The sequence below is a fragment of the Balaenoptera borealis genome, assembly GCF_965194805.1.
Source record: "Balaenoptera borealis genome assembly, chromosome: 7".
Classification (NCBI taxonomy): Eukaryota; Metazoa; Chordata; class Mammalia; order Artiodactyla; family Balaenopteridae; genus Balaenoptera; species Balaenoptera borealis.
Genome location: NC_138864.1, coordinates 28,480,177 through 28,624,355, shown reverse-complemented (window position 1 = coordinate 28,624,355; position 144,179 = coordinate 28,480,177). Strand labels below are relative to the sequence as shown.

Below are 144,179 nucleotides of genomic sequence, written 5' to 3'. Positions count from 1 at the left end.
ACAGTCATTCATGTATATTTGAGTTCCCCAATGTACAAGTTCCTTGGGAAGGTCAAAAAGGTGATGCTCTGCCTTGTTTCAGCTCTATTACTGTAAAAATGTGTTCTCTTCACCATCTCTTTAGTGCTATATTTTCTGCATTTTTGTGCTTTTTTTGGTGGTGATTTGCTGTTTGAAATGGACCCCAAGCATAGTGCTATCTAGTATTCCTAAGTGCAAGTAGGCTATTATGTGCCTTACAGAGAAAATGTGTCTGTAATTCAGAAGTCAAGAGCAAGTTTCATTCAAAAAACAAGTGATAGCTCTGTTGGCTTTGAGTTCAATGCTAATGAATCAACAGTACATGTTAAATAATGTGTCTTTAAACAAAAATACACATAAACAAGGCTACATAATTTTAACTTGTATCCATTAATAGTATTGTTATTTTTAAACATATTAGAGATAAACCAAGAAGTTATGTTAATGTTATAAATTAAGATTTCAGCACAAAAGAGATATAGTATAAAATCACATGAGTTATGAAAAAATCTATAGTCTTATAAGTGATTTTGGAATATCAGAAAGATTTAATAGTTTATTTTTATATTTCTAAAACAAATAACTATTCTCAAGCGCCATTCATTGAAAAAGCATAGAAAAATAACAACCTAGTCTACAAATGATGACATTCAGCAGTAATTAGCACCACTAACACCCAGATTTGGGTCTTTATGTATGATGTCCCACTAAAAGGAACCAGGACTCTTGAAGAAATGGTTGCTTACAGGTCTGGGGCAAGAAAAGTACAAGATGGTCCAGGAGCATCTTGTGCCAGAAACAAAGGAAGCTATCCAGTATCACTGGAATCCAGTAAAATTCCAAACAAAACTAACTAAACAAAACTAGGGAACCACTGAAAGTGTTCCCACTGGCCTAACATGTAGGAGAGCTATAGTATCAAAGAAAATAGTAACTGCAATGATTGAAACCACACGTTATTTTAAAGTCCATTAGTATATTTAAAAAGAAAAAACCTTATTTGTTATCTTTACCTTTGGTGATTGCTAGGACACAAACTCTTCATTCTAAACCAGGGGTTGGCAAACTTCCTGTAAAAGACCACATAATAAATATTTTAGAATATGGGGTCCATATCCAGTCTCTGTTTCTTCTTCCCCTTCTACTCCTTCTCCTCCTTCTCTTCCTTCTCTTCCTCCTCCTTCTTCTTCAACAAGTCTACATAATGTGTCTGTTGTATATTCTTCTTTATTTTTATTAATACCCAGTGAAAAATGTAAAAGACAATCTTAGCTTATGGGCCATACAAAAAGAGGCATGGGCCATATACAGTACATAGGCTATAGTTAGCCAGCACTACTTCTAATATAAGTCAAGGTAAATATGACAAATTTAGTCCAGATTTCTTGTAGAAACTGTACTTTACAGTAATCAAATAACTGATGAGGAAAATTTCTTTATAGAAGTCCAGCTAATGAGACTAATGAGATCAGAAATAATGATAGAATTTTTAAAAGCCATCGTTAGTATACTGTAATGAAATAATAGATCTAAGCAATGATCATTACACTAAAGCGGAATTAAGTAAATAGATGAATTAGGTTAGCGTCACTTTAATCCACTGGTTCCCAAACTTTGTCACATATTAGCATCACCTGGGGAATTTTAAAAACTACTGAGGCCTTACTCTCAGCACCTGGATATTCAGATTTAATTGGTATGGCTTGCACCTGGGTCTCAAATAGTATCACAACTCCTCTGATCAATCTTAACATCATTAAAAGTGGAACAACCTGATATTATGTGCTTCCTGATGAGATGTAACAGGAAATGCACAGCATTGCCAAAATACGTAGGGCTGCCACCTATGCGTTACACACAAAAAAGACATCTAAGAAGATGTGCTATTTTAATATCACTGTCCATTTTATATTCCACCACTTGAAGTAAGCTTCATTAACTACCATAGATCTAAAAATGCTATTTAAAAGCAGTGGTCATTATAAGATGAGAAATTTTTTCTTTTCTATCCATTGACTTCATTCAAATTTTAAGCGGACAACAAATCTATAATTCAGTAAAACTAAATTTTTCTAATCTCATTATATGTTGCTCACATCTAAAATTTTGTTGTAATAAGTGTTTCTGATATATTTAAATTGATCTATCTGTATGACTTTTTAAAACTGATGAAAGTCCGTATTTTCTTTTAGAAGAAACTATCTTTCTCTACCTACATCTAATCCTTTTCAAACCAGGTATTATTTTAGTTTTAACTGTACTTAAATACAATCTGAATCAAAAAATTCACTTTGAACTTACAGGAAAATTTACAATTTTTTATCTACAAAAGGATTCCTGTATAAAATAAGCTTTTTTATTGAGATATCTTATGAATCATGCAATCTTTATCTTTTGAGATTTAGTCTTTCCAAATAAAATATTGAATAATGAAATGGTCACTCATGCTGCTCTTTCATTACTGGTTGTTCCCTGATTTTGTAAGTAAACTTGTTATTTTGGGAGTAAGTTGTGGGTAAGGAAATAATTGCTGTGCTTCCTTGTTGTTTTCCTATATGTTTAATTTACTTTAGCTTTTACTAATTTTAATGGTTAAATTAAATATCTTTGACAAAATGTTTATTTGCACTTAAAATGATAGTTTCATCTGTATATTTGGAAGGGAGTACAAAAATGAATAATTCTGGGGAATTATATAATAGTAAGGGGTCAGAGGTATGGGTTGGGAGAGATACTTTTCTAAATGTCTACTATAGGTTATTTTCTTCATTTTACTGAGAACTGAGTGGATCCTTTCAATCAATTTCACTCAGGTGTCTTTCTTTCAATATTTCCTCCCCTACATTGTTTCTGGACTTGTGAAATTTCTTGATTTATCCTCTGTTTCCTTCTTCTAAATTTTCTCAGATATACTGCATGTCTTTGTCTCTTCAAGTTTGCAAGGATTACTTGACTTTATCTTGTATGTCACAACTTGATTCATTTTATTATATAATTCATTATTATTTCTTCTTATTTTAATTTCATTCATACTTTTAATTTCCAGTAATATTTCTGTTTATTTGAAGCACTATTTTTCAGTAGCCTTTTTTTGTTTAAGGGATGTCACATGAATATTAAGAGCCCAATTTATCAAATAATCTGTGTTCAACTCCAAACTTTAAAATGTATGTGTTGGACCTTGTGAAAAATAAGGATAAAAATAGTTCCTGGATCTATGATTTTTAGATCTTTATGATCTATGAGGGTTACATATACTCATACTTACAAATCACTTAACACTGTGGCCAGCACATAGTAAGCCCTCAATTAATATTAACTGTTATTTTAATTATCTGTCTGTGGTTATACTAATCAAAAACTTGAAACAAGTGTGTTTTCTCTTCCTTGAATTATTTTTGTTTTCCAGGTTGATTTCTTTGCCTTGGTCCCTTTCATTCAGGTTTTTTCTTCTCTTTATCTGATGATCCGTGGTAGCTTGTTCATGTTTGAAAATGAAGGGTTAGGTTAATTATCTAAGTAGCTGGTGTGCTTTTCTTCTACCTTGATTTAGGTAAATTTCTCCAAAGAACTTGTTTTTAAATGGAGCACAGCTGAGGGCTCTCATCCTTACTTACTGTCAATCAGGATTCAACGGGGTGTGAGTCTGCAGCTAGCAGAAAGGCTAGAGTCTCCACCCTTAACAGAACAGGAAGAAATCTGCACGTGGCATATGGGGACTTCAGTGTATTTCACTCTCAGATAAGTCTGTCTTTGCTTTTATCCAGCCTTATGTGTGGTAGTCTAGACTCCAGAGCTACTTTAAGGTCTACTTTGCAGATTTGTTGCTTTGCAACCCCCATATTTGTATAACTCCCTTGGCAGATGGCTCATTTTACTTCCAGAGAAATTCGTGGTTTGCAGGCTGAGGGCAAAACCCACTGGGCTCATCTGATTCAGCTCTTCAGAATGAAGTTCCCTTTCTAAACTCTGATGATTAGCCTAAGGCCTACTCAAAATTTTGAGTTTATTGACTCCCAACTTGAAGCTTCTTAAGGGCCCTGTTGCTCTTAGTTTAGGTTTTGAGCTGCAATACTCTTTCTTCCATTTCTCCTGTAATTCAATTCCATTTGTTTTACATCTTCAAGCATTTTCTCATGATTTCCAGATTGCTTAGGGTTCCCTTTTATATTTTCTAAAACCATTACATTATAGTCTATTTCATAGATGTATTTTGGTCTTATACAGTTAACCTTTGGATAGATGGAATATGCTGAATTTATATGCTGAATTTGACATTGCAGTCAAGTCCTAACTAACAATGTATAATAGACCTCTGTGTTTCTTTACCTTTCATATTTTTTGCTAGCTTCCTTGTCATACTTTTCATTGCTTTCTTTAATCCTTCTACTCAAACCTATTCTCCTCAATCTCTACAAGCTCCCCTCCTGTTTTTCTTTAAGAAACTGATATGCACAATCACAGACAACTCAATTTCACTCCCATCCTACAGGACAATTTATCTACATTACCCTATTGTAATATTTTCTCTCTATCCTCAGTACTTGAGGGGCCTTCCCCATGGAGGCCAATTCCTGCTTCTGAGCTCTTGGTTCCACTTGCTTTCTTGTAAAGAAGCACGCACTAATGCTGATCTGCTCTCTTCTCTATCAGCTCCATTGTTCAAGTTCCTCCTGTTCTAAATAACTTTCTCTCTACTCTTCAGTTCTAAGTACTGTTTGTTCATTCATTCTCTCCCTCTCTCTCTCTCTTCCCTTCTCTCATCCCCTCTCCCTTTTTAGAGGAATTCTTTTGAGCAAAATCTAGCAGTCATCCTTCCCATTCATCATTTTGACAATCTTTCTACTGATTTTGTCTTATATATTTTTTAATCATGTTTTCCCATTCTCCATTGTGGCGTGGTCTTACTAGGACTTCTTCTTAAATAGTGGCTTTTTAAACCCTTATTTATACCCAAGATACTAACAACCTTGTGCTGTTTTCTCTACCAGATATTTGCTTCTTGACCTGATCTCTATTCTAAACTTTAGGGGGAAAAAAAAAAAAAAAATATATATATATATATATATATATTACCTAGTGAATAACCACTTGGATGTCTCATGTGTAACCCAAACTCAAATAATCATTCACTACTCTCTCCTTCCTCTCAGTCAATGTCCCAGTATTCTTCCTGCATTTCCCATATTACTTAATGACACCTCCATCGATATAACACCCAAGATAGGGACTTGGGGAGCCAGTCAGGCTACATCTTAATCCTACTAGCCATATCTACCTTTTCATCACTTACATATGATTTAAAAAGTGGTCCCCTTTTGTTCCATTTGTATTTATATTGATTTAGCTTGGATCCTTACTACTTATCACCTGAGTAACTGCAACAGAGTCCCATGTGATTCATGCATGGATTTTTACCCCCCCAAACTTTGCAACACACTCAAATCAATGAGTCTAAAACACAAATCTGATTATATCATCCCTTTAAAAAAATCATCACTTAACAAGGTCATCGTGATCTGCTATTCAAGGCTCATCATCTGTCATGAACTTCACACTTCACTCATTGTTTGAACTGAGTTTCTCTTTTTTATACACATAAACACACACACACACACACACACACACACACACACAGATGGAGGAGATAGAGGAGAGAAGGTACTATATCATTTCATACTTCTGTTCCTTTGCTCATACTGTTTCCTCTCCCTGGAAGGGACTTCCTTTCATTTCTAGTTTTGTTAGAACATATAATACATTTAGACTCAGCTCTTGTATTACTTCCTCAGGGAGGAGTTTTCTGATTTTTTTTTTAGACTTAATTAAATACATCTTTCTCACCTGAATTACTATAGTAGATTTAAATTATTTTTGTCTCTTCATTTCCCCATGAAACTGTAATTCCCTTTGGGTAGGGATGGTTTCATATTCATCTTACTTTCCTTAAGTTCTTGGTTCAGTAGTGAGGTAGGTGGCGGGCCCTTAACAGGGGTGGGCATTTTGAATTGAACTATATATCGCCTATATATATCGCCTACTATATATATCGTCTTGGGAAAAATACATAATTGAAGTGTTTTAAGGCTTAGATTTAAAAAACATGGTATGATAAATGGAATAATCTTTATACTTATTAGTTTTTCTTTCTTTGATTATGGATATTTTAATAATAGTATATTATTTGTCTCACAGGTGGTGATACTGTAATATTAAAAATAAAGTGAAATTGGAGTCTGCTAAACATTATTTATCAACCTATATATTTAAATACACTACTTTCCAAAGATAAAATTAATAAATGTTTTCACATTTAAAAATTTGACATGGGGAGCAAATTTAACATAATATAAACTATTAATAATCATTTTGATAGAAATCAATTGGTTTGAGGGTTTACCTACCACATAGATATTATCTCAGATGACTTTGTTATTCTCCTCTTACTTGAAATTCTGTGAAATGGAGTACAATATCTGGTGTTTTCTTTCTTTTTGATTTCCATTTTTATATTTTTCTAAATCAATGAATTAACTGTTTTTAATAAATGGCTGCTTCAACTAAGGTATTTTTAAAATCTGGACTCTGTGACATTCCACAAAATTAAACACTATAATTATCCAGTTGAAACATTATCTCTTGAAATGCATAAAGACATAAATCCCTCTATCTATTTGCAGTGTTCCATTTGTGGATCTCTGCATAATCTGGACTATATCTTCCCACGATGACCCCATGGTCTGATAGACACCAGAGAGCTAGACCATCATCTTGCTAGACTGACATGTATATTAGGAGAAGAGACACTCTTTAATCTATAACCCTACAGTATATCATATTTCCATGTATATTGTGTCACTACATTTTATTGACGCTTCCTGATATGTTCAAATAAGTTATGCTCTCATGCCAAAAATGACTGTACTGTCTCTGTTTTTACTGGTTTACCATTTTCTCTAGGGAACTAAGAGGCATACTTTTGAGATTGCTGTTAAGTGAAAGCTAATACTGGATCCTGAGAGAAAAAGTTGAAAGTTTGAAAAAAAAAGAAAGAAAAAAGAAAAGCTTGCTTTCCTATTTTTATTTTCTACCTCTAGTTCTTTAATCTGACTGTTCAAGTTCCTACAAATTAAAAATGAAATATGTTATATGACCTTTATAAGTGTGTCCAAATCAGGAGATTCAAGTGAAGAGTCATTTACATCCAGGGAGAATTAGTTCATCCAAAGGATAAATTTGCTGAAACGTGATTATATGGAATTAGACAGGATTTTGGCTAAGAAAATGTCTTCTTGAATACGAGTTTTCACATGTTTTAGGCTATGGATCATTTTAGGGACACCAAAGATCCCCAGAATGGGCTGACTTATTGAATATTGTTTTCTTCAAGCAGAGTCAAGCTGGTTTCTACTTCTCTAAGCCTGTAATTCTAGTGACTACAGAATAACAACTCTGCTATGATTAGAGATTTACCATCTTTAAATCACTTCTGGTGACTGTGATGCATTTATGATTAATTAGAAGGCCACCAACCTTGGCAATAGACAGACTTGTATTTGTCCTCTGATTATATCATTGATTGTTATATGAAAGCCTCTTTGATGTTAAATTCCAACAGGAAAAAAAATCACCTATTTCACAGTGTTATTGACAGCATTAATGTAAAAATCAAGAGTTCCTGTACATAGTAGGAGATAACAAATATTTGTTCTCCACTCCCTGTAACGCTTCATCTTTCTTTTTTCTCCAAAACCTCAGCTCCTTCTCCTTGACATCTTTGGACTAGGACCTGGAAAACAAGGAAGATATTTTTCTGTTCCTTTGGTAATCTTTGTGTTGAAATAATATCTTCACTGCTGGTAATCACCTCGAGTGAGTTTTGTCCAACCAGTCTGAAACTGAATTTCAAAAAACAAAACAAAACCTTTTGATTGCCTTATTTTATTAATTCAGATAACAGAATAGTTAAAGGACAGCCAAATAATTACCTCATTAAACATCATGAGAGCTTTAGTAGTACTTTTTTAATCTCCACCTCTGATTAAATATGGAAAAGAGGAGTAATGAAGAGAAAATAAAGTTGATGTGTCTAAACTTAAAAGTAAAGATTCTCTTCATTTCCTGAGAATGGTAATTAAGAATTAAAAAATATATAATTTTAAAATGGATGATATTTTACTGGAAAAAGACCTAGAAAATCCTCCCCAGCACATAAAATCATCACTGCCAATTAAATATTTTTATACTTTAATAATCTTTATTAAAATACAATATACATACATAAAAGTGTACACATCATAAGTGTACAGAGCAGATTATAAAAAAATAAACACATATATATCCATCAATGTGTTAAAATTAAAAATAAAATATATAAAATATTTATTAATTTAATATAGCAATAATAAAATCATTAAATGTAACATAAATATTGAATTTTATGTAAAATAACTATATTTTCCCTAACAAAATGTAAGAAGTGTCATTATTTACATTTTTCAAATTTCTTTAATACGTGTATTAATAGAAGAAAGTTGGATTTTTATATCAGTCTCTGCATTTTTTGCTACATGTTGTTCAGTTGAATATTTTGAAGGACATGTAATTTCATGCAAATATGTAGTTGGAAAAGAAAGGCTGTTTAAATATCTTTTTTCAGGTAATTGTGCATATATTTAACTTTGACAGTACAGAAAATCTCTACAAGTGGTAATTTCTTAAAGGTAAGTTAGAATGTGGAATTGAAACTGTACTAATCCATCGCCCCTCATACCTCTCCCACTTCCACTCCTAGATACAACAAATATCTTATTTATGCCACTTTATATTAATTTTACCTGTTTGGGGACTTCATATAAGTGGAATCAGACTCTGAATGCTTGTGAGAGAACAGGAGTGAAAATGGCAAATAACATCTTAGCATTATTATGAAAACAATTTTGCCTTTGTTGACCACCTGCAAGGGCCTCAGGGACCAGTAGGGTTTCCCCAACCACCCTTTGAGAACAACTATGATGTATAATATTTCATTATGTGAATACACATAATTTTTAAATCTTTTCTATTAATTAGTAAATATTTAGGTTGTTTATTGAAAAGATTATCCTTTCCCCTACTGTTCTTTTGTCTACTTTTGTTTTATTTGCATCTATTTCTGGGTTCTAGTCAATGTAATACTGTGTTGCCTTAGCTATCTAATACCATAACAAGATAACAGAATCTTACTTATTATGGCTTTATAATAATATGAGATATGGTGTAGACTAAATCCTCCAATTTTTTCCTTCAATATTTTCTTCTTTATTTTTGGCTTTTTGCAATTCAACATTAAGTTTAGAATCTAAAATATCCCTGTGATTTGTTGTTTTCTCTATGGACTCTTACAAAACATTGGTTAGATTCATTCCAAGGTATCTTATGTTCTTTGACATTATAGTTAATAGGACTTTAAAAATTTTTCAGCCTCTGATTGTGCTGGTTTATGGAAATACAATTAATATTTCTATCATGTGAACTTGTTAAATTTACTTATTTATTTTAATAATTAAGTATAGATAGTTTATCTCATGCAAATTCATGTTGTCTGAAATAATGACAATTATATTTCTTCTTTTCCATTATTTCTTTTACTTGTTGTGTTGCATTGGCTAGAAATAACCTCAAGAAAAATGTTAAATAGAAGTAATGATATTATATAGTACTGCCTCATTCCCAAACTCAAAGAGAAAGGTTTCATTGTTAATAAATTATCAAGGAATTGATTAATTAACTTAATTTTATCATTAAGTGTATGTTTGCTGTAGAGTTTTGTAAGAAAGTTCCTTTATTTTCCTGGTTTACAAAGATTATTATGTAATGAATGTGAATATTATCAAATTCCTTTCCTGCACCTAAAATACCAGTTTTATTTTTGTATCCTTGTAATATAGTAAATTGTATTAATGAACTTTTAAAAGAAATTTGCAATCCTAGGATAAATCCAACTTGGTTGTGATTTTACATACATACATGCGCACACGCATGCACTCACACACCATGAATTTGAATTGCCAATGTTTCATTTAGAATTTTAAAATCTATATTTGTGAGAGAGATTGGCTTGGAACTTGCCTTTCTTACTTTGTCTTTGTCTGGTTTTGGTATCAAGACACTGTAGTCTTAAACCAAGTTATTAAGTGTTACTTTTATTTTTGTGTGAGTGTGTGTAAATTAGAATTATTTTGTTGGAGGTGGAGGGGTGGATTAATTTCTTATTCAACATCTTTATTATCTTTTTTGTTTATTCATTAAGGTAAATATATACATAATAAAATGTCTATATCTTCAGTGTTAAGTTCCTTGAGTTTTAATAACATTATATACCCAACTTTATATTCCTTTGTGTCCTTTCCTAGTAACTCCTTATAACTCTCCCACTTTCACCCCTGGATACAACAAATTTCTTATTTCTGTCTCCTTAGATTAACTTCACCTGTTCTTGGACTTCATATAAGTGGAATAATATAGACTATATTCTTTTGCATTTGCCCTCTTTCTTTCAATGTAATGTTATTGAAATGCATCCATGTTATTGCATATATGAGTAGTTTATTCCTTTTTATCACATAATCTTATTCCACTATATGAGTATATCACAATTTATCCATTATCTGCTAATGGACATTTGGATTCTGTCCAGTCTATGGCTATCATGAATAAGACCATTATGTACATTTTTGTGAAGGTCTTTGTGTGGACATATTTTTTTGGGTAAATACCTAGGAAAGGATTGTTGGGTCATTGATAAATGTGTGTTTAACTTTATAGGACACTACAAATCAGGTTTTCAAAGGTGTTTAATCATATTTTACTCCCACACAATGTATGCATACTCCAGCTGCTTTACATCTTCCAACATTTGGTAATGCCAGGTTTTGTTTTTGTTTTGTTTGGCTTTCAAATGTGTTAAATGAAATCTCATTGTGGTTTTAATTTGCATTTACCTGATGCCTAATTTTGTTAGCATACTATTATGAATTTTTGGCCAATCAAAAATCTTTTGCAAACTGTCTTTTCAAGACTTCTATCCATTTCTAGTTGTGTTGCTTGTCTTTTTTTTTTTTATTACTGACTATTAGAAACATTTTTGATGTATTATCCTTAAAAGTCCTTTGAAAGATGTATGTATAATGAACATTTTCTAATGACCTATAGCTTGTCCATTCATTTCTTAATGGTATCTTTTGATGAATAGAAATTTGTAATTTTGATGAAGTTCATTTAAATTTTTTCATTGTTGAATTTTTTTAACCTGTAAAAAAAAATTGCCTGCATAAAAATTCATGAAGTTATTCTCCTGTGTTTCCTTTTAGAAGCTTTATGGATATATATTTTCAGTTTAGAAGTGTATTTTGAAAATACAATAATTCCATTTTACTGTAGTGTCCATTATTCTTATTGAGAAGTTACTGATTAGACTTTTTGTTCCTTCTTTGACGCTAATATGTATTTTTTTCTGATTGCCTCAAATTTATGTATTTCATTTTAAGCTAATGCATATGAATTGTATGTAATGAAAGCAGATGTGATTTTCTTTATTATTTATCTTACTTGGGTTGATGTAGTACAGTTTCAATCTATGGCTTGTTATCTTTTTTCTTCTTTGGAAAATTCTTGGCCATTTATCTCTTCAAATGCTGTTTCTTCCCAATTCTATCCTTTCTCCTCCTTTGTAAAACCAATTACACATATATTATTCTTTTAAAAAACTCCCTTCCATATTTTTTTTTTTTGGCATGTAATTTCCATGCTCAAATCCGTTTATAACTGTAGGATGGATATATTCTTCTACTTTATCTTCCAGTTTGCTAAGTCTCTCTTCAACTTTATATAATCTCATCTATTAATTTCTTAGATTCAGTTATTTCATTTTTTTCAATTTTTAATTTTGCAGTGAGTTCATTTTTTATGTTTCCTGTTTTGTGATGACATCTTCTATTTAGCAAAATTGTTCAAATCTGGGCTTTAGTCCTTGTGAAATCTGACTCCTGTGATGTAGTTCAAGAGTCCTATCTGAAAACCTGTTGGATTTATTAGTATCCTCTTCTTTAGATGTTCCTAATTCTACTGAAAGAACTGCTTAGCTACTCAGCTTCTCACTTTTAGCTTTCAGAATAAAAATTTGCCTTAAGGAGAGGGGAAAAATTCTTAACTTATTCTTACTTTCTCTTCTTTGGTATTTGGCCTTGAGATTCTAGTTCTCCAATGACTCAATAAGATATTTCAATTATAAGATAGGTGTGAAACACTCAGGTACTTTCGTCCAAAATTTATATTTTAAATTTCTGATTTTTTCAATTGTCAATATAATATAAAAGAACTGAAATGGTTGAATAAGTTAGAGAGTGTGAGGAAAGAAAATATATTTCAATTAATTAGAAAAATTAATAAAAATAAAAGGCAATATGTTTTGCAATCTTTTGAATTTTTAAGTTAATTTGCTTTCTGATAAATTTGCCAGTCTATACAACTTATAACCTATATAATTATATTGCCTTTACTCTAGATATTCACATTTTGATCAATTTAGTACTAGAAAATGTATTTCATAACCCATTCAAACCAAATATATACTAAATAAATATCCATCTTAAAATGGATATTTATACAAGAAATCTATATTGGAGTTTTAAAAAAATAAATATATGAAGCAAATAAATACAGAATAAATATATAGATCCTTTAAAATATTTATTCCATATCACAAACATAAAAGTCATTATTATTTGCTTATTATTTATATATTATTATGGTAGTGTGAGAACATGGTCCCACATTTTTTGATATTTCCCCCATGGAGAGGTGGATTCTAACTTTTCCTTGTGTGTCTGTCTATGCCTGTGACTACTTCATCCACAAGAATATAACAGAAGTTAACTCTATGTGACTTTCCAAGTTAGGTAAGAAAAGACTAAATGGTTTTCACCTTTTGCTGGAACACTCACGCTCAGAAACATGTCATCATATAAGAAGTCTGACTACACTAAAAATTCCATGAAATGAGTAAGCCAAACCAAATGAAGAAGGCTGTGTAAATGTTTTGTTCCATAATTTCAGCTCAGCCTATGCATTGAGTCCTTTCAGCCCAGGTGCCAGACATATGAGTGAAGAAGCCTCCAGATCATTCCAATCTCATCATTTGAGTTACTCCCAGTTGTTCTGGCCTTTCCAGTTGAGCTGTGAAATATTGTGATTCAGAGGCAAGCTATCCTCACCCTGCTCTGTTTTAAATCTTGACCCATAATACCATAAGCAAAATAAAATGATTGTGTTTTGCTATTAAGATTTGGTGACTTGTTATTTTAAAAAGTAGTAAACCAGAACATAATTTGGGAGTGGAACCAAAAATCTGGGGAGTTTCATAAAAAAAATCTATGACATTCTGGTTTGGGGACCAAATATATGAAAGCCTGCCAGTCCTTGAAGAGCTTGTCTATGAAAGATTGAAAGAAACTGAGGAAAATGTTACTGGAAGGTCTAGAAAAATTAATTTTTATCTTTGACAGTCTTTCTAGCCTGCAAAAGGATCTCAAAGTAAGAAAGACCTCAAGAAAAAGATCAAATCTGGAATGCTGCCAAAAAAGCATGGCCTCAGGGTGTAAATGAAGGCAAAGTTTGAGAGAAAAATTCTTTGTTGAGGTCTCAGAGGGATTTAAATTGCTTTCTCATAGATGTTTCAGAAAGACATAAGGCTTTCTAAGGATCTTATGCTTAGGCCTTGCAGATACTGTTAGATAGTAAGAGTTGTAAGACTCTTCAGGGCTTTTCATACAGCAGTCTCAAAGTTGTGGAACCTAAAGCAGTGAAAGGCTTAAGTGGAAGATATTTGTAGTGATGACTTTTGTCTAAGGAATTGATTTACAAATTATGCATTAAAGAGATAATGTTTTTAAAGGAATTATACCAGTCTGCACTGAAGGGGATAAACACGATACAAAAGAAAAAGTGTTCTTTATATGCTTACACTACTGTGAGCAATAAACTCAAATGTGAACATGAACAAAGTAGAGCCACGTGCTGCAGAGAATTATTTTGAGGAAAGAAGACTAAGCCCTTATTAAGTAATTGGCTTGTGGGTGTGCCTGGTTTATAAAACTGCTATGGACAAATAACTGTTGTGTACCTTCTCTTTTCGTCTATTTTTTGAGATATAATTTATGTATAACATTATATTAGTTTCAAATGTAAAACATAGTGATTTGATATGTATATATTACAAAATGATCAATGCAATAAGGCTAGTTAACATTCATCGTCACACATAGTTACATTTTTTTTTCTTGTGATGATAACTTTAAGATCTACTTTAAGATTTAGTTTTGAAAATAATGTCTGTTGAGGTGATTTTATTATGATGGTTAATTTTATGTGTCAGCTTAGGGACGCCCACATAGCTAGTAAAACATTATTTTTGAGTGTGTCTGTGAGGGTGTCTCTGGAAGACATTAGCATCCAAATTAGTAGACTGAGTAAAGAAAGTGCATTCACCAAAGCCCTTGGGGATGATCTAATCTGTTGAGGGTCTGCATAGAACAAAAAGATGGAGGAAGGATTTTAGCTGAGATAGCCATCTCCCCCTACCTTTGGACATCAATACTCCCGGTTCTTGGGCTTTTGGACTCAGACCAGGACTTTCCACTATTGGCCCCACAATTCTCTGACATTCAGACTTGTACTGGATTACAGGCATACCTCAGAAATATTGCAGGTTTGATTCCAGACCACTGCAATAAAGCGAATGTGGCAACAAAGCAAGTCACACAGATTTTCTGGTTTCCCAGTACATATAAAAGTTACTTTCCACTATACTGTATTCTATTAAGTGTGCAAGAGCATTATGTCTAAAAAATCATGAATATACCTTAATTTAAAAATAATGCTGTTGGAAAAATGGTGCCAATAGACTTGCTTGATGGAGGGTTGCCACAACCTTTAATTTATAAAAAACGTAATACTTGCAAAGCACAGTAAAGCGGAGTGCAATAAAAAGAGGTATGCCTGTCCACCACTGGTTTTTCTGGTTCTCTAGTTTACAGGTGGCAGACTGTGGGACTCCTCAGCTTCCATAACTGTATGAGCCAATTACAAAGCCGATATACATAGATCTCCTATTGGTTCTGTTTCTCTGGAGAACCCTGGCTAATACACCTATGCTGTCTCACCAAAGAATATTGGATGTGGTAGTAATGATAGGAGGCAGGGGCTGATCAAGATGAACTGTAACTAAAGAATTACAACTTAGGAACTTCATCTGTATTTGGATCTGATTTAAATGATGGCATTCATGACCATGGTCTTGATCTTATATGGCCATTGGATAAAATTTTTGGAAGGTCTTGGAAGGAAATTAGTGCATTTGCTTATGGGAGGTATATAAATAATTTATGGTAAGAGGTATACTGGCATAAATTTAAAAGATGAGAGCAAATTCTTTGACATTTCTTCCATAAAGAAATTGAATCTTGAATGGGCGATGACTGCTTTAGCCAATAGAGTATGACAGAAGTAATACTATTGACTTTTGAGGCCGTTATAAAAGATCAGGCACCTTGTTTCCTAGATAACTCACTCTTGGAGTCCTGAGTCACCTGGATTATTTGCATATAGAGAGAATACTACCTGCACTAACTTCTAATTAACCTCCAGGCCTAATGTCAAGATTTTATGATTTTCATATTAAATCAATATATAATTATATATTATCATCTAGCTCTCTATTTGCCTTAAAATTCTAGTAATTATCATATTCCCTATCAGTTGATACAGGTTTATGGCTGGCTAATTCTTACCAATGTAAAAACAAAACAAAAATAGGATGTCATGTACATTAACTTCAGAATATATTTTTAAATGGTTATTATTCTTGTTTCTGGAAGTAGGTAAGAGGCTAAAGTGTTGGTAGATAAGAAAGGAGAATTGTTAAATAAAGGCAAAAAAGAGCCTAGACCAAATATGAATTTCAAGGATATAAGCTCCTGTGGTTTCCATTTAGAGGTAGAGGATACAAGAGAATATATGATGAATATGCCAAGATTACTACTAAATGGCTGATTGTCTTACTAATTTATCCTTATTTTGTCCAAAGTTTAATTTGCCCAGATTTAGGTATAGATAAGTCATAAAGTAAGAGTCTATTGTTTATCTACTCAATTATCCTTTTGAGTTTTTGTTTGGACTTCATTTATTTTAGGAACCACTTTATATGTTTTAGTTCGTGGCTCCTGATACATTGAATTTTAAGTAATTCTTTGTGCTGAAAGTAATAGGGACTTTAACTTTCCATAGATTTCAATGTATTGTGTTAAAGATTTATTAAATGAATTTTAAAAACAAGTGCTTTGACTTTACAGGACCATGCTATTTGTGGACTAACATTGAGTTGCTATAGGAAGTTTTAACTTCCTTAAGGTTACTCAATTTTATTGAATCAAGATCTTCTAAATTGTTTGCTCAGTCTTACTCACCATATACCAGATGTAGAACCTAGCAGTTTCCCATAGGTCCATGAGGTCATTTATGAAAGGAAACTATTGTTTACAAATTCATCATTGGAGTCTTTTGGTACCATATATTTCAAGACAGCTTTCTAAATTTAGTATAAAGGAAAATGATGTCATGAATTTACTCTTATTGGAAATTCCTAAAATGAAGTTATTTTCATTTTCATGGAGCATGGAAGATTGACTTTCAACATCTGTGTTCTTTGGAGATTATTGTAATGCAGATAATCATTAAAGTACCATTTACCTACACTCTGACTACATTTGTAAGTATAAAGTATCAACTAGATCTTCTTGAATTTCTGATTTAGAAGGGCACAAATACAGTTTTCAGAATAAGTGAGAGTTATATAAATAGATTCAGAAACCCTATAATCTATCCCAATTTATTCTTAAGTGCACATGAAATACAGTAAAGCAAACATTCTAAGAAAAATTTAATTCACAGGTGACTAACTTTATAAGTCCCAAGACTATTAAAATAATTATAGCTAAAATAATTTGTTAATAAATACACAATATAAAAAGAGGTAAATTGTGACATCAAAACGTAAAAGGGCATGGGTGTAAAGGGGTAGAGTTTTTGTGTGACCGAAGTTAAGTTGTTATTCATGTAAAATAGACCGTTGTATCTATAAAATGCTTTTTGTAAGCCTCATGATAATCACCAAACTAAAATCTATAGTAGATTCACAAAAGATAAAGAGAAGGGAATCAAATCATATCATTACAGAAAATCATCAATTCACAAAGGAAGGCACACGAGAGGAAGAAAGAAAAAAGTATAAAACAATCGGAAAATAATAAGATAGAATTAGTAAGTCTTTAAACATAAATAATTACTCTAAATGTAAATGGATTGAATTCTCCAATCAAAGGTATAGAGTGCCTGGGTGAATAAAAAAAAAAAAAAAAGACCCAACTATATTCTACCTACGGGAGACTTACTTCAGCCTAAAGACACACATAGGCTCAAAGTGAGGCAATAGAAAAAGATATTCCATGCAATGGAAACAAAAACAGTGCAGGGGGAACTATACTTACATTAGACAAAATAGACTCTAAACCAAAAATAGTAACAAGAGACAACGGTTATTATATAATGATCAATTTATCAAGAAGATATAATAATCATAAGTATATATGCACCCAACATCAGAGCACCTAAATTTATTAAGAAAATACTAACAGATCTGAAGGGAGATATTGACAACACAATAATAGTAGGGGACTTCAATACTCCACTTTCAACAATGGGTAGATCAACCAGACAGATGATCAATCAACAAAGAGACTTTGGACTTGAACGATACTTTAGACCAAATGGACCTAACAGATATAAATAGAACAGTCCATCCAGCAGCAACAGAATACACATTCTTCTCAAGTCCACATGGAACATTCTCTAGGATAGATCATATGAGAAGTCATAAAACAAGTCTTAGCAAATTTAAGAAGACTGAAATCATATCAAGTATCTTATCCAACCACAGTGGTATGAAACTAGAAATCAATAACAGAAGGAAAGCTGAAAAATTCACAAATATGTAGACATTAAACAACACACTCCTGATCAACCAATGGGTCAAAGAAGAACTCAAACGGAAATTTAAAAAATTTTTAAACAAATGAAAACGGAAACTCCAAAAGCTGTGGAATGCTGAAAAAGCAGTTCCCCTAGAAGTTTATAGCAACAAATATATACATTAATACAAAGTAAAGATCTCAAAAAAACAAGCTAACTTTGCAACTAAAGGAACTAGAAAAATCTTTTGATCTTTTATATAGAATATCCTAAACATGCCACAAAAAAAAAAAACCTGTTAGAACTAATCAATAAATTCAGTAGTTATAGGATAAATAATTGACATACAGAAACCAGCTGCATTTCTATACACTAATGATGAACTATTTGGAAAAAAATGAAAATAATCTCATTCACAATAGCATAAAAAAATACTTAGGATGATTTAACCAAGTAGGTGAGTTATCTGTACACCTAAAGCTACAACACTTTGATGAAAGAAACTGAAGAAGACACAAATGGTAACATATCCTGTGTTCATGGATTAGAAGAACTGATATTGTTAAAAGGTCCATGCTATCCAAAGTCATCTACAGGTTCAATGCAATTCCTATCAAATTCTAATGGCGTATTTCACAGAAATATATATATAAAAAAAATCCTAAGATTTGGTCATAGCCACAAAAAGCTCCAAATAGCCAAAGCAATCCTGAGAAAAAGAATAAAGCTGGAGGCATCACACTTCCTTATTTTAAACAATATTACAAAGTTACAGTAATCAAAACAACAGGATACTGGCATTAAAAACAGACACATAAACCAGTGGAACAGAATTGAGAGCCCAGAAATAAATCCATGCATATACGATCAACTAATATTTGACAAGGGAACCAAGAATACTCAATGGTAAAAAGACAGTCTCTTCAATAAATTAAAATTGGATAACCACGTTAAAGACAATGAAATTAGACCTCTATCTTACACTACTCACAAAAATTAACTCCAAATGAATTCAAGACTGAAAACTAAAAACTTAAACCATAAACTCCGTGAAGAAAACTCAGGGAAAAACTTCTTAACATTAGTCTTGGCAATAATTTTTTGGATATGATGCACAAGCAACAAGCAAAAATCAATTAGGTGGAACTACATCAAATTATAAAGCTCTGACAGCAAAAGAAATCATAAATAAAATGAAAAGGCATCCTACTGAATGAGAAAAATATTCCAAATCATGTATTTGATAAGGGGATATATCAAAATATCAAAAGAATTCATACAACTCAATCTCAAAAAATAAAATAAAATAAAATAAAATAATGTGATTTAAAAATGGGAAGAAGAACTGAATAGATATTTTTCTAAAGAAGACAACCAAATAGTTAACAAGTAGATGAAAACATGGTCAATACCAATAATCATCAGGAAAATGCAAATTAAAGCCACAATGAGATATCACCTCACACCCATTAGAATGCCTATCACCAAAAAGAAAAGGCCTAAGTGTTGGCAAGAATGTGGAGAAAAGGGAACACTGTGGACTGTTACTGGGAATGTAAATCGGTGCAGCTTCTATAGAAAGCCCCATGGAGGTTTCTCAAAAAGCAAAAATAGAATTACCATATAGTTCAGCTATCCCGCTTCTGGATATATATCCAAAGAAAGGAAATAAAGATCACGAAAAGATATATGCACTCCCATGTTCATTGCACATTATTCACAATAGCCAACATATGGAAAGAATCTAAGTGTCCATTAATGAATGAATGGATAAAGAAGATACATATATATATACTGGAATATTCAGCCACAAAAAAAAAAAGGAAATTGTATAATTTGGGACAACACGTATGGACCTGGAGGGTATTATGCTAAATGAAATAAGTCAGACAGAGAAAGAAGAGATATGACCTCACTTATAACTTGTACAAGTTGAACGTGTAGAAACAGAAAGTAGAATGGTGGTTACCAGGGGCTGAAGGTTGGGGGAAATGGGAGGTGTTGGTCAAAGAGTACAGACTTCCAGTTATAAAATGAATAAGTTCTGGGGATTTAATGTACGCCATGTGGATTATAGATAACTAAACTGTATTATATACTTGAAAGTTGCTAAGACAGTAAATCTTAAGTTTCTCACCACACGAAAGAAATAGTATTAGGTGAGCTGATGGAGGTCTTAGCTAACTCCATAGCGGTAATCATCTTGTAATATATCAGTGTATCAAATCAACACATTGTATACCTTACACAATGTTATGTCAATAAAACTGGAAAAAAGATAAGCCAAGGATATTATAAAAATTTATATGCTAATGTATATGAAATTTTAGACAAAAAATATTCTGAACAATATTTTAAAATAGACAAAGGTATTAAGTCATCTTATCATAAAACAAACACAAACTATGCTTGAACCCAAGATAGATATTCCAGCAGTTATCAACAGATTAAAAAGAAGGAATAAGGGCTTCCCTGGTGGTACAGTGGTTAAGAATCTGCCTGCCAATGCACGGGACGTGGGTTCGAGCCCTGGTCTGGGATGATCCCACGTGCTGTGGAGCAACTAAGCCCGTGCGCCACAACTACTCGTCCTGCGCTCTAAAGCCCGCAAGCCACAACTACTGAAGCCCGTGCACCTAGAGCCCGTGCTCCACAACAAGAGAAGCCACCGCAGTGAGAAGCCCGCGCACCACAACGAAGAGTAGCTCCCGCTCACCGCAACTAGAGAAAGCCCGCGCGCAGCAACAAAGACTCAACGCAGCCAAAAATAAATAAATAAATAAATGTATTAAAAAAAAACAAAGAAGAAATAATAATACACAATGTTCCTAACCAAGAGTGCTTTTATAACATTAAAATAGTAAATTTTCCAGAAAAATACAGAGGTAGGATGTCTTAATTAAATGTAGTATAAAATCATATATTTAGTTTGAGTGAAACAAAGAGATATTCTTCTCTTTTATTCTCCCATTAAAACTCCCATCATATATATTATGTCAGATTGAGGTAATAGTAAAGTGGTCATATTTTCTATTTATCACTTAATTTGCAAATAAAACAGAATAGTGCTATTAAGGAAAAATATAAATGGACAGGTGTTGCTTTTCCTTTTCCAGATAACACAAAAATATTTTTGAACATACATTTTACTCTGCTGCTAAAAATTGCCTTTTATTCATACTTTTCCCAGCCAACAGCCAATTCCAATGGGTCATTTAAACAATCTATGACTACTCCACACTCTCTGGGCCTTGCCTAGTCTTGTGATCTGGAAAAATGAATTTTTTCCCCAGTGATATCAAACTGGTAGGGCCACTGGAGAGGTTTTGGAACAGGGCCAAGATCTCAGTGTTCTTTTCCTTAACTGAATTCTAGGAGAACCCCAGATTTTCCCCAACGTGTAGCCATTCTTGAGACCAATATCTTGCAATTATGCCAATTGATCATGTGGCAAAAACTTAAGTAACTAACATAGGATGAAGAGTACTTTTTTAGGAACACGACCTTTATTTGAATAACTGAAATTTCATTGGAGAGTCAGTGACAGAAGAGAATAATCAAAAGATATCTAACAAATAGAGATTAATGCTATCTGGAAGAAAAATCTGTATAACATAGATATGAATACTTTCCACAAAGAATGATACCTTAAATGAAAACACTTGAAAGTGGAAAGATGTGGGGAAAGAAACAATGGTTTTTGTATCAATCTAATGACTAACATAAAAGTCAATATTCATTTTAGTATTTTAATCTCCTTTTTGAAGGCTTTATTTTTAAAAATAACATTTGTATATCACAGTGCTCAGTTTATGGAAGTATATTCTGGATGATAGAGATTGCACTCTTTCAATGGATATATAATAATTATAATTTTGCTACTTAAAACAATTTTTGGACTTTTTTTACTCATTTAAATACCTAAGACAGGGAATACAATTTTAAAACATTTTTTTGTCTTTCAGCAAGCTCCTCACATATCATAGGTTAAACTATAAGAGCAAATGTTAAGAATAATTTGGTTAAAGAAAATATTATATTTTATGACCTAAAATAAAATGAGGTTCTTAAAACAGAAAACTATAATCTTGCCAAGATCATTTTATACTCTGTCACGTACACAGTAGTCTGTTCTTGCAAAAATAAGAAAAAACTTTTGTTATTCTTATATGATATTTAAAATTCCTGTTACTTTTCAACCTGCCAATTGCAAATAAATTTGATAAAAAGTTTCTACATAACAAACATTTTGATAAGACATTCTGAAATATCTATATGCAGTAGCTACTGATGGCACACCCAGAAGCTATGCTGTCATTCTGAATAGATCCATCTGACTTATCACTTAGAAGTAAGGTAGTTCCCTTTGGATCAAACACATACAGATGTTTAAGACTTATGGTACAAATTAGAGGGGGAAAATGGTCTTAAAAGAGCCATCCTATTTAAAATGCAAAATTGTCTTTTAAAAATTCTCCTTATGGAAAAATGAAAGCTTTCACTGAAGTTTTGTCTACACTGGTAATCATTCTCTATAAGATTTGCCAACGTTCACTGTCTATCCCCACTAGAAAGAAAGAAAATGGATGTTTTCCATCTGCAGCAAAACAGAGTCAAAACAAACGTATTTAAATTGGAAACATTTGTGGCTAAAAGAGCTGTTCTTCATAAAAACATCTGGTTGTACTTTTAAGTCATTGCCAAATAAACACATGCTGGAAAATCTATTTTATGCCACACATGGTCACCCATGTAGATGTAGCTTAAAACTGTTTTCGTTTGAGGTCAACACCCTATTTTAGGAAGGAAAGTACAGATTTGTGAGTGTGCAGTGATTTTTTTAACAATACTACTGGAATGGCCATGGACGTTTGAACGTGTCTAGTTTCTTCCAGACAAGGAAGAGAATATGACAGACAGTGTTTTTGATAGTTCTCAGGTAGACAATGCAAAGACTGAAATAATGATGGTTGTGGAACAGATCAAATAGCTACTTATTTGTGCACAAAGACTGTTTGTGGTTTCTGGTTTCAGCTAATTTGGGTTGTTTTTTTTCTTTTTTACATTGACTCAGAGAGGTAATCAACTGAAAAGATGTGAAGAGAGAATTTCAGACTATTTGGTTGACTAGGTTTATTTATTAGTATAGGTAACCCCCAGATAACAATGGCTTAACACAGTAGAAGTTTCTTTTTTCACTCAAGCCTAATGCAGATGTTTCTGGTTGGTGGGCAGCTTTCCATATTGTCTTTCAGGGATCCAGGTTCTTTTAGTCATGTGGCTCTCCCAATCCGTAAGGCTCAAGACTACTGAAGGTTTTTCCTATCTAATCATAAGAGAGAGTTTAAAGGATTATGCTGGATATTTTTACATGCCAGGCCTGGTATTGTGTACTACACTTCTTTCCACATCTTATTGGCCATACCTAGTGAAAGGAAGGCTCAAAAATGTCCTCTAGCTGTGTAGCAGGAAATATAGATCATGGGTTTTGGTAAATGCAAAGTTATCTCTGCTGCTCTCAGGAGTGGAGTTAGGAAGTTCTTCAAATATTAAAACACAATATTTTATATTTCATTATATATCATGCAAGTGTCAGAACAGGATCATATAAACTATTTCAAAATAAGCATAACTGCACTTTGTCTCTCGTTTTCACAAAGGATATCAACTACCTATAAATTAACCCTCAAGTGTGCTTCTGAATATGTGTCATAGGCACTCATGAATATACCCACTACTGCCACACCATCTTTTATCTGCTTAGCAGCTTCTGGGTTCCACTATTTTCACTCACCATGTACCACTTATTGCTACATCTGCCACCATCTCCTGGTGGATCATCTGCTAGATTCTGGTGTATCTAAACTACTCTGCACATTTAAAGACAAGACAGTACAGACCTTTGCAATGTCAAATTTATACAGTGTTCTGTTGCAAAATGAAGAAAAGGCTGTTAGAGATGTACCCATATGTAGGGGAGACAAAATTTTACTCTACCTTCTTAGAGTCTCCACCTGGGCCTGGGAATTAAATGGACATAAAACAGATCAACAGGAGAAAAGCACATACATTTTTACACGTATATGGAAGCTTCCAAAAGAAAATACTCAAAAAGCCAATAGACCCAAGTGCTTATATATTATATACTAGGTGGAAAAAAGAAAAGCGATTGTGGAAAAATAACTAAAATCTATGGGAAGATAAAAGTAATTTTAACATTGTCTATTTGTACAGCTTTCTCTTGGCTTCCCATCTCTGGTGATAAGTTTTCTTTCCTCCTGGTATAGGGAGGAAATCTTTCACATGAGAGTTTTATCTATTATATGTGCTTCATCTTTATTTCTTTCTCCTCTCTCTAAAATGTCTATCCCTTTTTACTGAGAACAGTGGTGTTCAATTTAGAACAATCCCCAGTTTTTAAAAACTCTAATAAAACTCACCGAATCCCTGGGTCAAATTCATGCACTAGTGGTGAATGAGAGAATCTGTATGTAAGAATATAGGGAGAGGGATTATATGTGCCAGACTAGAGGGGGCAGCTACCATCTAACTTGAGCCAACAGTTGTCATAAAGGAATGCATACAGTGTGTTGCCAAATCTTATGATTTTCCAAGGAAGTTAGGAATTTGGATTTTTTATGTGCAATCTCCAGATTTTTAATTACTGGCATTTTACTCACTTTTTTTTAAAAAACAAAATGGGTTTCTAATGTGCAATGCCTGAATGAGGTCCATTTGGACCCTCAGTTATTTTTATGGATGGGAAATAAAGAGACTGCGTTCTCCATAGTTGGTTGTATTCCAGATTTAATAACCATTACATATTTAGAGGTTCACTCATTCATTCATTCAGTTTGTACATTCATTCAGTATTCTATTATTCAACAAATTTTGTACTATGTGCAATGCACACAATACTAAGATGAAAATAAATTATCTCTGCCGTCGAGGTGCTCATAACCAGTATGTATTATTAGAGACATATTAACAAGCAATTAAAATGCCTTTTTATAAGTGCATTAATGATAGAAGGAGTGATTAACTCTATCTGAGGATGATATTTAATGATAACTGGGAGTTTTCCAGGGAGAAAAGGCATGGAAAAAACAGTATAGAAAGCCTAGGTGGTTTAAAACAGCAGAGTACAGTTGGGAAAACCTGCAGAAGTTCTATATGGCTTGAGCAGAAGATGCTATTGGGAGTGGTGGAAACCAAAAAATATAGATTTGTGAGAATAAATAATACCTGATACAGCACTTATAAGATTGCTAAATACGAACATTGATCGTTATTATCACAACTATATTCATTAGCATATTATTTGATTACAAAACTGAGTCACAGAAAAGAACTATTTGTGATATGAGAATTTGATAATTCATATAGCAAATATAAATTTTATTTCACTAAAAGATGAGCACTTGTTATATTTTTATTCTGTCTTAGAGATTATTTCCTCTCTCAAGAAGGTAAAGGGATTGACTAGTAGAGCTGCTATTTTAGATTTAATTCTGAAAGAACAAGGATTAAGTAACATTAATGCTATCTGGGGAAAAGTGACCATGTCATTTAAATGTGTGTGTGATGGCCAAGGCAGAAAACACTGAGTGTGAGCAAAGATATCTCCCATACATTAGACATATGGGCTTCCTCAACTTCAAGGAAAAGACTTTACAGCTTAAAATTCTTGTGGCTAAAGAAGAGAGGGAGTATTTCCAAACTATAATTTCAAGATTAGTTCCTTTCAAGCAGGAAAAGGAAAAAGGTAAATTAGCTAAAAGACATGCTAAAAGTCCATATTAAAACACTCTATAATGTTGATGAAAAACTAAAATTATGACACAATAATTCCCTGCTAATATCACTATTAATTAATGTATGTTCCATATGCCAGACACCATAATCAATACAACCTGGGTATTAGTATACTTATTTTATGAAAAAGACCCAGGAGACTTAAACAAACTCAGCATTTCCCAAAATAATGTAATAAATATTATGGGATATATTGTAGGCTTTGTGGCTATGCAGTTAGAGTTCCAACCAAAGTATCTTTGATATAATTATTAACACTCATTTTGTTCTCAAATATAAAAGAATACAAACAAAAGTTAGTAGAGAATAAAATATCACTTCTTACCATTATTATGTAAGTATAACATACACCTTGGAACCAATCAACCTTCCTTTGCGGGTATTGAATAGAGTTCAGAACACTGCATTTCATAAATTTACAGACATGCCTTTGGAAAAAATAACTACATTTTGGAGAACACTTGAGATTATATCACCTAAAAAACAATGACAGGACTAGTGATGTTTAAAGTAGATAATAGGACCATTGAATAACTGAGGAAAATACCAATATTCCTTTTCAAATTCATGAAACAATAAGAATTGCAATGAGGCTTGTTTAGCTCCAGAGAACAAATTTGGGATGATGAGTGGACGATAAAGAGAAAGGCTATGGAGATGAATACCTCTATGAGCCAAGAAATGTCATAGATGTCATACATATGTCATATATATAATAATAATTTTTAAAGCCTGTGAGGAAAACGTTGTCTTCATTTTAAAGAGAAGAAAAGTGAGGGGTTTGGACAAATTATAAATAAGAGAGTTATTAAGCTGTAAGCAGACTTCCAGCTCTCTTCCCCATCAAACCATGTATACAAATAGAGTTCTCCAAGAATGGAGTGAAATGTCAACATATCCATTCGTGATCTTGGTTCCCTTATGTGCAAAAGTGAATACTGGAAGTGAATATTATGTTCTCTCTAGTTCCAGAAAAGATTGCCTCATGTTATTCTATTGGATTCATCACTATTTAGATTGCTTTCATATGTTCAGTTCATATATTTAAGTGTATGAATAAACTCTTTCATTATCACAACTTCAGGAAGTAGAGGGATTAGTGTAATTAACTTTGACTCTTTAAGACTATTTAAATCTCAGCAAAATATTTTCCAGCTTTCATTTTGTGACAGACTGACTAGGCATGACCCATATACTGGTTGATAATTTTAAGACTTCAAGGCCTGACTACTTCTCCAAACTACATAGACAATGAAACTTGCAAAGGAATATTTTATGGAAGCAAAAGAGAAAAAGAAACTTATTTGTGCTTGATTTTTTTTCTCTTCATTCTCTATTTGTCATCATAAACATTCTATTCAGGAAAAACAAAGCCAAAAACAGAGAGCCTTTTGCAGTGGTTAAGAATCGCCTGCCAATGAAGGGGTAAAGGGGTTCAAGCCCTGGTCCAGGAAGATCCCACATACCAGGGAGGAACTAAGCCCGTGCACCACAGCTACTGAGCCTGCGCTCTAGAACCCAAGAGCCACAACTACTGAGCCCACGAGCCACAACTACTGAAGCCCATGCACCGCAAGGAAGAGTAGCATTCCCCTCACCGCAGCTAGAGAAAGCCCAAGAGCAGCAACGAAGACCCAATGCAGCCAAAAATAAAATAAATAAATTTAAACGAACAAAAAAGACAGAGTGCCTTTTAACTGTGTACCTTTTCTATCAGGGGTAAATTAGCAATTTATTAAAAAAAATTTAGGCTCTTTGAAGTTTTTGGGGAGATTTCAGAAAAGAAGGTAATTAAAAACCCACCAACCAACCAAATAATAGACAAATACCTGTATGATTTTTAGTCTTACTGAAATAAATTGTATAATACTAAATAAACAGATCAACCAGAAAAATACTACTACTGTGTAAAATCTTTATCTGTTAGTTTGAAATCCTATATGAGGGAATTCATGTATTAATGGGATTTTTCCAGTTATAAGATTAAATAATATATGAGAAACCAATTATAAACTCTCATTTCCTCCAAGGGTTACTTAAGCCTTTGGTTCAAAAGACCTTGAGTTACTCACAAAAGATCTGTAGTTTTCAGACACGCAACCAGTGACTCAACAGGATGAGTAACAAACAGACCAGCCCTCTTTTCTCCCCTCATTACCCTCTGTTCTTCCCTGCTTAGCCAAAACACACAAATCAATTGATTGCTTTCAGCATGCCCTTCTGTTGTTTATTTTAGTTCTTGACTTTCAAAGATGCTTTAAAAAAAACTATAGTCTTTTCACACATTAAACTATATTTTAGAAGGAGTTGACTAACATAATCATTGAGAGGAAAAAAACATTATATAAGCATATAAATTTATATCTATCTATCTATCTGTCTATCCAGGTCCCGGGAGGAACTATGAAATCTGTACTGGAGGCGTTCTAAAGTTCATTTCAATATCATAAATCAAATCCTTGAACTTTTCTCTGAATCAGTTTTATAAGATGTTGAATTCAGAAAGAACTCAATGAGAAACTCTTGTCCATAGTTTGCCCCTTATAGTAATATCTCAAATAATCCTTAAGCCTAGTGTTCTTCCAGTTATTGAGATGGCTCCTTGAAGAAAAGAAAAAAATAATCCCTGATCTCATATAGTTTACATTGCAGTGAGCGGAAACTGACAATAGATATTATAAACAACTGCATAGTATTTTAAAGGATGATTACTATAGATGAAAATAAGACAGGGAAAGAAGGAAGAGTTTCTATTTAAATCAGAAGTTTACCAACTTCAAAAAGAAGGTGATAATTGAGCAAAAACTTGAAGGAGATGACGGATCAAGACGTGAACATCCAGGGGAAGAATGTTCCAGGCAGAGAGAATGGTCGTTTCAAAGGGACCGAGGCAGCACTGTGTTTGGCAGGATGTGCATGCCAGACAGTTTTGGACTTTAATATAAGATTCTGTAAGAATATACATCCTTAAGATTCAAAGGAATTAAATTCTCACAGTAGAATTTAAGCCATAATATCATGGTAGACACAGAGTCTTTTATTCATTCATTCATTCAAAGACCAAAAAGATAAATAACAAGCCTTTTATTGTCCTGAGCAATAGAAACACAAACATGAGTTAGTCAATAAGGAAACACTCATGTAAGCAAATCTTTACATTCTATGTTATAAGTGCCATAATAGAGTGTGTACAGAACTCTTTTAGATGATAGTAAGCTGGGTGACTAACCATCCTGGGGAAATCATGAATGTCTTCACTGAGCAAATGATGTTTGATTCCTGAAGAATGAGTAAGATTTTACAAGGAATAAATCAGAGAGAGGCTTTTTTGGACACAGAATCATATCTGTAAAAATGGAGGCATTAAAGAGACTATGAAGAAGCCTTGATTTTACTGGATGTGTGGTACATGAGAAGGAGAAAGGAGAAATGAGCAAAATGTGAGATACTGCATGCTAAGTTGTTTGGCCTCTCTTTTGTAAGGAGAATGTTTTAGCAGAAAACTGACAGAATCAGGTTTGTAAATTAGAACTATTTGATGGTGGGTTGGAGGATGAATTGTACCATCCAGGCAACCTTCTACATTTACCATCTGTTCATAAGAGATCCCTGTAGATACATGTATAAAGATGCTTTAATTCTTTAGGGAAAGGTTTATAACATTACAGAGGAATCTTACTGCAAGTGTTGAGTTGAACAGAAGTCAGAATAGGATAGATTACTTCCAAAAATATTCAAATCACAATCCCATGGGGTGTACGATGTGAGGATCCACAAGATTCTGTTCTAGATTTTGAACTATTTAATGAGGTATCGTAAGTAACTCTAAAGCAATATAAAATATTTGTTGAGTGCTTCTCGTATATCCTGTACTGTGCTTGTTCCTTTCATGCATTACCTCAAATACTCTTCATAACAGCTCTGAGGTAGTTACTATAACTTTCCACCTATTATAAATGAGGGAAATGATGTGTAGGAAGGTTAAATAACATCCATAGAAGTAACAACTTTACTGAAATCAGGTACCTTTGATTACAAGTACTTTGCTATACTACTTCCCTGAAAATTTGGCCTCTCTATATAAGAATCTCTAGTAGTTTGCCATTAAGGCATAGCACACCTAAGAAGTATTTTCTTTCTACAGTTTTGAACTTGCTCTAGTTATGCTTTGAGATCTGTTTGAGTGATTAGAAAGATATACTGAGGTTTATCATGGCAAGAACTTGTGAAGGGTATGAAATTTTGCTTTATTTGTAAGCAGAAAGGTTTGCTTCCCATAGCTTCATGGTTGCTGCTATAAGAACCATGGTTGCTCATGGTGGAAGATATGAGTCTCTTGGGTCAGAGACAAAGTACATTATTACTCAAGGGAACTGCAGAAGCCAGAGTGTCAGCATTCACACTGGTTCTTAAGTCCTGAATTTCAAAGAGTGATTCAAAGAGGCCATGTGATGCCTGCATATGCAGTGGGTTGAGTTATAAGAGAGGATCTTTGGGTTTAGGGAACTCAAATCTTTTATAAGCATTATTATGTCTGCCTGATTTTGCATTGGAGGGAGACTTTATTATATTGGACACTAAACAAACTAATCCCTTATTCTAGATACATTATTTCTATCTTTCAAGACTGTTCCCTACACAGAAATCCTTAAAGATAGTCTAGAACAAAGGTGGTCAGGTTCTGTGTTCACAAGACCAATAGAAATGCAAGAAATCCATGGAGAATTGTCTCCTAGTATCTCACTCAAAAGGAAACTGTGTCTAGATTATATGTGAGGAAATCTAACCAACCACCATTTATTTCTAACTTACATACCTAGAGTCCCATGGCACCCTTGAGATGCAAACATTTCCTAGAACTTAATTGGGTCATCTAAGCCAAGTTCAATTCCACTGCCACAGCTATATAGAAGCTTGTTGATTTCATTTCATGATTAATAAGGCTGTGTGGAATTGATTTTTAATCCAATATAGAAAACTCTCAATCCTTGGTAGATTTTGATGCCACCATTAAAGGATGATGTGCTTCAAAGGATTTTTCTAGCACTGGTGACTGGTTGAATCCTATATACCCTTGTTTTTCTCAGTGGTAGAGAGACACTATTGGCAAAATAATTTAAATTTTAAAGCACTTCTAATCTAGATAATGCTCCACATCATCCTGATTCTCTTAGGGTCATGAACGAAAATGTGAAAATTTTCTTTTTACCACCAAACACAATTTAATTTTTCCAATCAATGGATCAAGAAATCATTTCAATTTGTAAAGCCTATAACCTTAGATTGTTTTTCAGGTGGGCTATTGACACAAAAACTGAAGATCACGCAATTTCCTTAGCTGATTTTTGGATGAAATATAACATAAAGCATGCACATAAAATCATGAGAGCATCAGGAAAGAAGGAATAGCAAATAATATGCATGCAGTATGGCAGAAATATTTACCACATTGTGCAAATAACTTTGCAGGATTCCAATCAAACACAAATGGAGTTAATAGAAGAAATAGAGGATTGTGGGAATGTTGACGCTGCCACCACTTGAGAAATTCCAGATATGCAGCCAGAGGAACACAGTGAAGGTGACTTATCAATGAAAATGAAGAAAATGGTTGTGATAAAAAGGATGAAGCTGTCCCAGAGGTAGTGACATCATCAAAAACTTCTCTTTAAAGGAAATCTCAAAGACATGTAACCACGTTGAAAGTGCAAATGATAAAATATGGGAAGCTCATCCAGCCTAGAAAGAAACAGGACAATTTGCCATGGCACAGAAATGATCCTTGTTCTATATCTCAAATTACATGATGAGAAGAAAGCAAGCACTGTTCAAACTAATCTGGATAAGTTTTTTTTTATTACAAAGAAATAAAACATTTTGATTTTCATTTAAATTACAGTGAATCAAATAAATATCCTTTTATTACTTTTAAATTACCTATCCATATATATGTGTACATATATGATTGTTTATAATATAAATATATATTCCACATACCAGAGATTATTCTATAAGTATAAAGTATAAGTATCTTTCTATATTCCTCACAACTTATTTTGGGTACTCCTTACCTCTCACATAGAAAGCTATAAAAGTCTCTTTACCACTGTACCCTCCACTTTCTCACCTTGCTAGTCAACCCTTAGTGTCCCTTCATATGAATCTTTCTAAAATGCATCTGTAGTCATGTCATAGCCTAACTCAAAAGTGAATAATGAGAAACTGCTGTGTATTTCATTATACAAAAATATTTTTCCAACATCCTAATTTTGCTCATACTGCCTTCACCACCAGTTTCTCATTCTCCCCTTTTCTTCTTCCCTTTATTATATGAATGCATAAATTAATGAATAAATTAGCAAATATTAATGGTGAAATATTTCATATAAATGAAGTAAATTAAGGTAACATTCTCTAAAGTGTATTCTAACACACAAGGAAATGTGGAAAATAATCTACTGTACTGTTGGAAGGAAACATTAGAATTTTTATCTACACTTAAAAAATCTGAAATATAAAAGAGAAGCTAAGTTTTAATATTCATTTAGGCAGTGGCATTATTATGGGTCCTCATGTCAAACACTCACAAGCCACATGGAGGTCAGAGTAGGAATCCCACTGTACAGACAAGGGATATTTGCTTACATCCGGTATGTTGCATCATTTGCACATCATGTAAATATGATTGAAGTGAATTTATGTATTATATCATCTTGTTTAAACTAAATCTCTCTTTGTTAATTAAAAAAATAACTTTAAATTCAATGAAACAAGAGTGAAGAAAAACATAGGGGGAGCAATAAATGACATTAGACATGCATGCTTGATGCTGGTATTAGGAGCTAAAAATTGACCTACCAATAAGGCAGCCAAAAACCTTCAATATTATTCAGAAAAAGTTGTTGCAATGTGGATTTGCACGTATTATTATTAATAAAGAATTCCAGCTGAAGTGCATATTTTTCTTGGAGATATTAGCTCATGGTGGCTTGAAGATATCAGAGTTAGCAAAATGTCAATATTGTGTGATATTTTTAGCAATGTTGCAAATTAGGAGTATATTTGGAGCCTGACAAAATTTTACCAATTTGGCAATAAATGTATAATAGCAAAAGTCAAAAGTCTACATTTGATTAAGGTAATAATTGATATTTATACAGTAGAAATATGGCTAAAAGAGCTCATGTGTAATAATAGACAAGGCAAAATGCATTGCTTTGTTATTAATTTTTTGGTAGATATCAATTTTTTGGTAGATGTAGAGAAATGTTAAAGTTTTAAATAAACTATTACTAGAACTAACCATTTAGTATGAGGTTGTTGCACTATAGTTGGATAAAAGTGCAGGCTTTAAACATGCTTAGCTTATGGTATTTATTAGATTATATTTTGGTAACAAAAAATTTGAAGAATTACTTTTTTTGAACCACTAAAGGAAAAATTCACTAAAGAAAAAGGGCTCTCACACACACACAAAAATGACCACTCTAAAGAAGAAAAAATTAAGGGGGGGAAACCTAATGATAATCTCTGATAAAATGGCTGTTTTGTATTAAAAATAAACAAAGGAATCAAGAATTAGCTTATAGAAATAGCATCATATGTGACATATCAATACATTCACTTTCATTATTCATAGCAAGTTATTGCAGCAGAGATGGAGAAGTTTAAGACAGAAAGGGAAAAAAGTAATCATCAAAGTGGCTACTTTGGAGATTGAGGTGAGGAAACAGATCTTTAAAAATCATGTTTTATACAGAGGTGAGGAAAATAATGAGGATACATCTTCCTATACTTGTTTACTTGTTATTAAATATCACAGTGTTCAAAGAATTGTCAAGTTTAAGGATGAGTTATATAACTTTCCTTACAAAAAGAAAAGTCTTCCAAATATGTTTACCATTTCTGTAATATTCAAGTGCTTTGTGGAGGATAATAATAATAGAAAGTACTCTATCAGTCCCCTAGAGATCAATGTGGCATTTAATGATGAATAAGAAAGCAACTGCTTTCGGAAAAAAACTCATGCTATGGAGAGATGCATTTGGAAGTGTTTCCACCATTCTATGATTCAAATCACTGAACATTTGCCACCTACAAAAACTCTTATGTCAGCCCACTTGTACTGGAAAATAGAATTTTCTAATCAGTTTAAAAATCTTCCACATGAAAAGACTCAGCAGATTTTAAACTAACTGATTAAAAATGTAAAATGCAATACTTTCCTATTAGTTTGAAATAAAATTAGATTTACATCAAAGGTTAAGAACATTTTATGGCTGTCAATATTCAATACTTTTGAGCACTGGCAGATAAAACTAAAAGATGAGTTCATGATTTATTAACTACAAAATGATGTACTTCTTCCATTTAGTTCTACACATATTTGTGAGGGATCTATGGCATCTTTTCCATCTTTAACAACCACCAAGTTAAATATAAACTGACCTTTGACCCTGGCTATGAAAATATTATACTACACAATGCAAAAATTGGACTGCCAATAATAATGAAGCATATTCATTTGCTCTCACTATAGGTATTATTAAATAATATAATCAACGTTATATACCTAAATTATATAAAATTATATCTCTAATTATATAAAATATAATTAAGAGTTTAATATGTCAAATGCTTCTTGCATGATTAATAAGTTTTTAAAGAAACATTATTTGATTTATCTCTAGCAGATTCTTCATCTCATTATGAAATAGTATTAATAAAATAATAGAAAGCACTATGTACCATATTATTTATACTTTAAAGAGAGAAAAACATTTTATTGTAGTATATTCATGTCATTTTGCATTCAATAATATTTATGATAAATATAATACAATATGCATAACAATGTGATACAGTCTTTTTCATGTATCATTCTTTTAAATCTATTCTAATTTTTGTTTATATTTTATAGCATATATTATGCCATATTTGATAAATAGTTTATAAATATATAAATGTACATATATTGATAGACACCCACTAAAACCATTTTACTGATAAGATCAAAAAACTTTGGTACTTAAAAGCTTCATTTTATAGAAGTCACATCCTCCTTGAAGCTTTCTTTCTTTTCCCCTTTTTGGAAGTGTCTCTTCTCTCTCCTGAACTTTGATACTATTTTACTGAAACCTATCACCCACTCTGCTATGCTGTAGTTATTTTTATCCCTCCATTATCTTTGCTAGGTTACAAACAACCTAAGAATGGTTCTTGCTCACCTCTGGAGCTCCTCAGACATCAAGTGAGTACTGAGTGCATTGGTGGTGGCACTCAGAAATACATGTTGACTGAATCGTCTTAGGGTATACAAATATATACAGAGTAATGTTAAAAATAACTCTTTATCCTATTATAGAGCACTTTCTATTAGGTAAACAAGGATTAAATTGCAAATCACCTGGATTGCTTGCCAAAAAGTCTCCATAGGATACCCCACCTCAACTCCAAATATTTATAATTTAAATTGATGTTACACAATGATCCTGGCTTTGCTGATAATCTTCTCACGAGATATACACAAGAAACAGACACAGAAGCTGAAATATGACCTATGTGCATAATCACTCAATTAAACGGAAGAAAATGATTGGTTTCAACATTGAGTAACAATGTATTGACCAGTTGGCTTAAATTCCAGTAAAGACTGAATTTGTATAAATACTCAAAGCCATGCATTTATTAGTAGGCATTGCTATGGGCTTTAGGGAAGCTGGTCTAGATATGAACATCTTCAAGATTTTATTAATATGCACAGGTTTGTTTAACTTTCGATGTTTCCTTAGCTTTTAAGATATTTAAGGTTAAGTGTTATAAGGAATTTGAATCCCTGCTGAGATCCTTTTAAATCACTGAATATTATTTTTTCTTATTCTCTGATTCTCACTCTGTCTCTTCTTTTGTGCGTGTATTTAAATAAAGAAGAAAAACTCAGGACTTAATGTTGGATTATTTCAAACAAGGTTCTACTTTCGGTATTATTTTTTACCTTTAGGGCCCTCTTTTATTAATTTGTTTTAAAAAAACTCTATTATACAACAAAATGTTATATAAAATACTTAATTTAAGGCTATTGTTTTAATATTGGGCTATTTTAAATATGATTTATATGGACTTTTAGTCACACTACATACTCTGGGAGTGAGTTGCAGGATATGCCTATTTCTGCTTTTTGCTCTGGAGGTGCAGCATAACACAATTTACAATGATTCACAACTTAACCAAAAACAGAGCCTCTTTTTTTCTAATAAAAAGAAAAGCAATGAAAATAATTAAATAATTTAATGCAGAAAGGATGTTTCACTGATTTTTTTCGACTAGCATTTTAAAATACAATACAGCAAACTTTTACATGAAAAAATATAGCTTATTCAAATGTGCAAAATGATTTGATGGAAATGATCAGTAAGCTAAAGAAGAGAATTAATGAAACTGGCTTTTAACTGAAATAACCATTCTACATTATCGCTGTTAATGAAAGGACTGAAATAAGTTGTAGTAAAGCTGGGATCTCAACTTGTTCTTTAAGTTTGTTCTGCACAGCACAACACAGAACAATACTGAAATGTGAGTTAAAAGAAAAAAAAAATTGACTTAGTTTTAAACTTTTTTTCAAAATTACAATTTTACTTGTGAATGTAATTTATAGGGACAAACACATGAAATAATTATTGATAAATTTGTTCGTTTTAATAGTTTAATTTAGTTTTAGTTAAAAGTCTGTTTTCTCTTCAGTGTTTTCACACATCGCAGCAAAAGATTCAGATCTTTATTAACCCAGTGAATTTGCCTGAAAACACGCTTCCTGGGACACAACTGAGTAAAGCTTATGACAGCGACGTAGCTGGAAAAGCAGATGTCTGTTGCTTTCTGAGTAAAACAAAGGATTTTATCATCGACGCAAGTAAATGAATTTTAGCATTTATATTATTTATTTATTTTAGACATTACTTTTAAGACTCAGAGTTTAAAGAAAAGTAATTAAACCTAAGTGTTATATTAGATTTCTTGGTTAAAACCTTCTGCAGATAGTTATATAAACACTTAATTTCTAGAGAAGCTTCTCATTACTACCCTGCCTCACAATCCCAGTGTTGCCACAAATGTTTCCTGAAAAAATAAAAATTTTTGTTTATTAATTTGGCATGAGAGTCACCCCATTCTTTTCAGAGAAAAAAGTGTTCTCTGAGTAATAAGAAAGATGATCCAGAATACATGTTTTTGTATTAATTTCAAGAAAAATAATTCAAAAAATTCTGTCTAAATGAAAAGTTTCTGAAAGAAAAGAATTAATAAATTATTCACTTAAGGCAGGGAATATATGCTGTGCTGTGTTCCCCATAGCACCCTGTGCCTCAGCAGGTGGCTTGCACAGTAGGTCCTCAGTAAGTTCAAAGAAAAAGTGGAGCAGTGTCTCTCAGTTAAAACCCAAATTAAAAAAAAAACTTTGTTTTCAAAATCATAACTGAACCAGGGTCAATCACAGATGCAAATGATATTTCTGAATTCCTCTGAAATAGGGTCCATTTATTTTCTTACCAGGATGCTCTTTACTCAGGTTATGGTTTCTATACTTAAGCACAAATTCCACTTAAATTCCCTATTTCTCATATCCCTGTTATCCTTGGTAATTGCCTAAGATGAAAGCTCCTGCAAATATGTGTTTATCCTCTTTTCTTTTTTCTATTCTCATCTCCATACTGCTCCAGGTTTCCTCTCCCTTAATCTAACCTCACACTCTTCTTGCATTCTCACACCTTTCAATTATGGATTGTGAAATCCCCATTATGTGGCAAACAAACAAACAAACAAATAAATAAAATCTCTTTTAAAATTTCTTTTGTGACATTTCTCTACCTCTTGCTTTAACTGAAATGTACTGTCCTGTGGGACAACCACAGCATGCCTCAAGCTGATGTTACTCATTCACCCACACATCTCATATCTCTGGGTCAGGAAGTGGGAAGCCAGCATTCTTCTCACTCCCCAAGCCAATCCCTGACCATTACTCCAGTTCTCTTTAGAAACTTCCCTTGCTCATTTGGAGCTAAGGATATTTGGCTCCTTACCAAATATACTAATCACTCTTCCTCAAGCCCTGGGGACTTGAATATATCACTCAGTGTTTCTCCCTATATCAAGTCCTGCCACCATCTCTTAGGTTACTTCAATATTCACATTACGGCCCATCCAGCACCCCACAAGCTCAGTCCCTCTACATTATCTAGTGTAAATCCTGGTACCTAAATTCTTGTGACTTTAAAATTTACTTCCACCCACACACTCCTGTAGCCACACCCAGAACTTCATTAGCATCTAGAACAATTCCACTTCTGCACACTTAATCTCAGACATCTCGCTCCTACGTTCTTTTCACCTCTTTTACTCAGTTATCCCTACTACTATACTGTTTTGTCAACATCACCAGGGTTACACATCCACTGGTTGATTTTTCTCTCAATGATTCACCTCTTCTCTTTACTTCCCTATCTAGCATTATGACGCATCTTTCAACCCCTCCGTGATAATATCCTCAGATAACTTGCCTTGTTGTTCTTCTATAACTTTTACCCAGGAAAACTCAACATGAGATAAATCCAATAGTTGATATTTCCTGCTACACCTGGGCTAATGAGTATTGTTAGAGAAAATCACATGAGCTGGCATATTAACCCTAAATTTTACTTGTCTCATTATACTTTCTGGTAATCCTTCAAAATTTCTCTAGTTAAATCTTTCTTTCATTGCCAACTTGGCTATTTGAAATTTGCTCCAGTATCATCTCAAATCTCCTAAATCTTTCCTCTTATCAGATGAATTCAACTTATGTATTTGAGGAAAAATATAAGCAATGAAGAGGGAATTTCCTTCTGTCGTTATATGTAGACAGTTGGTTCTTTGCAACCTATTCCTTCTTTCTGCTCTCTTGTCATAAAGGAAGATGTATGCTTTCTTTCATCTACTTCCATTCCTTTCAACTTTATTCTGAATTCTATTTTTTACCCTCTTCAGACATCTTGCTATGCTTTTTACACCTTTTTTCTTATATTTTTTCTTCTTTTCTGCTGCTTCCATTAAGTTTTCAGTAGTCTCTTAAGCCTTTCCTATGTTAATAAACTTCACTCCTGACTGATGTCTCTTTCCTTTAACTGTCTTCCTTTTGACCTTTTATAGAATGTCTCACTTCTCCTCTAACGGGCCAAACATCTTTAAAGAACTCTCTACACCACTTTTTCCACCCCTGCACCTCCATTTATTCTTGAACAAAGTTCAGTATAAGTACTGACAAATCACAACACCAAGACATGTCACCATACATAGCAATCTTATTTATTGTTAAATACAATACCATATTTTGGCCCTCGTCTCATATAATCTCCCTTTAGCATTTAGAACATTTAGTAACATTCCCTACTTTTTAAACACTCTCATCCTTTGATTCCTATGACACTATATTCTACTGGTTTTCCCCATCTCTGTGATCCTCCTTGTCATCGTCCTGCCTCTCCAACTCCTCCTCTTCCTCTATGTTCTTCTTTTATGACATACCTTCTTCCTCTATTCTGTCCATGTGTGTGTTTTTCAGGGCTATTTAGGTTTCCTTTTCTTCATACTGTTCATATTCTACCCGAGCAATCTTATCTATCTCTTGGCTACAATTACAAAACATGTTCTGATGATCGCCAAATATATACACAAACTCAAACACTGTGACTAGACACCAGACCAATACATCTACTTTATTGAAATATTCACAATTAACAATAAATTTAGTTATTCAAATCTGGACTGGTTATTTTTTCCCCAAATCTACTTTTACTTAAACTTTTGTGTTAAAGTAATCTAGGGGGCAGAAGGAGCCAAGCACTGCAGTATAGAATCCTCAACCCCCTAATTATCATCGACTATTTTGCAGGACATCAAAAACACCCTCACGTGTGATAAATTTGTTGCCATCTATCTTTCAAAAAACTGTGTGATAGGCATGACTTATTGACTCATTTTGCCACAACTTCCACCTCTGACCAATCACCAAAACCTACAGATTTTAAATCTCTGCTATATTCATCCCATTCCCATTATCGCTATCTCAGGTTACTTCCCCATTACCTTTCCTCTAGACTTTTGCACTTACCTCCTCATTTGTCTTCTTGTCTCCAGAACTCTTCCACAATTTTCCCTTCACTGACTTGGTAATGTTATTAAAGTACAAATAGAACACTATAATTATTTTATATCTATCTATCATTTATCATCTATCAATGGCATCCCACTTACAACTCTCTGACAGCTTCCAATTCCCTCACAGTAAAATCCAAACTCTTTAAACTGACATACAAATCTCTTTAAGATGTGGTTCCTGTTTATTTCTCCAGACTCAAAAGGAACCACCCTCCATTACATGCTATTTATTTTAGTCAAAATATACATCTCCTAAGGCAAAACTATCTTTTGCCTGTGGGCCTTTGCACATATCATGTCTTTTTCCTTCTTTATTCCTCTTCATGTGACCAACCCCTTCACATCTTTCAGGCATTAGTTAAGAAATAATTCCCTCCAAGAAGAATTTTCAGTATCCATCCTGATCCCAACGTTTGGTAAAATGCCTTTCTTATGTATTTTTACATCACTCTTCAGCAATTTTATTTCCCTGGTTGAATCTCTTGACACAAGGCTTATGCCTGATTCAGTTTTTTTCCCTCTTGATTTTATCTCTATGAATGTTCCTACACCAACAGACTCTTGGGTGTATTTCTAATTATTCACCCAACTCTTTAAGCCTGTATGCTTCTTATTTCAATTTTCTGGTGCTGCATAATAAATCACTCAAAAATATAGCTGCTTAAAACACTGAGTTTTGTTTCTCATAATTCTGTGGGTTGGCTGAATGATTCATCTGCTATTTTGCCTGGGTTCACTCATATGACTGAATTCCAAAGGTGTGTTCATGTCTATTCCAAAATAAAAAACATGTTAACCTCTGAAACCTAGTCTAACAACCAGTCCCTAGATGAATCCAACTGATTAAATTGAACCACAAATTGTTTGACACGTCAATACTGATACTGGAACTCTTTCTCCTTTGTATCCTTCATGCCAAAATAAGGGGTAAAAAAGTTTTTCTTGGGCTAGGGGGAATGGAGAGAATCACAGAATTATTCAATCAAGTTTAAGTTCCATTAGTATGGCTGTAAGAGACTTCTTAGGAGACATTATAATAAACAACCACTCAATGGTTAAACCTATTAATATTCCCTCTAGGTTTGATCCACCACCACACTTTGAGACTTATTGTCCTATTTGGAAGGGATATGTAACCTCTACTTCAATTTGAAAGAAGTTCTGCATTGGGTTATTCTTGTTTCTTCTTATGATTTAATTTTGCTTGACTCATTATTCCATAAAATTGAAAAAAAATACAAAAACTTGAAGGAAATTAATTTGTTATGGACTGATTCTTTTGCCCATATTAAATCCATTAGCTAATATTTGTTAGTACATACTTTTAAAAAGAGTTGCCTATCAATAATAGTGACTTTCCCCAAATTAAGAATAATATTTCTCCCTCTAATTCAACAGCCTTAGTGACTCAGGGCTTTCTAAGAATATCCCCAATATTTCATTCACTTTAAAAGACATTCTTTGTTAAAAATGATGAGAATTTCTTAAAAATGCCCAGACTTAATGGAACTAATCTTGCCCACTATAACAAAATTTTTAAAAATATTGTTTTTATTAGTGTCTGTGTTTTTCTTCCCTTCATCCATACTTTATTCTCTTGTCTTCACTTAAAACAGCTAATTATTTTACAGCCAGGTCTTAGGCTAGCCCAGAAGGGAATTAGTTGCTGTTGAACTTAGTAGCATATAAAAATACCTTTTCAGAGGCAATATGCCTTCTTTGACAACAAGGACATCTTCTTGATAAAGTTTACCGTGGTGCCAGATCAAAATTATACCAAACCTATTTTATGATTTTTGGTAAACTCATAATAACTAATGAGGTTGGATATAAACAAACAAAAAAGTTTTTTTTCTGTTAACAAAAAATAGACACGTATTGTAATCACAATACAATCTCTGGGACTGATGGTCCCTGTAATCTTTGGGAATAATTTTCAATGAAAATGTTTGAGAGCAAAATGCAGTTCAATAAAAATAGAAGTCTGAATTGTGAAACATTTTGAAAAGGAAATAAGTCAACTATTAGTGTTTGCTATTTCGTTTCATGTTTTAAATCTTTTCCTTGTGAGGTAGTGAAGAAATAAAAATTGGGACACTTACACTCCTGCTTTTTTCTTTTCCTTCAATTAAAGATTCATGCCATGCTTGTTAATTGTGTGACTTTGGGTAGATGACATCATTTCCCACTTAGGTTCTTTATAAAATAGAAGAGTTAAAATATGAAATTCTAAAATCTTTCAAAATTCAAAAGATATGTTTCTATATGCTTATGGTAATTATAATTTATGGATTATCTCTTAACTAGGTTCTGGTGTAATAATATCTACCAAAAATTTTAATTATGAAACTGATCCCAGAAGGTTTCTACTAATAATTGATACTGAAGGTCTCTCAAGACATGTTTTGACTGTTAATATCATTGATGTTCCGGAACCTCCGGGCTGTACTGCTGATCCAGTTTTCTTCAGGTACAGGTATGATCATTTCTTATGGTTTACTTTCAACAGCTATATATAATGAAAGATGCCAGGCATGTTTCTCCAGTCGGATATGTTCAGTGATTTTTTTATTATGCAAATATACAAAAACATGTGCAGATATACATGTATATAAGAAAACATATAACCTCTCTATGGAATGGTCTGGAAAAAATGTTTATCATGTAGAAATTCTCACTTCTCAATTAAGAGGTTAGAAAGCAAATACATTAAAAACAGCAATAGAGGTTCTTAAAAAGACTTACTACAAGAAAAGTGAGGCAGGAGAGAAAAAATAAATAAATAAAAGGCCTGGACAACATAATACATAAATTTAAACCCTTATTTGTGAAAATGCCTCAAAGAATAATTTATTTTTAAAACCCTTAGGGTTCAAAGGGTATTTTCATATTACAAAAGCAAACAATGTGTGTGTGTATTTGTGTATAAGGGCTGACCAAGTTAGACATCGGGAAGCTTTCTCTAAAGAACTGACAATTTACTTTAGATCCAAACTCTGATATAAGTAAATAAACAAGAGAGGGAAGAGTATCTTCATGTCAAAGGAATTGTATGTACAAATGCCTTGAGACAATATAGAACAAGGTAAGAAGAATTGAAAATCTAGTGACTGAAATGGAGAGATCACTAAGCAATATGACACAAAATGAATACTGAAAGGTAATACAGGTATTTTAAGGGTGCTGATCTTTGCCCTAAGGGCAGTGGGAATCCTTTGAAATATTATAAGCAACTAGGTGTTTTAAATAGATACATCTGGTTGAGTGGAGAGAAATATTTGAAGGGGACAAAGGTAGAAGAGGTGTCAACAGATGCTGTGAAGGGTCAGAGTAAATATGTTGGGTTTTGAAGTCCAAAAGGCAAGATCAAAAATATTACTTATGTAGTACTCATATAACAATGGAGGAAGCAACTTTCTATACATTTTTATTGAGAAATAAAAATTTTAAATATAATAATACTAAAAATTCGTTATAATTTTTTTTAATTTCCTTTTAGTGGTTGGAGGGGTTAAATAACTCAACAGCAGCGAGTGGTTTTCCTTGCTTGGATAACAAATGAGCCACTCAGAATCTTATTTTGGTTGCAGCTTCATTTTGATTTATTTTTGTGAATAAAATCTGTCATCATGGGATATTTTGTTATACATTTACCATTTTTTCTGACCATTGTTTTCCTGTCAAATCGGAATATAGTGGTAAGTGCTTAGTCTTCTTTTATACATCATATTCCTTTATCAGCTATAATGCTTCCGTATAATAAGCTTGATGCTTTGCAACATCTGTCGTGCCTTAAAAGAATCCACACTCCATCATACCTTAAAAGTGTGGCATTCAAAGTTCACATTTCTCTTCTTTTCTTACTTGGCCATGATGCGTAGGCATGGTAACAAAAAATAACATGGTGCTTGGAATGCTATTGTGACTGGATTACTGCAATTTATACTATGTGAAGTGATGAGAGCATCATTTATGGTCTTTATCTCTGTTATCAAATCTGCCAGCATAGCAAGAATGCAGCAATAGATGATGCAGAAACAAGTGGGTGTGTAAGTGTTGTTAATACTTGATAAGCAATGAAATTTGAATTTCATGTGTCACAAAATATTACTCTTTCTTTTGATTTTTTAAAACCATTTAAATGTGCAAAACCATTCTTTGATCGGAAGACCATATAAAAACAGGCAGCAGTGTAGATTTGACTCATGGGCAGTAGTTTGAAGACCCATGGAGTAGAGAGAGGAAGGCCAGTAGTTATCAAGTTATTTCAGACTAGAAATGGTAGAGTTTGGCCAAGGAAGGTGACGGAGATAAAAATAAAAAGACATTCTTGAGATATTTAAATGGTAAATGAATCTGGTATTGAATTAAATATAAAGGAAGAGAGGAGAACTATGAGGTTTATGATTTGCATAACTGGTTTGGAGATTCTCAGTTAGGATAGGAAAATCTAGAAATAGACCAAATTTGCAGAGAAAAATTATGAGTTCACTTTTGAACATTTCATGCTTCATATGCGTTTGTTATATCAAAGGAGAGATTTAAATAAGCAGTGGAGCTCATAGGTCTTGCCTAGGTCTATACATGTTTTGTAATTGAAAACGCGAACTTGGATGAGATTACTCAGCTAGAGAGTAGAGAATTAGAAGAAAGGAGAGCATAGGGCCAAACCTTGAGGAACTCCTACACTTAATTATGTAGGGAAGAAGCTCAGCCTGCCAAGGACAGCAAGGAGCAGCTCAAGTGGTGGTAGAAAAAAGAGAAAGTTGTACCCTGAATGGCAAAGGGAGAGAGTGTTGAAAGAGAGTGCTAGTGGTTAGTAGACTTGAATTCCACAATCAAGTAAGATGATGTTAAAATGTCCATTGCATTTAGTTAGTGATATGGGGATAATGAAACCTAATGAACCTACTGAAAACTGTTTTATTGGTATTATAGGGGAGGAAACCAGAACAGAGCAGAATTAGGAGTGAGATTATGAAAACAAAAACCACGTTTCAGAAATCTGCATATGAAACTGGAGAGAAGGCAGTGGCAGAACTATTTTGGATTGAAAGCTTTGTCTGGTGCATTTGGTTTTAAAGGGAGACACCTGAGTAATTTTACAAAAAAGTGGGGATAATTCATTAACTTGGTGATTGAAGATACATGAACGAGAAAAAGAGAGATGGGATCAAAGCCCAGGCGGAATTAATCAATCTAATCTGCTCATCTCAAAAATTTAGATGTCTATATTTACATTTTCAATTTATTTTCATACTTAACAAATTCAAAATGCCTTGAAGCTTTGACTTTTCTTTCAGACTAGCAGCTCTAATCTCTGAAAAACAAGTAGTGAATTGAAGGTCCCAGTTTATTTGGTTGTGTGCCTGACAGAAATTTTCTTTATCATTCCAATTAAAATACAGTATTTTGAAAACACACTGTCATCCCTTGATTTAACACCCCACTTATATCAATGGACAGATATACCAGACAGAAAATCAATAAGGAAACACTGGCCTTAAATGACACATTTGTGAAGATAAACTTAATAGATACATAGAGAACATTCTATCCAAAAGCAGCAGAATACACATTCTTTTCACATGCACATGGGACATTCTCCAGGATGTGTCCATCAACAGAGGAATGGATAAAGAAATTGTGGTACACACATACAATGGAATATTACTCAGCCATAAAAAAGAATGAAATAATGCCATTTGCAGTGACATGGAGGGACCTAGAGATTGTCATACTGAGTGAAGTAAGCCAGACAGAGAAAGACAAAAATCATATGATATCACTTATATGTGGAATATTTTAAAAAATGGTATAAATGAACCTATTTACAAAACAGAGAGTCACAGATGTAGAAAACAAACTTCCGGTTGCCAAGGGGGAAAGGGTGGAGGAGGGATAAATTGGGAGACTGGGAATGACATATACACACTACTATATATAAAATAGATAACTAATAAGAACCTACTGTATAGCACTTGACTCTACTCAATACTCTGTAATGACCTATATGGGAAAAGAATCTAAAAAAGAGTGGATATATGTATATGTATAACTGATTCACTTTGCTGTATAGCAGAAACTAACACAAAATTATAAATCAACTATACTCCAATAAAAATTAATTAATAAAAAATACACATGTTCAATAATGATATTGGCTATGGATGTGAATAAGCAACCTGAATTCCTTCATAGTTTTTTTTTTTCCTTTCTCTCTTGATCAATGGGTAAGACTCTAGATAATCTCTCCCAAGCTCTCCTGGGCTCTCAGCCCTCTTCTATGTCACACTGAGGGCCCTTGAGTCTTTTCTGTTTCCCATTCCCAGTGCTCTGTCCAGGATATGAGGTGGTGAAAGGTGTGCACTCAAGGATTACAGAGTAGGGTGGTAGCTAAAGGAGACTGCAGGTTATTTAGAAGTTGTTGGTTAATATTTGAAAAGCTATAACAAGTATTTTGTCTGATATGAGAACTTAATGGCTCTTCAGGAACCATGCCAAGTTTGAGTTTCCCAGGCAGTTTTTCCAAAGGTACTGAAAATTTTAGAGCAGAGCCTACTGATTTGCAATGATATTTTTCTCCCAAGAGAAAAAGCAAGCGTCAACTGTGTAAACGTCAAAGAGAAATCAAATAAGATGGACAGTGAGTATTAATTGGGTCTGTCAGCATGGAGGCTTTTGATGACTTTTTGGAAAAAAATTTAGTGTTTGTAGGGGGGAAGAACCTCTAGTAGAGTGGACTAAAGACTGAGTGGGAGGTGAAGAAATATCCAAAACTCTAGTAGAGAGACAGGGCCATAGCTAAAGTGAGCTTAGGGTTAGGGAGATTTTTTTAATGGATGAGATTTGAGCATGTTCAAATGGTAATACAAAGTAGACAGTAGTGAGGGAGTATTTGAAAGTGGGAGACAGAGTTAAGTTCCAGAGAAAGTAGAAGGGGAAACACCTCCCAGTGGACATGGATTATCATTAATAACAAGCAGTTTGTTCCTTTGACTATAAAGGGAGGGAAAATGGTGCAGATGTAAGCGGGACTATAGATCTTAAAAGAAAAAGTGAGCTATCACTAGTCTAGTGGTTTCTCTTTACTCTGTGTTGTAAGAAGAGAGATCTTCTATGGGAAGTAAGACAGATGGGAAGGAGTAACAGCTTTGGGGCAAAAAGCCAAAGTTTGAAATAATTTTTGTAGAAAGGTGAAGAATAAATAGAACAGGACTTGCTTAACAGCATTGAGGGACAAATACACTTATTCCTCTATTAATTTTCTTTGCAATTAATAGTTCAGGTTTATACAGATGAAGTATCACGGAATCTGACTTTTGTCTAAATGTTGAAGAATTTTAAAAACCTTTTAAGTTCAATTTTCTGATTGAGTCAAAGACAAGTATATAGATGCCAATATTTGAGGCAAAGACAAGTATTTAGACGCCAGTATATCTCTAGCACACATTTTACTTCATTTATTGTTCAATTTAAAAGTATTTATTATATCTTAAAATCAGTTTTGTTTTTATAATTTACTTGTCCTTAAGAAAAAAAAATTGGGGATTTGGAACTTGCTTTTTATCTTTATGTATTTCCCTACAGTACTAAGCATGGTACTTTCAACATAATAGAAGTTTTAGGGTTTTTCTTTTACATTTTGACTTACTCTTTCTGACAGCAATTTTACATCAATCTTAGGCCTGTAGCTTGCTTTATCTTTTACTCTTACCAAAAACTTTTCCGCATCATCCTTTGCTAGACACGAAGCCTCATGGTGGGATGAAAACTTGAGATATTATTTGCCAGGATTTGTTACATTTGTTTTTTTTGGTTTTTAAAAAATTTACTTAAAGTTATTATGAAGTTTGGTCATGTTCTATCTTCAAGTTCTGCTGAGGGCAGGATTTTGTGTAATTTTATTTCTTCCTGTTTTCTGTATTGCTTTCGGAGAAAATACTGGGAGATATGCTTTAAGGCAGCCACCATTATTTTATTATCTCACTATCTTCACCTACACTGACATTTCCTGGTCACTCACTTTAAATGTAATTACATTAGAAAAACAAAGATCAATTAAATTGTTGGGTAATCTGTTAAAATTTAAATTTATTAAGATGTATAAATTTGGTCCATAAATGTATGTGTGTGAGAAATAGAAGATTTTAAAGTGCCTGATTACACAGCTTGTGTTACTCTATTTCAAACTCATACCTATGGATTGTAATAAAACACACACACACACACACACACACACACACATACAAGGCACAGAAAACATCAGAGAACAAATAAAACAATTAACCTGAGTCTTTCCTTAGGTCACTCCACCCATGTTGCGTTGTAGTTTGTGTTTTTTTACCCATGGTCAAGGCTATGGGGAGATTTTAGAAGGTGTGTGAAAGATGGAGGTCAATCACAGATGTCCACAAATGTGTTTCTGTAAGAAAGAGTTCCTCCACACATAGCCCCATCTGGTCTAGAAACTGGAGTACAGGAAGCTATTTTGAGGTTACTTGGCTGGCTTCTCCTGGGGCAATCTGTCAGCATATATGTCGTGCTCTTTTTGTTTAGGCTATAGTTGCCATAGACAGTGCTAGGAAGTAAGGAAAAGCACTCTGTAGGAGCAGGAAAGATGGCAGGAAGCCAAAGAGAAAAATACAAAAATAGATCGTTATCTTAAAATATTATCCCAGCCCTACCATCCAATCTACAATTAGTTTTGTTCTGTTTTTATTATATAAAGAGCTAATGAAAGCATCATATATGTTAATTTTTGATACATGTTGATTTTTACTTCACGGCTACCTTAGAAATTGATGAGGACTATCCATTATATCAGTCAATTTATAGAGTGACAGCCACAGATGAGGACTCTTTAAATGGTGATATACTGATGGTAGGTGGTGATCATTGCGTGAGACACATATATCACTTTGGCATGCACTTAGAATGGCAAACACATAGGTAGCCAAGGTAAGATGGGACATAAGCCTTACAGATGAATTTGAAACTAATTCGGTAGGAAAGAAGAACAATTTCTGATATTTCCATGAGAAAAATAAGGAAAGCACTGTTGGGAAGATTTTTCTGAGTACAGTGCTATGCTTTGGAGATATTTTTCAAGAGTGGTTAATATATTTAATTTGATAATTAAAGAAAGCATAATGAAGCTGACAACCACTCTAATGCAATATTCGTGTTAATGTTGGAAATAGCATTTTTATAAGAAATTTTCTTAATAAGAAAATTATACAACTTCTAACGGAGGTGGGCAGCTGCAAGAAAGACATCAACGCTGAGCTGAAACTGGGGCTTTGTCTTTTGGATTCTATTCAGAACTGTTCCACTTGTCTAGCTATTTCAATGTCACATGTGAATGTGATTATCATTTTTTGATGTTTCAGTATCCTAATTACTAGATATCTAACTATAAGAGACTTGCTTTTCTCATAATTGATTCATGATTGTAAAGTCTCTTAGAGATTTGGCAAAATAAAAAGAACCCATAAAGCTCTAAATGGAGAATTTAGCAGTACATTGGACTACAAAAGTCAGCATGCTTTCTCTGCAGCTGTCCTTTTTAAACATGTATTGAAAGAGTTTACTTCTAATTTGGTAATTCACAGTATGAAGTAAGGAGCACTGTATGAGGGTGAAGTAATGGCGCTTCAGGTAACTTGGGTCAAGTTAGGACTTTACCACTAACTAGCAGTGTAATCCTAGGGAAGTCACTTAATCCCTCTCGCCCTTGATTTCCAGTTAACCTCCAGTGATATATGGGCTGTTGTCAGTCAAGGTACTCAAAATCCCTGCTCAAAAATACTTTGTTGTAGACCAGCCAGTATGCAATTTATATGAAATTGTTAAGAAATACGAGACTTTTCCTATTAGATGATGTCTTTCCAATAGATTAAAAAATAACCTATGGTCCAGCTGAAAATAGTTATTACCAGTTCTGTCATTTGCAGGAAAACAGTGCAGCAGGTGTGTTTTAAAATTTAGTGTTTTGGGAAATAGTTACATTGCTAAAGGCTTGATCCTTATCAAATTAAAAAAATATGCAGTTATAATTGAACTTTAATCAAATTTTACTTCATTTCAAACTACATTTTTTTCAGATACTTTTGAGAATGATTTATCTACTCTCACCTCTTCTCAAACATGGTGGAAAATAAATAAAAAGTGCAATCAAGAAGTAAGATAAATTATAAACTGCATTCAACTGTATTAATATTTGCAATTGGTTTATATCATTATAATTCTTATTTTGTTTCTAAAAAGTCAAACAGTGACAGTGAGTTTATTTTGTACATTCTTTCAGAGATGTATTAATTTGCAGAATCAAATCTAATTTTTTTAAAAAAATCTCTTAAAGGAATATGTATAGTGTTATGCAGCTCTGTAAAAATATAGCAAATCTTTTGGTTGTGTTAATAAGCTAAACAACTCTTACTTTTCCTGTATTCTGCATCAGTATATTCCAATGGTTTTAATACAAGCTTAGATAATAAAGAAAGAGAGAAATTAATCAATGTAAAAATAAAGAACTTTCTATATATTTGCTCCATTATTGTATCTGAATGATCTTCCAAATACATTTTCATTTATTTTAGTGCGATTAATGTATGCTTTATTTTTCTAGTGCTCCACTGAGACACAGTTATCTGGACCAAAGAAAGGAGCAAATTCTTTCGGAGTGTATTCTGTAAGTGGCATTGTTAGTGTGAGAGGCAATGATCCCTTGGACTTTGAGGCTGGATATCATGTAGTTAATATATTTATTTATTATTCTACAAAGAATGACAAGAATCTTTCATAACTGAACTCTGCCTGAAAGATTGAATAGATTATTATTTTAAAGGAAGAGTAATATTTTGTGATTCATTAATGAGGATTAGTGCAGTTAACCAAATATCTAGAACCAGTCTTGGTGGATATCAAAACACAGAGATCATGTCTTAACTTTTTAGATCTATCTAAAGAAGTTTCAGAAAAAGAAGACTTTAAGTAGCTTTCTAACTAGGGAAAACTAAATCAGTAAATCATTAAATTTAAAAATTTTCTGAACATCACAAATGGGAAGAAATTTAAAACAGTCAAGTTGTGGTACTGAAACAATTTATACCCTGCCCTACTTAGAATGACAAAACACATAGGTAGCCAAGGTAAGATGGGGTATAAGTCTTCCAGATGAATTTGAAACTAATGAGGTAGGGAAAAAGAACAATTTCTGGTATTTCCATGAAAAAAAGAAGGAAAGCATTGTTGGGAAGATTTTTCTTAGTAGAGAATGACATATTAGTAGGAACAATGATTGGAAGGAAAACAACTAGAGGGCTATTGAGATAACCTGTGCACACAGAAATGGAGTGTGAAATTTGAGAAATAAAGGGATAAATTATTATTATTATTATTATTATTATTATTATTAGCATTGGTGAAACATTTCCATTTTCAGAAATCCTCCACATGTATTATTTCAATAAGGTGGTTGAGAAAATAGTCATTAGAGAGCAAATGCAAGAATTTATAGAAAAAATAGAGAATGTGCTGCTGAATAGATATTTAGGAGAAAGAGTATTAATAACTAAAGATGATCTCAACTTTCTAACCTAAAAGAACATAAAGGGTAGAAGAAAGCCAATGACTTCTATTTCAATTTCAATCTGGAAATGTTAAATGTCACAGAATGGGGAAGAAGCCAATGATACATATCTTTTAAGCAATTTGAGTGTTAGGACTATAATATGAGGTTAGTATGAGCTTAAAATTAAAATTAGGTGGGAAAAATGGAGATTGTGCATATCAGCTACCTACGTATCAAGCAGTTCAGCTCCATACTTGTGCCCATTCCCTGCCTCACTTCCCTTGCTTACCTTGACTCACACATTCAACCAAACTTGGTAAGTTCTTTAAGACCTACTTAGTTCATCTTTCTACTACATAGCTAACCTATAAGTTTTATGACATTTTATAAAAGAAATTTAAATACGCTCATTGTCAGCCCCTCACTCAGCACAGGTTCTTGTACATTGTAAGGGCTTTTTTTTTTTTTTTTAATTTTTATTTATTTATGGCTGTGTAGGGTCCTCGCTTCTGTGCGAGGGCCTCCTCCAGTTGTGGCAAGCGGGGGCCACTCCTCACCGCGGTGCACGGGCCTCCCACCATCGCGGCCCCCCCTCCTGCGGAGCACAGGCTCCAGACGCGCAGGCGGCATGTGGGATCCTCCCAGACCAGGGCTCGAACCCGTGTCCCCTGCATTGGCAGGCAGACTCTCAACCACTGCGCCACCAGGGAAGCCCGTAAGGGCTTTTTTAATGTTTGCTTAAAAACGTTTTAGTGGATACCTTACTGCCTCGGGGTGTTTTTTTCTTTTCAGAAGGACATTTACTGATATGTCTGAATAAATAATATTTAAAGGGTAAGATGTGTGACAGGATGATGGGGAAAATATTTGAGATCTGATGACATTCTAAACTCTTTTCAGAAATTACCTCCTGTTCTGATCGCAAAGAGTAATTCATGGTCCTGTTTCCAGGGGTTAGCATTAAACAGTCTGCTTTGTGAATGGTTTCAGTGCATTGTACTTTTAGTTAATAATTGAATCTGTAATTCATTCATTTTTTTTTTTGTTCAATTTAGTCTATATTTAGGCATGCAGCCAAGCTACACAGATCTTTGAGATTTAATGGCAAATGACATGAAGCTATTTTGAAATGTACAACTAATCTAGTTAACTAAGAAAGCACTTATACTTCTTTTAGTTGCCTAGAAGACAAATAAAACACTATATTTAATTGGAGAACACTAGAACAACAAAAAAACCTAACAGGAGACATAAAGATGCACATGTATTACTAAATAGTATACTGTCAAGTTTTTTAAAAAAACTCTTTTCCAGGTTTTCCAGCTTACACTGAGAGCAACACATACAACAGGTCTATTCTGTCAAGGGACACTAATTATCATGATTAGAAACATAAATGATGAGAAGCCTCAATCTGAGTAAGCATATTTATTTTAAAGTGTAACAGAGAGAATGGCTAACTAAATAATAATAATAATTATATAGCTACATAAAAATATTTTATTGTTATATTAAAATATATTACTATATACATAAGTAATACATATGCTGATAGAAAGTAAAATATATGTCAGAAAATATTGGTAAACAAATATAGAAGTGATTAATATCGTAATATGATATGGTAAAAAGATATTTGTGTGTCTTTTTGTTTTCTTCCCCAAAGGCTTTGTAAAGTTGTTGTGTTGCTTTTAAATAAATATATTAATTTTAAACAATGGGAAAAGTAGACCTTAAAATGTAGTTTAAAATTTACTTCCATACTCTGAGATATAATTGTAGCATTCAAAAACATTTTCAGATTACGAATGTCTGTTAGATGTTTTTCTATACTTCAAAATGTAGTAAGCAAATACATTACTACAATCTAAGAAAAATTAAATACTACTTAGATTGATGAAGAGAAAAAGAAAAATGGTAGTATTCAAATTATTTTCCTTCCACCCCTAAGTTATATCTCTACAAATGACTAAGGAAAGTAACATTGTTTGAATCCCCAAATTCATTTTTATATTATCTGAACAAGAGAAGCAAATATGGAGCTTAGTTTTTCCCTTATTTCTGGGGATAGTTACTCTACCTGTCCTACTACATTTGTGGTAGAGGTTCTGCCAACTTCTTAAAGTAATTTTTTGTCACCTGCATGCCTACTATAAGCATAAACTTATTGCCTTTACTTATTTAGTAGAATTCAATGCTAGATAATATAAGCAATACCAAAATTACTGAAATATTGGTATGGCCCCAAAATATTGTTTTTGTTTCTTAAGGGACATAGTATGTTAAATTACAATTAATGAAACAGAAAAGGAAATGATTCAAAGTGGTCCAGAATGTAAATACTGTGAGTTATATTATATTATGGTATAAAGGAGAAACCACACTGTAAAGGAGAAACCATATTAGATTGTGGTGGTCAAGAAGGTTGCTCAGAGGAATGGCCTCACCCACTCACCTCCCTTTTCCTTTAACTTCCTTGAACCTCTCTCCCAAACCAAGATTTAGCCTTTCCTTCCCTTTAAAATGTGTAGCAAAGTTATGGTCTCTATCACACAGCACTATAGTTATTTATATCTGTGTTCACCTCTAGCAGTGAGATCTAAAGAGCAGAAGCCGGCTTATTCTTAGGCATATAAACTGGAATAACATACTGTAGGTTACTGATAAATGTCTGATGCTTGAATGGAAGGTTGAATAAGAAAGAAATTTAAGTTTCAGAAATGTTCTGGAAATTGATCAGGGACTTGAAATATACTTTAAAGAGATGAACAATAAATTTAAAATAAATGTCCTGATAACTTGCTTATCCAAACTTGTCCAAAGTTATGACTTTGGACAGCATTTCATCATACCAGATAACAAGATGAAAATGAATATATTTAATCCCTTATGTTCAATTGCCAACTATTCCATACATTTGGTATTTGGAATAATAGAGGTGCACTATTTCAATCTGTTTTCCAGTTTTCATCTCTTTGACGTCATGCTATCTTTCATATCTGGCATGATGCCAGAGACTAAATGATTAAAAATTAATGCTTATGCAGAAAAGTTACGTAACTTTGTGCCAGAAATGGATTTTCTCAACATTTGAATACTTTGGGAACTCTTAAATTCTTGACAAGATGAAGGTAATATTATCACAAATCCAAAAGATTCTTTGCAAGTTATCAGAACTGAGCAGGTATGTGCATACAAATCTGCACTTGCAACATTTTTTCATCAACATATTTTTTTTCTTTAGACCTTTTCCTCTGAATTCTATTAATGTAACTGAAGAAAAACCTGTTGGAGAAATTATAGCAAGAGTAAAACCAACAGACTGAGATGAAGATGGCGGCATCACTTATACCTTTAGAACACAGCAGGAAAAGTTTGCTTTGGACCCTTGTAAGTTTTAAATACATAGTTCTAGGTGTCTTCATTTAAGCATTCACTATCTAATCTCGGCATTTCCTTTAGACTTCGGGTTAGTAAAGCTACCCTTTCAAAATTAGATTAAATATGGAGAAGGAAACACCAAAAATGTGTGGCATTTGACAGTTGCTATTTTCCTACTTGTAAAAATGACCTTCTTGTGAAATAACGACTGTCATAGTAACTTATTTTTATAACTGGCTATTGGCTTTCAGAGGCAATCAGTGCAATGCTTCTGTGAAATCCTTGTCCTTATGGAACAGATAAGTCATATCTAACTCCTTAGTTTCATTTGTGAAAATCGGAACATTTCCTTAATAATTATATTTTGGATACTTGATTATGGATATATTCCTACCTATGTGTACAGAATTACTACTCTGGTATATTGTTTTCCTATGGCTTGTCACAGTACTTGATTTAACTGTCCAGCATTCAACCAGAGGAAAAAAAAAAACACCAGCAACACAACTATGAGAGCTTCTTAAGCAGACCCTGTAAGGCTGCTGTCTCTGTGTCTAATGCCAGAGCTTGAGGTCCACAAGCCCAGAGGTCAGGAGAGAAGACAAGTACAAAGTGGGGGAGATTAAGGGTAGACCAGACACACAAGCAGGCTCTGGACTCTATGAGAATGCACTAAAACCCATGTCCGTTCTTGTTGCCGCTGACCTTGGTAGTGAGGGTATCCTGCAGAAGCTGGGGCCTTTCATTATAAGACTGAGCACACACACCTGTTCTAGGAGTCAGAGAAGCTGAAAGAGGATCCAGAGGTGGATAAAGCAGCTGCAGAGCCAGCTGCTACTTCACGCCAATGATGAGATAGCAGACCAGCAAAAACAAATGTAAGAAATGAAATGTCTGCTGCTAACTTTCAACTCTCCCAGTCAACCAAGATTCTCCCTTGGAGGCACCAGGGATGAACAGTTTCTGTCTTCACAAATTTTCTGTCTTCACAAATTTTCCTAAGTTTGACCCTTGAGCTCATTTTTCATCTTTCTATAAAATATATCTCTTATATGTGGAATCTAAAAAAAGGGTACAAATGAACTAATCTACAAAACAGAAATAGAGTTACAAATGTAGAAACAAACTTATTATTACCAGGGGGTAAGGGTGGGAGGGACAAATTGGGAGACTGGGATTGACATATACACACTACTATATATAAAACATAACTAATAAGGACAGGGAACACTACTCAATACTCTATAGTGGCCTATATGGGAAAATAATCTAAAAAAAGAATGGATATATGTATATGTATAACAGATTCACTTTGCTGTACACCTGAAACTAATACAACATTGTAAATCAACTATACTACAATAAAAATTATTTAAAAGAAGAATTAGTTAAGTTGGATGGCAGAAACAATACATGATTAGGATTTTAACATAGTTTGGCTAGTTTTTTCAGGCTCAAAACCACTAATAACTCTATTATTGTAATTAAAATAAAATACTGTGGTCTGGTACTTTTAAAGTCGAGATGCTACCTATGCTCGGTAAATCCATAAATTACAATTTAGAGATTTGGAGGAAAATATGATGAAACCATTTATAATATTAAATTATATTTTAAAGGCAAGTATAAAGCAAGTGGGCATTTTTAAACAAATATTTTCAATGATTGTAGAGCTGCTAAACATCACTTTCCTTATTCAATAAAGTGTATACTATTAAATGAATTAAATTACCATCAATATGAATAAATTAGTATATGCCTAATTATTTGAGTTTGGTAATTTTTCTTTATTTATTTTCATTAGTTACAGGCATAATCACTCTTCTTCAGCCTTTGAATCCTGACAACCCAAATAATCCTAAAACCTATTCTGTGGAAATTGAGGCCATAGATAATGGGAATAATACCAGTACCTATATGTTTACAGTTTTTGTGGAGGATGTAGACGACCATATTGTCTGTGACTCGAGTTTTTCAATAGGAGCAGGTAAATTACAAGTCTATTTTATTGATAACATTCATGAAATGAAAGAGTAAGAAAATTTTAAAATAAAATTTTTAATAATTAAAGTTTTTTTTTTACTTTTAATAAAAGAGAAGTAAGTAAAAGAACTCAATAAAGTGAGAGATATACTCCTACAAAGAAAAAATATAGAATTGGTATGATTTAAAGTAACTTTCAAATAATTATTTCTTTGTGTGGAAGATCAGGTATAGGAATAGTTACAAAATTATTTTGTTTATCCATAACATATGAATTAACAGGTTGCTTAACAAGTTGTCATATGTGTGAAAATCTAAACAATAAAATACAATTTTTATCTTCTAAGTTGACCAAGATGTAAAAATAACAGGAAAAAAGTCAGTGCTGGCTAAGGTATAAAGAAATTAACACTTACAATGGAATACTACTCAGCCATAAAAAAGAATGGAATTTTGCCATTTGCAGCAATATAGATGGACTTGGAGGGAATTATGCTAGGTGAAATAAGTCAGATAGAAAAAGACAAATATTGTATAATATCACTTATATGTGGAACTGAAAAAATACAACAAACTAGTGAATATAACAAAAAAGAAGCAGACTCACAGATCTAGAGAACAAATTAGTGCTTACAAGTGGGGAGAGGGAAGGTGGGAGGGAGGCAATGTAGGGGTAAGGGATTTAGAAGCACAAACTAGTAGGTATAAAAGAAGCTACAAGGATATATTATACAACATGGAGAATATAGCAAATGTTTTATAATAACTATAAAAGGAGTATAACCTTTAAAAATTGTGAATCAGAGAGGAACCAAGATGGCGGAGTAGAAGGACGTGCTCTCACTCCCTCTTGCGAGAACACCAGAATCACAACTAGCTGCTGGACAATCATCGACAGGAAGACACTGGAACTCACTAAAAAAGATACCCACATCCAAAGACAAAGGAGAAGCTACAATGAGATGGTAGGAGGGGCGCAATCACAGTAAAATCAAATCCAATAACTGCTGGGTGGGTGACTCACAGACTGGAGAACACTTATACCACAGAAGTCCACCCACTGGAGTGAAGGTTCTGAGCCCCACGTCAGGCTTCCCAACCTGGGGGTCCGGCAACGGGAGGACGAATTCCTAGAGAATCAGACTTTGAAGCCTAGTGGGAATAGATTGCAGGACTTCGGCATGACTGGGGGGAAACAGAGACTCCACTCTTGGAGGGCACGCACAAAGTAGTGTGCGCATTGGGACCCAGGGGAAGGAGCACTGACCCCAGGGGAGACTGAACCAGACCTACCTGCTAGTGTTGGAGGGTCTCCTGCAGAGGCAGGGGGTGGCTGTGGCTCACTGTGGGGACAAGGACACTGACAGCAGAAGTTCTGGGAAGTACTCCTTGGCGTGAGCCCTCCCAGAGTCTGTCATTAGCCCCACCAAAGAGCCCAGGTAGGCTCCAGTGTTGGGTTGCCTCAAGCCAAACAACCAACAGGGAGGGAACCCAGCCCCACCCATCAGCAGTCAAGTGGATTAAAGTTTTAATGAGCTCTGCTGACCAGAGCAACAGTCAGCTCTACCCACCACCAGTCCCTCCCATCAAGCCTCTTAGATAGCCTCATCCACCAGAGGGCAGAGAGCAGAAGCAAGAAGAACTACAATCGTGCAGCCTGTGGAACAAAAACCACATTCACAGAAAGACAGACAAGATGAAAAGACAGAGGGCTAAAAAAAAAAAAAAAAAAAGACAGAGGGCTATGTACCAGATGAAGTAACAAGATAAAATCCCAGAAAAACAACTAAATGAAGTGGAGATAGGCAACCTTCCAGAAAAAGAATTCAGAATAATGATAGTGAAGATGATCCAGGACCTCGGAAAAACAATGGAGGCAAAGATCGAGAAGATGCAAGAAATGTTTAACAAAGACCTAGAAGAATTAAAGAACAAACAAAGAGAGATGAACAATACAATAACTGAAATGAAAACTACACTAGAAGGAATCAATAGCAGAATAACTGAGGCAGAAGAACGGATAAGTGACCTGGAAGACAGAATGGTGGAATTCACTGCTGTGGAACAGAATAAAGAAAAAAGAATGAAAAGAAATGAAGACAGCCTAAGAGACCTCTGGGACAACATTAAATGCAACAACATTCGCATTATAGGGGTCCAAGAAGGAGAAGAGAGAGAGAAAGGACCAGAGAAAATATTTGAAGAGATTATAGTCAAAAACTTCCCTAACATGGGAAAGGAAATAGCCACCCAAGTCCAGGACGCACAGCGAGTCCCATACAGGATAAACCCAAGGAGAAACTCGCCGAGACACATAGTAATCAAATTGGTAAAAATTAAAGACAAAGAAAAATTATTGAAAGCAGAAAGGGAAAAACAACAAATAACATACAAGGGAATTCCCATAAGGTTAACAGCTGATTTCTCAGCAGAAACTCTACAACCCAGAAGGGAGTGGCATGATATACTTAAAGTGATGAAAGGGAAGAATCTACAACCAAGATTAGTCTACTCGGCAAGGATCTCATTCAGATTCGATGGAGAAATCAAAAGCTTTACAGACAAGCAAAGGCTAAGAGAATTCAGCACCACCAAACCAGCTCTACAACAAACGCTAAAGGAACTTCTCTAAGTGGGAAACACAAGAGAAGAAAAGGATCTACAAAAACAAACCCAAAACAATAAAGAAAATGGTCATAGGAACATACATATCAATAATTACCATAAATGTGAATGGATTAAATGCTCCAACCAAAAGACACAGGCTTGCTGAATGGATACAAAAACAAGACCCATATATATGCTGTGTACAAGACACCCACTTCAGACCTAGGGACACATACAGACTGAAAGTGAGGGGGTGGAAAAAGATATTCCATGCAAATGGAAATCAAAAGAAAGCTGGAGTAGCAATACTCATATCAGATAAAATAGACTTTAAAATAAAGAATGTTACAAGAGACAAGGAAGGACACTACATAATGATCAGGGGATCAATCCAAAAAGAACATATAACAATTATAAACATATAGGCACCCAACATAGGAGCACCTCAATACATAAGGCAACTGCTAACAGCTATAAAAGAGAAAATCGACAGTAACAAAATTATAGTGGGGGACTTTAACACCTCACTTACACCAATGGACAGATCATCCAAAATGAAAATAAATAAGGAAACAGAAGCTTTAAATGACAAAATAGACCAAATAGATTTAATTGATATTTATAGGACATTCCAGCCAAAAACAGCAGATTACACTTTCTTCTCAAGTGAGCACAAAACATTCTCCAGGATAGATCACATCTTGGGTCGCAAATCAAGCCTTGGTAAATTTAAGAAAACTGAAATCATATCAAGCATCTTTTCTGAACACAATGCTATGAGATTAGAAATGAATTACAGGGAAAAACCTGCAAAAAACACAAAGACAAAAACATCATGGAGGCTAAACAATACATTACTAAATAACCAAGAGATCACTGAAGAAATCAAAGAGGAAATAAAAAAATACCTAGAGACAAATGACAATGAAAACATGATGATCCAAAACCTATGGGATGCAGCAAAAGCAGTTCTAAGAGGGAAGTTTATAGCTATACAAGCCTACCTAAAGAAACAAGAAAAATCTCAGGTAAACAATCTAACCTTACACCTAAAGGAACTAGAGAAAGAAGAACAAACAAAACCCAAAGTTAGCAGAAGGAAAGAAATCATAAAGATCAGAGCAGAAATAAATGAAATAGAAACAAAGAAAACAATAGCAAAGATCAATAAAACTAAAAGCTGCTTCTTTGAGAAGATAAACAAAATTGATAAACCATTAGCCAGACTCATCAAGAAAAAGAGGGAGTGGACTCAAATCCATAAAATTAGAAATGAAAAAGGAGAAGTTACAACAGACACCGCAGAAATACAAAGCATCCTAAGAGACTACTACAAGCAACCCTATGCCAATAAAATGGACAACCTGGAAGAAATGGACAAATTCTTAGAATGGTGTAACCTTCCGAGACTGAACCAGGAAGAAACAGAAAATATGAACAGACTGATCACAAGTAATGAAATTGAAACTGTGATTAAAAATCTTCCAACAAACAAAAGTCCAGGACCAGATGGCTTCACAGGGGAATTCTATCAAACATTTAGAGAAGAGCTAACACCCATCTTTCTCAAACTCTTCCAAAAAATTGTAGAGGAAGGAACACTCCCAAACTCATTCTATGAGGCCACCATCACCCTGATACCAAAACCAGACAAAGATACTACAAAAAAAGAAAATTACAGACCAATATCACTGATGAATATAGATGCAAAAATCCTCAACAAAATACTAGCAAACAGAATCCAACAACACATTAAAAGGATCATACACCGTGATCAAGTGGGATTTATCCCAGGCAGGCAAGGATTCTTCAATATATGCAAATCAATCCATGTGATAAACCATATTAACAAATCGAAGAATAAAAACCATATGATCATCTCAAAAGCTGCAGAAAAAGCTTTTGACAAAATTCAACACCCATTTATGATAAAAACTCTCCAGAAAGTGGGCATAGAGGGAACTTACCTCAACATAATAAGGCCATATATGACAAACCCACAGCAAACATCATTCTCAATGGTGAAAAACTGAAAGCATTTCCTCTAAGATCAGGAACAAGACAAGGATGTCCACTCTCACCACTGTTATTCAACATAGTTTTGGAAGTCCTAGCCATGGCAATCAGAGTAGAAAAAGAAATAAAAGGAATACAAATTGGAAAAGAAGGAGTAAAACTGTCACTGTTTGCAGATGACATGATACTATACATAGAGAATCCTAAAAATGCCACCAGAAAACTACTAGAGCTAATCAATGAATTTGGTAAAGTTGCAGGATACAAAATTAATGCACAGAAATCTCTTGCATTCCTACACACTAATGATGAAAAATCTGAAAGAGAAATTAAGGAAACACTCCCATTTACCATTGCAACAAAAAGAATAAAATACCTAGGAATAAACCTACCTAGGGAGACAAAAGATCTGTATGCAGAAAACTATAAGACACTGATGAAAGAAATTAAAGATGATACCAACAGATGGAGAGATATACCATGTTTTTGGACTGGAAGAATCAATATTGTGAAAATGATTATACTACCCAAAGCAATCTACAGATTCAATGCAATCCCTATCAAATTACCAATGGCATTTTTTACAGAACTAGAACAAATCATCTCAAAATTTGTATGGAGACACAGAAGACCCTGAATAGCCAAAGCAGTCTTGACGGAAAAAAACGGAGCTGGAGGAATCAGACTACCTGACTTCAGACTGTACTACAAAGCTACAGATATCAAGACAATATGGTACTGGCACAAAAACAGAAACATAGATCAATGGAACAAGATAGAAAGCCCAGAGATAAACCCATGCACCTATGGTCAACTAATCTATGACAAAGGAGCAAAGATATACAATGGAGAAAAGACCATCTCTTCAATAAGTGGTGCTGGGAAAACTGGACAGCTACATGTAAAAGAATGAAATTAGAATACTCCCTAACATCATACACAAAAATAAACTCAAAATGGATTCGAGATCTAAATGTAAGACTGGACACTATAAAACTCTTAGAGGAAAACATAGGAAGAACGCTTTTTGTCATAAATCACAGCAAGATATTTTTTGATCCAACTCCTAGAGTAATGGGAATAAAAACAAAAATAAACAAATGGGACCTAATGAAACTTAAAAGCTTTTGCACAGCAAAGGAAACCATAAACAAGACGAAAAGACAACCCTCAGAATGGGAGAAAATATTCGCAAATGAATCAATGGGCAAAGGATTAATCTCCAAAATATATAAACAGCTCATGCAGCTCAATATTAAAGAAACAAACACCCCAATCCAAAAATGGGCAGAAGACCTAAATAGACATTTCTCCAAAGAAGACATACAGATGGCCAAGAAGCACATGAAAAGCTGCTCAACATCACTAATTATTAAAGAAATTCAAATCAAAACTACAATGAGGTATCACCTCACACCAGTTAGAATGGGCATCATCAGAAAATCTACAAACAACAAATGCTGGAGAGGGTGTGGAGAAAACAAACCCTCTTGCACTGTTGGTGGGAATGTAAATTGATACAGCCACTATGGAGAACAGTATGGAGGTTCCTCAAAAAACTAAAAATAGAATTACCATATGATCCATCAATCCCACTACTGGGCATATAACCAGAGAAAACCATAATTCAAAAAGACACATGCACCCTAATGTTCATTGCAGCACTATTTACAATAGCCAGGTCATGGAAGCAACCTAAATGCCCATCGACAGACGAATGGATAAAGAAGTTGTGGTACATATATACAATGGAATATCACTCAGCCATAGAAAGGAACGAAATTGAGTCATTTGTTGAGACGTGGATGGATCTAGAGACTGTCATACAGAGTGAACTAAGTCAGAAAGAGAAAAACAAATATTGTATATTAACACATGTATGTGGAACCTAGAAAAATGGTACAGATGAACCGGTTTGCAGGGCAGAAGTTGAGACACAGATGTAGAGAACAAACGTATGGACACTAAGGGGGGAAAACCGCGGTGGGGTAGGGATGGTGGTGTGCTGAATTGGGTGATTGGGATTGACATGTATACACTGATGTGTATAAAACTGATGACTAATAAGAACCTGAAGTATAAAAAAACAAACAAAAAAAACAACTAATACTAAACTTTCTTTGGGTTATTTGTATGGAAATATATTAATATAAATGTTTCAGACATTACATGAAATTTCTAAAAATCTTATATGTTCTGGTATAATGTTATAAGTCATAATTCTAGTTATTACTTTAAAATGTATATCTCAGAAATAACTAAATTTCCTTGTCAATTGCATTATTATGAACTTTCATCAAATCTTTAACCATCTTTATTTTTAAGTCTTTTGTCATTTACAGACAGTTCTGGGTGTACTCTGATGCTTTCGCAAAAATGTTCCTATAAAAGGGTTTCATCTTCAAGGAATTCATGGAAAAGACTCTGACAAGTACAGGTTTCTGGTAACTGACTATACTACTGAACTGAATGAATAAGCATTTTCAGAACTCTAATGGAAAACTGATGAATTCATAAAAGTGCTAACAAAAGATCAAGATGAAAAAAAAGTAATTTCATGGGACTGAGTGAACTGATGAGGATGATTATAATTTTTGTGACTTTCTGTTTGAATAAAAAAAAAATCCCACAAGGACTCAGAGGCAAAAAATATACAAATCAATTTTCACTGCAAAGTAACGGAGCTGTTTCAGTGGAGGATTACTGGACTGAATGTCAATATTATGACATAGTATGAGTGTGTTTCGTGTTTGGTAATTGCAATCATTGTTGCTTTTGTTGTGGTCATCCATTTACAATGCTTGGTGTCAGTTTATTTATCTCTTGTAAAAATAAAATACAGTGTGTGTGTGTGAGTTGTGAAAAAAAAAAAAAAGAGAGAGGGTGGCTGGCGGGGGAGAGCACCTTTCTCTCTTTCTAATCCCCAGAAGAATATCCACCCACGTAACCCAAGGAAAAGTTTTGATGATGAAGGTGAACTTAAATGATAAGAAATACAATAAACTTTCATTATATTAGTAACTAGAAAAAAAATAATAATAGTAAAAGGGGAACAGAGACTAACTTGATGGAGAGAACATTAGGAGAATTTAGATGGGAGGTCAGGGAAGGCATCTTTAAGTGCTGATATTTAAGTAAAAAGTTGAGTAGGACAAAGGAAGAAAATTCTAGACATAAAGAAATAAATGCAATGGTCTAGAGGCTGGAAAGAACATGGTCGGTTTGAAGAACTCCAAGAAAGCCAATACTTCTAGACAAGTGGATACTCAAGTTTATTGTGTAGTGGAATCACCTGGTGGGCTTGTTGAAATACAGATACCTGGGTTCCAGCCACAGTGGTCTGATTCAGCAGGTGTGGTGTGGGGCCTGAACATTTGCATTTAGAAGTTCCCAGATGATGCTGATGGTGCTGGTCCATGGACCAGCGAGGGAGCTGGAAAGGGATGGAAGAGGCTAAATAATGAAGGGTCTTAGAACTTTGGCAGAGAGTTCCAATTTTATCTCAGGAGGAATAGAAAATGACTAAGAAGTTTTAAGCAAAGAAATCATAAGTTTCGGTTCCACCTAAAAAGTCAGTCTGGATGCCACATAAAGGGAGAGAAACTGAGTGTTGAGAAGCCATTTAGGACACTCTTGCAAGAGCAAAATGGCTGTATGAACTGCTTTTGAAGGATGGGGAAATTAAATCATGTAACTGAGGCATAGTTTTCAGATAATTTAATTGCTTTGATATGGGAAAAAGTAAACAAGGATTTAAGGTGACAAAATTTGGGAGATTGCGTGACCTGGAAACGTTTGGGTTTCTCACCTGAAATCCTGAACAGCTACATGCTACTGAATTTTGACAATGGAAACAACAATAAAGTAGTATGTCTGCAAAATGAAGATAAAGCACCTTCTGCAAGTTGGTGTCACCTGTCTCTCCATTCTAATGGACAAGCCTCGGAGTGTTCCTCTGTTCTTCAGAAATATCCTCTTCCCAGAATGGCAGGAATGTACTCAGTGTTAAACACTGAGGTCATCCCCATAATCAATGTCTTCAAAGTCTAATGAATGAAAGAACTTTGGGACCCTTATCAAATTTGTAAAAAAATCAGGAATGGGGAAGCGGGGAGTGCTTAGGGTTTGACAATTGGCTCTAGAAATTTGAGGAGCAGAAATTTCAGGAGGATGACAGCAGACAAATAAATTATTATTCATAAGTCATATTTTATTTCTACTCTGGGGTCAAATATTTTAAATATATTTATAAAGTATAATACACACACACACACACACACACACACACACACACACAAATTGTGAATCACTCTATTGTAAACCTGTAACTTATATTATACATCAACTACACTTCAATAAAAGAGAAATTAACACTTTCATAAAGCAAAATTTTGAATAACAATCTAAAATACTATTTTAGTAAATGCTTATAAAGAGTATTAAAATGAGTATTGTCTTCATTTCAGTATTTTTCTTTCTTAGAGATTTTTTTACAGAATTATTAGAGATATGATCAAGATTTATGTGCAAAGTTTATAGTAACATAATGTTTGAAATAAAAAAATACCTAATAATAGGAAATTGGTTAAAAGATAGTATATCCATTTGATGAAATGCTACCTAGCAATTAAAAATTATCTTTTCAAAAAATAGTAATCATGAGGTGATACAAACTGTAAAGTTTCCCTAATTTTGTTGTGTACATGTTATGTGATATTAACCCATAATTATAAATACCATTTTATATATATGACCATAGTTACCTTTATTTTTTGTATAATTACAAAAAATTATTCTTTATTTTGCAACATTCTCTACTGTTAATTTTAAAAATGTTTCTCAAATTAAAACTCTAGCTACAGTTATACAATTTTAACTTCTTGAATAATCATCATCATTATTCCTAATAGTTTGTAGCTATTTCATCTGATATTCTTGCTCCAAAAGAGTACTTGCTTAAAACAGGTTTTCAATTATATAAATTGCAATAGAATAGATATTTAAAGTAATATATGGAGGTATCCTTCAGTAAAATAGATGTTCCTGAAAAGTTTGGTATAAGTTAAAATTTTGTCAATTGCATTTCATTTAAAAAATTGCACCCATTAAAAAACTTTCATAATATATTAATTAGAATCAGCATACCCTCATGCATAAGATAATGAAGTATGTTCTCATTAGTGCCATACAAATCACAGCTTCATATACTGTTCCCTGACTTCACCCTTATGTGTGTTTGTGTTTTTCATAAAGACCTCCTGAAAATAAAAACTTTTAAACATTTAAATGTACTTGAGACTTTGCACATAGTAGTATCTCAGAAAATCCAAGTAGGATTGGTTTGATTTTGGTTTGGTCAACTCAAGCTCATCAATTATATCTGTTCTGCTAGTTAGTCTCTGCATTCTTTTCCTCCATTTGTCTCTAACCTTACTAGCTTACTTATCTGTCACAGTAAAACCCTCTTTACTCTTTCTACCTTCTCTGTTTTGACTCCTTTTCTTTCTCTAGCTGTTTCTATTAGGAGAAACTACCCAGTTAACTGGGAGACAATGAGAGGATAAAAAAGTTGAGGGCAAATGGAACACCACAAATTTTATTAAAATAGCTTTTTTTGTTTTGTTGTGGATTCCTGTCCATTGTTGCTTTCTATTCATTTCACACAGCCAGTATTATCACTTCTCCAATTTTTAGAAATATCACTCTTTTGGAAACTGAAAATTTCCAAAACACACATGCATGTGCACATGCATACACACAAAGAGATTTTGTACTTTGACCCAAAACATACATTCTAGTATGTGATAAATCTATCTGAAATAAGAATTTATGTTAAAGGGACTTGTTCATAAATGCTAAACTTAAGAAAGAAAAGCCTCCTAGTAGGCTTTACAATGAATCATCTTACAGGCCTGTTGCTTATGAAAACTTTATCTTTTGGATCAGTTTGAGACAATTGAACTGATGTTCTTTGTAATTTACATTTTTGGTCTCCCCCAAATCATAGAAAGCTTTAAAAAGATACATGTGGACCACAAGGAGGTCATTCTGACCTGACTTCTACTACAGACTTGGCTGAACCAGCATAAGCTGCTTAGGCAGGATCAAGATCAAGATTCTCTTCTCTTCCATCATGTGGGTTTATGGTCTTTGTGACAGAGAAGTAGCAGAAAAGAAAATACTGCCTTCTATCTAAAATAGGATAATTCTGTGGGTCTCTGTGAGGTTTTTCAAGACAGGGTATTGACACAACTTTCAGGTGGCTGATGTGATACATACATATTAAATTCACTTACTATGTTAAATTATCCAATGGCCTTAATTAACTAGAGTGACCACTAAATTAGGCAATCTGTTTACACATGTTCAGTTTGAAACAAAGGTTCAAAATAAGCAAGACCTGTTCACACAACAATTGTTCCATTACATTCTTCGAAATAGTCAAACTGTATGAGGCTTTTACAGGACTACCTAGTCTAGGTTATAGACTTGATATTCAATATTCAAGTGCACAGAAAGCAGGAATAATTTTAAAAGAGTATCATTTGTAGAATCGTACAACAGGTGAAGAAAATACGTATGGCTTAATGTGTGTTCATTTGTGTTATTCGGTTTTTAGGTGAGACAGAATCACAATTGGTAACACTGAAAGAAAGATAAGCAGCAGTGGTTGAAGAAAGGAAAGTAAATAACATTTATTGAGCACTTGTGAGATGCATTACATATAGTATTTTATTTAATCCTCAGAACTACTCTAAGGTTGAGAATATATCTTATCCTATTGTACAGATGAGAATATTGATGGGCTAGAAATTCAACTGCATTTCTTCCTGACTCCACAGCTTTTGCTCTATTTTTGTATATTATTGTGAAAAGAGATAAAAGACTTCAATTATCTAACAAAGGAATCAAAGTTGAAAGCATATCTTAATGGTCATTGACTTTGTGCCAGACACTGAGCAATTATATCCTATTCCACACACTAACCCAAAATTTAAATGTAGAAATATGAAACTGATATTTTTATATTGGCTTTCTTAAAATGAATGTTAGTGGGAAAAATTACTTGTGGTCTTTATTTCTCTGAAATAAATATCATTAAGAAAACTGCTGTAGGGAGAAATTCTTACAGTATAACAACTTATGGAGCCAATATGAAGCAAAAAGTAGTGAAAGAATGTTTGAATTTAAATTATTGCTCATGGTTTATATAGTTGTATAGGTGTTTCAGTGTCTATTCCTGAAAATGTTCCTGCATTTGCTTTTATATATAGGATTCTTGCAAGAGATCCAGATCCAGGACAAGAAGTTGATGTAAGTATTGTATTATTATCTATTAATTTTTTCCAACTTTTATTTTTTAAAAAGTTCTCAAATTTTCAATGAGCAAAAATTTATTTCATCAGGCTTTGAATTAATGTTGTCTTTATATCTTATGGTAGTCACTGAAGTGAGAGAAGGACTTTAAACCTTTGAATATAGTAACAGACTAAAAATTATGACTTGGAAGTGAAAGCAACAGACCTTCTAAAATGCTCTAAAAGGCATTTAGAAAAACTAGAGCTTACATTTTTTTCCATTTGTCTGATGACATTTATACAGCTGAGAGAATATCCTTTAATGTTTGTTACCTTTTATTCATCCCAGATCAGGCATGTTTTCTTTATTATACACATAATTTGAATAAAGGATATGTTGTATCTTCATATAAGTTCTAGTTTCAGCAATAATTAATTAATAGTGATTTAATAAATAATACATGACAAAATAGTTACAGATTAAGAGGGAGTAAAGAAGAAGAAATACAAGATAATCACTTGAGATTTTCTCAGGAATTTTTATGGTGTACATATGAACTATATTCTAATTGTACTTGTAAGAAAAAATTGAGTTTTTGATTATAGAATGTATTATAAGTCATATTAGTGCAATGGAATATTCTGCTCTAATTCTCTTTAGAGCAAACTAAACTTTTTCCATTTGTTCATACTTACCCTGATAGCTGGCTTATAAACATCATTTGGAGAATAAGGTTGAAATGAAAGCTTAGGGCGGCATTGTTGGAAAATTTAGCCTGTATATAACTTTTCTGGTGACCTGATTATAGTGAGGCATTGATCAGTACTCCCAATTTCATTTTTTTGCCCATGTGAATTTTAGACTGAGGACAGAAGATGACACAGGAAAAGTGTAGTTTCTTATTTACTAGGTTCAGAAGCTCCATTTATGTGGGTGTGTAAATGTGTGTGGGAGGACAGGGTCAGGATATGGGGATTATGTGCATTTAGGGTGTGTAGATATATATGTGGGTTTAGGCCAGGATACATGCATGTGGGAGGAGGATGGGGTGACTATGTAAATACCGAGTACAACTTTATGTGTTTACACATAACTAAATATTACACATTTCATAACTAAATATTATATCTGAATTATATTGTAAAAGTCACTGGGAAAGAAAAACAAAACAAAGACTTGGAAAATGATAATTTTTTTAAACAAAAAGCTATAATAATAAGGGGAGAAACAAAGAAAATGAGATTTTTCCAAAAGAACATTTAATGGATTTTAGCCTAATATAAGCCAACTTTGGTTGTTCACTCATAGACAAATAAAAATCAGTTAGTATGCCCATCAAAATGGCTGTGATGCGTTTTTGGAAATGGCATTGGATATGTCTCCCAGGTTTTATTGTTTCTCTTTGGACCAGAAACTGGATGTAAATTTTTTCAAAATATGATGTCTTTACTAAATCCCTTTAAAAATCTTTAATATTCATCTTGAAACTGAGCCCAGTTAGAAGCACAGTGATAACAATGGAGAGGAACATGCTGATGTCCCTAAAAAATATCTTTGTCTAAAGCAATATTTTATTGTGCCATACAGAAAATCAATTTAGAGATGAGATCTAATGGCTTTTTACAAATAATTCACTGTATGTGCCTCCTGAGTATACAAGAGGGAATGACTTTTTTATATATTAGAAAAATCTGTAAATGCAACACTAGAAAATAAACTAATTATAAAACCAATGATTGTTATTTACCAAAAATGCTCTAATACTTAAATATAAAAATCTTTGGAAAAAATACAACTAAAAATGTAAATGAATTTTCAGATTACTTTTGAAGTCTGGAAAAGAAAGTTTAGCTTTCATTTTCATGGGCACTGTCTTCACAAAATTAATTTTGGTTTACTTAGGTCTTGCCAAACAACTGCATCAAAACTGTAAGTTCAGAATCCATGCTTTTTCAATAATGTATTAACCATTTTTTTGTGTGCTTTCTTAAAAGTTTTTAATATTAAACTCTTCAGTTAATGCCACTGCCTACTTTGCTTTGGATTCACATAATGGCGTGATTTCTAAAACCACGAGACCTCTTTTGGATTATGAAACAAATCCTAAGGTAAGAATAAATATGAAACTTAACATTAAATAATAAATACCTTTAAATACCCTTCAATATGAATAATTTTCAATATTTTCAATAAGAATAACTTTTAAAAACTTACCTAAATTGAAATAAAAATACCAAATTTATGTAATTGCATTTTCATATTCACATAGATCAAGCAAAAATTCACTTTAAGAAAATAAATTTAGAATTTTATTTGATTCATTTTACTCTTTCCATTAGAAAATACTTAAAAAATATTATTTCAATTTTTGTGTTTGCTTCTTTAAGTGCATATAAAAGTTAGAGAAGGGATTATCTCCATACTCAAAAGCATAAAATGTTGGAGAAGGGGTTGCCTCCATATTCAAAAGCATAAAACTGAGGCAATGTTCTGGGTAATTAAATAAAATTGCCCTTTATTACAGTCACAAATTATCTGGAGTGTTGCCTCTATCCTTGGCTTTACTTGACTGTAGAGATCTGGCCTAAATCTTTTTTCCCCCCAATGTCCTGGTCAAATTTCAGATTTACAAATATTTGGAAAGAACAGAGAGGTATAAGTGTATGGAAAACATAACAAATCTTTTCTCCTACAAAGTCATTCTGGGAAATGGGACCACTTAAATTTCAAATGTTTCCCAGTGTCCTTAAACATTTCTCAATGCTTCCAGTAGTAGACTTATTAGGAAACATTGTTTTCTTAAAAACATCACCTTACCTAAAACAAGCCTTTATAAGCTACAAATATTTCGACCAGGATTTTCTCACTGTGAGAGAGTTAGAGGAAAAATTATAAGCAACAACTGGTACTCTAGGACAACTGGCTAATGGTTTATAATATTTTCACTTTGGTATTGTACGATCATCTCTCTTTTATCAACTTTGTTGTTTTCCATTCACTCCTAAACAAAGTGCTTCAGTTCTATTTGCTTCTTTACTCTTTCATATAACGTTCAAAATTAACTTTATGAAAGAAGCCCCATTCACGTTTTGATTTTAATTACACTGAATTTATAAATTAGACTGAAGAGAATTAGCATCATTATCATCCATAAAGCAGGATGATTTATTAATTTATTCAGAACTTCATTAATTCCTTCCATATATTTCATATTTTTCTCCACAGAAGTTTGTAATTTTACACATTATATGTATGATATTCCTAGACAACTTGACTTTTGCTGCTGTATATTCATCTTCTAATTGTTCAAGGTTAAACTTGATTCTTATACCTTGATATTTAAAACAGCAACTTTGCTAACTCCTTATATTAATTTGAATAATTTCTAGATGAGCTTTCATTTCTATGTTAACTGTGTTAACATTCACAGTTAAAATAACTGTCAAGAGTGACAGTTGTTTTTTTCTCTTCAATTCTTAAAACTTTTTATTCACATTGTATGCCTTATTTTTTTGATAAGGACTTCCAGAACAATGTTTACTAGAAGTGGTAATAGGATGCATCCTTGTTTTGTCCTGATTTTAAAAGTTATTGTTTAATGTTTCAAATGACAATGGTATTTCTTATAGGGCTATGGTAGACATCTTTTTTAAGTAAGAAAAGTTTTGGTTTTTTTTTAATAAATTTATTTATTTTATTTTTGGCTGTGTTGGGTCTTCGTTGCTGCATGTGAGCTTTCTCTAGTTGTGGTGAGTGGTGCGGTGCGCAGGCTTCTCATTGCAGTGGCTTCTCTTGTTGCAGAGCACGGGCTCTAGGCGTGCAGGCTTCAGTAGCTGTGGCACGTGGGCTCTAGAGCGGAGGCTCAGTAGTTGTGGAACACGGGCTTAGCTGCTCTGCGGCATGTGGGATCTTCCCAGACCAGGGATCGAACCCATGTTCCCTGCGTTGGCAGGTGGATTCTTAACCACTGCGCCACCAGGGAAGCCCAGAAAAGTTTTTTTTTTTTTTTATTCCTAATTTGTTAAGGGATATTTGATGTTGAATTTTATAATATTTTTCTCCATTTACTTAGAAAATTATATGGTTTCTTTTTGTGAATTTATTAAATGTATGAGTTATTTTAATACATTTTATGTTATTATAACATCTTTGTCTTTCTGGCATATAACCTACCCCATATAAGGTAGTTTTCAATATAGATTACTATATTCAATTTGCTAATATTTTAATTTAATTTGGGGATTATAATCCTAAATGTTCCCTTGTCTTTGTTGACTAAAGCTCAAGGTGGTTTGTTCACTCATTTTTTCTTCCCACATGTGAGCTCATCATTAGAAGAGCTTCTGCATGTTTACACATTTAAACAGTGTTGAGCAATTGTCCCTCCAAAGGGGTATACCTCTTGGCATTCCTAGGGCATCACTGGTTTCAGGAAAGTTTATATGTTAATTTCATGGCCCAGCTATTCTTGGACCAAATGTGTAGTACAACCTAACTTTTATGAGTTTCTCTCTCTCTCCCTCTTTCTTTTTCTCCTATAATTTAATGGCAGTGGTATTCTGGAAGGATTATGGCAAATGATTTTACTCTGTCCACCAACCTGATCTAAAAACAAACCTTCATTTGATAAACTTTCATCCTCTTTTGGTTTACATATTAATCTTCTCCATTGATTTCCTCCATGGTAAGGTTATTTCTAATTTACTTCTTGTCTCTGGTGTACCGCACAGTGCATTGTATAGTCAGTGCTCAAGAATATTTCTTGAATGAAAGCATGAATTCTCTCTACTAATTTCAAGGGTCCATGTATTTGTTAAGACTTAAAACAATGAGGAACAATAGATTCATTAGTTTGAAATCATTTTTGAATTGCCAAGTACTGTGTTGGCACTCTTACCCAGATTTTCAAGAAGCCACACATTTACTTTTTTTCCTAAAGCAACAAACCAGTTACATTATGTTGAGTATGTGTTAGGCACCAGTAAGGTGTTTTACACATAATAACTTACTTAATCCTTATGAAAGCCCTGTGAGGTAGATATCATTTTAACCTCCATTTTATAGATGAAGACACTAAGTCCAAATAAATAAGTGGCCTACCCAAGATCATCCAGCTGGTAAATGGATGAATCATGATTCCAACACAAGCAGCCTAACTTTATTATTCTTTAAAAATTTTTTTTTTAACATCTTCACTGGAGTATAATTGCTTTACAGTGGTGTGTTACTTTCTGCTGTATTACAAACTGAATCAGCTATACATATACATATATCCCCACATCCCCGCCCTCTTGCATCTCCCTCCCACCCTCCCTATCCCACCCCTCTGGGTGGACACAAAGCACCGAGCTGATCTCCCTGTGCTATGCGGCTGCTTCCCAGTAGCTATCTATTTTCCATTTGGTAGTGTATATATGTCCATGCCACTCTCTCACTTTGTCCCAGCTTACCCTTCCCCCTCCCAGTGTCCTCAAGTCCATTCTCTATGTCTGCATCTTTATTCCTGTCCTGCCCCTAGGTTCTTCAGAACCTTTTTTTTTTTTTTAGATTGCATATATATGTGTTAGCATATGGTATTTGTTTTTGTCTGACTTACTTCACTCTGTATGACAGACTCTAGGTCCATCCACCTCACTGCAAATAACTCAGTTTTGTTTCATTTTTATGGCTGAGCAATATTCCATTGTATATATGTGCCACATCTTCTTTATCCATTCATCTGTCGATGGACAATTAGGTTGCTTCCATGTCCTGGCTATTGTAAATAGAGCTGCAGTGAACATTGTGGTACATAACTCTTTTTGAATTATGGTTTTCTCAGGGTATATGCCCTGTAGTGGGATTGCTGGGTCATATCGTAGTTCTATTTTTAGTTTTTTAAGGAACCTCCATACTGTTCTCCATAGTGGCTGTATCAATTTACATTCCCACCAACAGTGCAAGAGGGTCCCCTTTTCTCCACACCCTCTCCAGCATTTATTGTTTGCAGATCTTTTGATGATGGCCATTCTGACTGGTGTGAGGTGATACCTCATTGTGGTTTTGATTTGCATTTCTCTAATGATTAGTTATGTTGAGCATCCTTTCATGTGTTTGTTGGCAATCTGTGTATCTTCTTTGGAGAAATGTGTATTTAGGTGTTCTGCCCACTTTTGAATTGGGTTATTTGATTTTTTGATATTGAGCTGCATGAGCTGCTTGTATATTTTGGAGATTAATCCTTTGCCAGTTGCTTCATTTGCAAATATTTTCTCCCATTCTAAAGGTTGTCTTTTTGTCTTGTTTATGGTTTCCTTTGCTGTGCAAAAGCTTTTAAGTTTCATTAGGTCCCATTTGTTTATTTTTGTTTTTATTTCCATTTCTCTAGGAGATGGGTCAAAAAGGATCTTGCTGTGATGTATGTCATAGAGTGTTCTGCCTATGTTTTCCTCTAAGAGTTTTATAGTGTCTGGCTTTACATTTAGCTCTTGAATCCATTTTGAGTTTATTTTTGTGTATGGTGTTAGGGAGTGTTCTAATTTCATTCTTTTACATGTAGCTGTCCAGTTTTCCCAGCGCCACTTATTGAAGAGGCTGTCTTTTCTCCATTGTATACTTTTGCCTCCTTTATGAAAGATAAGGTGACCATAGGTCCATGGGGTTTATCTCTGTGCTTTCTATCCTGTTCCATTGATCTATATTTCTGTTTTTGTGCCAGTACCATGCTGTCTTGATTACTGTAGCTTTGTAGTATAGTCTGAAGTCAGGGAGCCTGATTCTTCCAGCTCCGTTTTTCTTTCTCAAGATTGCTTTGGCTATTTGGGGTCTTTTTTGTTTCCATACAAATTGTGATATTTTTTGTTCTAGTTCTGTGAAAAATGCATTGGTAGTCTGATACAGATTGCACTGAATCTGTAGATTGCTTTGGGTAGTATAGTCATTTTCACAATGTTGATTCTTCCAATCCAAGAACATGGTATATCTCTTCATCTGTTGGTATCATCTTTAATTTCTTTCATCAGTGTCTTATAGTTTTCTGCATACAGGTCTTTTGTCTCCCTAGGTAGGTTTATTCCTAGGTATTTTATTCTTTTTGTTGCAATGGTAAATGGAAGTGTTTCCTTAATTTCTCTTTCAGATTTTTCATCATTAGTGTATAGGAAGGCAAGAGATTTCTGTGCATTATTTTTTTATTCTGCTACTTTACCAAATTCATTGATTAGCTCTAGTAGTTTTCTGGTAGCATCTTTAGGATTCTCTATGTATAGTATCATGTCATCTGCAAACAGTGATAGTTTTACTTCTTCTTTTCTGATTTGGATTCCTTTAACTTCTTTTTCTTCTCTGATTGCTGTGGCTAAAACTTCCAAAACTATGTTGAATAATAGTGGTGAGAGTGGGCAACCTTGTCTTGTTCCTGATCTTAGTGGAATGGTTTCAGTTTTTCACCACTGAGAACGATGTTGGCTGTGGGTTTGTCATATATGGCCTTTATTATGTTGAGGTAAGTTCCCTCTATGCCCACTTTCTGGAGAGTTTTTATCATAAATGGGTGTTGAATTTTGTCAAAAACTTTTTCTGCATCTATTGAGATGATCATATGGTTTTTCTTCTTCAATTTGTTAATATGGTTTATCACATTGATTGATTTGTGTATATTGAAAAGTCCTTGCCTTCCTGGGATAAACCCCACTTGATCATGGTGTATGATCCTTTTAATGTGCTGCTGGATTCTGTTTGCTGGTATTTTGTTGAGGATTTTTGCATCTATGTTCATCAGTGATATTGGCCTGTAGTTTGTTTTTTTTTTTCTGTGACCTCTTTGTCTGGTTTTGGTATCAGGGTGATGGTGGCCTCGTAGAATGAGTTTGGGAGTGTTCCTCCCTCAAGCAGCCTAACTTTAGTATGGGTATTTCACCCCTATGCTACCTTGCCATTGTTGGCTTGTCATCTCTTCTAAAAAGCTGTTACTATCCTCCCTCATACTTTCATGCTCTGCTGTAATCTCTGTACATGCAGAAACTGTGTGCTGCTTATTTTAAATATCAGTGTTTGGTACTTACATGATGTACTACTGAGGATGCATGAACAAATGGGTGAATAGTTAATTCAGAACAGCTGTGCTGTCGTAGGGAACCCCATTTTTTAAGCCAGTGTCAAAGAAAGGAAAATTGACATATTTGAAAAAAAACTTTTCATTTTAAATCACCCTTTGTCTTTTAAGCAGTTTATACATTTTTTTGAATAATAATTTACTTCAGTGGTAATATATTTTTGGTCAAGCTACATTTTTGTCAAATATTCCTTGTAATCTTCAGTTTCTTCTCATTTATTTGAAATATTTCTGAAATAGTAGGCTCAATAAAGTATCAATATTATATTATATAATTAAAGGGACTTTGATTTGCTTTTTGTTTTTGTACATAATCTACTTATTAATTATATAATTAAATTTAATAAAACAAAAATTAAAATAATTCTTTGACTTCATCAAGCTTTTAGTTATTACTCTATTAGACAACATTTTTGATTATTATGACATTGGAATATCAACTTTTTATATGAAAATTTTACAACTTTTTATGACGTTACTAAAGTATTCATGATTTTTCAATTATTTTCCAAAAATAAGATAGCTGTTTACCTTCACATATTTTTTCCTAAACAGTGAAACTTAAGTTATCCTTTTAGTTTGCTATTTCAACAAATTCAAATTGACTCTATTGCCTTAAATGTAGCATACCAATACCAATGTTTAAAAACATTGTCAAAGTTCCATAACAATTGGTAGGTAGCATTAAACACAGAAATCTACATGAGGGTACAAAAGAGACTTCTTTTGACAAATGACCTTAAGATTTTTTTAGGAATAGACCTATTCCATTAGACCTATCCCATTCTTATGCTGCAATTTTTAAAGTGCTTTTCAATTTTATTTTTAAAACAATTTTTGTAAAGGGAAATTGCATATTTTAAGCACTCAAAAAACATATTCTGTCATCTCTTATTTATTTTATCATTTCCAGATAGTGGTTGCTGTGAGAAATAGAGAGAACCTGTCTCTGGAGTCATGCATTGGCACCATGACTTTAAACAGCAGGAATGTTAATGATGAGAGTCCTGTTCTTACGTAAGCAAAGAGTAAATATTTAAATGTTAAGATTTAACCACTGAATCTTTTTTTATAATGGGGTAAATATCAGAGTTTTGCTATTATTTCCATTGTCAATTTTTTTACAAACATTCAAAGTGACCTAGAAGCAAACCTCTATTAGCTCCATGAAAGTCAACCTCAATCATATTTTATGTTTGAAACCACAGAAGTCAATTTTTTTTTTATGGAATAAGAATTCAAAGCTTTCTATTTTCCTATTAAGTAATAAATTATAAATACTCCTTAATAAGTAAAATATTGTAGAAAATGCACATTGATACATTCGTATTGAAGAGAATTAGGGTTTTGCTCTGGATTAGGCTTTGGCTTACAGGAATGTCGTGGCTGGTTTGATCTTCCATCCAGACCACTAAAAGTTTCTCCATATCAGCAATAAGGCTGTTTCACTTTCTTATCATTCTTGATTCACTTGAGTAGCACTTTTAATTTCCTTCAAAAACCTTTCCTTTGCATTCAGAACTTGGATAACCGTTTGGCACAAGAGGCCTAGCTTTTAGCCTGTCTTGGCTTTCTACATGTCTTCCTCACCAAGCTTAATCATTTCTAGCTTTTGATTTAAACTGAGAGACATGCATCTCTTTCACATGCACATTTAGAGGCCACTGTAGGGTTATTAATGGGCTTGATTTCAATATTGTTGTGTCTCAGGGAATAGGACGGCCGAGGAGAAGAGAGACAGAGGAATGGCCAGTTGGTGGAGCAGTCAGAACACATACAACATTTATCCATTAAGTTCATTGTCTCATATTGGCATAGTTTGTGGTGCTCCAAAACAATTACAGTAGTAATATCAAAGCTCACTGATCATAACAAATATAATAATAATGAAAAAGTTTGAAATATTGTGAGGATTACCAAAATGTGATATAGAAACACCAAGTGAGCAAATGCTGTTGGAAAAATGGCATCAGCAGACTTGCTCAATGCAGGGTTGCCAGAAACCTTCAATTTGTAAAAAATGCAATATCTGCAAAGTGAATTAAAGTGAAGTGCAATAAAATGAGGTATGCCTGAATATGAAATGAAACAGTGATTTCAAAAGTGCTTGTAGTATTTTGTTATCTGGAATAAAGTATAATTAACCATTCAGTAGAAGGACTAGAGAAAGGGTATAGGTAGGAGAAAACTTTTAACTTCACTTTATAATACTTAAAGATTCTCTAACAGATGTAGTAATTTATAAAGAAAAAGATTTTTTGAGGCCAGGGGCTTGAAACTCTTACAAAATATGTATCACATAAAATTTAAAATATTTGTTGTGTGACAGATGAAAAGAGACATTTGTTTACACTAAGTGATAGAAAAATCCCTTTTGTCCCACAGATATATACCAGATGCACCTATAAATATTTATGAAAATCTGGCTGTTGGAACAAAGCTAGTGAAGCTGACAGCAACTGATAGAGACATAGGGGACTCGGTACATTATGAATTTATAGATACACAAAAAGAATTTTCAGTAAATGAAGGTATAATAATTTTTTGTTGCTAATCATTTTATAAAGTATATTATAAAATGTATTTTTCACTAGTTAAAAATAAGCTTGATTAGCATTCTATAAGGATAAAAGAATATTTAAAATATTCAGCAGCATATTTAGCATATTTTATATGAGGTAAAAAGTGATCATTCTTTCCTTCTCAGAAGTATGGAAATAGTCTGCACAATCTGTATGCTCCAGGGGGCTCCCAAACAATTCAGACCCACAGCATGGTTCCCTGGGATTTTATTGTGTGATTTTTCTGTGAGAAGTAGCTTTTCCCATGAAAACCATAATATTAGTCACATAAATTGAATATTTATTTTATATCATACATTCTCATAAGCACTTTGCATATACAATAACTTCTTTGTTTACTATCCTAATCCCCATCTAACATACGATGCCTGGAGAGAAATCTTCATTTACTCAAGCTCATGCAGCTAATTTGCATGTCATAACCTGCACTTGAATTCAGACTGCTTGAAAAAGAGACCTATAACTCTAAGTATATTCTATATGACTACAAGTTAGGAGTTCATGCATGCCTCTAACAACTTAGGCATAAAGCAAGGTGAAGGAAGAAAGAAAGGCTTTTCCATTTCTTAAGAAGTATTGTACATTTGGCACGCACAAAAGAGCAGGATTAATCACACACTGCCTTTCGTATCAGTGAAGAGTCCCACATAGGGAGTAGAATCTGAGAGGTGAGTAAGGAGACCTGTGGAAGGGAAGACCTGTGGCACGCCAGAACTTAAGCAAAGCGAGAAGGATGTTCAGGTCAGAAGTGATAAGAAGGGAGTGGCAGCAGAAATACGAGATTCATTACATAGAGGAGGATTGATACAATAACTATGTTAAACATAAATGAAGGCTGGTTTCTCCTGTCAAACATGAGTTACAAAAGTAGAAAATGAGAAAACTATAATGAACAATATGAGGATAAATTAAAATTAACAGTGTTAGAGTAAACATGTTTTTCATTACATGGTTAGGTACAGGAAGATTGTGTGTGTGTGTGTGTGTGTGTGTGTGTGTGTATAGTTTCATAAATAGATATTGCTGTAACTGTATATGGGCACGCATACACACACACACACACACACACACAGATGCATACCTGTAGCTACATCTACTAAAAGAGTGAAAGAACTTAGGAGGATGATACAACAATAGCAATGAGCACATCTAGTACCCAGATACTGACTTCTACATACCATTTTATCTTGCAAGAGCTCCCTAGAGCAATGACTCATTTTGAAAGTGATAGGAGTTAAAATGCAAGATGAGCTTGAAATAACTCGTTGTGACAGAAAGCAAGAACATGCTCAAGGAATGGTGAGGGTATGTTAAAAAACAAACAAACAAACAGAAATTAGCTTGAATTGGCTCCCTCTAGCCAATTTAAGGGCACTTTGAACATAATAGTTCATAAATGAAAATAATAGTTGCAAATTATAACCCATTATAAAAAATGGGACTCCATTAGTCCATAGAGATATAAATACATAAATAAATTGACAATTTCATGGGGAAGAGAATGTTTACATATTTTCAAAATACCTCACCATAAAATATTCATTAATTGCAAAGGATAAAATAACAACTTTGGAATGGAGAAAACTGGTAGACACCATCTTAGTCAAGTAATTAAAGTGAACATCATCAGTAATGAGCCAAACTGATAGCATGCCATAAGAAGATATTGTAACTTCTGTGATATTTAATCCCAAACTACATAACCCAAATCTTATCATGGGCAGACATCAGGCAAATCCAATTTGAGGAAAATTCTCCAAAATTACCAGCCTTTAATCTTCAAAATGGTGTTAAAAATTAAGAGAAGATTGAAGAACTTTCCAGATCGATGGAGACTAAAAGGACATGACAACTGGATTTTTTGCTATAAAAATATTGAGACAATTGGTAAAACTTGAAAGGAGGTCTCAGTATTAGGTGTATTGATGTCAACTTCTGGATTTTGTTGTTTTTATTGTGGTAATGTTGGAGGATGCTCTTAGGAAATATACCTTAAAGTATATGGAGATGATGAGACATCAAGATCAGCAACTTATTCTCAAATGGTTCAGGAAAAAACATTTTTCCCACATGTTCATGATTATTTAAAACATTTAATAATTATAAAGACTAAAAAATAGAAATCAAGAAAGAAAAAAAGATGATATTGAAGATAGGCAGAAAAGAGGCAATACTTTAAATCATATTCTAAAAATTCCTGAAGAAGCACATAAAAGCAGTAGAGCAGAATACTGAAAAGTATCTATCACTCAAGAAAATGTTTCTAAAATAAAAGATGATTTGAGGCTACATGTTACAAAAGGCAAACTAGGTTTTTGGAAGACCAATACGGAGTGGCAGAATATGAGACATTTTCTAGTAAACCATTAGATATTAACGAAAAAGAAAAAATATTTGAGCCCCTAGGCAAAAAGGTTAAGTCAGTTATGAGAGAGTGATAATCAAATTGTAAAAAGACTTTTTTTACAAGAATTTCCACAGTTAATAGAGTAACATATTTAGGAAACCTGAGGACACAAATTGTGACTTTAAAAATTTATACAAAGGAAAATGACCTCACAGATAAAGAAAGCAGATAAAATTTCAGGACCATGGAAGCAATCAGGAAATATTGTTCCTATGAGTTCTTCCTGAGGAATTTGCTAGGGAATGAACTCCAGACAACCAAAATAACTGGAGAATTATCAGCATAAGAAATGATGGTGAGAGACAAATACATATTTATTTACAAAATTAAAAATAAATAATGTTTTTAGAGAGTGTACTACACATAAAGGCTACATTAGCTGCAAATATAGATAAATTAATTAAAAAGCAACTGTTAATTAAAATATTATAAGTTTTTATTTTTGTTGATTTTTGTTGTTTTTGTTTTTCTCGCTGCACACAGCTCCCTACCCTAACTCTACTCCGCTTGGGCCAGAAGAACTAAAAGCATTTATAGTAGGGAAAAAAATTGGAACAGAGGCACAATGAGGGGAAACTACTCTAGTAGATATTAAAACATGTTATAATGCCTCTGAATTGCAAACAGTGTGATAGTGACAAGTGATTATACAGATAGATGTATGGAACAGAATATAAAATTTTGATAAGAGTCTCAAATGATCATGAAAATGTAAAAGTGCAGAAAAGGTTGACATTTTTTAAAATGATGTAATAACTCGTAGCATGAGGAAAATAAAACATTTTTGTATTGTATATCAGATTTTATCAAATTGATTAGATTTTCTCAAAAATGCAATCATACACATAATAGAAGAAAATATGAATGAATTTCTTTATAACTTGTGAGTAGGAAAAACTTACAACCGTAACTCAAAATCCAGAAACCACATGGGAATAAATTGATGAATGTGACATAAATCATCATATGATCACCATCATCATCATCACCATCATCACAACAACTACAACAACAACATTTTTATGGCAAGCAAATAAAATCACCATAAGAAAAGTAAAAATGCAAATGAGAAATTGGGAAAATATTTGCATATTAGAAGAATAAAAGTAACAATCAGATATGAAAATGGACTAAGACAAGAATCAACAGTTTAGAGGAGTTGCAAATGACTCTCAAGCATATGAAAATACGCTCTATTTTATTCATAATAAAATTGAAAATTAAAATAATACTACATTACTATTTGTAACCTATAGGATTACCAAAATTTTATGTTTGAAAATATCTTCTGTTGGTGAGGCTGCGTGAAAGAGACCTCATATAGCTCTTGGTGAGGATGAAAAATACTACAACCTTTACTGAGAGAATATGGTAGAATCTAGGAAAACTGCATATGCATTTACATTTTGATGCTGCAATCTCACCTCTAGAAAATACCTCAAATACACTGACAAAAATATGAAAAGATGTATGCACACACCAGTCATTGCATCATTATTTAACAGCAAGATTGAAAATATCCATAGGGCAGTGATTATATAAACTGTGATACCCCTAGACAGTGGAATAATATGTCCATAGAAAAAGAAATAAGGAACCTCTCTATATTATTTACATAATGATCTCTGAGATACTATATTGGGGGGGGGAGGTGAAAAAACGTGTGCATAATGTGTTACTGTTAAATTTATCATGGAAAGAACACAAAATTATATAACAAATTTTTTAAATCCTGGAGAATTTTATAGATTAAAGAGAGTTAAGAGACATACCAACCAATTAAAAAGTGTGGACTTTACTTAGACGATGATTTGAAAAGCAACAAAACTTCATAAGACAATCCAAAAATTTTTATCATTACTGAATATATGATGATGTTAAGGAATTAATGTGATTTTTAAGGTATGCTAATTATATCACAGTTATATTTTAAAAGAAGAGTCCTTTGCCTTTAAGAATAGATAATAAAATTTTTACAAATGAAATGACATGTTGTTTGGGATTTTCTTCAAAATAATCCAAGTAGGGGATAAAGGAGGCAATGCTATAGATGAAACAAAATTGGCCATATATTGTAATTGTTGAAGCTACTGATGTGTACATAAGAGTTTATTGTATAATTCTCTTGGATTTAATATATGCGAATTTTTAAATAAAAACTTTTTATTCAGGAAAATATATGTCCCCATCATAATAAAAGTAAATACGTTATATTTTCAATTGCAATAAACTATATCTTTAAAACAACACAATTTGAAAAGTGGATGGGATATAGTAAAGATATTAAGAATTTCTCTTACTGTCTTCACTCCACTTCTGTTGCTCCTTCTAAGACAAAAATGCCTAATCAGCTAGAATATATGTTTACCAATTCTATCTGCTAAATATGAAATAAAATCCTTTCTTTCCATCACTATTGTAATTCAACATCTCTCACCCAATCCTCAGCAGTACAATTTACTTTTCTCAAAATACTCTGTTCTTGCACATATTTCTGCCCTTCCATGTGCTATTCCATTTATCTGGAGTGTCCGTCCTACTTCTTCTCCTTTGGCTTCCCTTTGCCATAACTCCCTCCTCGCAACCTCCACTCCACCCGTCTTCTTTACCTGGATTTCTTGTGCTCGTTTCTCAACACTCAGCATAAGCTTCACTGTGTACCCCTCACCCCACCCACCATGACCCTCCTATGAAATATTTTCTGACCTATGCAGTTCAGGAGGATTTCCCTTCCAGGTCACTAACCATTCCCCACAGATCCTCAACGGTGAGTGGTGTATAAGCTTCATCAGGTCAGCAACTGTGATTTGTCCTTTAATTTATCCCCAGAACAATTTTCTCCATATCACTATTTTAATTTATAGTGTTTTCACCTTGTGAATGTTGAACAAATTTTCATTATCTGCCTTTTAGATTCAGGAGAGGTCACAATCGCCTATCCTTTGGATTATGAAGATGCACCCACCCCACATTCTTGGGTATTATATTTTAGCGTTTATGACAATGAACGACTGCATTCCACAACTGGAACACTCACAGTGATTCTACAAGATGTCAATGACAATCCGCCTCAATGCACTCAGGATACTTACATGTAAGTTATTATAGCAAATTTGGTCTTCAGATTTTGGCATAGAGAGAAAAGAGAGAAAAATAAATGGGTAAACAACATACTATTCCTGGAATGAAGAAGAAGCCCTTCCTTCCATCTTTACTGTATTTTTAACCAATTTGCAGCTTCTCTGGTACAATTGGACCTGCTTTGTCTCAGAAAATTATAAAAATTAAAGCTAGAAAGAACCCCAAAAGATGACATTTGTCTCGCGCCGTGCTTCCAGGGAGGTAAAACAACTATCACACTAAAAATTATATATATGTATGGATAGTAAATTATAATTCATTTTTAAAATGTTACTGGCATTAATTTAAAGATAGCGCTAAAGCCACATGCAAACTTTCAGCTTTTTAATTACATAGAGATTTTAAAATGAAGGCATGATAAGTTATTTCCATTATATAAAAGGAGTACCAAATCTATAAGATTTCATTCACTGAAACACAGATTTCCTGATCCCTAATACATTTTCCCCTTCAGAATACCTGGTTGCTCAGAAAATTCTTAACCTAGTCTGGCAGTATTCTGGTAACATACTCTTTTTTGGTATTCTCATTACATATCTCATTCCAACAGTGTATGCAATAATCCACCCTTGAGGAAAACCATAGATATGTGGGCTTTATATCATCAAGTAACCCAAGACAATCTAGATAGAACTAAAATCAACTACATGGAGTAGAACTTTGACAGTCCTGCAAGATGAACAACAGAAGCTCCTGCTTAATCAGAATTGTCACTTACATAGTAGAAACAATGTTTTATACAATGCTATAAAAGTGCTTTAGTGGTCACTCTTAAATAATGTATTGAAACCACTTAAAACAATATTTTAGAAATACTATTGCTGGCATATATTTGATAACTTTGTAGAACAAAACATAGTCCAAAATCCACATATGGAAATAGTGCCATTGCACTACTGAACTTCGAAAATCAACTTTTAGTTTGTAAACTTTTTGCCAGAAATATATTTTACTAAAAAACCAAGAGATGGAAAGAATAAACAATAATTCTGTAGACACTCCAACTGTAGTTTGCTTTCACTTCCTATTCTAGCTAGTAGTTTACAGATTCTTACTGGAACAGTATTAGAATTTTTGGTTTCTAGAACATTCTTTCTGTTAACAAATTTGACAACTCACCTTTTATTCCACTATTTTTCTCAAACCTAATGTATTTTAAGTAATTAAAATTAGAAATATTCTTTTAAAACAAACAAAAAATACAAATACAACTGTTTTTATTGGTCAGGATATTTAACACTAGCTGCTGTAACACCAACAAAAAATTTTTTTAATCAATGACTAAACTCAATAAGCATTTCTTTGCCCCTTATGCAAAGAGTAATGAAGCTTGGTTGGCTCTAGTGAGTGGCACTCCTCTCTCTATGCTGAGACTCAGGGGTCCTGGCTTATTGGATCTTCTGTCCTGGTCATATTGTTGCCTTTAACTTCCAACCACATGGAGAGAGAGAGCACGTGGAAGGTACCCCACATATTTAATTACCTTGCCTAGACTGATACACAGCCTTTTCACTTATATTTCATTTGCCAGCACATCCTCCCCTCCTCCCGAGCCCCACAGCCAACTGTAGAAGTTGTACAAAAACTGGGATACAGAGAGCAACATAAGAATATTGGTAAAAATTAACAGTCCCTGCTAACTTTTAAGCAAATTTAATAGACAGTCAGTAACAGGACTATGGCAGCTTGAGCTGTGCATACAGCAGATCAAAGCATTAGTTCAAGTCTAGTATTATGCAATAATCTAAGGAGCCTCCTAAAAACAAGACAGTTTTAAATACCAAGAATACAAAGAAAATTATACTGCACAGAAGGCAAGATGTCAAAGGTTTATTCTTTTCTCCAGTCTGTGTCTTTTTAATTGTCATTTAACTTCTCTAGTCCTCAGTTTTCTCGTTTTTAAAATGGGGACAATGATAACTTATGTGCCTAAAGGCAAAAGTATGGAGCAAGTAATTTCAGATCAGTTTCAGCTCTAGGATTTATAAATAAAATATTGTGAAGTTGAGGTACTACTGCCATTTTTCCAGTGATAACATATGCATGTGTGTTACTGAATTTGCTGCTTATTAATCCAACATAATAGCAGCTCATTTTTCCTAGGCCTTATAGCAAGAATGCCACATGTTTTCTTATCTTTCACAAATTTTCACCAACATTATAATTTTATTATTGGCAGAAGTAGTTATTTAAAATATGAGTATATTTTAAAACATATTTTAAATTAAATATCATCTGCATAAATCTAAATTAACAGGCTATAACACATTTTTCTCATATTTTCTTATTATAGAATTGAACTTCCTGAAAGCATCTCAGTTGAAACTCTTTTAGTCTCTCTAACTTGTACAGATAAAGACAGAACTGTTCCCAATAACAATATAACTTACCATTTGATCATGGATATTTTTTCAAATGAAAACTTTACCCTCACAAACAATGAACTGAAAGCATTTTAAAGATTCTCTCTGACTGTGGCCCTGTGATTGACCTTAGAAAAACATTTTATTTTTATTATTATAAAATCTTTAATGAACTACAGTAGTTCAAATAGCTGATGGCAGAATTTGTTCCTGTATTTTCAACTGAACCTTAAACTGACAACAAAATATTTAGTTTAGAATGAATGCTGGAATGCCATTTTGATCTTGGGAACTGAACTAAGAAGATTATAAATTTCCTAGAACAAATGGTTCTGTGATAAAGTACTGGCTATTCCTTTGGACTGTGTTAAAGTAACCATAATTGCCATTAAGTAAGTATATTAAATAACTATTCTATAAAATAGAATATGCATACTTTATTACTACATCTTGGAATATACAATAGCTTAAATATTTTACCAATTCAGTAAATCTAAACTTTATTTTTAACCATTTTTGAAACCAAAGTCAGTCTATAAGTTGCTATAGTCACATGTTTTTAAATAGAATTGACAGGCTTGGTTAGGCATTGTGTTCAACCAGGATTTGTGGGTAATGTGTGGATATCATTATGATAAGCAATTGCTCATCTGACCAATTGGCTAAGACATCGGACATAGTCTGAATAAGTAAGACATACATAAGTAATAAGCAGTTTTTTGGCCTTGGATTTGACACAAGCCCTTGCAGTTGGACTCCAACCCAAGCCCCAAGCTGCATTTCATACTAACTCTAATGCCCTTACCATTTGCTGCCTCACACTGTATAACAGAGGTACACAGAAACACTTTCATGACCTTAAAACACTGCACTGTCTGTCAGCTCTGTCTTTTAGTCCTGCTGTTCACACTGTTCATACCACTAGAAAATGTTCCCCAGCATTTTGTTACCCAATTACCCACAAACTTTTGCACAGCCTTCATAACTTTGCTTAGACATTTCTTTTAAGAAGCCATCCCTAATATTTCTTCTCCCTCTTGTCTGGATCACGTGATTCTCTTTGGGTTCTCACAGCATTTTGTATCTCTCCCACAAAAGCCCTTATCACATCTCTGTCTCCCCAAATAAACAGAGAAAGAAAAAAAATCTGTTATGAAACTAGTGCCTGGCATATATTCAGTACTTTGTAGATATATGTAGATAATTAATGACTGAATTAATGAGTTATAAATGAATAAAATTAAACTGTGAAATAGGTTTGTAAGGCATTGATAGGATTTAGTAATAAATTACTCCCAAATACATCAGTACCACATTTTCACAATTCTTTGCAACTAGAAGTTATTGTTAATATGACCAGAATGTCAAAACAGATTCTTAGAAACTATATATACTAATTTGTACCTGATAATGATGAAAAATAATGCAATATCAAAAATATTCTTAATTAGGAATATTAAGATCATAGCATGGTATAACATTTCCTTGAATAAATAATAAATAAAATAAGCTCACCAAATATATGAATAAACAACAGATTGTTGCATTGAACCTGCTCTAATGTTGACAAAACCCATAAAACCTGCCACATAAATTTCCTAGAAGCAAAATCATTGAATCAGAGTACCCATGATGGCTTTTCCGACATTTTCCTGTAAATTATTGAATGTTATACTCACTGGTATATAGTATACCTCCTTTTTCTTTTTTAAAACATTATTAGATTATTGGGATGAGAACAATAGGATTTCTTTCAAAAGGTGATTAAGCTGAGAAAGGGTTATTAAAATGGCAACATTCTTATCTTGCTAGAGCAGCCAAGCCAAGAGAAGTCAGTTTGCAGAAGAAAAGAAACTGACATAATTTTAATGCTTAGTGAGTAAAACCTTTATTAAGAGAACAAAGAACACGAATTTGGCTTTCCAACAATGTCTGAATTTTAAACTCACAAAGGGGCGTAATTAAGATACTAACTTTTAAAAAATAAAATTGATTTGTTCTAAGATGGCCATATATTTGCAGTGTATTATACTAATGGGAGAAAAAAAAGAGTCAGCATTCACTCAAAACTGGGATTTATAATAAGCGTCAAGAGTTTTATGTTAAAATAATGAATAAAGCTCTAATAGACTAGTAGATACCATTAACTCTAAATTTATCTTAATTCATTGAAGAGTGACATTCACTGGGGTACTGTTGATAGCTATGTGATTTTAATGTTGAACAATGAATTGCTATATAATGAATCCGAACTATTTCATATGTAATATACTTAATTTATTAATAAAATAAAAAATGAATGTTTATATTAGTATTGCTAATCACATATTTGATTAGGTCATTTTTCTTTAATGAGTATTGACCTGAAAAATCACCCCAATATATTTCATTAGTCAATTCATCTTTGATTACTGTTTTATGATGTAATATTTGATATTTACAAGATAACGTATCTGCAAGGTATGACACATAGCATTAGAATGAACCCCTGAACCCATCACCCCTCTTCAGAACTAGAACATTACTAACAGCTGTGCTACTACCCTTTCTCATCCCTCTACTTGGCCTTCAGAGGCAACCGATAACATGGTTTTGTATTTGTTATTGTTTGGGGGATTTTATAGTTTTATCATCTATGTACATATTCCTGGACAATATTGTTGGTTTGCTTAGCTCTTGAGCTTTAAAAAAGTGGTGTCATATTCTATTCAGTCTCCTGTGAGTTAATTTTTTCATTTATGTTATGTCTCTAAGAGTCATCTATGTATGGTATCTATCTATCTAGCTAGCTTTTATCTACCTACCTACCTAGTTGCTGTAATGTTCCATTACATGCTTTAACATTCCATTGTGTGACTATAACCATTCTCTCACTGGGATTTGGATTTCCTTCTGGATTTCACTTAAGGTTGTAATGAACATTCCTGTATGTTTTGCATGGTGCCTACATGCAACACATTGGGAAGGGTATCTACTTAAGCACAGAACTGCATTGCCATAGTGTATGTAAATAGTCAGTTACATAAGGTGGTGCCAAGTTGTTCTCCAAATTGGCTGCATCACATTATACTCTCACCAGCAATGTATAAGGATTTTTCTTGATCGATATCCTTCTCATAATAACTGGTACACTCACATAGTTTAACATGCTTTTGCCTGATTAGTAATGAGGTTGCACTTCTCTTCATATATTTATCAACTGTGTGAAAAAAACATGAAATATTGGGGTTTCCTTTGTGTGAAGCACATAAAATATATATTTATCCATTCTTGTTTTGTTTTCCTTATTGATTCGTATGATATATTCTGGAAAATATCTCATTTTCCCATAAATATTTTAACAAGTGGTCTTTCATATTTAAGTTTTCTAGACACAGGGGAACTAATTTGTGGTTTGGAGTGAAGTAGGGATTCCACTGATTTTTTTCACCACTTGTAATACCAACTCGCAGTGATATTTCTACAGCAAACTACACTGCCATCTCTGACATAGATAGAATCTTTTGTATATGTTTGTGTATCTGGTTATTTTCTTATTTTTGTTGTATTTCTTTTCAATGCTTAATTTATTTCTATTTTTCCATATTATTTTAATGCAACTAGGATGAGAAAAAGCATACAGTAAATTAACAGGAGCACTACCACTGTGGATTGTTAACTTCTTGACTGATAATCTGGTTCAGTGCCATCAGTGTTCTTCATGTCACCTTCCTTTATCTACTTAGAATATAGACTACAGAATTTTATCATTGAAAAGTAGTTTAGAGACCACCTAATATTATAGTTTATTCATGCAGAAACATTTTTTCCCATTTGACAATTTGTTTACAGCCCTTGATTTCTATAATTCTTAGAACATTGTAGAATCCTAAGAAAACAATGCTATTCACCTATGCTTTTCTGCACCAAATTATCACCTAGTTGCTACACATAACTTTTCTCCCTAATAGGTGCTGGTTGTTTGTTGATGAAAATAGTTAGTGTGAGTGTGGCTAAGGCACAAAAAGAACCTTAGAAGAACCGAAGACACAGCACACAATCACATTCCTTCCACTCCTCTTGGTTGGCCTCAGACCTACCCTAGCAATGGCCACCCTGAGGACTGTGTGATTATGCATGAGCTGAGAAAGGAGAGACTCCTACCGTCACCCCTTTTATTTAACATGAAAGATCCTGAATGCATCATGCCTGTCATGCACATCCCTCTCAGGAGAGTAAAGGGAAAAAACAAAAACATGAGACGATTTGACCTCTCACACACAGAGTGGATTTCAAATTCTGTTTTTGCATGATTTCAAAGCTTGCGATTTAAAGCTTGCTTCTGAGAGATTATTCTTGCTGATACTAACACATACCTAACTCACTTTTTAAAAGTGAAAATAAATTTATGACAACTACTTTTTACAAATCTTAATTATATATCAGAGTAGTTATTTATGAAGAGAATTATGAAATAGGAAGAATACAGTCTATGGCAAATGAATCAGTGTGAACAAATGTATATCAAACATGGAACCCTAGTTTTGCTATTAGTATACTTTTACAATATGAGGTAATAATTACAAAGTACCAGAATATACAGTAATATTATCTTAGTTTTTGCAATAAATTTATAGTTTTTATATTATAAAACTTTGCTCTCCAGTATGGAAGCCATCAGCTACTTGTGCTTTTGAGCACTTGAAATGTGGCTTGTCGGAACTGAGATATGCTCCAAGAATGAAATAAGCAACGGATTTCAGAGAATTACCACAAACAAATGAATGTAAACATCCCATCAATATTTTTTTGGTGTTGATTACAAGTTGAAATGATAGTATTTTGGACACATTTGATTAAATAAAATATTTTGTTAAAAATAATTTTACCTGTTTCTTCTAACTTTTTAAAAATGTGGCTACTAGAACTTTCAGAACAATGTCGAAAAGGACTGATGGGACGGGACATCCTTGCTTTGTTCCTGATCTTAGTGGGAAAGCTTTGAGTTTCTGGCCACTAGGTATGATGTTAGGTGTAGTTCTTTTTATATATTCTTTATCAAGGTGAGGAGGTTCTCCTCTAATCCTGGTATACTGAGAGCTTTTATCTTGAATGGGTGTTGCATTTTGTCTGATCAGGTGGTTTTTCCTTTTTAGCCTGTTGATGTGATGGTAACGTGGCTTCTAGAAAACTTAAAATTACATATGTTGTTCACATTCCTACCGAATATATGCCTATTGAGTAGCAATAGCGTTGCTATAGGATATTATTTTCACTTATTTTTTTTTAACCAAAGGTTTCACAAGTCTTAGCTTTAGAGTCATGTAACTGATAAAGTGAATGCTTAATTATTAAAAGTAACCATCAATGTGATACTTTTTATCTGCAAATTGGACCTACACATCTAGATTATGATAATGCTATGTTTGTAGGAATGCACTTCAAATATACATTACTTGTGAGAGTGTCTGATGAAGGAAGTCCTGTACTCTCAAGTAAGAATTTACTAATTTGAAATATTAAAATGTTCTGAGTTATATAAAATAACAAGTAATTTAAGAAATTAGTTATTAGAAGTTTATTATATTTGTAAATATTCTGATGATCTGCTATAATAAAGTATAAAATTATTACTTATTTTAACTTATTTAGTGCATATGTACTGCTATTTAAAAAAAGAAAGTCCAAATGAAAATTGGAACATTTGGAGAGAATGATGTCCAAATGCTATTACAGCATGTTGCAGCTATTTAAAGGCAATGTCAAAGTTGAACTTTTCTGAAATATTTGTTGTTTAAAAAATTTCTCAGGGAATTAATTTTGCATTGGAGAAAATACTAATGTCCACATTCATAGTAAATTGCATTTCCTTCATATTTCTTTATTATATTGTCATGATGAAGTATTTTAATCATATTTCAACTAGAAAACAATGTCTGCTTTTGGAAACTATGATTTTTAATTCAGAATAGTACCATTATGCATATACACATTATAAAATATGATTGTTTTGACAAGTATTCAAAATCAGTTAATAGGGTGTTTTAATCCTAAACTTATTTTCAAATGCTCTATAATTGAAAAGGTAATAATTTAATAACAAAACTTAACAATATAGATGTATTTGTAAAATTTACACACTTAAAATATAAATATATTAGATGTTAATTAAAAAGTAAAGAAAAAAATGAGAATTATAGAAGACACACGATCACCTTAATTACATTTTTATATACTTTTTTCTCCGTAGCACCTATTACAGTCATGGTAAGGGTGAGTCGCATAAATGAATTAAATCCAAGTGGAACTACATTGGCATTTACCTTCAGCTTACTTGAAAACAGTCCAGTTGATACCCTAGTTGGAAAAAGTATGTTTACAGATGGAGACTGGCCATTTAATAATATAAAATACAGTATTGTTGGAGTCAATTTAGGATCACCCCCCTAATTTTACATTGAACCAGACACATGTACTGTAAAAATGCTGATATCAATTAGTTACAAAAATAAAGAGCTCATATATACTCATTTAGAATTTATTTTACTGAGAAACAGTGCATATTGGAAAATGTTAAAAAACAACTTTCTCTTAAACTATGCAATGTTCACCTTGGTTTGTTAGCTGTATCCATAAATTCTTAGTTACTGCAGGTAAAGCACTGAAGTTTTAATCTTTGCTATATAGATCTTCAGAAAGCCTATGCACATGTATTTCTTCCATATAAATGGTATGTGAATTAACGTCTACGATGATTTTGCTGATGGATTACATGCTGGGAGTATGAACATATAAACAAAATTGATTTGTATTAGTTCATTTCCATTTGTTATTATAGTGATTAGTTCATTCATATCGTTTATAATTTAGCATAAATTGAAGATATTTAGTGATCCTGGGATAAGAGTTCTCCTTTCATTTTTGTGTCAGGAATGATAAAGCTGTTGGGTTCACTGGACAAGGAATCTGAACCACGGTACAAGATAGCTGTGAGAATAACAGACTTGGATAATGATGCTGTCCCTGACCCCCTCAGACAGAAAAGTAGTACCGCTCAGATGACTGTCAATGTTCTGGTAAGAATAAATCATTGCTTGTAACACTGTTATCCCTTAGGAGACATATTCAGTCCCCTCAGCATGGACCTAATTCAGGGAGTAACACGTGGGTTCAAAAACTGTAACACACGATGAGAAAATTGTCATTGTATACAAACTAATCTGTATGAATTCTGAATTTGATTGTCTCACACATCTGTACTTCAATGTAGAGCGCCTGATACCTAAAGTTGTATGTAAGAAGTTGTTGCAAGAATCATCCTGTTGTTACACATACTTCCATAAACAAACAAACATCTGTTCTAGAGTTTTAGGAGGTCACTCTGTTTGATACTTCAAAAAAAACTGCTTCTCTGCTCATCTAGTTGTTCTAATCCCTCTCTGGTTTTCACTTAAGAAATATTTTAATATTTTCCCTAGAGAGGATTCTGAGAGATCAGGCATAGAGGTTCACAAACATGAAGCACAGAGGCAAGAACTTCTAACTTATAAATAAATACTTTTTAAATATTCAAAGCAAAAACATATTTGACTTGGTTTGCTTAAGACTTACATCAATACAATTCTGTACACTACTTTTATTGGCAGAACTATACAAAAGGAGAAATTCTCCTTTATAGATACTGCCAAATTTTCTTTATCTTATGAATTTATTTGTGCCCTTTCTTGATTCTTGAGAGCAGTAAAAATTTCAGCAGGGGACTCTATGAAGCAGGCAATGACTTCTAATAAAATGATTTAAAACCACAAACACTGTTCAGAGCCTATGCACATCCCTACACACTGGACACTTTCATATGTGTTCTTGGTGAGCTAAAATCCTTAGTGGAGCCCATGACTCAGTGTTACAATCCCCATTATAGGATCATTATGTCTGGAAAGCACAATAAACCAGGCCAAAAATCTTTGTGGAGAAAAATTTAATGAAGTGACTTGAGTGGTTTCAGCCATGACTCAGAGATGTCATAAGCTAATGAACCTGCTGTCTTTCTGCAAGCTTTCAATAATACAAGTGCACTTTAAGTTACATTATAAGTTTCAGTAGATGTCTTTTGCATTTGCACTTCTATAACTGATTATTTCCATTTTCATTTTGTTTGTGAGCTCCTATATTCAGATAGGTATAGAACAAAAGATCTTTGTTCTTCAGCTTTAAAAGCATTCACATTTCTTTCTCTTCTGGAGCTAGAAGGATTTATTTAGGAATGAATACCTGATTTCTTGGGACTAGGAAAAAGGCTATACATTTCCCACCATCAGACGGTGTGGTAAACTTTTGCCTAAGACGTTGACACTGAATTCAAATACCCTTCCTCTAAAGATACTTCCAACCAAACTTTGGGTGGAAGGTATAAAAAATGTTTTATTCAGAAAACTAAACTGAGGCCAAAATTCCCTGTACGGTATAATTATTTTTTATACTACAGTTTGTTCCAAGAAAGATTGAAGCTCATATAAAAAATAAACACAATATAACAATACTGAAGTTAAAATTAGATGAATAAATCTAAATTTCATCTGTAAAAGCAAACAAGAAAAATTTGCATCTTTTATAAAATGAAGGATGAATATCATTATGTACTGAATGTTTGTGTTCTACCAAAATTCATATGTTATAACCCTAATCCCCAGTGTGACGGTATTTGGAAATGAGGCCTTTTGGAGGTAAATAAGATTAGATGAGGTCATGAGGATGAGGCTCTGGTCTGATGAGATTAGTTTCCTTATTAGAAGAGATACCAGAAAGCTTATTTTCTCCCCCTGCCATGTAAGGACATGGTAAGGAGGTGACCATCTGCAAGCCAGGAAGAGTTCTCACCAGAAACTAAAACCTGCTTGTCTTTGATCTTAGACCTTCTAGCCTCTAGAACTTTGAGAAAATAAATTTCTACTCTTTATAAGCAACCCAGCAACCCAGTATAGTATTTTGTTATGACAGCCCAAGCAGACTAAGGCAAATATAATTTGTTTCAACAAACATAAAGATGTTATAAACTATAATATTAAAAGATATATTCCTAGTAAATAATAGATATTTGATATTCCTAGAAATAATAGCTAGGTCAATGGAACATTCTAGGAAATCTAGGATCCAAGATATAAGATAGTAGGTTAATGATAAATTCTTAAATGAATGTTGTTAGAATAACTAATAAACAATTTTAGCAAAAAATGAATGTTGTTTCCTACTTTAACTAGGAAGATTCAAGAAATAAATGTAAAATAATAAACTTTAAATATATATATGATGGCCATTCTGACTGGTGTGAGATGATACCTCATTGTAGTTTTGATTTGCATTTCTCTAATGATTAATGATGTTGAGCATTCTTTCATGTGTCTGTTGGCCATCTGTATATCTTCTTTGGAGAAATGTCTGTTTAGGTCTTCTGCCCATTTTTGGATTGGGTTGTTTGTTTTTTTGTTATTGAGCTGCATGAGCTGCTTGTAAATCTTGGAGATTAACCCTTTGTCAGTTGCTTCATTTGCAAATATTTTCTCCCATTCTGAGGGTTGTCTTTTTGTCTTGTTTATGGTTTCCTTTGCTGTGCAAAAGCTTTTAAGTTTCATTAGGTCCCATTTGTTTATTTGTGTTTTTATTTCCATTTCTCTAGGAGGTGGGTTGTCATGGACATATATACACTACCAAATGTAAAATAGATAGCTAGTGGGAAGCAGCCACATGCACAGGGAGATCAGCTCAGTGCTTTGTGACCGCCTGGGGTGGTGGGATGGGGAGGGTGGGAGGGAGGGAGATGCGGGAGGGAGGAGATATGGGGATATATGTATATGTATAGCTGATTCACTTTGTTATAAAGCAGAAACTAACACACCATTGTGAAGCAATTATACTTCAATAAAGATGTTTAAAAAAAATATATATATATATATATGAAGAAACATAAGTAAATATTTATAAAATCTTGAACTTGAAGAAGGACTTCTACTAAGCATCATAACAAGGAGGCATCATATAGGACAAGATTGCTAGATCTAGCTACAAAGACATTTAAACTGTCTGCATTTCAAAAATAGCATAAAGCAAACTGGAAAGCAAACAAAAAGTTGACAAAAATATATTCACATCATTTATAACAGAATTTCAAATATTAATATCTTTAGTCAATAAGATCATTATAAGAAAAATACTATCTCAATAGGAATTACAAGTTTATATAAGAAAAAATTAGCAACTTTACTAGTAAACAGAGGAATGAAAATGAAAAAAAAACCTAATTTATTTTTGTGTATTAAATTAGCTAAAAAAAAGAAAAAGTAGATGATAGTTTGTGTTGGAAATGGTATAAGGAATGGACAACTCATTTCTCTGGGAATTTAAATTAAACTGGCACAATTTTTCTGAAGGGTTTTTTGGCAATGCATATAAATTCACATTTTATGTGTGAAGAGGTTGATATTCACAGAGGTTAATTAACCTTAACCAGCCTAGCATGGTTATCAAAAGCACAGTCAGTCCTTAATTCTTTAATCACGAAACTCTTCCAGTATTTTTTTCAAAAGCATCAATACAAAGACTATTTATATTCCCAATTCCTGTGATGGAAAATTATCTCAAATCATAGCAAATATGTCATTTTCTAAACTGTATTTTTATTTGAAAATATGCCATGGATATATTTCCATGTCATTAAATATTCTTCTTGCTATCATATCTATGTCGTTTGTAAAATTTCAATAGAAATAATTATAGTACAGAGAGCCTATCTTTGTTTTTAAAGCAGTAACAAAAGGACAATCAAAAACACTCCCAGTGCAACACTCAAAAATCTTGTATACAATCTCCTGCTATATCCTCCAAGATAAACTAGTTTCAAAATACATGTCAAAATGTTTTAGTGAGATGAATTTTATAGATGTTATCAGCTATTGCCAAATTCAAATTTGTTATTGTCAATTGACTAGTTGATCTGCAGTTCTTTTTTCTGGAATAATCATCTTCTTGGGTCATATGTTTCTAAGAGAACTCTTAAGTTATGATAATAAACTGCATTATGATGATAAACTGGTTTGTTGGAAAATGCCATATTCCACAGCAGCAAAAGTCGAAGAGACATGCTTTCACTTTGACAAAATCGGGCACCAAACTTTCAAACCATTTTAAAAAGAAGTGAAGAACGTATTTCATTTTCACCCTTTGGAGAATTATTATCTGTTTAAAAAAGATAAGTCCTAAGCACCATGCCTCCCAAGGAAATTAGAAAATCTCCCTTGGCTACAGTCGTTACCTAATGGCTTCAGTCATTACCTAATGGCATCTATTCATCTACTGATGTCCACGCACTATAACATGTGCTCCCAGGCTTCTGTATTTTGTTCTCAATTTAATGTGTCCATTACTATCTTTTGCATCTATTACTATTCTACATGTCCTTCACATTCCAATATATTATTTCTATTTGAAGCTTTACTTTTTAAATAAAATGCAAGTATTGTGTGAAATGATATGACAGGGGCTATACTCATACTTGAACTAATTTCTCTGCTCTCTAAAAGCTTGCAGCCTGGAGCAGTTATTCTTATACAGGGTGAATGCGGCTCACTAAGGTACCAGCATGAAAGATGTTCCTTCCAGGATTGTGAGATCTACAGATTTGTTCAGAATGTAAATTATAGAAAATACAAATTAATCCATAAAAGAACAAATTGATGCTGCTTCCCGCTGCTGCTCAGTCCAGGAGTTCCCAAACCAGCAGGATTCCAGTTTACACAATTTACAATTTATTTCCATTTTCACCTATAAGATAAAGTGAATACCCCAGAGAATCTCCTGGCACAAAACACCTTGAAATGTGTGATAAAATTTAACAAGTAAGTCTTTAAAGTAGAAGACTGACCTCCAAAGCAATTAAGAGAAATTTCTGGGGGCAAAAAACTAAAGAGGCTAATCAAAGCTGCCAATTGTCTTGGGAACATCTTTTATTCTCTATAAAGAAAAGGCTTGCATTTTCATAGCTACTTGGACAGGAAATAAAATTTGGGGACAAGAAAGTCAGGGAGTTGGAATCCCTTATAACAATGGGGCCTTTATAATGATAAAAAATGAAAGGACACTTTAATATACTGCCCCATGAAGTGAACAAGAAGGCTTGCCCATCTAGGCCTGGGCTCTGAACTAAAGGGAAAAACATGTCTCCTGAAATTCAAAGCAAATTTATTGGGTTTGAATTATACACACTGCAAGATATTGAAAAACCCAAGACTAGAACGTTAGAAAAAAAGTGGTCCTGGATGTTTTGTTTCAAGGAGTTCCTGGCAGAAATGGAATCAAAACTTCTCAGGAGAGGCCTAACCTCCACCCGCACTGCAACGAATTCTTAGAGCTAAAACCTGGCTGAATCCGAGCTCAGAATCTAAAATCTAAAACTCTTAGAAAAAAGATCACAACATGCAGAGTACTAATTTCACCAGTGCACAGTATTTCATGCCCTGTTCACTAGCTGTAAACTGGAACGACTGGGGCCTAGGTAAGAGGTACAGCTAGTACACCATGTGAGGTGACTCCAGGACCAGGAATGGTTTGCTTCCTTGTGTTGTGGATTCTATTTCTGACTCAGGTACAGATGATGATATGACAATGCTATGGTTTTGTTTTATATTAGTTAGCTGCTAATTGTTATGTCAGCTACTAATTATTAACATACTGTACAATGTTTACTTCATACTAAATCTGCATAACAAATCTAGGTAATATTGGCATATTTGGGGATGTCTTTTCTGGAAGGAACATATGTGGAAAATAACTATATTGGTTTTTTGTTTTGTTTTGTTTTCACTATATTATTAATAGATCATTTATACAATGAAAGTAGAATTTAGTAACTATAATGTTTACATGGCACCTGGTCTCAAATCACCAAGGCATTCTAAACATTTTAACAAAGTAGACAGTAGCGAAAATTAGGTGTGGTCCTGATGTTTAGAAGGGCACTATTTTATTACAAAGAAAGAACCTGGAGGTCGTTTAGTAATGTGTTGATTGAGAAGTTATTACAAGCATCCAACCAAGTTGCAGTTTTATGTGACAAGGAGCCTCATGTAGTACCTAAAAAGCTAGAAAAACATATTAGTAGACTAATATTAGAACACTGAAGAATGGTGATGAGACTAGATGCACCAAAGAAGTTTCAATAGGTTTTCTTATCAAATGGTAGTTTATGAGCAAGAACGTCATATCTGAAACAAGTTTTTGAAAAGATAGAAAAACTTGTCCTTTTAGGTGGATATGACCTGCCTGAGTGGCTTCAGTCTGCTGTTAGTGCTGTGCTTTATGTCAATTAGAAAGTGAGCATAGAAGGAAGCCTGCCCAGTAACAAGGAATATAACTAAAAGGAAATGTGCTTTTATCTAGTCAGAATCAAAATTTTTGCACCAGTAACACTCAAGGTAAGTAAATCAGTATTCACAAATAACACTCCTGCTTGGATCTGAAGAGCAACAAACCAGGAATTCCTTTACTGATGTAAAAAAAGTAGTGAAAACAATTTCCTAGCATGATCATACATTGTCTATTACACCATCATGTACTCACTGACAAGAATTTGCATACAATACTGAAGGCTGTTTTGTCTCCTGCAAAGAGCACGATAAATTTCCTCAGAGGATAGATTCTAAATCATCACTGTCTCTTCTTTGTGATTCTTTTGAAGAAATTATTACCAAACACATTCCCTTTATTTCCAAACCAGAGTACGGTGGCTCTCCCATGGTCAGATGCTTACTTCATTTCTAGAACATGTAAACATATAAGCCATTTTCTTTACCTCTAAAATATTAATAGTCAATCATTTATAGATTAATCTTTGCTCTTCCTTGAACATGGTTGTAAGAGTAGCCAAACTCTTAGAACTCATTCCGGTTCTAAAGGAACTAGAGGGAAATTCCTGGAGGTCCAGAGGTTAGGACTCGGCGCTTTCACTGCCAGGGTCCTGGTTCCATCCCTGGTCAGGGAATTAAGATCCCACGAGCCGTGTGGCACAGCCAAAAAATAAATAAAATAAAGGAACTATGATGCAAGAGCATGGTAATGGCCACACTTAATTATCTGGTTTTATAATAAACTGCCTATTGGGTAGGCAAATTTTACTAACTTTGCTTTCTAACAGAAAGGTGTTAGAAAGCACAGAAATAACCATTTGAAATGACAAGGCATTACCAAGAGTTGATTGTCTCTCCATGGCTATTTTTCTCTTGGAGAGCTTTTGATGCCAAAGAAATAGATATTGGATCTATATATTTTTTTAACCTAAATGCCTATTAACCACAAGAGCCAGCAACTATATCCATACGGATTTAGAGATGACAGCATTGCCAAATATCTTTCATGCCGTTGCATGGTGTTTAAGCTGTGTTTGTGACCTTGGGCCTGTTATTGAATCTCTTGGACAGGTTACTAAAACCTCGTTTCCTCATCAAAATGACAATAAATATTGCCTACCCCAGAAGGCAGAGATGAGATTTTAAAAAGTGAGTATCTGTAAAGCACTGACTGGCTCATAGTAAGCACCATATGAGTGTTTGGTAAATGAATAAACTAGAAGCATTTCCACAACTGGGGGAAAAAATGGATGGAAATTGTTGTTCTATTGAGTCTACATACTTGATTAAGATTGGATTTTCATCATTTAATCATTAAAACAAAGGCCAGAAACTATTTAAATATGATGGATAGGCACTTCAAATGTTTTTATTTTTTGCAGATTATAGAATAATGCTACAGCATGAAATTCACTAAGCTTGCATATTTTTAAAAAGCATAATGCTTCTTGCATTGTTTATGTTATTATGAAACTGAAACTGTAAATCAATTTCTTTCATGTACTAAATATGGCATAGTTTAAAGAACTTTAAAATATAGCATAAAGAACTAACTTAATACAGATTTTATATATAACATGGATGAGATCACACTTTGAGAAAAAAATTTTAAATAATGCAAGCTGAAGGAAACAAAAGAAAAAAAGCATTGTATTAGAGTTCTCCAGAGAAGTATATATCTCTATGTCTACCTATCTAGCCAGCTAGCTAGCTATCCACCCATTTCCTATATAAAGAGATTTATTATAAGGAATTGGCTCACATGATTATGGAGGCTGCAAGTCCCATGGTCTGTTGTCTGCAAGCTGGAGACTGAGGAAAGCTGGTGGTGTAGTTCCAGTCTGAGTCTGAAGGTCTGAGAACCTGGAGCACCAATGGTAGTCCCAGTGTGAGGGAAGGAGAAGAAAAATGTCCCAACTCATCAGTCAGGCAAAGACAGCAATTTCTCCTTCCTCTACCTTTTTGTTCTACTCAGGAGCTCTATGCATTGGATGATGCCCACCCACATTGGGGAAGGCAATCTGCTTTACTCAGTCTCCCAATTTAAATGATAATCTCATCCAGGAACACGCTCTCAGACACACCCAGAAATAATGTTTAACCAAATATCTGGGCATCCCATGACCTAGTCAAGTTGACACTTAAAATTAACCATCTCACACACACAGTTCTAGTAGATCTCTGAATTGAAAATTAATTGTTCTTTTCTCAGTGTTCCAAAGTCTTTTATATCTATATTTGGTCAATTAAATCTTTCTGGCTTACATTATAAAGATCATTTTTTGAATTCTATTAAGTTGTTAAGTCCTTGGATTCTGAATTCTTTCTTCTGCAGCTTTTATTTCTATGCATTAAGCATAGGATTTCCTTAATTATTTACTGAATATATATATGACTATAAATTCAATTGGAATTCTGAATAGGAAAAAAAATGAGAGCCTTAGTATTTACTGTCATTGAGTTTGAGAATTTGGGGGCTGGAGAAAACCTAAGAAAACCCTGATATCTCTTCTTGTCTCATTTTATACAAAAGAGACTTGCCTTATTGAAGTTGAAAAGCAGTGTGATTATCAGTGGTTCCCTAAACGTGTAGATTTGAAGTTGGTAATGGCAGACACATTGCTTTGTGTTCACCAGATCCTGTTTTATTTTCTGGGTACAGAGGAAGACTACATTTTCTGGCTACTTTTCAGTGAGACTACAGCCATATAACTAGAATGTGGGCTGAAGCCCTTTCCCAAGTCTGGCCGTGAAACCTCCAGCACAGTTGTCCACTTTCCCTTTGCTAGGTGATTTTCAAAGGCCATCTTTTAAGATGAAAACATTGCAAGATGGAAGTCACTGCTTGAAAAAGAGCCTCCGAGAAGACCCACTTAACATGTTCGATTGTAACATAGGCAAGAGTTAACCTTGTTCATTGTTAAGTCAATCGGATTTCATGTTTTAACTGTTACTGCAACATAGTCTAGCCCATTGTGCTTTATGCAGCATTTTTCTGGATGACAGCTGGATTTTCCCAAATAGTTGGAATTCTCACAAATTTCTTTCCATCTCTATGTCCCTATGACTTTGAGAGTAACCAACAACCTTTTTATAACATCAAGACAAGCTTTCTTGCATGTGCTTATGGTTTTATTTAGTTTATAAGAGTACATAAACATTTACATAAGGAACTTTTTCTTGAAAAAATTATCATTATAAAATTTTACCAGCTAATTTTCTGTAAAACTATATGCTTAACTAATTGTTTCCTAATTTTTCCAGTGTTAGTGAATGATAAAATAGAAACTCAGAAGTTTCTAGATAAAATTTAATAATTATTTATTTCAGCAATAATTATTTCAGCTTCAACAATAATAAAAAAAATGCTTTGAAAATAACAAAAATCGAGGTGAAATATTTGTGCAATTATTATCTATGTTGGTATTTTTATTCCAATATTAAGTGATTTATGTGATCAACTTCTTGAGATAAACATTGTCTCTAATTTTTCCTCATCCTTTATATATTTTTACTGGAATACAATTGTCCTGGGGGTAATGACTCAATGTTATGCAAGATTTTATATATATCTACCTGGGAAAACACAATTTTTTGAGAGAGAGAGAATTTGACAATTACTTTAAACAAAAGACATAAAGATGAACATAAAATGACATTTCCCGTCTTGCCAATTTAAAATTCTTCTCTAAGTATTACATGGGCAAGTGGGGGAGAAATAAATCATGGGACTTATTTCTTATAATATATTGTTTATGAGAAATGCAGTTTTTTATTTAATTTAAATTTTAGCAAAATTGATAACAAGTAAGCATATATGGTGCATTTTTAAATGAAAACATGTATATTTATTGCCTTCATAAGGATTTTTATATTATTATTATTATTTTAGATACATTAACTTGAAAATGGCTTTAATTATTTTAAATTACATTACAATCTTGGGGATGAGATTTATGTTCTATATCAACCATTTCCTAATAATCTGTAAACATTTCTGAAAATATAAGAAATATTCAATATGTGTACCCTATTAGATACATAAATACTGAATTTAATTGTTCACTGCTATTAGTTTTCTAGGACTGCCACAACCAAGTACCACAGACTAGGTGGTTTAAAGCAACAGAAGTATATTCTCTCACAGTTTGGAGGCTAGAAGTTTGAAATCATGGTGTCCCCAGAGCCATGTTCTCCTGAATGCTCTAGGGGAAAAACTGTTCCATGTCTTTCTCTTAGCTTCTGCTGTCATTAACAATCCTTGCCCTTTCTTAGCTTGTAAGTGCATTTCTACAATCTATACCTTCGTCCTAGTATACTATGTCTCTTCTTTGCGTTTCTTCTCCCCTTCTTATAATGATACCACACTGTATTATGTGCCCACGCTACTCCAATATGACTTCATCTTAACTTGATTATATCTGAAAAAGTCTATTTCCATAAATACATCAGATTCACAGATATCAGGGGAAAGGATTTGATCTTATCTTTTGGGGGCTGCACAACTCAATCCATAACAATCGCATATACCATCTAGGTCAATTCTATTTTGGAAAGGAAGTTTAAAATAGTAGATAGAACATGGCATTAGATACACCTGGTAGTAATCACCATTTTGCCTTTATAGACTGTATACCTTAAGAGACTCTGTGGGCCTCACTTTCTTCACAAGGAACATGTGCTAACAATGGTACTCACTTAAAAGGTTTTGGGAATGATTATATCCAGAAGAGCACCTAGGACATAGTAAATGCAAAGTAAATTTCAGTGTCTATCTCTGTTTTGCTATGACTACAACTACTTGAGTTTTAAACAACTTTCATGGAATGGCTCCATATAGGGACTGAAATTCTCTTTAACTTATGTAATATAATGTTCATTTACCAAGTTACTATAATAAACATATGTTTTGGTGAAGGCTATTTGGAAAATTTGGACAGAATGCAATAACATTGATCAATTTAGAACTAAACAAAATGTAAAATAGATAGATGGATAGATAGATCGAGGTACATATAAGAAAATATAGAATCAGTAACATCAAAAAAATTTCTATCCTTTGCTCAAATTCTTGGGGTAGTTAATAGGCTAATATGCATTTTGAATCTCTGAGGGGGTTGGAAGTAATATTTTATAGTAGTTCCCAAACTCATTTTCCATAGACCAAATTTTTATGGCATATCTATGTTCCTTAGAACATGCATTGGGAAATAATGTACACAGATAATAGATAATTGAGATTAAAATAAAAGCAAGAAATTTAAGTACAATAATTATGGCTTAAGTAATACAGATATTAGTGAACAATCTAATCTCTTAGACATTAACTTTTAATGCTAATACATTTAAAAAATTTATCTATTACAGTATTCAGTATGGCATTAGAGATTAGTTTTAGGAATTTTGCTGCTGAAATTATTTGCACTAAAACCTACGAACAAAATGCTTTGGTTGGAAGATTCAATATTGTCAAGACGTCAGTTCTTCCCAACTTTATCAATAGATTCAATGCAATCCCAATAAAAATCCCAGCAAGTTATTTTATGAATATCAACAAAGTGATCCTGAAGTTTACATGCAGAGGTAAAAGACTTAGAATAGCCAACATAATACTGAAGGAGAAGAACAATGTTTGAGGACTGACACCACCGGACTTCAAGCCTTCTAATAAAGTTATAGTAAACAAGACAGTGGTGATAGTGGTGAAAGAAGAGACAAATAGATCACAGAAGAAAACAGAGAGCTCAGGAATAGACCTACATAAACAGACGAATTGATCTTTGATAAAGGATGGAAGGCAATACAAATGGAGCAAAGATAGTCTTTCAACAAATGGTATTGGAGCAACTGGACATCTACACGCAAAGAAATGAACCTAGATTCAGACCTTATACCTTTCATGAAAAGTAACTTTAAATGGATCTAAATATAAAACCTTAAACTCTAAAACTCCTAGTAGATAATAAAGGAGAAAAGCTAGGTGACCTTGGGTATGGTAATGACTTTTTAGATATATCACAAGAGACATGATATATAGATAAGCTGGACTTAATTAAAATTAGAAATTTCTGCTCTGCAAAAGATGAAGGTAAGAGAATGAAAAGATAAGTTACAGACTGGGAGAGAATCTTTGCAAAAGACATATCCGATGAAGAACTGTTATCAATATGTCCAAAGAACTCTTAAAACTCAACAATAAGAAAATAACCTGATTAAAAAATGGGCCAAAGACTGGAACAAACACCTCACCAAAGAAGATATACAGATTGCAAGTAAGCATATGAAAACATGTTCAACATCATATGTCATTAGGGAATTGCAAATTAAAACAATGAGATACTGCTACACACCTACTAGAATGGCCAAAATCCAAAACTCTGACCACAGCAAATACTGGCAAGCATATGGAGTAATAGGAACTCTCATTCATTGCTGGTAGGAATGGAAAATGTACAACCACTTTGGAACACAGTTTGGTGGATTCTTACAAAGCTTAAACATACTCTTACAATACAATTTAACAATCATACTCCTTGGTGTTTACATAAAGGAGCTGAAAACATATCTCCACACAAAAACCTGCAAATGGATGTTTATAGCAGCTTTATTCATAATTGTCAAAACCTGAAGCAACCCAGATATGCCTCAACAGGTGAATGGATAAATAAATTGTGGTATATCCAAATGATGGAATATTATTCAGCTCTAAAAAGAAATGAGCTATCAAGCTAAAAGACATGGTAAAAACTTAAATGCATATTACTGAGTGATAGAAACCAATCTGAAAAGGCTACATACCATATAATTCCAACTACATGACATTCTGGAAAAGGCAAAACTATAGATACAGGAAAATTATCAGTGGTTGCTAAGGTTTATGGGGGAAGGAGAGATGAATAGACAGAGTACAGAGGATTTTGGGGGCAGGAAAAGTATTCTGTATGATATTACAATGAGGAATACTTATTATACTTTTGTCCATACCCATAAGATGTACAGCACTAAGAGTGAACCCGAATGTAAACTATGGACTTAGGGGATAATGATGTGTCCTTATATGTGCCTGGACTGTGACAAATGTACAACTGTGATGCACGATGTCGATAGTGAGGGAGTTTTGCGTGTCCGGGTAAAGTGGTTATATGGGAACTCTCTGTACTTTGTGATCTATTTTGCCATAAACCTAAACTTCTCTAAACCATAAAGTTTATTAATTTAAAACAAAAAAGGTGCTCACAGGTCAAAGGGTGACTAACTTCCAAATAATCATTGTAGCAACAATGGTTTATCTTTTAAAATTATTGGGTTTTTTCCTGAAATAAGGGGAAAAAAACAAACACATGATGACTGCTGTGAGGATTCATGGTCTACAATGGAAAAATTAACCTAGGCTCTTTGTAAATCCTTATGAAAGAAGTCAAAGTTGGACACAGCATTTATGTAGTTTGTAAGAATTTATTTATTTGGGGTTTTTTTGTTTAACATTCATAAGCTCACTGATATGCTAGAGAGACAGATCATACTTGCTCACAAGAGCCCATTGTTAGTGGCTCTTCCCTACTTTGCCTTCGGTAACGTCTTGCAGTAATACCAGTTAAGGTGGGAGTATTTTCAAAGTATTCACACCATGGAATTTGGCAAATTCTATGAATCAGTTTTTGTCAGTTTGGGGAGGAAAGTAGAGTTGGTTGTTAAATTGCAGGACACCAATAAGTTCTCTGAGGCCTCAGATTGACCAGACCTTTTTCCTTGTCATTCCATTCCCAGTGTGTGGCACAGGCCCTGCCTCGTTATTGGGGTTCAAAAAATATAGGTTGAATCAATGAAGCTATTTTGAAAATGATTTGCAATGATGTTATGATTGAAGCCAACTGAGAGAATTTAGTCACCAAAGGTGGAAGTTTAGTGAGAAATGAGGTTGAAATGAATTTGGTAAGGCATCTCTCTCAGATAGTAAGACAAAAAAGAATGCATTTTAAAATTAGAATCAAAATCAAAATAGGAAACAATATATTCATTGTATTGGAAGGCAGAGATATAAAAGGAAATCAAAAGTTTTACATGTTGAAGAGAGTGAGCCAAAGTCTTCATTTTAAGAAGAGTTCTGGGGACTTCTCTGGTGGTGCAGTGGTTGAAAATCTGCCTGCCAATGCATGGGACACCAGTTCGAGCCCTGGTCCAGGAAGATCCCACATGCCGCGGAGCAACTAAGCCCGTGCGCCACAACTACTGAGCCTGTGCTCTAACTGGCAAGCCACAACTACTGAGCCCGTGTGCTACTGAAGTCTGCATGCCTAGAGCCCATGCTCCACAACAAGAGAAGCCACCGCAATAAGAAGCCCATGCACTGCAAGGAAGAGTTGCATCTACTCGCTGCAGCTAAAGCCCACACACAGCAATAAAAGACCCAACTTACTTATTAAAAAAAAAAAAAAAGAAGAGTTCTGGGGCGAAAATCAAAACGGTAGGAAATGGATTAGTAAATTGGGGTGCAGAAATAGAGGCAGGAAAGAGCACTTTTTGCTTTGGGGAACCTGTTCCCTTCAGACTTTGGTCTGCTCCTACAGGTAGGTGCCCTGTTCCTTGTACAAAGTGCCAGCTTCTCTGGGCTATATGTGCCTAATCTGTGAAACAAGAGTGATGAACTAGAAGGTCATTTCCAGCTGGAAAGTTCAATGATTTGTGGCTCTTTGAAAAAATTAAAGGAGAGAGAGAAAGAAGATGATACTTGAGAGAGTAACAATGATTGTTTCCTTACGTATAAGAAAGCGGTCTAACCACGCTGGTAGACACAAAGGAAAAGATCCAAGGTAGACAGTGGATAGACTGCTTACTTAAGTGGGGAAGCTATTTATAGACTGAAATGGGAAAAGGAATACAAGTAGGGGTATTAGTACTGCAAAAGAATCTTTAAAAAATCATTATCAGGAAATAATATTTCATTTATGAAATATTCAATATTAAATATTTCAATATTTCATTATCATTTTCAGGAAATAATAATAGTTAACATTTGTTAAGGATAATACAGGTGCTTTTCTAAATGCTTTGTATGTAATATATCTTTTAATTCTCACAAAAATCTAAAAGATAGGCAGTTTTTATTCCTATTTTACAAGGAACTGAAAGGTTCCTTACCCAGGAACCTGCCATGGATACAGGATTTAACCCAAAATTGTGAGTCCAGATTGTGTAGGCTGGTAGGCAGAAACCTATAACTAGAGACCTGTTTGGTAACTTATCCAAGTTTTTTACTACTCTGTCCTCTGTTCCCTTATTCAGCAAACAGGAGCAATGTTTTCTTTCCCATCTAAATTCTAGGGCTATTTTGAAGTTTACTTGAGAAACTGTACTTTATGAAAGGCAAATTATGACAGATATGTAGCATATCTTTAATAAAAAAAGGAGGACATGAGAATGTTTAGAGGATAAAACTTAAGCGGCCTAATCTTGAATGCCCCTGATTACTTCATTAACGTAGACAGGGTCATATACTAAAAAGGGAGAGACATAGTATTGGAGGCTTAAGGGGCATAAAAAAGATTTGGACAAGTTAATACTGGATAATCCCCAGTAGTTCTACTATTTTACTCTAGTTTGATAATGGGAAATTTGCCAGACCATAACAAAGGAAATTCCAGATTATGATTTAGCAGATACTCTTATGTTGGCTTCAGTGCCATTTTGCTTTCTATTTAGTCTGTCAACATTCATACCATCTTCTATTAGTGTGTCAGACATACAATTGCACTCACTATGGAAACCGAGATTTCTCATGAGATTTTGAACATTAGGATGACAACAATGTTGGATACATATACCCACACAGAGTTTTTCTTTCTGAGTTTGCTTTTGTTTCTTTGGCTGAAATAAGAAAATGCAGAAATAAAGCCTGAGGGGTTTAGGGGTTTATTTTTGTTATTTGTTTGAACCTGAATATGAGTTTGATTCTATTTTCAATGCTATTGTTGTTTAGTTCAAACTACTTTTCTTTTTACAATGCAGCAAATCTTAACAGCATAATGAAAGTATGAGTGGGAAACATTACTATTACGTTTTTTGTTATTTTGGCTCAAAGAATCTGTGTGGAAAAAAAAAGGCAAAGGGAAAATTATGTCTATGCCCACCCACAACTGGAAACTCTCCCAAGTTTTTAAAGTAATTAAAGTCCAGTCTCTGGCTGGAGGCTGTGTGTGTATAAACCCCAGAGATAACATAAAAATCGCCTTCCGGGCATCCTCTGAGACAGAGGATGTTCAATCAGATTCCAAGAACTCAAGAACATGTGTTTTACAAGAGAGAAAGCCAAAATACAAACTTGCCTGTAAGAACTACAAATACCATATGGAAAATTGATCCCATAAACTAAGAAGAAAAACAAAATAAAGGAATGACTTTTAAATCCCACTCTGCCAGTTAAGGGATATAGTCTTCCCTCTTATCCTAATTAAAAAATATATATATGATTGAGTTAAAGGAGAATATTTGACTACTAATTCAGTTACCATTTCTTTTTCTCTTAGCAAACCTGGTACAGACTGATACATGGTCTTGTTATTTGCAAAAATAAACCAGTTTTTGAGAGGGAGAGATATGATTACTTTCATTGGTTTCCTGCATTATAAGGTATTTGGGGTTAGTGTTTACGTTTCCTTTCAAGGAAAGCTGTAGAATGGTAGAAATTTATCTTAAGTTGTAAGCAGTCTCCTAATACATGGGGAGAATAGAAGTCATAGTCTCTGTATTTGGGAATTTATTTATTTACTTTATTTGCTTATAATTACTAAGTCAGAGTAGAGTTCAGTGGTGAGATTATAAGCTATAATTAGCATAAACTCCATCCTTATATAAAATAATATTTTTGACATGATTTTTACTATGAATTTCAAATGAAACAGGAAATGATGCAAGAATAGTGGTATTTTATCAAATCTTATATTTTTCATAAGGCCTTATGCTTTGCTTGTGGTTTATAATGTTTAAAATTTTACTTCAGTCAATTTAGAAATACTTTTATGGTCCCTTTCAGATAATTATCATATCCTGGAGGATTAGTTCTATTTGTGTTTTGCTATTTTTCATCATGCACTTATCTTTTGCAGGGATTTTTTTTAAATGAAAAGTCCACTGACTGCCTTGTAAAATTATCCCTCTAGAACAGATCTGCCTTTAATTCTGCTCTGCACTCTCTGAATATCACGTGTTCTGGATCAAGTTTTATATTAATCTTATCAAAGACTTCCCACAGTATGCAATAGGGTAAATTTGAACTCCATACCAGAACAAACACAGGGTTGCGGTTTTTATTTATTCCAGGGAATTAACTTCAAGCTTCTTGCTGTTTATGTCTTGTGTAAATCAGATAATCCTCCAGGGTCTGGGCAAAATGAGTTTGCACCCTTATTTGCCCTGCCTTTCAGTTTCCTTTCCATTAGTGGCATTTATGGACTTCCCTTTATTTCTAAATTCAATTCAGTAAGCTCAAATTCAGCATTTTAGGCAATTTGTAGTAGAAGATGTTCCTGTCATTTTCCTGGAAATCTGAAAGGACCGTTTCATTTATTTTATAAAGTTGACATCAGGCACACAAACTTGGACACTTTTTTTTGTAATCCTTGGTTCATAACTCTTATCATTGTTCTTCCACGGCCTGCTTTTACTTGTCATTTAAAATAATATAATTAGTACGTTCAAGACTATCACTAAATAGTACTCCGGATCTTGATGATAAGTTAGAACAGTGGGCAAATAACAGCATAGCAATTAAAAATGAATGATTCACAGTAACACCCAGCCATATACATGTATCTAAACAATAAGCTATTAAGTGTTAATAAGTTCCAAAAGTTTGCAACACCATTATGCTCACTTTCAAAAGTTATGAAAACAAAACAAAGCAAGATATTATCAAGTACTAATTTCAGGATGAAGATTGCCTTTGGTGATGGTATCTTGAAGCAGGAGTAAGAATACGATGGTGGGAGTAGGGAACACTGCATGGTTAGATGTAGATTTTTTTTTCAACTCAAAATAATATTATATAAAATTCAGATATTACCACACTGTGTTCCGCCCTCTGACTGTGAAATTTCTCTTTTATTTGTATTCTCAAGCAGTTCAAGAATGTTTACCATTTGTGGGATTGCAAACAAAAGTGGCTACTTCAAAATAGGGAGGTATTCAGGTCCTTTTTACAGCCTCATTATGACAGAAAGAACTGGCAACGAGGATATCAATTCATAGCTCCATTATTTCATTTGAAGCAGATTCGCTGGGCTGGGCAAACATTTCAGGGTTCTAAAGAAAAGTAAACTGACAATTTTTGAACAAAGATGTCTCATAGAAATTTGGTAAGCACAACATCTGTGGCAATAATGTGAAATTAAACTTTTTGAGAAAGCTGAAGAAAATACGATTTTATAGAGAAAAGACAAAAAAGAGGAAAAATTGTTATTCCCACCTTTTTTTTCCAGAGAGAGGAAAAAATAATCAAATGTTAGGTGAATGTCCAGGAAATTTATGATTGTTAAGTGGACAAAGAGTGCCCTGGAACTGACTGCAAATTAAGCTACTCTAACTTTCATAATATTCTCCCTGACTTCTCCCTTGCCTGGGAGTTTTGAAGAATAGACTAATTATTAGGTACTTTTTCAGAAATAGCAGGTTAACTTCCAGTCAAGGTGGTATAGTCCCCTTTCTCCCTACTCCCCCCTGCTAAGCACAACTATAAACCCTGGAAATAACATGAGGCACAATCAAAGGAGAGTTCTCAAAAGTTGTAAGAAGAAGATGAACTTGTTTGGAACCCCAGGATTTTAGGAACTACACAGTGCCCACCCAACAGAAGAAGGTGACACAGATCCCTCATTTCCTGACCTTCAATCTAACAACAGAAGGCAGCTCAGGTAGGCTTACTCTGCCCCAGGGTGGAATAAGACTCTCTGACAATATCAGGGAAGTCCAACAGCACTGAGAATGGATCAGGATCTCCGCCAACAGTAAGTGACCTTTGGAAATGTCCTCTTATTGGTTGAATCAGCAAATGTTCATTCATTAGAGCTTTTTCCTCTATGTGATGTTTGGTTTTGACTCATATGTGAATGATCTCACCACGAAGGAACCCTGAAATGAAACTGAGGATGCTTTCTTCCAAAGTGAATATACTTTTTGCTCCTGCTTTGAGAAAGGGCTCACTACCTACTAAAAATTACTATAATCGCCTTCATGCAGCTTTTCTTAACACAAATATCTTAGTTTCAGCTCTCTTGGCTTCAAATTCGAGTCTCAGGATCTCAGTACCAAAATGGTCACTGTCAGATTTAGCATTTACTTACAAAGTTGAATTCCAGTTTCTCTTTCTCTCTCTCACTTTATCATAAAATATTAATTCTTTAGAGACCATGAATGTATTAATCATCATATTTTACCTAGTATCTATTTATTTGTAGCAGCACAGACCTTCAGAGCAACTGGTCTGATTACCACACAGAGCAAATTCTCAACTAGACTTTTTGTTTACTTAAACTCAATAAATATATGCTGGTGATTCTGCAACCACTTGCAGGCTGAGAATTATTGGTGTACACAGTCAAGGCACTGAAGAATATTTCAGGGTAAAATTTTTGCATTTTGATTAAAAAATTTTAAGAGCTATCCACAGCTGTCCTTAATTTTAACTGGATGAGGATCATCATTTTTTTCCCCTGAGTTTCCATTTGAGAAATTTTTTAAATAAAATTTATTTATTTATTTATTTATTTCTGGCCGTGCCATGCGGCATGCGGGATCTTAGTTCCCGGACCAGGGATAAACCCATGCCCCCTGCATTGAGAGCTTGGAGTCTTAACCACTGGACTGCCAGGGAAGTCCCTCCATTTGAGATTTTTAAAGCTCATTTAATATTGATATTCAGCTTGAAGAGATATTTCAATGCATGTTCCAGATGACTATTTTAAATAGCTACCTAAATATTTTACCAGGGAGATAAAAGAAATATTTTATTCTGAATTAAATTTACTAAGAATTAGAAGCCAAATTCAAGTGCATAAAGTTATGGGAACAACAAATCATTCAGTCTGCTGAAACTTTATTTACCCTAAATGAAAGGTCTCATATTAATAATAGTGCTGCTAATATAGCTCTTCTTGATTTAGTTTAATGTGCCACATTCAGTCTTGACTTGCATCCATACAACAGGTGTCATCCATTATAATAGCACTAGAAAAAATAAAGCCATAAAGCATTCACAAAATACAGTTTATACTGAAAATTTTGTCACTTTACAAAAGACAAATACAAAGTGCACGTAAACAATAAACAGAAAGTCTTAAACCTAAAATCTAATTGAGAAAGTGAAAACTCTTAGTAATCTGTAACTATGTTTTGAATCTAGAACCCTACTGACTCAGAATTTTTCATCAAATCCTCAACCATATTTTCTAGAATTTATTTAACAATTCATTGAATCGGTGGTCTCATGCACAGTGTACACCACAATCTCATGAGTAATTTGTTCAAAATAGGGATTCTTGGAACTCACCACAGACACACAAAATCAGAATCTCTAAAGATGGAACTTGGTATCTTTAGTTTTTAAGATTTTCAGGTAATTCTAGAATAAACGATTTAAGAACTCTAAACTAGATGGTCTCTAACTTAATTCTTCCATTCAAATTCTATAATTTGGACCCTGCATTAATCAACAATTGGATATATATTTATTTTTAATAAAATCTCCAAATTACAATTATGGAGAGGATTACTAATCAGACCATTCACAATGGAAAAAAACAAAGAAAAACAACTACACGGATACACTGGAGAAATTGTGGGTTTAGTTCCAGACCATGGCAATAAAGGGAATATCGCAGTAAAGTGAGTCACATGAATTTGTTGAGTTTCTCAGTGAACATATAAGTTGTATTTACACTATACTGTAGTCTATTCAGCATGCAATAGCACTGTTTAAAAACAAACAATGTACATCCTTAATTAAAGAATACTTTATTGCTAAAAAATGCTAACCAACCCCTGAGCTTTCAGCAAGTCATAATCTTTTTGCAATAGTAACATCAAAATCACTGATCACAAATCTCTGTAACAAATATAATAATAATAAAACAGTTGGACATATTGTGGGAATTACCAAAACTGACACAGAGACTAGAAGTGAACAAACGTTTTTGGAAAAAATGGTGCCAATAGACTTGCTAGATGCAAGGTTGCCACACCCCTTCAATTTGTAAAAAACACGGTATCTGTGAAGTGCAATAAAGTGAAGCACAATAAAACAATATGCCTGTATCTTTTCCTGGCCTACTATAAATTTCTGAACTATATTCCTCCCCTACTTCCTGTAAGAATTCTTTTCTAACTACTATCTCCCTGTCTTCTGAAAGTCTGTAACAGTCCCTCAGAATTTAGCATACTGTTTCCTGTAGGTTTAATATAAAAACATTTTATCTCATAGCTAGATTCCTGGGATTAGGCACTAATGCCATATATTATTATGTTTTCACACAATTACTAGAACTATATTTTAAAAGTATAAAAATGTGAATTTTTTAGTTGATAATCTTATGATTGATTTTATATATATAATTACGTCCAAACAATATAACAATTATATGTTAATTTAAAATTTTAATTTAATGGAGAACATGGTACATTAAACAAAAAAATCACACTGCTATTGTCCAGTTTAGGGGCTTGGGAATCAGGTAGTTTGAGCTACTGCACACCACTATACCCCAGATGACTTCTGGGGTCTCCTTCCTTTCCAAATCTTGGTTTATGTTCTTTTCCAGAGATTATAGCTTCCCCCACTACAGGTATAGTAAGTGTAACATTGTCTTCTTACTGTTTTGAGAAACAAGAGAAGATCCCTATCCTGCCTTTACACAGAAACATCTCCTCTACTCAGCTATCCCATGTCTTTAAAATATAAAATTAGAGTTTTGGAAGTATTTTTAAAATTAGAATTTATTAGCCATATATATATATATCCCTTTGGGTTTTTAACATATTAATTTGAATTATTTTTTGAAATAATAACGCTTTTGTACTATAAGTACAAATTTAGTCTGGCAGAAGACATGAGTTGTTAGAAAGGATTTGAGTAGCTACATTCTAGAAGTCCAGCTCAGACTTTTCTTTGTAGACCAGTTAATGACTTCTGACATAGATAAACTCTAAGTTTCTTCTAACTTTCAAAGTCAATGAGATAATTTGGGTTTGCATTAACTAAATAACTGCACATACATTTATTTTAATATAATGTATAATCAAATCCAAATTTTGCAGAGGCTTTCTTTCCTGATTATTCAAAATGCCAACAAGCCACAAATATTTCTATGAGTTTGTGGCTTATATTTCTGAACTGTATTGTCTCCCTACCTCTTCTATAAGGTGTTTCCAACTATTACCACTATGTCTTCTAAACTTTAACAATAACACATAGTTTAGCATAGTTTTTCTCTTCATGTGTCCCAGGTTTATCTTATCAAATAGAAAGAAGCTCCTTGAGTTTAGGCATTATTTCATGCACTAATTTGATTATTAAAGTTGTATTTAAAACTAAAACATTAAATCACTGTAGATAACAGAAGCTGACTAGTTTAAGGAATAATTTAACGAGAATGAAAACAGACTACTTTATGTCAACCAAAAATTTAAAGAATCATTCATCCCAAATAAGTAATGCATAAATGTAAGAATGATTATGTTTGTAATATTTATAAGGTATAATTATCCTTCACTTTTGAAGATGGATTTGTTCTTGACAGGTTGTATGTAAAGTGTAATTAAGATAACATAAAACACAGTGTGATTCATCACTAGAATTGATCATTTTGTGAAATGGAAAACTTGCAAATAGCTTTGCCCCATTTGATAAATTCAGAATTCCACTTTTTTTTTTTGGCGGGGAGGGTATAAATGTTTAGAGACCAAAATGAAAACTTGAAGAACTTGTTGCACACTTGCATGTGTTATATTTGTAGAATTATAATTTGTGGAATTACCAAAAGGACTTTGCCATTGAATATTATCATTATTTATCTTGTCAATCTGTGAGAAGCAAGATTTTAAAAACACTTTATATAATATATAACCTCATTTGTCTCCATGAATCCCATGAACATTCATGCAAATAGCTGCCTATAATTTTAAATTAGATATTAAAGCCTCACACCTTTTCTAAACATTTCTGTGAGGGACTGCCCTGTCTAAAGATACTGGAGATTATAATTTCCTCTTGCAGAGTTATTAGTTTTATTATTTTATATGTAGTACTCTGTTTTGTATAATAAGAATCAGTATATAGTACCCATGTTAGCATAGCATGTTACTATTAGAAAAATTTGCTTAGCTTAAGTTTCCATTTGACATTTTTTTATTTAACTTCAATTTATATTAAGAAAAGGGTTCATAACTGTCCAAATGATCCATGAGTTTATTTGTATTTTAACAATTGATACATTTTCTATACTTAAAAAGAATATTATATCTCTAGAAGGTAAAATAAAAATAATAATATTATCAAGAATTATAATTTCTATATTGACAATAATAGTTTCTTAATTAACAAATAAAGAAATATAGATAGCTTTGGTTTCTTCACTAACAAGAGAGAAATTGAAAGTGACTTTTACTTATTACTTAAAGATAATCTTAATTTATTTGTCTTTAACTGGGAACAGGTTTGAAGGAACTTCCCAGATAAATTGACTATGTTTGTTTTTAGTTACTGAAATTTGGTTAATAAATTATATAATAAAATTCTATAGTATGAGTAATAGTGTTATGAATTATGTTAGCTTTCCTTATTATTTACATTTTTGTATTGCAAGTGACAAGAAAGGTAAAGCATTACCTACCCTTTTTTTTCTTAGTGAAAAGAATTTCTTGTTCATCCATCACCATTCCAGAAGTTTAATAATTCTAAATTTTTGAAACGTACAAACATCTAAAACTTACTTTCCCTCTCTCTTGTAGACTACGTATTGAGTAAATTTCCATAATCCAATAGTGATATTTCTAACATTTTAGTTGAGAACATTTAGAGCAGTAAATGTGTTACATTGTCCGGTAATTGGAGGTTCAGTTAGTCAGGATAATAATGGTCTTTGGCCAGAATTATTCTGACAAGCAACACTGGCATTACAGATTAAACGTCAGGCCACAGAAACAGCGCCCCAGAAACAGGAGCTGATGATTCAAGCTTGGCAGAATCTCCTGTGCTCAATGTTAAGAACTAGCTTAAAGGCTTGTCATAATAATGTTGGAGAAAAAAGAATTCTTCTTTCCAACATGTTGGTCAATGGAGATATCAACAAGACTGCTGAAAATTACAGGTCTAGAAAATAAGGTCAAGTGATGAACTTGGAAGCCACCAATAAATCAAAGCCACAAACGACAGATTTTTTTGAAAGTTTTTAAACAGCTTCTATCTGAGGACTGTTTGTGGGTCCTTATCCTCTATCCTTCTCAATAATTCTTTTACTCTCTTTAGGTTTGTTAATTTCTCACTAAAGTTATGAGATAGATGATTGACTTTTAAAGGTAACAAACTTTACCGTGAAATTAATGAATAATTTTAACTCATTTAATTAACTCGTGCTCTTTTCATTTGATCTTGTCCTCGTAACCACAGATTGCTTTTTCTTTTTAAGTTCTGGTTGTCTCTACATAATTTCACACTATCCCTGCAGTGATGGTACTATGCTAGAACATTCAGAATAAAGCCATTAGGGGTTCTAAGTGTTATGCTTTAGAGCAAGACACTTTAAAGTTAAGTAATACATTTTCCTATATAATCTTTATGAAAGAGCTACTGCATATTCAAGTCAATATTATTCGTAGTCAAGTATATCTGTTTTCACAAATGTAAAACAGTTTTCACAAATGAGTAATGTGAGAACAGAAGAAAAAGGTAAATGAATGAATGAGTCTAATAGGAAACTAACAGGAATTATCTGTGAAGAGAGCATATTGCACAAAGTTGTAGAGGTGAGGAACTTGGCCAGTTTTGAGCAGTTAAACCATCTTAGCTATTCTTCAATCATAGGATCTGAGCCACAGGATATAGATATGCATGAGTGTGTATGTTTAGCTATATATTGCTACATATATACACTATATATTGCTATGTATGTGTGTGTGTATATATATATATGTATGCATCTCTGTAATTTGCATCAAAGTATCTATAGAATAACTGAGCAGTCTCACTATCAAAAGGAAAAGAGCTGCATAGACCACTTGGTCCAGATAATATCGTTCCCTGAAGGACTCTCTTCACTTACCCGAAGTTAGGTTAGTAAGCACTCATTACATGGAAGGAATATCATCTTCCTAGTATGGATTTTAAGGATAATATGAAATTGGAATAACAGGCACACAGACAGTCTAATATACTACTGAGTGGAGTTCAGTGTACCTGAGTAGTAATATGACATCTCTATTACCAAAAGGAAAGCAGTTTTTCTGAAATCATTTGTTATACTCCAGGGAAAAATCAGAATATAAGAACATACAATGAAACAGAAAATAAGGAAAAATTTTATTTTGATGTAACAATTTCCACCTACATCTTACTATATGTACTGATTATCCATTTCTGCAGTGTTTTCTGTTTGTGCCTCCAATATCTTTTCTATATCTGGTCTTTTACAGGCATTTCTTCCAAATATATCTGTATACATATTATTTTTCCTTTCCACAAAAATGGAAAAAATAAACTAATAAAAAAAAAAAAAAGGATCATGAAGAACCTAGGGGTAAGACAGGAATAAAGACACAGAACTACTAGAGAATGGACTTCAGGATATGGGGAGGGGGAAGGGTAAGCTGTGACAAAGTGAGAGAGTGGCATAGACATATATACACTACCAAACGTAAAATAGATAGCTAGTAGGAAGCAGCCACATAGCACAGGGAGATCAGCTCGGTGGTTTGTGACCACCTAGAGGGATGGGATAGGGAGGGTGGGAGGGAGGGAGATGTAAGAGGGAAGAGATATGGTAACATATGTATATGTATAACTGATTCACTTTGTTATAAAGCAGAAACTAACACACCATTGTAAAGCAATTATACTCCAATAAAGATGTTAAAAAAAATAAAAATAAAAGGCACTGAATAAGAAAAAAAAGAAAAAGAAAAGTTAGGTCGACTACTAGGCAATGATTTTTCTTTTCATAAAGATATGTAGACACTTATATTTGTATTTCAAATGAGTTTTATAAATAACGTTTCAGTTTAAATGTGTTTGCCTAATTAAAAATAATATTTGAATAGCAAAGAAAACCTATTTGGGATTTTATGACAATTTCAGCTCATATATGAAGAAGTTATAAAACATACAATCCACTGTTTCTTAGAACTAGAAATGCTTTAAGAGTGCATATAAACTGAACCATCATTTAAAAGATAAAGAAATGTCCCATTTAAATGCATTAAAATCATTCCGAATATTTTTTAAATAGTAGAAGAGATGTTTTATAAGAACACATAACAGAGTAGGCTAGTGTCATAATAGTGTAAGCTGATTATGATTAAGCAGAAAGCAGTCTTAAATAGACAGTATAGCACACAGGTTAAAATCTTGTTTTTGAATTCTGGTACCTACACACTTTATAGCTGTCTGAGGTATTTTATCTCTTTTCAGTTTCTGTTTTAGAATAATAATACTGCATTTTTCACTGGGTTGTTGAATATATACTACTGTAGGTGAATTAGAGTCTAGTATGTATTATGCATTCAATATATATTAGTTGTGGTCATTATTATTACAAAAGCAGCTATGGAGAAATTGTGAAAGAACAGATAATATCTTTCCCTTTCTTGGACTATATTTGGAGGGAGAGAGGGAGACTAAGGATAATTCATTTTCAGGGAAATATGGTTATAGCAGCTTTAATCGTAAAGAAATCAGTATTTAATTAGCGAAATAGGGCTTAAATATTAGCAAGTACCCCTTTATGGCCTCCAGTGGGCAATCCAACGAACCAAACTGCATTGCACTGGAGAGGAAAAAAAAAAAAAAAAAGAAAAAAAGACAGGGGATTTGCTCTGCACTCTCAGGTGGCTTCTAAGGGACTGTTCAAAGTAAAGGAGCCCAAGGATATTCAAGAAATATTACTCAGGAAAGGAAGGAGAGCCTAAGTGAAATTAGGCACTTCATTTCCCTAAATCAAGGACATATATTGGTTTCGTTTCACAGTCTATTCTGATAAATTGGTAGTGTCTTCATTGAGGGCTACTTTGATAATATCTCTTGAGACTATGTTTATATTCTCCAGGAGACTGGATAAAATGGCAATGTCTGTTAGCGGCAAGAAGGAGGGGGTGATAACGGCAAGTAGTTTATCAGATACTTTCTATCCTAGATTACTGAGTCAAAGAACCTTAGAATTCAAACATTCCCAGAGATAATATAGTTCCTCTTTCAATCTAATTGCTGGAATCTCCCACATATTTGAAATTTAAGCCACATGCTCTACTAGATTTTGAGTTTCTTCAGAACAAAAACTAGAAATAATAGATTGAATTTGCAGACAAAAAAAAAAAAAACCCCTTGAGATCAATAAAAATGAATATTTCTAACAAGTAAAGTTTTTCAATGGTGAAGTATGCTTCCTTTTGTATAGTGCGTACCCCTTTTGAGGAATTGTTCAATAGGAGACTTAATGACATATATCTTCTGGAGTAAAGGGAAGGGACTAGAGTAGATAAGTTAGTTTTCAATATGATTGTAAAACTCAATAATCTCATGACTGTCATGAGTATTTGTCCTAGCAATACTGTGTAGGTTATAGACATTTATTAAAAAGTGATTCTTTGTTCATAAATTAAAAAGAGAACATGGACTATATTGATAGGTAACTCCAAACAACAAAGTTTCCATGATGAAACACTTAAATATTGTCTTCAAATATAAAATAATTAAGATAGATTGTAAAAGTATACTTGAGCAATATTGTGAAGATAAAGATAATGAATAATAAAAATTCAACAAGCAATTGATTAGATATGGCAAGATTTTTAAGACATAATCTAAAATAGATAATATTCTTAGGTAATAGAATATGAATGATGAGCCTCCTGTATGTAATCCACCACATTTGGAAACTCAGATTTATTCCACTATTAAGATTCCTTTTATTCCGCTCAACTGTTCAGACAAAGATTCTTCACAGGAACAGCTGAGCTATTCAATTGTAGGAGGTAAGACATAATTTCAAATAATTCACTTTTATGCTATTTTAAAAGATACCCTATATGAGATATTTTATAACTGTTGAAAACATATTATCATGGAACATATTTTTAAATAAGAACTTCAACAAGACAATAGAAATAACATAATATGTAATGTAGTCTTATTTCTGTTTTATTACCTCATCATTTTCAGGAAACATAAATAATCAATTCACACTTTGGAGACTAGGTGTTGATCCTCCTTATCTGGCCATCACTCAGAATTTCCAGTATGATGTTTTTCAAGGGATTCAGGACCCTATAACTTTCCAGCTACTTACTGAAGTTACTGATGAATTAGGTGGGAATAAAGCTAGTCAGCTGTCAGCCACTACAACAGTCATAATTCATGTGTTTCCTTGGACCACAACGCAGCCAACTTCTTCCACAAAAACAACTACTACTACAGTAAGTACTTAAGTGATGAAATATAATTCTAAGGTAGTCTGAATTAGTCATAAACATAGAAGTATTTGGGAACTCTCACAGGAGTTATCCTTATATTTTGCCAATGAAAGGCATCAATAAAACAGTTACTTTAATACACTGGAATTTCCATCATCAAAATAAGGAAAAATTATTATAGCTGTTAGTCATTAATTTTGAAGCAAGGTAAATATATCAATGTTAATAATTTTTTAGGCCCTTTTGCTATTATTTAGTTTGGATTCTTAGTAATTCTGTTGATTCTCATCATAGTATACCTTTCTCTATTTAACTGAATATTCATGAAGGCTTTCTTATGTACATAGCACCATATAAGGTTTTAAAAAATATTTGACAAACTTGTTTCCTTACAAGTATACAGTCTCACTGGAAGAGAAGATATACACTTAGAACAATTTAAATAAATACTAGACAGTGTCAAACAACAGTGTAATTGTTATTTAACTTTGAGGTTGAAAATAAGGTAAATTTATTTGGGCTGAGATAGGCAGCAAATTCTCTATAAATAGAGGAGGAAAATAATAATGTAGTTGTTTAAGAACAGATTTTTAAAAAAATGTAAATAGAAGAAGAAAAGCTTTTCAGGGAAAAGGTATAAAATTACCCTGGAAAGAATATAATATATTCTGGGGAATGTTGAGAAGGCAGTGAAGCTGAAGGCTAGATTTAGTGTCGGGAAAAATGAAGCTCATGGTAGACATGTAACATATTTGAGCATAGGACATATCTTGAATGTGAAGATGAAAAATGTGGATGATTACTGAAGACAGAAGTTATAACATTTTCCAAGTAGGAAAGATAGACTTACAATACCTCATAAACTTTGCTAATATAAAAAGAAAGAGAAAATCAATGATGTGATAGAATTGATTTGTATGGACTATGCTGTTTGATTTCAAACAAGTGGAGTTTAAACAGCCAAGTAGGTATTGATATCCACGCCCTCAGTAACACTGTGATGCTTTATAGATAGCTCTTTGTATAACTGAGCTAACACAATGAAAGATATTTGAATTAAAATAGCCATTTGTGAAAAAGTTATGGAAAGTTCCACCCATTGCTTAACTTCACAGTCAAGAAGTTTTACATTACCTATATAAAACCATCATAAGACAGTTTGAACATTCTTAATCCAAAAAAAATAACCCAAATTGGATTAAAGTGGTGTAGTACTGGTAATGCTCCCAAGTGCCTAGTAGAAGGAAATTAAAATTCTCTCTCTGGGAAGGTAATAGTATCCTAGACTTCCAATTATTTCTAGCAGTTTTTCAATCCAGTAAACACTACGTGATTAAATATAACCAAGCACATGAGAAAATATATCATAACCAAGAAGTAGCAAAACCACAAAAAGCGGAAACAAAAACAAAGTAACTAGAGAAATTTTGAATTATAAATTGTAAAATAATTATGCCTATTAAGTTCAAGAGATATAAACCAAGTTTGAAATTTGGTTAGAGTACTGGATACTATAAAAGTAACAGAGAATATCTGAAAATATATGAAATATATCTAGAAATTAAAAATACAATAACTGAAACTAAAACTTGACCGTATTGATGTACAAAATACGTAAACACTACACTCAATGATTAATGAATATACCTTTTTTTCCAGCACACATGAAGATTTACAAAATTTGATCGCATATTAGGGGCTATAAAACAAGCCTCAACAGATTTCAGTGGGTTGAAATCATGCTGAGTATTATCTGTGATCTTAAATATCAATAATTATGCTAGAGACCAAAACAACCAGTTATCTGGAGCATTCCCTATATCTTTAGAAGTTAAGGGAATAGAGGATATTTTTGAACAATGAAACTGTGAGATGCAGTTAAAATGAAATTGAAGCCTATATATTCTCCCCTAAGTACCATTTTAATTGCATCTCGCAAAATTTAATCTGTAGTTTTTTGTCACCATTCATTTAAAAATATTACCTATTTCCTCAAAACTTCTTCTTTTCCCTGCATGTTATTTAAAACTGCATTTCATCTGAAGACAGAAAACAAACAGCAAAATAAACTCAAAGAGATTTTTAAAAATGAAATAAGATAGGGGGCTTCCCTGGTGGCACAGTGGTTGGGAATCTGCCTGCCAATGCAGGGGACACGGGTTTGAGCCCTGGTCTGGGAAGATCCCACATGCCGCGGAGCGACTAGGCCCGTGAGCCACAATTACTGAGCCTGCACGTCTGGAGCCTGTGCTACCCAACAAGAGAGGCCCGGATAATGAGAGGCCCGCGCACCGCGATGAAGAGAAGAATGGCCCCCACTTGCCGCAACTAGAGAAAGCCCTCGCACAAAAACGAAGACCCAACACAGCCATAAATAAATAAATAAATAAATAAATAAATAAACCCAAAGTTAAAAAAAATAATGAAATAAGATAAAAACTGAAATTAATGAAATGGAAAGAAAACATATGAAAGTAAGGCCCAAAGTCGGTTATTTGAAAATAATAATAAAACCTATATTACTCTGAGTAAGCTGATAAAGATAAGAGTTAAGGCACATTTTACCAATGTCACAAATGAAAAACGAACATCACTAGGTCCTGCAACCCTTCAAAAATAAAGAATCCTAAGAGAGTATTAGGAACAACCTTGTCAATAGATTTGATGAAGGAAAATCAAGGTGTGAGGACTGCTTTACCCCAAATAAAGACTTAATATAAAATACAATAATTAAAACAGTGTAGTATGGGTGCATGAAAGACAAATAGACAAGAGAACAGAATAAAGAGTCCAGCTAATATCCACAACATATGGATCTATTACTTATGTCAAAAGTGGCAATACAGAGCGTGGTAAAAGGATGATAGTTTCAATAAATTATACAGGGCAACTGGTATGCCAATTAAATGGCAAAATAAATAAAATAACTAAATTTTAGAAAAAAATATGAGACGATCTTGGGGTAGGGAAATATTCCTGAAATAAGACAAAAAATAGCCATGAGAAAAAATTTTGGAGAATCGAATACATTAACTTAAGAACTTCATATTATGGGTGAAATGATAGGATATTTGACTATGTGATTTTTGCTTCAGAATAATTTAATGGAGAAGATTAAGTGTAAGTAGTTGAAACAAAACTGGCATAAGTTGATAATTATTGAGATTGTGTTACAGGTATCTGGGGGTTATTGGACTACTATTTTATACATTTGTATATATGTTAGGTATCACAAAAAGTAGTTGTAAAATTTAAAGGGAAGTAATCTGAGAAGCCTATGTTACTTTGTCAAGTGATTAGTATTTAATACTGTAAATTTTTCCACAGATAACCCTCACAAATAAAATATTCTCACTTATTTTGGAGCTTCATTAAAACTGTCTGCTTTGGAGCTTTTAATCAAGTATTTTATAGTCAAACCCTATAGTTTATGATTTTAAGCACAAATATGCTCCTGGTCACTCAGTAAATCAGTTCTTAGCCCCTCCCCCCACCCCAGGATAAGTGACCATAGAACTTTCTTTCACATTCCACAAATATATGTTTAAATAATTTTATAAATCAGGTAAATATTGCCTAAGACTAAGCTATAACATCAGTAATTTTAAGGTGTTATATCAGCATTTGAAACAGTTAAAATGTATTGTTCTTCATATTTGGCTCAACATGAACCTCACCTACCTATTCTGAGTCAGTCTTCTCTGCTAAATCTTGCACCTTTGAGAGAGATCATTTTAGTTTGTACCATAGTGAAAAAAAAAATCTAACATATTAACACATGGATTTCTACCATCCAAATTCTTGATTAATAAAGAAAATATACTCATACGAAGAAAATGAAAACACTAATTTGAAAACATATATGCACCCCTATGTTCACTGCAACATTATTTACAATGGCCAAGATATGAAAGCAACCTAAGTGACCCATCAATAGATGAATGGATAAAGATGATGTGATATATACATACAATGGAATATTACTCAGCCATAAAAAAGAATGACATCTTACCATTTGCAACAATATGCATGGACCTAGAGGGTATTATGCTAAGTGAAATGTCAGACAGAGAAAGACAAATACTGTATGATTTCACTTGCATGTGAAACCTAAAAAACAAAACAAATGAACAAACAAAACAGAAACAGAGTTATAGATATGGAGAACAAACAAGTCATAGCTAGAGGGGAGGGAGATAGGGTAAGGAAAGAAATATATGAGGTAGACTAAGGGGTACAAACTTCCAGTTGCAAAATAAATAAGTCACAGGTATGAAATGTACAGTGTGGGGGATATAGTCAATAATTATATAATATCTTTGTATGGTGACAGATCATAACTAGACTTAATATGGTGATCATTTTGAAAGGTATGGAAATATTGAATCATTACATTGTGTACCAGGAACTAAAACAGTGTTATAATAGGTCAATTATACTTTAAAAACAAAGAAACAGACTCAGAAAAAGATCAGATTTGTGGTTAACAGAGGTGGGGGGGAGGGAGGTAGTTGGATGAAGGTAGTCAAAAGGTGCAAACTTTTATTTATAAGAAAAATAAGTACTAGGGCTGTAATGTACAACATGATAAATACAGTTAACACTGCTGTATGTTATATATGAAAGTTAAGAGAAAATTCTCAGTTCTCATCACAAGAAAAATATTTTTTCTATTTCTTTAATTTTGTATCTACATGAGATGATACATATTCACCAAACTTACCGTGATAATCACTTCATGATGTATGTAAGTCAAATCATTATGTCGTACACCTTATACAGTGCTGTATGTCAATTATACCTTGATAAAACTGAGAGAAAAAAATAAAGCAAAATCCAGCAAAGGAGAATGCTTATAATAAAATATAATAGACAGAATAAACACATTCTCCAGCAAGATGTGACTTTTTAGATTTGTAGTTGAGTAGTATTGTAATCTTTATAATTCTCTTGGTAAACTATATTAGGCTTGCTAAAAGAGGCAAACCAATTAATGCTGCCTGGAAATGATTACCAGCTTGTGACTTATGAATCCACTCCCAAGGACTGTGGCAAATAGTCTTTGCTATTATCCATAAGCCATATCAGCTTTTATGTTTATATGTGTACTTATATAATACACACATGTCTACAGGGAGATATACGTGCCTCTCTTTGCAAAAAAGTATTTCCAAACCAGAAGTAACCTCAGAAATTCTATAGTTCAATTCATTCACTGTGCAGGAATGATACCCGCACAGGTTATAACGTCCATTTTCTTGAAAGTGAGCAAACAGACACACAAAAACACCTGCATATTTTAAGATAGGTCTTATAATATTTCTAAAAGTTTATTTAATGTATTACTGACTAGCTATTATTTATATTTGAGTGTGTTAAAAAAATTACCCAGAAAAGATCACCTATGTCTCCAGATATCTATTTATCAACTTCATGGCCAAGCCTTGTGCTAGTTGTTGGAGTACAAAGCTGAATAAGCCAGAGAAAAACTTTCTAGATATAAATAATAGAATATCCAACTTGAAGTGGCTTAAATAATATAGACTCAGGGTCAGAAAAACAGTGGGCTATTAGGGCAAAAGTGTGAAGATCTATGTGTACCATCCTAAGGAATATGAACTTCATCTTCCAGTCAAGGAGGATCTAAAGAGGAATTACAAGAGAAGGGTGATAGGATCCGATATGTCGGATAAGTGTGAGTGATTTTAGAATATGTTTGGAGAAAACACAAAGGTAAGATTGGTGAATGGAGAAAGCAGTGACCATGAAGCCAATTAGGATCCTACTTTCATCCAGATAAGAGAGTTTAGCCCTAAAATAAGGCAGTGGTACTACGTGTGAAGATAAAGTGCTACATCTGAAATATACACAAACAATAGAATTCACCATTACTATAGTTGAAATTTTTGTGTTACAATATATCATGGGAAATCGAATTTCTCTTAGGATTTAGCCACTATTATTAGATTGTAGTTTTTTTTTAATCATAAGGCAGATCTTTCAATTTAGAATGTTGAATGAGATATGAAAACTTAAAAACATTTCTAAATAGTTAGACTATACTGCCAGAATTTTATCTGCTTCTGAGATAAAACAACAAAATCTCATTACAAAAATAGAACATTCTTAAAGCCAAATTGCTAACAATGTGTGTCTGAGTTATAACAAAATTAAGGTCTAAAAATAAAAAGCTCAAAGTAATTAAAAATGAATTCAACCATACAATAAATATTGCAGGAAATATCTTCAGCATGAAATTCACTGTAAACGCAGACTATTTTTTAACAACAACAACAATAACAACTCTTCGAGGCTGTTGAAAAAAATATAGGGCATCTCACAAACTGTAATCTAGCAAAGGCATTCAATAAAGACCTCTGCATCTTTTATGATGCCAAGTATGGTACTTGGTAAGTAAAAGAACCAATGCCACACATTATACAAAAAGTACGTGAAAGTTCTTAATTGGGGGAGACGTGACTCATGACCTGTTGCAAGTCTGATGAAACTTATGGTCTCTCTAGAACAATGTACACATGTATACGTACATACACTTTTATATTCAACTTTAGAGGCTTGTAAAACTCGTCCATGGAACCCAGTTAAGAAATTCTGACTGAAAACAAGGGCTTATTACTGCTTCTCAATTTGTAAAAAAAAAAAAGAAAAAAAAAAGTTTCATGAGCAAAATATATTTCCATTATTATAAACAAAGAAAACACAAGTCACTAAAATAACTATAGAGAAAATTTTACATAAGATATTCTTTAAGTATGTTAATACTTGGCATACTCTTTTAGACATTAAAATAAGTAAAATAATACCTTGAAGCTTAGAAGGAAAAATAGGAAGAAACCCTTTTATCTCAAATGTAGAAAGAAGTCAAAGAAGCTAATAATAAATAAAGCTTAACCTTAAACGAAGTAAAATAAACAGAACTGCTATAAACTGTCCCCTGATTAACCTTTGTCTTTGAACCCATACCTGCCTGTTCAGAGGTCCCTCTTAGGGCAGATAGAGGAGAAGAAAGAAACTAAGTCATGCTTCATGAAATGAATTAAACTTGTCCAATTTAAGTCTAGATTGGCTAAAGAGACAATGATGTAACTGGCTAGACACCATTTCCTGCAAATATAATCCCCAAAGAATTATGAATCAAAATTCCTGAAACTATCTGCATGCAGCAAATTGACTCCATAATAAAAAGCACAGAATTAATATCAATTTTCAAAATACAGAAGATAGTAAAAACCTTAAATCATACTAATTTATAACTATGCTTTTTAACTCTGATTTCAACATAAACAGTATATGGTAAAAGAGTAGAAAGGAGGAAGCCTCAATAAGTAACTATCCAGTCTTTTTTAAAAAATTTTTTTGTTTTTTATTTTCCAATTCAACTCCGCCACATCCATCCCCACCCCCCCGCTGTCCCCCTTTGGTGTCCATACATTTATTCTCTACATCTGGATCCCTATTACTGCCATGCAAACTGGTTCATCTCTACCATTTTTCTAGATTCCACATACAGGCATTACTATGTCAGACTCTGTATGACAGGCTCTAGGTCCATCCACATCTCTACAAATGACCCAATTTCGTTCCTTTTTATGGCTGAGTAATATTCCATTATATATATGTACCACATCTTCCTTATTCATTCATCTGTCGATGGGCATTTAGGTTGCTTCCATGACCTGACTATTGTAAATGGTGCTGCAATGAACATTGGGGTGCATGTGTCCTTTTGAATTATGGTTTTCTCTGGGTATATGCCCAGCAGTGGGATTGCCTGGTCATATGGTAATTCTATTTTTAGTTTTTTAAGGAACCTCCACACTGTTCTCCATAGTGGCTGTATCAATTTACATTCCCACCAACAGTGCAAGAAGGTTCCCTTTTCTCCACACCATCTCCAGCCTTTGTTGTTTGTAGATTTTCTGATGATGCCCATCCTAACTGGTGTGAGGTGATACCTCATTGTAGTTTTCATTTGCATTTCTCCAATAATTAGTGATGCTGGGCAGCTTTTCATGTACCTCTTGGCCATCTGTATGTGTTCTTTGGAGAAATGTCCATTTAGGTTTTTTGCGCATTTTTTGATTGGGCTGCTTGCTTTTTTAATATTGAGCTGCATGAGCTGTTTATATATTTTGGAGCTTAATCCTTCGTCTGTTGATTCGTTTGCAAATATTTTCTCCCATTCTAAGGGTTGTCTTTTTGTCTTGTTTATGCTTTCCTTTGCTGTGCAAAAGCTTTTAAGTTTCATTAGGTCCCATTTGTTTATTTTTGTTTTTATTTCCATTTCTCTAGGAGGTGGGTCAAAAAGGATCTTGCTGTGATTGATGTCATAGAGTGTTCTGCTTATGTTTTCCTCTAAGAGTTTTATACTGTCTGGTCTTACATTTAGGGCTCTAATCCATTTTGAGCTTATTTTTGTGTATGTTGTTAGGAAGTGTTCTATTTCATTCTTTTACATGTAGCTGTCCAGTTTCCCAGCACCACTTATTGAAGAGGCTGTCTCTTCTCCATTGTATATTCTTGCCTCCTTTATCAAAGATAAGGTGACCATAGCTACATGGGTTTAACTCTGGGCTTTCTATACTGTTCCATTGATCTATATTTCTGTTTTTCTGCCAGTACCATATGGTCTTGATTACTGTAGCTTTGTAATATAGTCTGAAGTCCGGGAGTCTGATTCCCCCAGCTCCGTTTCTTTTTTCTCAAGATTGCTTCAGCTATTTGGGGTGTTTTGTGTCTCCATACAAATTTTAAGATTTTTTTTGTTCTAGTTCTGTAAAAAATGCCATTGGTAATTTGATAGGGATTGCATTGAATCTGCAGATTGCTTTGTGTAGTATCACAAAGTCACAAAATGACTACACAAATGTGTAGTCATTTTCACAATATTGATTCTTTCCAATCCAAGAACATGGTATATCTCTCCATCTGTCTGTGTCATCTTTGAATTCTTTCATCAGTGTCTTACAGCTTTCTGAGTACAGGTCTTTTACCTCCTTAGGTAGGTTTATTCCTAAGTATTTTATTCTTTTTGTTGCAATGGTGAATGGGATTGTTTCCTTAATTTCTCTTTCTGATCTTTTGTTGTTAGTGTATAGGAATGCAAGAGATTTCTGTGCATTAATTTTGTATCCTGCAAGTTTACCAAATTCATTGATTAGCTCTCGTAGTCCTCTGGTGGCATCTTTAGGATTCTCCATGTATAGTATCATGTCATCTGCAAACAGCGACAGTTTTACTTCTTCTTTTCCAATTTGTATTCCTTTTATTTCTTTTTCCTCTCTGCTTGCCATGGCTAGGACTTCCAAAATTACGTTGAATAATAGTGGCAAGACTGGACATCCTTGTCTTGTTCCTGATCTTAGGGGAAATGCTTTCAGTTTTTCACCATTGAGAATGATGTTTGCTGTGAGTTTGCCATATATGGTCTTTATTATGTTGAGGTACGTTCCCTCTATGTCCACTTTCTGTAGAGTTTTTATCATAAATAGGTGTTGAATTTTGTCAAAAGCTTTGTCTGCATCTATTGAGATGATCATATGGTTTTTATTTTTCAATTTGTAAATATGGTGTATCACATTGATTTGCGTATATTGAAGAATCCTTGCATGCCTGGGATAAATCCCACTTGATCATGGTGTATGATCCTTTTAATGTGCTGTTGATTCTGTTTGCTAGTATTTTTTTGAGGATTTGTGCATTTATATTCATCAGTGATATTGGTCTGTAGTTTTCTTTTTTGGTAGTATCTTTGTCTGGTTTTGGTATCAGAGTGATGGTGGCCTCATAGAACAAGTTTGGGAGTCTTCCTTCCTCTGCAATTTTTTGGAAGAGTTTGAGAAGGATGGGTGTTAGCTCTTCTCTAAATGTTTGATAGAATTCACCTGTGAAGCCATCTGGTCCTGGACATTTGTTTGTTGGAAGATTTTTAAGCACAGGTTCAATTTCATTACTTGTGATTGGTCTATTCATATTTTCTATTTCTTCCTGGTTCAGTCTTGGAAGGTTATACCTTTCTAAGAATTTGTCCATTTCTTCCAGGTTGTCCATTTTATTGGCATAGAGTTGCTTGTAGTAGTCTCTTAGGATGTTTTGTATTTCTGCAATGTCTGTTGTAACTTCTTCTTCTTCATTTCTGATTTTATTGATTTGAGTCCTCTCCCTCTTTTTCTTGATGAGTCTGGCTAATGGTTTATCAATTTTGTTTATCTTCTCAAAGAAGCAGCTTTTAGTTTTATTGATCTTTGCTATTGTTTTCTTTGTTTCTATTTCATTTTTTTCTGCTCTGATCTTTATGATTTCTTTCCTTCTGCTACCTTTGGGTTTTGCTTGTTCTTCTTTCTCTAGTTCCTTTAGGTGTAACATTAGATTGTTTATTTGAGATTTTTCTTGTTTCTTGAGTTAGGCTTGTATAGCTATAAACTTCCTTCTTAGAACTGCTTTTGCTGCATCCCATAGGTTTTGGATCGTCGTGTTTTCATTGTCGTTTGTCTCTAGGTATTTTTTGACTTCCTCTTTGATTTCTTCAGTGATCTCTTGGTTATTTAGTAACATGTTGTTTAGCCTCCATGTGTTTGTGTTTTTTACATTTTTTCCCATGTAATTGATTTCTAATCTCATAGCACTGTGGTCGGAAAAGATGCTTGATATGATTTCAATTTTCTTAAATGTACCGAGGCTTGATTTGTGACCCAAGCTGTGATCTATCCTGGAGAATATTCCGAGTGCACTTGAGAAGAAAGTGTAATCTGCTGTTTTCGGATGGAATGTCCTATAAATATCAATTAAATCTATCAGGTCTATTGTGTCATTTAAAGCTTGTGTTTCCTTATTAATTTTCTGTCTTGTTTATCTGTCCATTCGTGTAAGTGAGGTGTTAAAGTCCCCCACTATTATTGTGTTACTGTCATTTTCCTCTTTATATTATAGCTGTTAGCATTTTCCTTATATATTGAGGTGCTCCTATGTTGGGTCCATATACATTTATAATTGTTTTATCTTCTTCTTGGATTGATTCCTTAATCATTACGTAGTGTCGTTCCTTGTCTCTTGTAACATTCTTTAGTTTAAAGTCTATTTTGTCTGATATGAATTTTGCTACTCCAGCTTTCTTTTGATTTCCATTTGCATGGAATATCTTTTTCACTTTCAGTCTGTATGTATCCCTAGGTCTGAAGTGGGTCTCTTGTAGACAGCATATATACGGGTCTTGTTTTTGTATCCATTCAGCGAGCCTGTGTCCTTGGTTGGTGCATTTAATCCATTCACATTTAAGGTAATTATCGATATGTATGTTCCTATTACCATTTTCTTAATTGTTTTGGGTTTGTTTTTGTAGGTCTTTTTCTTCTCTTGTGTTTCCCACTTACAGAAGTTTTTTTAGCATTTGTTGTAGAGTTGGTTTGGTGGTGCTGAATTCTCTTAGCTTTTGCTTGCCTGTAAATCTTTTGATTTCTCTGTCGAATCTTAATGAGATCCTTGCCGGGTAGACTAATCTTGGTTGTAGGTTCTTCCCTTTCATCACTTTAAATATATCATGCCACTCCCTTCTGGCTTGTAGAGTTTCTGCTCAGAAATCAGCTGTTAACCTTATGGGAGTTGCCTTGTATGTTATTTGTTGTTTTTCCCTTTCTGCTTTCAATAATTTTTCTTTGTCTTTAACTTTTGTCAATTTGATTACTATCTGTCTCAGTGTGTTTCTCTTTGGGTTTATCCTGCCTAGGACTCTCTGTGCTTCCTGGACTTGAGCAGCTATTTCGTTTCCCATGTTAGGGAAGTTTTCAACTATAATCTTTTCAAATATTTTCTTGGGTCCTTTCTGTCTCTCTTCTCCTTCTGGGACCCCTATAATTTGAATGTTGGTGCATTTAATGTTGTCTCACAGGTCTCTTATGCTGTCTTCATTTCTTTTCATTCTTTTTACTTTATTCTGTTCCACAGCAGTGAATTCCACCATTCTGTCTTCCAGGTCACTTATCTGTTCTTCTGCCTTAGTTATTCTGCTATTGGTTCCTTGTAGAGTAGTTTTAATTTCAGTTATTGTATTATTCATCTCTGTTTGTTTGTTCTGTAATTCTTCTAGGTCTTTGTTAAACATTTCTTGCATCTTCTCGATCTTTGCCTCCATTCTTTTTCTGAGGTCCTGGATCATCATTATCATTATTCTGAATTCTTTTTCTGGAGGACTGCCTATCTCCACTTCATTTCATTGTTTTTCTGGGGTTTTATCTTGTTCCTTTATCTGGTACATAGTCCTCTGCCTTTTTATTTTGTCTATCTTTCTGATAATCTGGTTTTCATTCCACAGGCTGCAGGATTGTAGTTCTTCTTGCTTCTCCAATCTTTCCATCAATCAATTCATGCTGGTAACCCATCCATGTTTCATGATGTGTATCAGTATAATGAAAAGATTTTTAACCCACCAAAGAAGAATTGAAAAAAGACATTAGATGCATGGAGTGAGAAAGTTAGAATTATTCAGTTTCTTTCACTTAATCTGAATTTTAAAGATTAAACCTAAGGATCTTATGGCTGCTTAGAGACATATGCTTAGAGATGAGCTGTTTCATCTTTATAACCTTACATATTTCTACACGGTTGTGCTCACTGCAAAGGCATATTACTTTCCCAAGGCTGATTTTGACTCATCAAAGACCAATCCTTAACTAGCATATACCTCACAAGATAACTGACTAGCAAATATGTCTGAAACTTTGTTTTCAGAGATAATTTGAAACAGTGATGTGCTGGAGCTGGCTCATTTAAGCTAATGACAGCCTATTGTTAAATATTTAGAAATTCTGTACTCTGGTTTTAAGCCAGCTTGAAATCAGTCATAGTGGGAATATTAACATTGAAAAATTGGTAAATGTTATATACCAGGATCTATCTTTTCTTCCTTTCTCTCTTTCTGTTTCTCTCTTCCTCTCTTTCTTTCCCTCCTTCTTTCTTTCCCTCTTTCTTTTTTCTTCCTTCCTTTCTTTCTTTCCTTCTTTCTTCCTTCCTTCCTTCCTCTCTTTCTTTCTCTCTCCCTCCCTCCCTTCCTTTCCTTCTTCCCCTTCCTTCCTTCCTATTTTCTTTATAAGAGTTAGTTTACCAGTACACTACTGAATCTGTTCATCTTATTCCTTAGCAGATTTAGGAAGGTAGAAGAAATTTAAAGCGGGTAGGAAAAGATTTTAGAAGGATTAGGAAATACATATATATGATAAGCAAAAATTTAGCCACCAAAAAATGAAAAAGCATTTATTTTCTCACCTCTCATTTTAAAGAATAACATAGCATTATAGCTATATTTTTTAATAGGTCAGAGTATCCATGGAAGCCACTGGTACTTTCTGATGACCTGAGTCTAGTCTTTACCTTTCACATACATCAAAATTACAGAAGAAATTAGGGAAATATGGTACTTGCTGTGAGCTGTATTTTAACAGCCATTCTGCCTTATATGTCTAGGAAGTGGAGCTCACTGTGGTATTTTTATAATCACCCAATGTCTCCCATCCCTGAACTAAATTTCTCTTGTTGTTCTTTGTCTTTTTCTAATATGAAGGAATAATGACACAGTAGTAGTGGTTGATAATTGTCACTGATTGATTAATAAGTAGTAGCATTGTATTAGTTATTTTATAAATATTTATTAATTGGCTGAAAACACAGAAAAAGGTGTTTGAAAACACTAGTCCTAAGTGATGGGAGATATGGTTATCAAACCTCTTGAAGGGGATTGGAATATGTCACACCAAAATAAGCCTCTTTAGCATAAGAATTATTTTAGCCTGATTATTTTTAAGAAATAGCAGACACAGGGAAAGCTCTGAAAACAGAACAGAATGCTTTTGTAAGAGACAGTCACATCTATAAGAGAAATCTCCATTTGTCTCCCTCTCTGTACTGAGAAGAGGAGGATGACCAAATATCTAGAAACTTGTCAATGGCGAAGGCAAGGACCTAACTCTGCATAACATCCTTATCCTTGTTTACTGTGCCTTTCTGGAGAGCTTCCCATAACTGGCTTCCCCACCCCCAACATCTTCTTTTGTCTTTAGCTGAAGATGGTATTTAAGGTGGTGGCTTGGGCCATTTCAGAGAGTTACTCAGTTTTCCTGGGTATCTCCCATGTATACAGGAGGTATACATGTTATTAAACTTCTGTTTGTTTTTCTGTTAACCTATCTTTTATTACAGGGGTGTCTCAGCTAAGAACCTAGAAGGGTAGAGGGAAAATCAGTTTTCCTCCTGTGTACTCTTCATTTGCAGTTCCCACTAAGGAAAAAGAAAAATTTTCATGTTTTTCTTTATAATACTAGTATTTCAAAAAAATTATTTGATAGTATTTATTAATTTTTATAGTAAATTTTTGGTAAATGGGAAAAAAACAGCATTTCTCCTTAAATTATCAGTGTTTTGTCACTAAAAATTACTTATTTTCTTTTGAATTCTGGTCTATATTTGACTTGAAGTATTGAGGCACAACATGAGAAGTGACTATTTAATAAACTTGAATCAGAATTTCTTAATGGCAAACTTGTAAAAACTCTTCTTCGATGAGAGTTAAGTGAAATAATTTTAAAGTCAGCAGAAATATACAAATTGTACTTTACTAGGTTACAGCCTTGCACATCTGCTGTGACTCTAATACCCACTGATGAAAGATTTCATGACAGGGAAGAATATTGTTATTGTCTTTTCTGTAATATATAACAAGTTAAGTTATTAAGGTTATGAATCAAACCAAATTAACTGCACACAGCTGTAAGAAGCTTAGTACATGACCAAATAACAGATGGGAAATTCTTTTGTTTTCACTGATGATATACCTAATGGTGAGATAAATGTCTGATGACATACATAGTCCAGTGTCCTGTCAATCCTTAATTATGTTTTTCTTCACTCTTCATGTTTGTGACAGAGAGGAGTAACTGCTCAACTGTTCAACTATAAGACTATCTTCATAGTTTCTGCTTAAGGAAGCCCATAAGCAATAAAAAAAGTTTCAACCTATATTTAAAATGTAAATATAAAAAGAGAATACTTTGTACAATACTATAGACATGATCTAAAATGATTTCCAGAAATTTTAGGATATCACAATTAAATCAAATTTTAATAATTTTTCTTCTGAGAAAATAGTACCATTAATATATTAAGAAAATTTCCTACCTAGTCATTAAATTTATTTTTATAAATTTATAGAAATGTATGTTTTTCTACATGTAATATTTTCACATGGTTAAATAAAAAACGTTATATGATTTAATCAAATTCAAAGTTTCAGCTACTTTTGTCCATATTACAAAGGAGAAAACTGAGATTTCTGGAGTTTAAATAACTTTCCCCAAAATCCAAGACCTAGTAAGTGGAAGACTGGCAGAAAAACAGAGAATTGGTTGAGATTTGAGCAATCTTCTGACCAGTGTGATGAGTTAGAGAAAAGCATGAAATGCAGTGAAGTGACTGGCAGAGGTCACATCATGGGAAGACTTAAAGTCACAGTAAGCATTTAGATTTACTTCCAGTTAATCAAATGACAAGTCATTATGACAAGTGCTTAAAAGGAAGACTAAACAAATGTATGGTAGTACAGACAATGCCACAAATTCTGGCTTGGAGAATATGCAGAGTTCCAAGGAGAAATATCTGAAATTTATATAGGCCGTTATGGGCAGAACGAGAAGCAAAGATATTTAGAATTGGTAGAAATTGAGGAATACAGGTTGTGAGAGTATAGAGCCTGCTCCTGAAAGGAGAAGTACCAAGTACGTCTAGAATATGTGAGGAGGGTTGGCCAGAAGTAAGCTCAGAAAGGTAGATGTTAAGTAGATTGATACAGGTCTAGAGTCAATGCTTTGGATTTTGGACTTCGTTTTATAGACAACACAAAGTCAATTTAGATTTCTAAGAAGTGCAAATGAACAGTTTCAGGATTAAAACTATACCAGTAGAGTAAAGGACAGAATGGGAAAGAGGAGAAGATAGGGACAGCAAGACCAGTTAAGTTGCTATCACAAAAGTAAAGCTGGAGTGAATGTCCTTGTCCTCATGATTATTAGTGCTGGAGACTCCAAAAAAGTTAAAAAAAATTAAAACAGAACGTGATAATGTAGTAAGCTATGGAAGCCTAGCAGTATCAAATTCTAAGCCCCAAACTCGTTTTGTTTGTTTGTTTGTTTTGAATCACCAATTAACAGAATATATAATTGAGACAGCCAAGTCTTCACATAATACATATTTAAATATTTACTGTGTGTACAAGGATTACTAAAGGGATTAGAATAGCTATATGTATTGTACAAAGGATGTGGCAAGGATCAAAAGAAACAAGAGACATGAAAGATCTTGTAGTAAACATGTTATATAAATACAATCAATTAATATTATATTTAATCCCTATAAAAAGATTTTGTCATTTTTACATAATCCCTGAAAAGGAGTAATAACCCAGCTTGTCTTATACTTTAAATTTTTTTAAATGCCACTTTATTTTTTTATAAAAGCTTCATCTTTGATGTGTATGCATGAGAGATGGAGGGAAAAAAAGACAGAATAAAGAAATTGGGAAATACACCCTTGTTAGTCAGGCAAACTAAGTACAAGAAGTAAAGATGATTCTTTCATCTAACCTCTAAAAATTTTCAAATACCTTTAATTGGATCTATACTGCTGAATTTTCCTGGGGGAGAAAAAAACTGTAATTTCTTTTATATGATACAGGAATTGAATTTTTTCTCAAAACTCTCACAATGTTCTCATTTTCTTGGGAGGTAGCACTGTCTACTAGAAAGAACATGGTCTTTAGAGACATACAAATCTAGACAAGAACACCAGTTCTGCCACTTAGTTACTGTGGAACTTTAGGTACCATACACCTTCAAGGGCCTCAATTTTCCTTTTTAAATTGGAAACAGCAAACACCTTTCAGGATTGGCATTAGGGGAAACTGAAATAATATAGCTAAAAGGCCATCAATCATGGCATAGAGTGGCTATTAAATAAATGCTAGTCCTACCCTTTTCAGGTTTAAGGTTTTCTATTTCCTTTGTATGGCAATTCTGATGCACACTAATTGGGATATAGTAAGTGCTCAATAAATATTTTTGAGAGAGAGAGAGAGAGAGAGAGAAAGAAAGAAAGAAAGAAAGAAAGAAAGAAAGAAAGAAAGAAAGAAAGGAAGGAAGGAAGGAAGGAGGGAAGGAGGGAGGGAGGGAAGAAAGAGAGAAAGAGAGAAAAAGAAAGAAAGAGAAAGAAAGAAACAAAGAAACAAAGAAACAAAGAAAGAAAGAAAAAGAAAGAAAGAAAGAAAGAAAGGGAAAGAGAGAGAGAAAGAGAGAGGGAGGGTGGGAGGGATGGAGAAAGAAAGAATAAGAAAGCAAGCTAGCTAACTTAACAGGTTTACGCTTCAGATTTCTTTTTTATATTAGTGGCATTCTTCCCAAATGTGTTTGGTAGGACTATATTATCTTAATGAGCTGAAAATAGAGGTAGGTAATTAAGACATAGCCAACTTATCTTTTTGGTCTGTTTATCACTTGGAAATACAGTATATTATTTATTGGGAAAACTGGCCACAGTATTTCAACTGACACTACTAAAACCAAGTAGTTTCTTGAAACTTCTTTGTCCAGACATGCCCAGATTGTTGCAGTATAAAATAGAATGTTTAGTCATATAATGCCTAATCTCAACAACTACCAATATTCAACAAAGTAAACAGGATTCCTCTCCCTGACATATATAAGTAGTGCTATTTCTGTTACCATCTCTGTTGATGGATCCTTGTTTTCTCCCTTTTTCATTTCTGTGAAATCAGCCCCCTGACTTATGTTGCCTTACAAAACGGCACGCCTAATGCCTATGTTCATAAAATTTATCCTATCCTATGCTGCCATCTGCTGGGAATATCATGAGCTTAGTCAGGGAAATTAAATTTAAATTGATATCAAACTTTATATTACTAGCTTGTTAAATGGTAACATTTCATGGGAATTTATCTGAGAAAAAAATCTTTTTTGTGCTTTTATGATAGGGAAAAAGAAAAGGCAACAACCTACTTTTTAAGGTTGTTAGGTACATAATACTTTACCCTGTAAATAACTTGCTGATTCACTCAATCTGTCATTTAGCCAAAATTCATTAATATCCTCTCTGTGCCAGGAATTCTGTAGAATCCATATTGATATAGATATAGCAAGTAATGGTCCTCGTGTAACAGGAATTTACTTCCCAGTAGAAGAGTCATGATTAAAGGAAATAAATGTAGTAAATTATTCTAGATACTACAGTAGATAAATGAACAAGGCGGAGTAATGACTACCCAGAAGTCAGGCTTGTAAAAGCAATGATGGAGGATTCACCAGAAGTTCTCCATGACAGGAAAGAGGATTCTAGCCAGTGGCAATATTATGAACAAAGACATGTGTTTTAAAGAAAGACATTTGGTTTTTTGGTGGTAGAAATAGGTGTTAGTTTATTATGCCTTGCAATTTGCTGTGTTTGTGTTTTTCATTTTTCAAGTAAGTATCAGCATATTTTAATAATATAAAAACAGTAAAATGTGCAGAATGCTCTATTCAGTGTATATCGTTCTTCATTTTTGTGTACTACACTGCTATTAATACTTAATATTTATTATATTTCTCAGATTACTACTTCTGTCAATAAATATTTCATATTACTGGAGCCCTGATAACTGGATACCTGCAATGTCAACTCTAACAGTAGTTCTCTTTGTGACGTGTCTCTATGCTATTGCATGGTGCCTCTTCAAAGAGTAAGATTTGGATCACTGCTTCTATTTGAGAATCTGTTCATTGCTCATAAAGTCTATGAAGAATGCCTTAAAGAGGTCATGGTGAAAGTCATGGAGGGAAGAGAATGGGAAAAATATATTGAGCACCTATTACTTTTATGCATTACATATGTTATCCTTGCTGATAATCACAACAAAGCTGAGAGATATATAATAGCATCACTGTTTTAGATTTGGATACAACATATTAACCAAGATCTTCTGGTTCCAAAAATAATGCTCTTTTCCTTAAGCCATCAATCAAATGATTCAAGCTAAAAACCATAAACTAAGAAAGGTAATAAGTGGGTTTAAAAGTGTTCTGCTTCCATTTCCCTCTACATAACAGATTTCTGATCTGAATTCCTGTGTCATATAAAGGGATGTGTAGATGTGCTACCACCAAGAGGAGCATGACCAAATTATACTGTTACAACATAGCATCTTTTTAAAATGGAAACATCTTCCCAAGTATTCCAATGCCATCTACCATATTCATAGTTTTTTTTTTTCTCACTGCAGAAATGGCAGAGCAATCTGAAATATCTTTAGCATCTAAGGAGCTTATATTTTCTTATGGAAAGTTTATTAAAACGGTTTAAGGATATCATTTTCACTTTCATATACAAGAGAAATACTGTCATTTTGTTTAGATTACATTGTGTGTGTGTGTGTGTATGCATGTGTGCAGTGTTAACTGAGAAGCTCAATGCTGTTTGATTCATACCAAAGCAGATAATTGATTTTGATAACCTGATAATTTTGATTAAAAAATAGGCACTCAGTTTCTTTTCAAAATTTCTCTCTTCGTTTTTTGTTCCTTTATCTATAGTATTTCTGCCTGCTCAAGATTCTTTCCTCACTGTCACAAACATCAGCAGATCCAACCAAGTCTCACTACCAACGAGCCCAGGCAGGTACCAAGGTAAAAGCCAACTTGATGCTTTAAAGAAAGAAATTTTAGGCTTTAAGATTTGTGTCCTTTATGCTCCATTAAATTTCAAGTTTAGGCCATAAATTGTTGATTGGCATTTAAAAAGTTTTAATTTCACCTATATATTCTTTATCAAGTATTTTTTAAAGTTGCTGTATATTCATTCAATGGTATTTGTTGACTACCTAATACTATTGCAGGCATGAGGACACAGCAGAAAGGAAAATCAGATTTACAGATGAACGCTAAGATCTACTACCGGTATTCTATTGCCAATTGTATAACATTATAACAATTTTCAAGTGAACTTGTTTATTTAATGACGGGGAGGCATAAATGCCACAGGAATAAGAACAAATACACTTTTTTCAAGAATGTAAGATGAAATATATAAATTTTTGTCTTAGAACAGCATCAAGATCCATTATCTCTCTCTAGAATAAGAGATGCTATCTGAAACTATTATTAAAAATAAAACTTTTATTAATCTGCACTTAAGAACATAAACAATTATGATTTATTACACATGGGAGGCTATGAAGGATCAATTGAAGTCATTTAAATACAACATTATTTAGTGTTTGATTACCTACTTATTTATAAAAGTAAACTATGGATCATTTATACTTATACATATAAGCATTAAAATATGTATTTTTGTATTAAAGATAAAAACAAATATTTCCATTATTTCTTTAATGTTTTTTATAGGCATGGAAACTTATAGAATAATGATACAAAACTACACACAAAGCCAAACTTGCTGCCTGGAAATCATCAGGTAAGGGCAAAGAGAAACACCATGTCATAGGTATTACAATAGTTACCCTTTCGTTGTTTCATAACGTCCAGACAACAAAAAGTACT

The 144,179-nt window shown here is 33.4% G+C and overlaps 1 protein-coding gene across 1 annotated transcript; it reads left to right on the top strand.

Annotated features, from left to right (window-relative positions):
* Window positions 1-28,714: 28,714 nt before the first annotated feature.
* LOC309632662 (cadherin-23-like) lies at window positions 28,715-130,897 on the top strand (the record flags this gene model as incomplete). The annotated part of the gene is given in 24 exon segments (XM_082400421.1): window positions 28,715-28,850; window positions 35,094-35,149; window positions 36,601-36,808; window positions 42,394-42,600; window positions 48,885-48,970; window positions 50,717-50,884; window positions 52,940-53,079; window positions 54,906-54,984; window positions 54,988-55,051; window positions 56,847-57,075; window positions 68,842-69,015; window positions 70,767-70,876; window positions 70,964-71,055; window positions 77,878-78,056; window positions 79,425-79,570; window positions 84,942-85,122; window positions 87,463-87,619; window positions 87,854-87,924; window positions 92,849-93,016; window positions 93,688-93,958; window positions 93,962-94,126; window positions 94,474-94,587; window positions 122,991-123,132; window positions 123,296-130,897. Coding segments are annotated over 24 exon segments (3,633 nt in total). The 3' UTR covers window positions 123,586-130,897.
* Window positions 130,898-144,179: the final 13,282 nt, after the last annotated feature.